Raw genomic sequence first — 144,179 nt, 5'->3', positions numbered from 1 at the left:
AGATCCTCAAAAACTGGTCAGCTTTTTGTCAGCTAATTGTCAAATTATTTGACACGTATTTTTTATCAGTGTTTTTTATGCAACATGGAATGGCAAACAAATTGACGGTCCACTTGATGAAATGTGATAACAGTCGCCTATAGACATGAGCAGTACAATGAGCATAACAGAGTATACTGTCTCGCCCATAATACCCCCCATGCGTTGCCATTCCTGAGGACTGAGGTCTCTCTGTACTGTATCTGTCGTAGGAGGCGACTAAGGGAGCTCATAGTGGAGGGATGGGCAGCAGTATTCCTCTTAAAACATCTGTAAAAGCCTAACTGCAGTTGCCAACCCGCCTGCCAAGCGTGGCAACTATTGGCGATCCACACACACACATACATCCCCTTATGCGGAAGACTTATGTTCAACACTGGAAAGTTGACTGCTGAAAACGGCTGAAATCATAATAATAATAAACTTAATATTAGTTACATTTGAGATGCATATGAAACAAATAGTAAACTAGTGTAATCTGCAAGAATAAGTATTGACATTGTAATTATTACTAGATATATAGTTACATAAAATAGGACCTTAATTTTATCCTATCTCCACTTACTAATAATAAATTCTGTAATATCACCACACGAGTATATATTTTCACAGAGCCTAAACCGTATATAAACTCACTGTAAGTACCTACACTCACACATAGCTGGATAACCTTCTTTATTTTCTGCTGCTACAGATAACATAATAGCTATATTTCATACGTAATAGCATTGTGCAGCATTGTGCAGTAATCAATTTTATTGTACACAATTTTGAGTGTAATGAAATATTTGGACTCAATATTAGTCTAATAATACGAGTAATTGAATTTTTGTCACAAACAAATTAATTTTTTGCTGAAACAGTAACATATGAATTTGGTTTTAGTGACCGTATTTTTTTATTGGATCAAAATGGAGTGGTAACCCCGCCTGCACTAATGGGATACGCTGGCGAGGCACCAGTGAAGGGTGATCGATGAAGATGAAAACAAGCCAGTTAGCCCATCATGATGAATTTATCAGGAATTAATCATGATAGTTTCCAGGGGGAACCGCGAGGAGGTCGACCTGGTTGGGTATATTGCTAGCAATGGGATTCTTAGTTTCCATTACTAACAAACCCTTTACCCCCTTAGTGACCGTATTATCCATACTATATTATAACCTACGGATTATACGTAGTTTTAATTGAGCCACGTGTAGAGGGGAAAGGGATTGTTAGTAATGGGGTAAAATAATCCCATTACTAGCAATATACCTTATCAGGTCGACCTCCACGTGGTTCCCCCTGGAAACTATCATGATTAATTCTAGTTGAATTCGTCAGGATAGGATAACTGACCTGTATTCATCCTCACCTGTCATCTTTCACTGTTGCTCCGCCATTACCATTCGATTCCATTATCATCCATTAAAAAGAAAAAAAAATTGAGTCACGTGTAAAATAGTCCTTACTAATGTAGAGCGTTCATAAGTAGTAATATGAGAGGTCACGGACACGACAATACACAGTGTGAGTACCTACAGCGAGCCGCTTGTACGTATATTGGACTCTGTGATACTTAATCATCGTTAAACTCTGTTGAACAAACATTGCGAGACGGGGTAATAACACGATACCACAAGACGCTTTATAGTTGGGTAAATTTCATTTGAATCATATAAATTTAATAAATATATATACATGATATTGAATTATCGTATTTCATAAATGTGGTCGTATTACAAGTCGTCCATTTGTGCTGTAAATATTTTAATTCCAAAACACCACCCTTAACTTGTAATGTTACGAATACTTAATTATTTTGTGGATAATAGAAGCAATTCAAAGGGTGCTAAAATGGCCACTTTCGGTGTTTCATAATAGGTTGTTATTATATTAACTCTGTTATTTCTAAAATGACAAAATGGCCCTTTTATTTGTAGTATAATTTACAATTTAAATATAATACAAGAGCATGCAGACGTGAAATTTAGAGGAATTTAGTATTCGATTGTTGATTTTACTTAATGGTTTAAATGTTATTTTGTGGAACTAGGATTCTGGTTATTGTGAGTTTTAAAAATATTTTTATTATATATAAAGATATTTTTTCTGTTTCTTTATAGAATAGATGATATTTAAACAATATTTAAATTGAATTCCACAAAAATGTCTTAAGTTGTATCGAAACCAATTAATTCGATTTAAAAACTAAACCACTAAGCCGATTTTGATAAAATATCTAAGGGACCAATCTATAAATTTCAGATAAAAGAAGAATTTCACAAATCGGTTTACAACTGACAGAGTTATGAGGTGACACACTTAAAAAAAATACAACCTCCTTCTTTTTGAAGTAGGTTGAAAAGAAAGTAGAAAAATGTCATTTCACTGAAGAAGTTATTTCACGGAATACCATATCACTAGTTAGCCAATTAGAATTATTTTGTTTAATTCCGCTACCATTAGTATTAGTGCAACTGCCAACATTTGAGAATTGACTACTATTATTATTCTGTCCTTTTCAATAATCCCTGAACTTTTTATGCAACTTAGAATGTCAAACAAGTTCGCAGCCCACCTGATGGAAAGTGCTAGTCGTCGCCTATAGACATGAGCAGCACCATGGACATTACAGAGTATACATATATACTTTATTCAGTCTACGCACATGTTACAATACGTATTTCGTCTCTAAACGAGCATTAAGCGACTATTAAATAGCTGATCGGAGCCTAGTGTTGATTGTTCAGAGCCCAGACTGCCAATCTGGACAGAATTCTGCAGTGTGATCACCGTCAAACTAATGATAGCGGAATTAAACAAAATAATTCTGATCAACTAAACAGAAACGCATTACTTTTATTTCATAGATAAAGCTCGTAATGAAGTCTGTGCTTGCGTCTTTTATTCATGACTGCGGGTTCCGAATGACTTCGAAATTTAGTTTAACATTTTGACAAAAAATACAAGTCAACCTTTTTTTATGCAACTTTGATTAGCAAACAAGCTGACAACCCACCTGATGGAAAGTGGTAACCGTGGCCTATAGACATGAGCAGTACCATGGATATAACAGAGTATACTGTTTCGCTCATGATACCTCCCATGTGTTGTCATTCCTGAGGACTCGGGCGTTATTCCTCTGTACCCTGTAAGTTCAGTGCCATATCCCATCCTTCAAACTGAAACACAGCCATGCACACACACAACTGCTTCACAGTAGAAACACGATGGGACAGAGGTGCCCAACCAAACGACTTTTGTACAAAGTCTCCCTCTGGTGAGTGGTTCCAATCTGTTAAAATATCATATGTTCTTAAGAAGTTTCGAACAATAATATCATATTAGATATTGGGGAACATAAAATCTTTCCAATAAAGTTGAGTAATAAATTAAATGAAGTAAAATTATATATATTTATCACTGCTAAAGTTATAACGTCAAGTTATACGTGACCTACTTAGAACTCGAACACAATCCGTTTGCAAACAAGAGATGCAGACTCACGTACTGTGCTCAAACGTACTGTAAAATATTATCTGGATGACTAGGATAGTGCTGGTACCACACATATAAAATACTATTAGAAGAGCCAGTAAACTAACATCAAACATTGAATGAGCTTAATGGTCGAGGGATGGGCAGCAGTCTCTTTTAAACATCACTAAACCTAACCACGGTTGGCAAGGGGGAAAAGGGATTGTTAGTAATGGGGACTGATAAACCCATTGCTAGCAATATACCCAACCAGGTCGACCTCCTCGCGGTTCCCCCTGGAAGCTATCATGGTTAATTCCTGATGAATTCATCATGATGGGCTAACTGGACATTTTCATTTCATTTCATTCTCATCTATCACCCTTCACTGGTGCTTTGCCAGCGTATCCCATTAGCGCAGGCGACGTTAACATTCCATTTTCATCCAAAAAAAACCACGGTTGGCAATTCGTTTGATAAGCGTGACAACTACAGATGGGCAAAGCACCGGGTTTAAACCCGGTGCTTTGGTAAAAACCCAATAAACACCCATAAACTCCCATAATCACCCAAAAAAATAGGTTTTTACGTATTTTTTTGAAAATATGTAAGTAATACCAATAAATTATTTTTATAAATTGTATTGATCAATTCTACAATATTAAATAAAACGTTAACTAATAATATTTCAGGAAATTTTAAAAATCTATATATAATAAAATGAAAGTAATTAATTTTCAGTGTTTTCATGTTGCAGTTGATCAACATGTTGGCCTTTTGCTTCCCGTAGATACTTTAAAATTTCTTCATAACACCTCGTTCGCACACATGGCCGTATATATTTAAATTCTTGAGCCACTAACAGTCCGAAATACTCATTTCTTTTATCCTCTTCTCCATAAATTAAGCATTTAGAACAGTTTGTTTCTTCTTTCAGTAAATTTTCTTTTACTTTATCCTCGTTTTTTTCTTTGTTGCGACGACGCTGGGTAAATCATCTGGACACTGGGTCTCACTATCGCCAAATATATTTGGAGATCGGCTTCGGCTACGGCTTGGCAGACATTTTTTTCTTTCTACAATTTTAAATTAAATTTATTAGAATAAATGCTTCGAACACACGCGATCTAAGTACCTTTTGTGTTTATTATACCTTACCTACCTAGGTATAAAAAGAGTACTTACGTAGATTTTCTTTTATTAACTGTTTTATACGAAGATCTTGATCTCTCAAATTAGCATCCATTTTACTTCCAGTGATTATCAACTAAATTAATAATCCACAAAGTATTAAATAACGTTTTTATGAAATATTTAGCACAAAAACAATACCCTTTAAATATCGATCGTCAGTAACTGTGGCTGACTTACCTATATTCTAGCAAGCAGGACTGCCAGATGTGAAGGGGAAATCCCCAATAAATTGTTGCATGTGACTGATGATGTGAGCATGTTCGTTTCATAATAAAAATGTTGCCAGGTAACCAAAAAGTCGTATATTTTTGTGCGAATTACGATCATAATCTTTACGATCGTACATTAAAAAATAGACAAATAATAGTATGAGTACGATTTAAATCGTATATCTGTCAACCCTGCTAGCAAGACAGCGACAAAATCACGTTGCATAACAATGTAGCCCAAGCTTATATCTTATGAAATATACGGAAGAGATACGGACTTAGAAAAAACAGAAATGTTGTTCTTTGTGGAAGTCATTGATGAAATTCTATGTATTTTAGCCCGCAAACTTTCTTCAAACAAAAACAGCGCCATCTAGTATCGAGTTCTGTAATTATCTCTTTGTTTATGGATTTGAAGTAAGACCGCCACGCATGCAATACATTATGACTGGGGATTCCCCTATTCGTCGACGCTGAATATGAGGCGACGACAATCACTGTCAAACGTGTTCACTATTACTCTGACTCTGGTAACGTGACTTCCTGGTAACGTGTTAGGTAGGAAAAGCAGTAAAAAAGTGCATATTAAGGGAGCAGATTTGAAATAATATTTATACTTAACAAGAAATAATTAAAGGTAAGTGGATTTTTGAATGATACAATTATATCATGATCACTTAACAATTTTAACTTAAAATTAGATGTATTATTACAAGCTTTTATTTAGCTTGCGTTATGTAAATAAAAGTATGTAGGTATGTTCGTATGTTGATGCAATTATCCTCAATCCTCAACCGACTGGGATAAAATTTTCCATACACGTTTATTTTGGATGATAGTGCATAGTTAGCTGAGAGTCGTCATTGGATAATAATGGTGGATAGCCTAAGATGTGTACTAGATATTTATTTTTAACATAATATGCGTAAGTACCTAATCGAATTAAAGAAGTTGCTGAGAAAAATACAGAACAATACGATAATAAACTAGCGTCTGCGTTTAATCCTCCGAGGAGATGTAATTTTACAAAGGTTTTTTGTATTTATTTTATTATTTTTTTAATAAATTTATTGTAAATAACAAGAAATAATCATTGTAAAAAAATAGGCACTCTATTGTTGAATTTTCGTCAGACCAACTAATCATCGTTCATTTTTTTAGGTTCAATGGGGAGACCTAAAGATTTACGCATATGGGAGCACTACCGTACTTTACCAAACAAGTCTGTTTCTTGCAAGCTTTGTAATAAGGTCTACAAATTCAGTAATGCTGCCAAAATGCTTCAACATCTTATCACTTGTCCAAAATCTCCAGAAACATTAAAAGACTCTATGAAACTTATAAAAGATAGCTCGTCCAAAACCAAAATGTCTGGACTGTCAGAGATAGAGACAAATGATTCTTTTATAAGCCCCTCGTCGTCTGCTAACACTACAATAAATGCTGAGTTTCAAGACACCGATGATCATATAAAAACAGAATTAGCGAGAGCTATATTTGTAACAGGGACGCCATTATCGATGGTGCAACATCCTTTATGGATACAATTTTTCGAAAAATTGCAACCAAAATTTAAAATACCTTCACGTAAAGCTTTAGCGACAAAATACTTAGATAAAATATATAGAGAAATGCGTTTTGAGTTAAATGAGGAACTAAATGCTTGTAGTTACTTACACCTTCAGTGCGATGGCTGGTCTAATTTAAGAAATGAAGGAATAATAAACTTTCTTATATCAAAACCTCAACCTGCATACGTTAAAAGTTTGAATACAGAAAGTAATCCTCACACTAGTGAATACCTTAGCCAAGAAGTTGAAAAAGTAATGAAAGTGTATGGAGCAAATAAGTTTCTTGTACTTATTGGCGATAACGCTAGAAATATACAAAAGGCATTCGAATTAACAAAACTCAAATATCCACATGTTGTTCCTCTCGGTTGCTGTGCACATATCCTTAACTTGTTGTGCCAAGATATTGTAAAGATACAAGAAGTAACTGTGTTTATTATGCAAGCCATAAATATAATAAAAACTGTTAAAAGGAGTCAACGATTAAGTTCCTTGTTGATAAAATCAAGGCAGGGTGAAGATTCTACACAAACACTAAAATTGCCTTGTGCTACAAGATGGGGAAGTCATGTTACTTCGTTAAAAAGTTTGAAAGCAAATAAGATAGCTTTGCAAATATTAACAGTTAGAGAAGATGTGGTAATTTCAAGAGATATTAAAGATTTAATTCTAAGTGATGATTTCTGGACGAAGACAGGGGAATGTATAAGTATTTTGGAACCAGTCACTGAAAGCATATTTTACTTAGAGAGCGACCAGAATCGTTTGCATCGCACATACATTACATTTAGAGATGTACAAGCTAAGATACGTTTTGCATTAAATGAGATTTCGACATTGAGCGAAGAAAGCAAACAGCAGATTCTAACATCAGTATCTTCAAGATGCAATATGGCAATGAGGCCAATACATTTTGCAGCATATATTCTAGACCCCAGGACTCTAGGAGTCGAACTTACTCAAGAGGAAGAACTTAAGGGTATGGAGTTTATCTACAATTTAAGCCAACACTTAAGTTTGTCAAATGTAATGGCAGATTTGGCGTGTTATAAAGCTAAAGAAAACTTTTGGGCCAGAGGATTTGTATGGAGCTCATTAGATAGCATTGAGCCCCTAATATGGTGGAAAGGTATTTGTGGTTCCACTGAGTTAAGCAAAGTAGCGATTCGTATTCTATCAGCTCCCTGTACTTCGGCAGCCACTGAGCGTTCCTTTAGTATCCAAGGCTACATACATAATAACAAAAGAAATCGACTTACAACTGAAAGAACTGAAAAAATTTCATTCATTTGTTATAACTGGAATCTTAAACATAAAGCTGAATGCGAGGACATTCAGTTTAATGAAGAAAATACCTTAGAAGCTTTCATTGAGCAAGTAAATGAACATAACAGTTTAGACGAAATAGAGCCTATCGAACCTATACAATTCATCGCTTGTAATAACTCTGAATCTGACAGTGATTGACTGTAGTTTTACATTTTACTTTCATCTCTTTCTTAATAAACTCAAAATCAAATTAAAAGTTTTTTATTCTGTAGGCTGCATAATAATATTGTCTATGTCCAGTATAGTGGACGTCTTGCGGCTGAGATGACGATGATGAAGTACAAAATCATAAACACCCAAAAATTTGGGTGTTTATGGGGTTTAAACCCAATAAACCCAAAACACCCGGTTTTTACCCACCAGACTTTAAACCCACCCAGGTGGATTGCCCATCTCTAGTGACAACTACTAACAAAATCCCCATTATGGGGAAGGCTATATTCTGCAGTGGACAATTAATTGGCTGATATGGTATAGTAAGCATTAAGTGTATAATATATTAAATAAATAAATTAAAACAGATACATTTTGCTTTAAAAAAAAATACCGTGAGTTCAATCGAAATAAACCTAAGATTAAATAAGTACGTCGTTACGTTTTGGTATATCTCATATTTTTTTAATTTTAATTGATTAAAAATACATATGTTGCAAACTCTAAAGTAACGCTTAAAACTAGAATTAGATTATATTTATTTACAAAATAGTACATTTTACAATTATAGATAATTATTTATTATTTATGTATATATTTATTATTTTTATACAAATATTTATTACATATTTGCATGATATGTAAACACTCTATATTGTTTTTCCTGTTTATTTGCACATTACGTTGAATCATCAATTATATTTTCTGTTATTCCTGCCTACGGTCGACTGGTAGACAACGCCATATTGTGTTATTTCTCTATTTATACTGTTTAGGTGTATTGAAGTTTAATAAACGAGTAAAAGTTTCTAGAACTACAGTACACTGGCAAAAAAGTAACGATTTAAATAAGTCTTAACACAAAGTTTATTCTGCTTTTGAATTTATATCGGTTAGCCGAATCCATCAAACTCGCAGTTAGTACTCACTACTTGAAAATTCCGTTTGAACTCTGTTAAAATGACTATTCCATTGATTCCTATCTGCAGTTGGAATAGAGTTAGAACTACTTTTCCTTTACAGCATAGGTAAGCCACTATAGGGTCATAATTTGAAATATGATCGGTACGTAACCGGTTTTTAGAACTGTGACCTTAATGCTGTAAAAATGTGAGCTTCATAGCTATGAGCTATAATGTTAAACCACATACAGCTGTATGTGGTTTAACATTAAAAAACGGAGTAAATAGTGGAATTAGACATAAAAAGGAAAGCGGTAGAATTAAAGATAAAAGAGAAGTGCGATTTGAAAGATAGTGTACTAATAAGGTTTAAAAATGGAATATTGAGTTGGTTATGTTAATTGAAAAGAACGGATCAAATAAGAATGACGAAAAAAAAATCAATAAAAATGTAACCAAGAATAAATATAAATGTTGATAGCCGCCATCTTGAAATAGAGTATGTTTTTTTATGCAACTTAGAATGATAAAAAAGCTGACAACCTACCTGAAAGAAAGTGTGTAACCGTCGCCTACAGGCATGAACAGTACACGGACGGACAGAGTCACTGTATCGTCCATGATACCCTACATACGTTGCCATTTCTCAGGTCTGAAGTGTGTCCCTCTTAGAACATCACCAAAACCTAACTGCGGTTGCCAATACGCCTGCTAAGCATTATTATATTAACTGTGATTGTGGTGGTCAATCTTCGAGTGTTGGCAGTCGCACACATACTAATGGTAGCGGAATTAAACAAAATAATTCTAATCAAATAACCAATGTTATTTGACTAGGGTTATCTTGCGGACTTCCGCAATATATTGATATTTTTTTTGCAAATCCAATTGATAATTCTAGATATTAACGTTTTTAAACTAACAAAGTTTTCTGTATCATTACATGTATTAGTATAGATTTAGAGGAGGTGAAATAACGTGAAATAAAATTAGATAATTTTGCGTGGCTCATTAATATATTAATTACATAACTTCAAGTACGTTCCCAATTTTGGTCACCAATTTACCAATATTTCAATACTCGAATTAGCTACTTCTAAGAATATATTATTTATGACAAATAAGTTTTCGATTTACTTGAGCTATGTATTTGGCAAACTTTCACTTCAGCTTGCAGATCCTTCGAATCGATCAGTATATATATACTTTTACTTCTTTTACGGTTATCTACTTATCGGATTCTAATATTATTATTTCTTCTAATTGTTTATATTTATAATAAGTTTACTATTGCAATCTTTTTGAGGAAACTATAAAAAATATCTGTCTTTCTATCTATGCAATGATATTTTCTAGTATGGTTTTATCCTATAGCTATATTTAAGGGAGTGAAGCATGCCCACCTCAGATTTGTCTGTTATCCACCCCTGTATGTGAGTATCTGAGAATACATGTTTAAGGGACCAAGCCCACTCCTTAAAACGCCATCTCTCTTCAGAGCTCACTAAGGACCTCATAATATACTTTGTACTAAATATTAATTGACAATTAATAAATCTCTCTTATACAAAATTATCCATAGAAAATACGGGCAATTTGATTTATATACAATAAATTCAATGGGGCCAATTAAAAAAGGTCTCCTTACGCAATTTGGCCTATTCACAAAGAGGATGTTTAATGACCTGCATTCAATACAGGACCCATTAATTTAAATGATAATATTTATTGAATTTTCAAATAATTAGACATTCTAAGTTGGGGAGGGAGACTTTGTACAAAAGTCGTTTGCTTGTCTACCTCTGTTCCATTCGTGTTTCTACCGTGAAGCAATTGTGTTTGCATGGCTGTGTTTCGGTTTGAAGGGTGGGATATGGCGTGAATTTACAGGGTACAGAGGAATAACACCTGAGTCTTCAGGAATGGCAACGCTTGGGGGATATCATGGGCGAAACAGTATACTCTGTTATGTCCATGGTACTCATGTCTATAGGCGACGGTTACCGCTCTCCATCAGGTGGGCCACCAGCTTGTTTGCCATTATAATTTGTATAAAAAAAGTTATCACTTATTCTTTTTTTATTCAATTACTAATGATATTCACGTGTTGCAAGAAGTCGATGGAGGTAATTGAAAAATTTTATAAATGTTTCCTCCCATGAACACTCAGGTTGTGGAATGAGCTCCCTGCCGAGGTTCTCTCAAGAGACTACAGCATGGGGTTCTGCAAAAGGGGAGTAAAGAGGTTTCTTCAGGATCGGCAACGCACGTACCTTTGGTATTGTTGGTGTTCATAGGCTACGGTAACCACTTACCATCAGGTGGGACGTATGCTTGTTTGCCAGCTCAGTGGTATAAAAAAAATCAATATTATTTCTAATTAAGTACTTATGCACGTATTTTTTTCTACTTACCATCTAGTCTTCGCCGTGTGTGCCCTGGCATAGAATGGGTTACCCCCTTCGTTTCCATGTCGTAAGAGGCGACTAACGGAGAGCGAATTAAAATCTAGTACATATTTTATCCTGACATCAGATGTCATTTAGAAATATACATTTACTTCCATAATCCACGCAAACGAAGTTGCAGGCAATAATTAGTATAATATTTGTTTTAAGTTGTAATGTTCTAGTTAATCGATCTACTAAAATTTCAAATTATCCCTCATTGTTATTCCCGCACACAATTACAAGGAGGGGAGTCACTTTATATTGTGCTTCAAGCTATTCCTATAATCCTTTCTGATTAAATTCCTTGTGGGCTCTGAAAGGGCAATAGAATTTTGCTTGACTTCTCATTACCAATTGCGGTATGCCGCTATTAACCAGGATTAACAATGGACAAGTAATATTGTTCTATGAAATTCTTGGCATCTTTTTTATCCTAACATTGGTCAAAGGACATTATTGAAATAAAATTAAAATGGTTGTTCACTAAACTTAATTTACCAAAGGGAGTTTTTTTACAAAAGTCGTTCGCTTGGGCACCTCTTTTCTATTCGTGTTTCTACCGTGAAGCAGTTGTGTGTGTATGGCTGTGTTTCAGTTTGATGGGTGGGATATGACAGTGAATTTACAAGGTGCAGAGAAATAATAGCTGAGTACTCAGGAATGGCAATACATGAGGGGTATCATGAGTGAAATAGTACACTCTGTTATGTCCATGGTACTGCTCATGTCTATAGGCGATGATTAACACTTTCCATCAGGTGGGTCATCAGCTTGTTTGCCATTCTAAGTAGCATAAAAAAAAGACAATAAATAGATATCATATAATCGAGACTTGTTATTATTGTTGAATATTTTGTAATTAAAAATAATTATTTTTACAACACAGGGGGCAAACGAGCATGCTGCTCACCTGATGGTAAGTAACTACCGCCACATATGATCACCTACAACACCAATGGCATTGCAGGTGTGCTGCCGGCCTTTTAAAAAGGAATATGCTCTTTTCTTGAAGATCACGATGTCGTATTTGAAGTAAAATTTCTAAATTGACGAGTGATTTTTATTATTAAATATGACTGTAAAGCGACAGATAGTACGCGATCTTTTCCTGAATCCTGTGATTTATATATATATATATATATATATATATATATATATATATATATATATATATATATATATATATATATTTTTTTTATACCTTTACATTTAGTAATTTATCTTTACTGCTATTATAAATGTGAAAGTCAGATTGTTTATTAATTTTAGTTTAAACAGATTCTTAACGGCTTAACAATTCACTATGAAATTTGGTAAACATGTACTATATGGAATGGATAAATTTATATTCTATTTTCTATCCTGTAAACATATCCGGTACAGAACTCGCGGGTAAAAGCTAGTCTTAATATTTATTTATGTATAGGATCACCAACATAAGATACAGCGATATTACATGAAAAAAAATATACAACTATATATGTATAATTAGAATGGTCTGTAAAATTTGTGGGAGATTGAACCCTAAACTAGATCAGAGATCTGTATCTCAGGAATCCAGGCCCCCAACTCGGACACCATGTACAGTACGAAGTATTTCAATACAATACACTGGTGGATTAGATCTAACCATTCCTACATTTAGAGGCAACCATAGCATACTTGGTGTTTGGAATTAAATTATTAAATGTCATTAAATGAAGAAAGAATTTAAACTGTGGTAAACGGTGTTGGTGATAAATTTACTCAATGTTTTCTTTGATTAATATTATGTATTATTCTTTATTTTGCAACTGTTAGTTTTTCCAAATAAATGAAAAAAAAGACATTAAGATAAATAAAATACATATAAATAAATATAAATAAAAACAGATCATTTATTAATAATTCAATATTATGTATTTACAATGCTATAGAATAATAATCTCCACAGAAATGCCACATTTTGCTTAATGCCCTTAAACTTCAGAGGCAGCCACCTTTTGACTCATCTAATCGTTGTGGCCCTAACAATTTGACTTGACTTAGCTCCAAGTTAATATTGATTAAGTACTTTAAAGACCTTTGTGAAACTGAAGCAAAGATTTAAATGGTTTTTAATGGAATTGCCAATTGAGCAGCTCCAATATTAATTGTCAATATTGTGTTGTGCAAGAAGCGAGCACGAAACTTGGTAGCACTTGGAAACTTCCAAAATAAGTCAAACGATCGCTCCTTTATGCCAAATGAAAATGAGATCATTCGAAGATTTATGCAATTTTAATGCAAATATCTTTCTTAATTTAATAAAGACGAAAGGTTTTTTTTAATGTTAGCGTTATTTGCCCATTTTTTAAATACACTATCGGTAACTTAACGCGATAAATTATTTTTTACAGGTAAATAGTCCACGTGCCAATACCACCATGTTGTAAGTCTTGACGTGGCCACGACGTAACGCAATCCACGTCGAAATGTCAGCAATAAAGAAGCAGGTATATAGGTACTGTTTACCTGTAAAGGCTTTTACAGGTAAACAGTACTTACATACCTGCATTTTTACCTAAAGTTAAGTCTCGATTGAGTATTTAAAATATGTGTACACAACGCGAAAGTTTAAAATTAACTATTACAATAAGTTTTACAATAAGATATAAAATATAACTATTACAATAATATTAAGGTATCAAAATATTAAAACTAATATAAAATACTGTTTAATCTTTCTGCTTACCCGTGCGAAGCCGGGGCGGATTGCCAGTCTATTAATAAAAATTAATTGCTGAATGTGTATCGCATCAGTTTAACCTACGTTCCTATGTGACTAATTCTTTTTTTAATTTTGAATTTTATTTCTTTTTTTTTTGTTGTGTTTGTAATTTTTTTTAATGGATGACAACGCTAGCGAGGCACCAGTAAATGATGATAGGTGAGAATGAAAACGCAGATCAGTTAGCCCATCATGATGATCACCATCATTACACCTGGAATTTGACACGAAGGTTTCCAGGGAGGACCACGTGGAGGTCGACCCATTACTAGCAATTTACCCTGTATACTGCTAGCAAAAGGACTGGTAGTCCGCATTACTAACAATTCCTTCCCCCCTGTTTGTAATTCTCAGGATAAAATGTGTGTGAAAGATAACAAAGAGAAGACTTTTTCTCCTTTTCTTCATTAAACCATCCATAAAAAAAAACCAAAGGCTTAAAAAAGAATTACGGCTTACCTTATTAGTCGCTATTACTAACTAACAATGTATTTATTTATTCATTAGTACATGTATGTGTACAAGGCAGATTTAATGCTAAAAGCATTCTCTCCCAGTCAAACTTAGGTAAGTGTCAGAATACTCGAATGCGGTACTAGTAATAATTGATATATATATATATATATATATATATATAAATAACAAACATACTTACATACATATATATAACATATACTATATTATACACGAAGATGAAAGTAATAAATAATACTTTTTTTTTTCTTTTTTTTTTTATACAACTTAGAATGGCAAACAAGCTGACGGCCCACCTAATGGAAAGTGGTAACCGTCGCCTATAGACATGAGCAGTACCATGGACATAACAAAGTATACTGTTTCGCCCACGATACCACCCATGCGTTGCCATTCCTGAGGACTCGGGTGTTATTCCTCTGTACCCAGTAAATTCACGCCATATCCCACCCTTCAAACCGAAATACAGCCATGCAAACACAACTGCTTCACGGTAGAAACACAAATGGTACAGAGGTATCCAAGCAATCGACTTTTGTACAAAGTTTCACTCTGGTAAGAGTTGACTAAGAGTATATAAAACATTTAAGAGAGACGCTGTTGCCCATCCCTCAAACATTATGTTCCCTTAAGAGGACAACCAAGGTCACCCTGTAAGAGGTGACCTCTTACAATACTTACGGGAATGGATGGACAGTGGTTTTCGCCGCACGTAGCCGCCTAGAGGGGACGTGGGGAAGAGCAGTCCGGGACGCGGGCAGAAGGGGTCTGCTGGTGTCGCTCGCCGCACATTACTATGTGCAGGGTAGTTGGGGTGGACATTTGCCGGTGACTTCAGAGGAACATGGTTCCTTTGCACTATTGACGCCATTTGGACCGGTCGGCGCGGTCTTCGCCTGCCAGGTGAGACCCAGTGGGGGGAGGCCCGGCAAACTGCAAGCGCAAGAGCGGCCTATGACGACGCCACGCGCTTCTACTCTATGGGACCGTGTCGGGACTGTCAGGAATGGATGGAGTGCCCCATTCGTCCCTTTTATAACATCACCAATACCTTACTGCGGTTGCCAATCCGCCTGCCAAGCGTAGCAACTACTAGCAACTACACCCCTAAAGGGAAGACCTATGTTCATCAGCGAATAGTTGAAAATTTCATTTCATAATAACTTGTTCCGCTTCGATTAAAGTCGGTTTGTTTGTGAAACAAAATTTTAAATTATACATTGAAAATATTAGTAAGAACTGTATTCCGAGCCTTTGTCTGCTTAATTTAGTAATAAAAAGTACCCTATATGTTAAGATATAATGTACTCTTATACCAAATTTCATTCAATTCAATTCAATTTATTTTTATTCGTTACAATATTGCATTGTGTTAAATATTTTTCAAGTGACAAGAAGATATCATAAAATATAACAAAATAAAAAAAAAATATGAAGCAACAAAATAACCAATAAAAATTGTCAAAAATAACATTACAATCAATTTACAAATGTCATTAATAAGGCATAAAATTTTAATCCATTCACAAATTTTTGCATGAAAGAACAATAAACATTTATTTATAAATACTCACAAATTTTCACATTATAATAATATTAGGATTAATGCTGTGAAAACATCACTTTTCCTTTGACTGTTGAGTAAAAAAACAAAAAAGGTCACGGGTGAACAAACAAACACCAGCACTCCCAACCCTCATTTTACAAAAGGAAAGGAGCTGCAAACAACGAGAGAGATACCCAATAACTTTAGATATTGAAAAGTGTCCAAACACAGATTCACTGAATTATTCAACGTTCAAGAGATATGATTTTCGCCGCAGACCGATAAAAACGTCCACTGCTCATTTTTTATTTACGTGGTACAAATGGTGAGTTTAACTGTATTTGACATTAGACGGTCATCTCACAATATTCCCCTCGTAACCCCATCACATAATTTTGGATTTATGTCTAATACATTTACCGTCAGTGCTATTAGCCTTTCAGGAATTAAATCCCTATAGATCTAAGCAGAGTATGCAATAAGCCTATTTTTAAAAGAAATTGGGCAGCAGCGTCCCTCCTAAAATATTTATAAAACCCTAACTGCGGTTGTCAATCCGCCTGCCAAGCGTGGCAACTACTAGCAAAACTTCCCTTATGGGGAAACCCCATGTTTATCAGTGGACAGTTAACGGCGGATATGATGATGTATCATGTTTCATTAAAAAAAAATATACGCAAAAAGTTTTTGCGGATAAGAGTAACAACTTCTTCGACTAACTCTTCGATACAGTAAATACAATTATCCCATTACAGTAACGTTAAAGTCAGGACATGGTATGTGTATACAAATAACGCAAGTGTAATAAATGCGAAATTGAGTTTATTTATTATTCCTTAATACCTTACCGACTTAACCAATCACTACGAAATTTAGTACACACGATGGACGGAGAAGACTATAGGATAATATCTATCCCGGTTATGCAGACAAAGTTGCGAGTAAAAGCTAATATTACACACATACACACATAATACTAATATAATGTACATGCTTGTATATAAATGAACATTCAAATGCAATTAGATTTCCGATAGAACGGTACCAATAAGAATGCTCTCAGTTTAATTGTTCCTGTCCAATTGTTGAAACCAAATTTTCACTTTCTGGTCACGTAACGAGTACACCCTCGGCTCTGTTAATGACCGTACGTTGGATGTACATTAAAGTATTATGTCTAATTGAACAAATACTAATTAAGGTTCAATAGGATTTTTAATACCTAAAATTTTTATTTGCAGAGCAATAAATTGTTTGTTTGTGTAAAAGAAATTCGCAAGTGTGGGCTTTTTTGTACGTGCATATGTGTGTATGCGTGTGTTTGCGTGCGTGTCTCTCTCTCTCTCTCTCTCTCTCTCTCTCTGTGTGTGTGTGTGTGTGTGTGTGTGTGTGTGTATGTGTGTGAGTGCGTGTGTGCGTGAGTATGTGTTTGTGTAAATGCGCGTGGGTGTAGGTGGATGCGTGTTTGTGCGAGCATGCGTGCCTATATGTATGTATCTTAAGTCGCTTACATCAGTTTTAGATATAAGTGTACATGTTTTTTAATCTTTACATATGCCTACCCTTAAACTACATATTGTTTTACATAATCCTTAACCCGTGCACACATTTGTGGTTTGGGCGTCCCTAGACTATTGAAAGCTATTTCAACATTCGCTTGGAAATGTCGAACGGTGACCTTGGAGATAATGACTACCGCCTTTGGGAAGATAATAAATCATGCAAGGAATTGAGTCGAATATTAGGTACCTTCATGTTTTTCTGTTTCCTGTTTCCTAAATCCTTTGAGTAACTGAAGGTTGGATTTTAATATTTTGTACTATGATATAAAAGAGTGGGCTAGGGTTGACTACTTTGATAAAGGTCATAAGTTAGAATATGACTTACTTAAATAATTTTTAATTGAAAGCCTCTTTAACTTACACATAAAGTACATCACATTCTCATTTTTGCAAAGTTAAGCATTACATAGTTGTTTCACGCACAACGGCCCAAATGAGAGGCTAAGCGCGGATAACAGAGTCCTTCCCACTACATAGTTGTTTGGGCTAGTTTAATTGTGATAATCCGATACCGGTTGAATCGCACGGATTGAAGGTCATTTTACCACACAAAAGAGTGCTGTCGCATCGCACCTGAGCGCAACTATGTTCAGATTGATAAAAAAAAAGTAATATGGCGTTGGCGCGAAAAGCGTTGCAGCATACGCTCTGTTTTGTGTATTTATTTTATAATAAAGGACGTACAAGTGAAATTCATAGTTTGCTACGACGTAGTTTTGTGTGCAACTTGTTATATTTCATAATAAGACTAAGTTTCTATTAATGGAAAACTGAAATGTGTGTCATGGACATGTGAAGTACCCGACATCACGCCACCCTATTCAAATACAACATTTGTGCGTACTACGGAGCCCGTGAGTATCCTTAGCTGCACCGTGGAGAAAGACAGCAAACCCAGGAGGCAGGTGAACCAGCACATCTAAGAGGTACGATTCATTTAAGTTGTTGCGAACGGCATACCGGTCTAGGAAAGTCATCGTTTAACGCCCTCTCTGCCGACCCTTGGACTTTTAGTTTTTCGCCTACACAATAGTTTTTTACTTAAATATCAAAACAACATACTTTTTTTTTGGGTTATGTGAACACGTATTTTAAAATTTAATTAAAACTTCATAATTTATAGCAAATTTATGATAACTCACTAATTTAGTTAAACACAATAATGGCCGTTTGGTCCAGACATAGAATAGGCCACCCCTTCCTTTCTCGTGGGTGTCAAGTGGATGGGTGGGTGAAAGAACTCACTAAGGGAGGGCGAGGGATGGGCAACAGCGTCTCTCTTAAAACATCTCCAAAGCCTAACTGCGGTTGTCAATTCGCCTGCCGAACGAGGGCAACTACTGGCAAAACCTCCCAAGAAGGAGGCATATGTTCAGCAGTGGACAGTTAAAGGCTGATATAATGACGACACAAACTCTTCACCAGAGGAAAGACTTTGTACAAAAGTCGATTGCTTGGGTACCTTTGTCCCATTCGTGTTTCAACCGTGAAGCAGTTGTGTTTGCATGGCTGTGTTTCGGTTTGAAGGGTGGGATATGGCGTGAATTTACTGGGTACAGAGAAATAACACCTGAGTCCTCAGGAATAGCAACGCATGGGGGGTATCATGGGCGAAACAGTATATTCTGTTATGTCCATGGTACTGCTCATGTCTATAGGCGACGGTTGCCACTTTCCATCAGGTGGGCCGTCAGCTTGTTTGCCATTCTAAGTTGTATAAAAAAATTCTTGAGAACATCTTTCAGATTTTATAATAATTATTTCAATTATTAATTGCCTAATTCTTTTCAAATCAATTCCAAGACTTTAATCTCTTCCATAGACTAGAACCTCGTAAATAGCTATAAGGAACAACCCTGATCCACTTGCATTAACTCCTGCAATACATTTGAGGTTGACGCTCGATCGTTAGTACCTAAACCCAATTAATCTGAAACACAGTGGTAGGCTTATTACCTTACATTGTTAGATTCAAGTACGCTCGATAAATTGTAGGCAAGTCAAGTATTACATTGACCACAATGGTGACAGTCGACTAATGCTGGGAGGAAGGGATCGTTAGTAATGGGGAGGTTAGTTCCTATTGGTATCAGTATATCCTATCAGGTCAACCTCCACGCGGTTCCCCCTGGACCAACCAATGTGACAAATTTATCGTTGAATTCGTCAGGTTTGGCTAACTGACCTGCCTTTCCAATCATCTTTCAGTGGTACCTCGCATTGTACACCGTTAGTGCACGCAGGGTTACCATTACATTATCATACTTAAAAAAGAAGGCGACTAATGCTTCTGACTACCCCACCTGGGTTAAACTTTAATTTTTTTTTTCATTTATATTAACTTTGTTTAGAATTTCGTTCAGGTATCACCCGAACATTTGATTTTACAAAATAATTACGTTACTTCAATAGTGAATTAAAAAATACATACACAAATGAACAACGAGATATTTCATATATATATGTATATTACAAGTGCATTCAAAAGTATTTGAATTTAGAATGCGGATTTTAGAATTTAATCTTAAATTTAATTAAATTAAAAATATTTTTTTTTTAATAACAATTTGAAATTAGACTTTTATTGTGTAAAAAAACAGCAGCTTTTAAACGTTGCAAAATTAAAATGGAATCAAGACGGGAATTAATCAACACAGAAAAGTAAAAAGAATTATGGTAATCGGTTCAAAACTGGTGACGTCATCGCCCAACATACTTTCGTTTTATTAAACGGTTTTATTTAGCTCGACCTGTACGGTATTTATTTATTTGGGTCAAAATTTGAAATTGGAATTTAAGCACATTCCCGTTGTCAGATTGATCTGAAATTTGGTACACACATTTAATTTAGATGACAATACAATATAATAAAATCAATAACATTATAAATCTAAGATGGCCGCCGATACAAAATGGCGGATTACATATTTTTCCTTAACCCCCGCAATATGGGTATAAAATGAAAGGGCTACACTAGTAAAACACGATGATTATGTCAAAATTTAAAATTGAAGATGGACGCCGTTCCAATATGGCGGACTAGGTACATATTTTTCCACAACCATCACAATATGGCTATCAAATAATAGGACTACACTGAGACACCCAGACACTAGACACTCGGACACTAGACACTCAGACGCTAGACCCTCAGACACTAGACACTCAGACACTCAGACCCTAGACACACAGACACTAGACACTCGGATACAAGACACTCAGACACTAGACACTCGGACACTAGACACTCAGACACTAGACACTCGACACTCGACACTCAGACACTAAACACCAGACACAAGACACTCAGACACTCGACACTCGACGTCACTCGACACTCGACACTCAGACACTAAACACCAGACACTAGACACTCAGACACTCGACACTCGACGTCACTCGACACTCGACACTTGACACTCGACACTCAGACACTAAACACCAGACACAAGACACTCAGACACTCGACACTCAGACACTGGACACTAGACACTCGTCACTAGACACTCGACACTCGACACTCGACACTCAGATACTAAACACTAGACACTAGACACTAGACACTCAGACACTCGACACTCAGACACTAGACACTCGACACTCGACACTCGACACTCGACACTCAGATACTAAACACCAGACACTAGACACTCAGACACTCGACACTCGACGTCACTCGACACTCGACACTTGACACTCGACACTCAGACACTAGACACTAGACACTAGACACTAGACACTCAGACACTCGACACTCAGACACTAGACACTCGACACTCGACACTCGACACTCAAATACTAAACACTAGACACTAGACACTCCGACACTCGGATATAAGACACTCAGACACTAGACTCTCAGACACTTGACACTCAGACACCCAAACACTAGACACTCAGACACTAGACACTCAGACACTAGACACTCGACACTCGACACTCGACACTCAGACACTAAACACCAGACACAAGACACTCAGACACTCGACACTCAGACACTAGACACTAGACACTCGTCACTAGACACTCGACACTCGACACTCAGATACTAAACACTAGACACTAGACACTAGACACTCAGACACTCGACACTCAGACACTAGACACTCGACACTCGACACTCGACACTCGACACTCAGATACTAAACACCAGACACTAGACACTCAGATACTCGACATTCGACGTCACTCGACACTCGACACTTGACACTTGACACTCGACACTCAGACACTAAACACTAGACACTAGACACTAGACACTCAAACACTCGACACTCAGACACTAGACACTCGACACTCGACACTCGACACTCAAATACTAAACACTAGACACTAGACACTCCGACACTCGGATATAAGACACTCAGACACTAGACTCTCAGACACTTGACACTCAGACACCCAGACACTAGACAGACACTAGACACTCAGACACTAGACACTCGAAACTCGACACTCGACACTTGACACTCGACACTCGACACTCGACACTCGACACTCGACACTCGACACTTAGATACAAGACACTCAGACACTCGACACTCAGACACTAGACACTAGACACTCGTCACTAGACACTCGACACTCGACACTCGACACTCGACACTCGACACTCGACACTCAGATACTAAACACTAGACACTAGACACTCAGACACTCGTCACTCAGACACTAGACACTCGACACTCGACACTCGACACTCGACACTCGACACTCAGATACTAAACACTAGACACTAGACACTCAGACATCCAGACACTAGACACTCAGACACTGGATACTCGGATACAAGACACTCAGACACTAGACTCTCAGACACTTGACACTCAGACACCCAGACACTAGACACTCTGACACTCGACACTCGACACTCAGACACTAAACACCAGACACTAGACACTCAGACACTCGACACTCGAAGTCACTCGACACTCGACACTCGACACTCGACACTCAACACTCGACACCCGACACTCGACACTCGACACTCGACAATCAGACACTAAACACTAGACACTAGACACTCAGACACTCGATACTCGACACTCAAATACTAAACACTAGACACTAGACACTCCGACACTCGAATATAAGACACTCAGACACTAGACTCTCAGACAATTGACACTCAGACACCCAGACACTAGACACTCAGACACTAGACACTAGACACTCGAAACTCGACACTCGACACTTGACACTCGACACTCGATACTCGACACTAGACACTCAGACACCCAGACACTAGACACTCAGACACTAGACACTCGGATACAAGACACTCAGACACTAGACACTCGACACTCAACACTCGACATTTGACACTCGACACTCGACACTCGACACTTAGACACTAGACACTCAGACACCCAGACACTAGACACTCAGACACTCAGACACTAGACACTAGACACTCAGACACTAGACACTCAGACACTAGACACTCAGACACTAGACACTAGACACTAGACACTAGACACTCGACACTCGACACTCGACACTCGACACTCGACAGTCGACACTCGACACTCGACACTCGACACTCAGACACTAAACACTAGACACTAGACACTCAGACACTCGACACTCAGACACTAGACACTCGACACTCGACACTCGACACTCAGATACTAAACACTAGACACTAGACACTCAGACACTGGACACTCGGATACAAGACACTCTGACACTAGACTCTCAGACACTTGACACTCAGACACCTTTTTGACCTCAGTTCCGTCGAACCCAAATGTACGAAACAGATATATCATCAGTTTTAATTGACTTTGGCACAGACGGCATGCACGTTATTTACCCTAAAGCCATACAGTTTCCAGCAAAATTCAATTATGGTACGGCTGAAAAAAGGATGTTGCCCTTAGTTTTGTCATGAGCATTCACCGTCCATAAAATGCAGGGCAGCACCGTCGACCATGCAGTAGTATATTTGGGCTCAAAATGGTTTGAGGAAGGATAAGCATACGTGGCTCTAAGTCAAGTCTCTGGAAGGGCTATGTATTGAGGAATTGATTGTACTAAATTATCAGGTAAGAAACCATGTAATAATGATGCACTGAATGAATTAAATAGAATGAGGAATATTCGGTAAACAATTTCACTAAATACTAAAAACAAGAAAATAAAAATCGGTAAAAAAACTTTTAAGTTAAACGGTTTTATTTTATGTGCACTGAAAACTACAAAATAAATAAATAGTTACTTACCTATCAACCTACGTAGGTGATCTCGGTCATTAATATCTCTGATGGTAGTGGTTGTCATAACATGAACCATGTCAGCGGCCGAAAGGCAGTTCATGAGAGAACACTAACACCAGGGTTTGCTTGGTAGGTAAACTAAGCAGCCCGCACTATAACAAGTAGGTATTTTGACCTTCTAGTTCAGAAATATTTTAGTACTAGGCAGAATAGCTTTTAGGCATATTAGACTAAAATAAAAACGTGGGGCCCCTCTGAAATCATACCTATAGCAGAGCATATCTTATACTTTGGTAGATCATGAGCTCGGCGTTCGCTGGTGAAGCCGTAACGGCTGGTTATTGATATGGTCAAAACCTCCAGTTACGATTATAGTAAGTCGATTCAGCGGACCCTGGACTCCGGAGCTATGAGGTTTCGGATGCAACCGGGATAAACCGCTAGGATGATGATGATGACGATTATAATAAGTCGATGCAATCCACACTTAGTATAGTAGAAAGTAATACAGAAATAGTTAATGGGCCCCACGTTTTTATTTTAGTCTAATATGCCTAAAAGCTATTCTGCCTAGTACTAAAATATTTCTGAACTAGAAGGTCAAAATACCTACTTGTTATAGTGTGGGCTGCTTAGTTTACATACCAAGCAAACCATGGTGTTAGTGTTCTCTCATGAAATGCCTTTCGATTCTGCTGACATGGTTCATGTTATGACAACCACTACCATCAGAGATATTAATGACCGAGATCCTGACCATCTCTAGGATATATAGTCTAAGTAACTATTTATTTATTTTGTAGTTTTCAGTGCACATAAAATAAAACCGTTTAACTTAAAAGTTTTTATACCGATTTTTATTTCATAGAATAGATGGAACATGTCATATCTAAATTCAGCGTGATGTTTTTTACTTCAATATTGAAATTTTATTGGAATACGATCTGCCATTATCTCGTCATGAGAAAGTGGCAGATTGTATTTCGGCCATTTTTAGAAATTGGCGTCTATGTAACAAAAAAATATCAATTTTGAAAATATCTGCTTTCTGTTCCAGTGTTCATTTCAACTCGTTTAGCTTTCCCATCTTATTCTCATGCAAACCTCAAAATGTAATTTTGAACTTTATATCCAAAAAAAACTCAAATTTTTGTAATAAAGGTAACTTTAAAACTTTGCACTTTATGCTTGACAAAGTAATTTGGCCCAAGGAGTGTACACTTTACGTGTGGCACGTAGATAAAATGTGACAATCCTATCTCTGGCTTGCAGCCAATACTTGAAGAATTAGTTGCTGCGGGAATACACAAATCCTAGATCCACGGAAACTGTCTAAAAACTTTATGATTGCACCTTCTAACCATGGTTAAATAATTGTTAGAAACGGGTTTTAACTGCCTATAGCAACATAGCTATGCCAGATTGAGCCTCACGCTATTTTTTCATAAAACTATCGTAGTTAATTCCTGGTAAGTTCGTTACGATGGATTAACTGTCCATCATCACTCTTTGTACTATTGGTCTAAGCTGACGGAGTTATCATTCCATTACCATCTTAAAAAAGTACCTCATTAAGGTTGAGTATTGTATGTGCTTTTAAGGATGAAAATGGGACCACAACTTTAGAATTATAATTATACAGAGTTATACAATCGGCTGTACTATCATTATATCCTGATGGAGTACTAGTGACTGATGATAAGTAAATCAAGAAGTTAAGAAAGAAAAAGTATCAGGTCAGTTCTGCCATCGTGAAGAATTCGTTTGATCAAATCACAATAGTTTCTAGATTCTGAATGCTTGCCATCCCTGAGGACATATTAGATCATATTACATTCTGCCATAGTGAAGAATTCGCTTGGTCAAATGATAATAGTTCCCAGATCCTGAGTTTTTGCCATCTCTGAGGATATATTACGTCTACTCTGTAAGTACTCTGTAATTTTATTCCCTTGTCCCACCCCAAACTGAAATATATCTGCATTACGATAGAAACACCTGGGATAGAAATATCTAAGTAAAGATCTTTATACTAAGTCTACCACTTGTGTTCATTTCTAGCTCTAAAGTCGATCTCCATGCAGTAAAACCTTGAAAACATCATGGTACAACATAATTCCTGGTAAATTTGTCAGAACTTTTATGAAAAATCTTCCAAGATATTTCCATTAGCTTATTAAAGAGTCCGACTTCATCTTGACGTAATATCCCACACTGGTACACCATCTATGAAAACCAATAGTACTGACGGGGTTACTATTCCATTATCATTCTTAAAAAAAGATATAAGAGTACGAATGTTGTCGTAATTAAGGAAGTGCTAAAAATGAGGTAACTAAAAATTTCCCCCTATCAAACTATTTAGGTTACACGCGCCAAGTACTTACACATACAGACAACTTTATCCTCGTTTTTTCTGTATTTGAATCATACATATGTATAAACTAACAACATCCTTCATTGTGGAGTCGGTTAAAAGTGAGACAATTATGATACGTGAAAACGTTCTTATTACATATCCACTGCTAATACGGGCTGGTACTAAGCTGGCAGTTGGCCAGAGAGTGCGTTAGGGTCGAGACGTACGACACCGTTACAGTTTCAATTTAAAGGCTTTACCAGTGACTAAGGAAATGTTTAACTAGTATGAATCTTTGTACATATGTCCTAAGCGTGGGTAGCTTTGTCTTAGCCATGTTTTCTTTTATGGGATGAAAATGGAATGGTAACCTCACGTACACTTTTGGTATTTACAAACAAGTACTGGCGAGTGATTATAAATGTGGATAAAGTCAGGTCAATAGGAACCTTGTGTTTAATTCACCAGGGATTAATCTTCTTTTCGTTTAAGAGTTTCCTCTTGTCGGTGCAACTAATTCATGCATCTTCCTCTAGCCAGCTTTATCCCAGGCCATGTCCTTTATCTCCCTATACGACATGACGCCTAGTGTTTCCTTTATCTGTCCCATGTAGTCCTTTTTGCCAACAATCCCTTCCATCTTCTGTCTTATTCGTCTTGTAACTGCCAAACAGCTGTGCTTGCATAACCATTTTTAACTTCGATACACTAAAAGATAGATAGCCCAAAAATACTAGGTATAGAAACTTAACATCTTAGTTCTTAGGAAAAGTAACGTGTAAGGAATAACATAAGTGCCAGAATATAATCTAAGATGACAAGAGATCTAAGATGCTGTACATACTTAAAAGTGATAGTTAGGACTTCAATTTTAAAAGCTTTTATTAATTTGTTTAGAAAAAGATTTAATATAAAAATAGTTTTTTTTTTTATGAGTGAAAATGGAATGGTAACCCCGCCTGCGCTAATGGAATATGCTGGCGGAGCACCAGCGAAGGGTGATAAATGAGAATGAAAAGAGGCCAGTTGGCGCATTATGATGAATTCGTCAGGAATTAAACATGATAGTTTCCAGGGGGAATGGCGAGGTGGTCCTGGTTGGGTATATTGCTAGCAATGGGATTCTCAGTCTCCATTACTAACAATCCATTTCCCCCCTTAGAAAAATAGTTTGCAATATTAGCTCTCTCTTTCTCTCTCTAATTTATATTACTGTCGCACAGCAGCTGTGCTTATATAACTGTAGTTCCGTTTGAGGGGTTAAGCGAATATAACAGTGAAATTATTCAGGAAGTTAAAGGCATAAGTACAGAGGGGGAAGTGGAGATTATTATTAACAAAATAATAGTCGTATAATAAACCTTTTGCATTGTGTCATCATATTTATCGTTAACTCTTCACTGCTGAATGTAGATCATATTTTGGGGTTTTGCCAGTATTATCACGCTTAGAAGACGCATTAGCAACCGCAGTTAGGCTTTGGTGATATTTTAAAAAGACCGCTGCTGCCCATCCCACGACCACAAATTCTTAACTTTTTTTTTATACAACTTAGAATGGCAAACAAGCCGAAGGCCCACCTGATGGAAAGTGGTAGCCGTCGCCTATAGACATGAGCAGTACCATGGACATAACAGAGTATACTGTTTCGCTCATGATATCCCCCATGCGTTGCCATTCCTGAGGATTCAGGTGTTATTCCTCTGTACCCAGTAAATTCACGCCATATCCCACCCTTCAAACCGAAACACAGCCATGCAAACACGGTAGAAACACGAATGGGACAGAGGTACCCAAACAATCGATATTATTACTTCAAAAGAAAGTCGTGAATTAAACGATATCTTTAACATATATAAAACACAGTTACATTAAGAACATCTCCTTTTTAAAGTTGGTTAACTGTAAACACCGATCGCTGAGTGTGTCGCAGACAGAAGTGTACAAATTGGTCCCGCGGCTCCGGATTGTCGTGTTTCTTTGTGGCATTTAAAGCTTCACTATATTACGTATGAGATAAATAATATACAATACAGCCTTCAATATCAGTATCGTAATACTGTTATGAACATACCTAAATCCGATCCTAACTAGCTTTAATATTATAAACTAACTTTTTGCCTTCTATTTCGTGCGCGTGGGTTAAAGGAATAATTCAGTTTAGTAAATATTTGTATATAAACTGAAATCGACATTTTCTTGGGTCTTTGGAGAAGAGACGACATATACTATACATACATCAGATTTTTGAGTAGGAAATCTATTAAACTTCAAATATTTCTAGTAACTAGAAGATTTCTAGTAAGGTTGTTCATTAGTTCCTATTCCTTACCTATAAATGTCGTAAGAGGCGACTAAAAAAACTTAATGATAGAGAGATAGGGAGCAACGACTCTCTTAAAATATCTCTAAAAGCCTAACTGATATCGCCATGGAACAGATCAAATTTAGATGGTATTTCAAGATAAAACGTAACACCAAACTTTAAGTTAGACCTTCAAGAACATAACTATGGATAGCGAATCTAATTTAGAGTTTTCGCATGATACCGGAACAAATATATGGACAAACAAAATTTCAAAAAAGTGTGAATTTTGGTTTCTATTTATTTATTTATTTATTCATTAGTACAAATATACATGTACACATGGCGAACTTAATGCTAAAAGCATTCTCTCCTAGTCAACCATAGGGAAGTGTCAGAATACTCGAATGCGGTACTACTAATTATTGATATACATACATACTAAAATTACATATATAAACGAATAAATATATATGAATAACAAATATACTTACACATATATGATATATACTATATTATACACGAATTTGGGAATAATATAAAGCACTTATTGCTCGGATAAAGATAAAAAGTGAGCGTGAACGCTTTTTTTGAAAGACTATTTCTATTGCACTGATTAAGACACCGCATATAATATGCGGTGTCTTAATCTTCTTTCTGAAAAATCTCCCATGTACATAGTCTAGTTACAATTTTATTATAATAATACAAAATGAATGTGAGTTAGTTCTTTTTCTCTTGGCGTTTTAATGACTTCACAATTATCATAAAATAATTGGTGTATATGTTCTATATAGGATAAAGTAGGATATAAGCTACTACTCTTGTTTATTTCGGTAAATTAAAAATCAGCTGTTAAATGTGCATTGCTGCACATAATCCTTAACCATAAGGGGAGCATTGACAGTAGTTGCCACGCTTGGCAGGTGGGTTGGCAAACGTAGTTAGACTTTTAGAGATGTTTTAAGAGGGATGCTGCTGCCCATCTCACGGACTCCCTTAGTCGCCTCTTAGAACACGTGGGTGCCGGAAAGGAAGGGGTGGCTTATTCTATGTGCGTACACACGTAAATTATATATATATATATATATATATATATATATATATATATATATATATATATATATATATATATATATTTATAATACTTGAACAGGATTTATCACATAGAAATTATATAAGTCAGAGGATAAATCAATGGATTTGAACATATTTTAGAGATAACATCAAAACAATGCAGATAAAATCAACAACTCAGATGTGATCAGCAATCTCGGTGATGATAAAACTTGTGCAATATTGCAAATAACTTTCCAAGAACAGGCACGTCTTTCCAAATCAAAATTTCTCCAACGTCTACGCAAAAGTGTAAGTAAACGTCTGAAAAACAGAATTTGCCATTCAGCGCAAACAGTTCCACAGAAACTTGGTACTTAAGTGTTTGAAGACAGACTAAATTAAACAAGTCTCTGACCGGTGCAGTTCCAAGAACGTAGACAGATTGTAAGTAATAAAAGCCAAGCGGTTTCTGATATGTCGTTTATCGTAGTGAGAAATCATTTTTTTTTAATAGATGATAATGGGATGGTAACTCCACCGGCGCTAACGGTATACACCGGCGGGCACCAGTGAAGGATGATAGGTGAGGATGAAGCAGGTCAGTTAGTCCATCGTGACGAATACAACAAGAATTGTTCACGATAGTTTCCAGGGAACCACGTGGAGGTCGACCTAATAGGGCATATTGCTAGCAACGGGCAAACTCCATTACTAACAATCCCTTTGCCCCCAGTGAGAAATCATTGCCGTGTAGTCCTGGCATAGGTTTAACCACCACTTCCTTTCTCGTGGTTGTCGTAAGAAGCGACTAAGGGAACTTAAGGAGAGAGGTATGTGAAACGACGTCATTCTTAAAATAACACCAAAGCGTGGCAATTACAGGCAAAATCCCCCAAAATGGAGAAGGTCCGTTCAGCGATGGACAAATAATGGCTGAAAAGATGATGATGATGATATAATGAAACGTCATATCAATTAAGAACTGATTACATTTTATAAAGTAATTCTAAAAAAAATTAATTATAACCTACCCGCATAAATTTTATATAAAATTATAATAACATATATCACGCATGAAGTCACTGTTTTTAGCAGAGATTTATACTCACTAAATAATTAATCTAAATCTATTTATTTATATTGAACTAGCATACATTTTAACCTATTCAGATCTGAAAATAAAAAAAAAATCAAAACATTGTCGCTACCTCTTATAACTTGTCACCCATAGATGCGCCCACTTGAATACCGCCGGCCTATTGTTTGCCCAGATCCGTTTTAAGGACCTGCTTACAACCTTACTGAAAACTTGAGTAGGAAGTATAATGTTTTGTTATTAAAGTAGTATTTACATGTAATGAAAAAAAAATACATTTAAACGCGTAATTCAGTATCTTAGAATATTAACAAGCACTATATATTTGTTTAATTTAAATACCTGTATTGAACGAAATAGAATATGGTACAAGAGGCGGACTTAATGCGAGTTAGCTATACTGTAGAACTGTTATGACAAATTATGATGAGAATAATTTCCTTAGATAAATGGCATATAAATCTATCGATAGAATCGTTTTCGCTAGCGAGTCCATGAGATAGAGTGAGATCGCTGTCTCATTCTGTGAAAAAGAATAAGACACCAAATCTTGCAACCTCCGTAGCGCAGTGGTAGGTGCGTCGCTTTGCATTAATGAGGTCCCTGGTTCGATTCTCAGTCAGGAAATGATTTTTTTTTAATATGATCAGGTGTATGTTTTCTGCGATAAATACCCACATATTCATTACTTGATTTTGAATTAACACAAGATATATTAGCTTGAATTACGGGGGGGGGGGGGATTATTAGTAATGCTGCCAGTTGCTTTGCCAGCAGTATAACCTGTCAGGTCGACCTCCACGTGGTACCCCCTGAAAACCATCGTGTTGAATTCCAGGTATATTCATCACGATGAGCTGACTGGCCTGCCTTTGCGTTTTCACCTATCATCCCTTACTTGTACCCTGCCAGCGTATACCTTTAGCGCAAGTGGGGTTACCATTCCGTTATCATCCAATGAATAAATAAATAAAAAAGCAAAATCTTTAGGACTGGGCCAATGGTGTGATTGTGAGCACGTTTTTCTTTTAATATAGAAAAATAAAATATACACATGTATTAGGTAAACTGACATTTAACAGACCGTCTAATCTTTTGAACTGTTTTAACGAAACTGTCTAAAAGATGTATGTATATATGTATGGAGGGTATCATAGGCGAAATAGTATTCTCTCTCTGTTATGTCCACGGTACTGCTCGTGTCTACAGGCGACGGTTACCACTTTCCATCAGGTGGATCGTCAGCTTGTTTGCCATTCTAAGTTAAATAAAATAAAATTGCCAAATATAACGTGTATTGAGCCAAATCCACGTATTTAATAGTTAATTTTGCTATGATTCAACTTGAATTTGGTGCTTATACACCCAGATAATTGAAGCCACTGAATATTATCTATACTGTAACAAGAGTTTCCTTTAAACACAAGTCGCTAGACGTCTAAGTTGCAAACAATGGTAAACTACTAGGTAGGCTCCGATAAACTTGATTCTCTGTATACCATATTTGGATACAATTTCAAACATTCGAGCTACGAGTATATCACGTCATTTAGTATAGATCAAAGGTGACATCGTCGTTTTTGGATTATTTTTAAATTACTTTTAAAAAGCAGAAGTTTTTTAACTTAACCATGTTGTTTTTTTTTTTATGTTATACCATGTATTCATGAATTATTCTGAATCAATATTACTAACGCTTATATTTAATAAGAAGTAACTTCGCATTAATCGCATATTAATCCCATATGACCCGTATCACATCTACATTTTTACATGGGCAAGCATTCTTTTTCTCTCTTTATATTCTTTTATTTACAATTTTTGGAGGGCAATATTGTGTTCTAAAATTAAATATTTAAAATTTTACTTTTACGACCCATTTCGTCTTTCATCGATTTATTTTAAAACGTTTTAAGACCTCGCCATTGCACACCAAGGCATGTGTCACACTTGGCACTGTTTGCCCTATTCTAAGTTGTATAAAAAAAACTGTAAGTGGTTGCTATGCGACCTTTCTCCTTAACACTTTTGATCTTCCTCATTATTCCTAACATATTCCCTTGAGCATAGTAACGAGTAAGCGGTAATAGTTTAATGTAAATATTATACGATCTGTCATTAAATGTGTCTAGTCTGAAACGGGTCTTGTATGCCCTAAGGGCTAAGAAGTTTTGATAGTAACAGTTTCTACTAGAGTTCTACCTCTGAAGTATTCTGAGGATTGAATATAATATAACAACTAACACATCAGTGATTTTTAAGCGACTTTCAAAGAAAAAAAGGATATTTTCTTTGGATGTTTCAAAAACTACATTATGTGTTTTTTTTTAGTGGATGATAATTTTTTGTTATACAACTTAACTTGCAAACAAGCTGATGGCCCACCTGATGGATAGTGGTAACCGTCGCCTATAGACATGAGCAGTACCATGGACATAACAGAGTATACTGTTTCGCCCATGTTACCCCCTGATGCGTTGCCATTCCTAGGGATTGAGGTGTTATTCCTTCGTACCTTGTAAATTCACGCCATATCCCGCCCCTCAAACCGAAACACAGCTATGCAAACACAACTGCTTTACGGTCCGTGTTTCGACCGTGTCGATGTTGATGGGACAGAGGTGCCCAAGCAATCGACTTTTGTACAAAGTCTCCCTCTGTGCTTGTGAGTTCTATATGCTGAAATTAATATTACAATGAAGTTCATTTATTCAAGTCATAGTGCGTGAAATTGTTTAGGTAATCTGCATCCATTAATAACTACAGCTTAAAAATAAAATACAGTGATAAGAAACTCCCTTATATTATATAGATAGAGTATTGAACCTTAAAAACGGCTAAATATTTTGTCAGCTAATTCTCAAATTGGCTGATTTATTTATTTATTTTGTTCTTTATTGCACAATAAAACTTTGTACAAATGGCGAGCTTAATGCCATATGGCATTCTCTATCAGCTAACCATTGGGTAAAAATAGCGTATGAAGGATATTATGTGATGAAAAATATGTGTCCATTATAGTAACACGCTAAGGCAATACGCAATATAAATATAATACACACATAAGAAATGCACATATAATACATAAACATTACTTTATATATATATATATATATATATATATATATATATATATATATATATACTGATTCGTTTTTTTTAGCAGTATGTTTTATACTTACGCATAAAATGTATCTTGACTTATTACTTAATAAATAAAACGAATACGTATGCATTAAAAGATGAATAATTTATGAGATAAAATATATATAGAAATTAAAGGAATCACTTATAATTTATCAGGCAAAATTGTATCAAAAAGTTGACCTGGTTTTCTCGAAGCATTTCTATGGAGACACTCTATATAATCTAAGGGAATTCCATTGTCTTAATAAATTCTTCAAAACCATTACATTCGTCTATCCATATAGACTGATTTATCGAATGTTCTTAGTCTAAAACTCTTACCGACAGTTCCTTTTATCGTCGCAACCCGACTATAATTCTTTTATACGACTCTTAAAGCCCACAGACCCTCTGTGGTGAAGGTCTCAGAAATTTATTTCATTTGATTACTAAATCGAAAATCCATTACGGTTTGTTTATATGGTTCCACTGGTTTGAATCAATCGCTGACGTATATTATTATATAATACTATTTATAGTTTTTTTCCCATTTTCGATATTTTTTTTATTGTTTGCAAAAACATCACATCTTTGCTTTAAGTTCTGTGGTTTTTTTGTTTTAATTTATTCGACATTATTTTGCTGTATAAAGCCCAAATCCTTATCAACAATAATTTTACTGTTATTGAATTCTGCTCATGGTAAAATCTAGATATTAATTTAATTAATATTGTGATTATATATATATATATATATATATACTGTTCAATATATATATATATACTGTTCAAAGTAAAGTATACCTTTCCCAATCCCACATAATATATATACTTGTATAACATATTTCATAATAATTTTAAACCATTAAGGCGTCAAGAGGTTGTTACCTTCAAGAAAACAAAGAAAAAAAAATAAAAAAAAAGGAAATTAAATAAATATTCTAATATCCTATTACATATTTTATGCATATGTACCTATTTAAACTAGTACCGCAATCGAGTATTCTATTATTTCTCTTAGGTTGACTGGAACTCGAAGAGAATGTTTTTAGCATTAAGTCTGCCTTATACACATTTTCTGTAATATATATATGTACTGTATATTTACTACTTTACTTACTGTATATTTACTACCTTACTACTACTACTACCATAGTTAGTACTATACTTTTATTTTTTTGTACACACACTCACACACATGTGTATGTTTGTGTACAAAAACAATAATAAATAAAAATAAAATAAAATTACTGGCTGAATCGTCAGTCGGTTACCCCAAAACATGTCACTCCCTAAAATTTACGAGTCTTCTAGTACGTTGTTATGACCGGGGCAGACTTGATCTGGCTGGAAATAATACGTCAAGTTCAGACAAGAATTTTAAAATACCTTTAAGTAAATATTCATATCTCTGAATACGTCCACTTGGTATGCAAGTATTATACAGTTTCCAAACAACAAACCCGCGTTTTTGTTTCGCGTGCCGGTGTATGCGCGTATGTCAGAGAGGATATCTGCTGTCGCCGCCTTGGAACTCTTGAAGGTACGGACCTGTCTATTTTATGGCTGCGCGTAGACTGCAATGACCATCCTCGCGTCTATGCATGCCTATACAGGTCCCACAGCGGTAACATCGAAACCGACCAACTCATTGAGCACGTCCAAATGGCTACAGATTCCCTGCTCGAACAGATTCCTTCCGCTGAAGTCGTGATTCTTGGCGATTTTAATGCCCACCATACCGAATGGCTTGGTTCACGTACAACCGACTATGCGGGAAGATCTGTTCATGACTTTGCTTTGGCTTATGGTCTGACGCAGCTTGTTTCCTCGCCTACGCGAATACCTGATGTGTTGGACCATTCACCTTCACTGTTGGACCTTCTGCTGACCACCCACCCAGACAACTATGTGATTTCCGTCGAAGCTCCGCTTGGATCGTCGGATCACAGTCTGGTGCGGAGCGAGGTGCCTCTCATGAGTCCGATTCCACCACGTTCCACGGGTAGACGTCGTGTCTGGCACTACAGGTCAGCGGACTGGGATGAGATGCGGATTTTTTTCGCATCTTACCCATGGAGGCGGGTTTGCTTCACACTGGATGATCCTGACGCCATTGCCGATTCCATTGCTGATGTGGTGCTTCAGGGAATGGAATTATTTATTCCTAACTCTGTGGTGCCCGTCGGCGGGAAATCCCAGCCCTGGTATGGAGCCTCTTGTAGAACAGCATCTCGTCTGAAACAGGAGTGCTTCCTAACCTGGGCTAAAGGTGTGGCGTCGCGAGATCCTAACACCAGTGCTCTCAAAAAGAAGTATAACTCTGCCTCTAGGTCTTTCAAAAGAGTTATAGCCACAGCGAAGTCAGAGCATATTAGTAGAATTGGCAAGAGATTGGCTAGTTTGCCCTCTGGGACTCGAGCTTTCTGGTCTCTTGCCAAAGCTGCACAAGGGAATTTCTGTAAGTCATCTTTTCCACCATTGCGCAGGGAGGATGACTCGTTGTCCCAGAACGCTAAGGAAAAGGCCGATCTTCTTGGATCCATCTTTGCGTCAAACTCGACATTGGATGACGGGATGAAATCACCACCGACCATCACGTGTTGTAGGAGCTCTATGCCTGACATTAAATTCACGCATAGCTCAGTGCGTAGAGCACTTTTCTCCCTCGAAATCCATAAGTCGAGTGGGCCCGATGGTATTCCTCCAATTGTGCTTAGGACGTGCGCACCAGAGTTGGCTCCGGTTCTTACGCGTCTTTTTCGGCTTAGCTACTCATCGGGCATAGTCCCAAAGTTTTGGAAGACTGCTCTGGTGCATCCGATCCCTAAAAAGGGAGATCGCTCAGATCCAGCTAACTATAGGCCCATAGCTATCACTTCCTTATTCTCGAAGGTTATGGAATCCATCATTAACCGTCAACTGCACCGGTACCTAGAAGAGCACCAGCTGATCTGTGATCGCCAGTACGGCTTTCGACAGGGACGTTCGGCCGGTGATCTTTTAGCTTACTTAACACACCGATGGGCAGTGGCAATCGAGAGTAAGGGAGAGGCCTTAGCAGTTAGTCTGGATATCGCGAAGGCCTTTGATCGGGTGTGGCATAGAGCGCTGCTTTCAAAGCTACCTTCATTTGGGTTGCCTGCGAGACTGTGCATTTGGGTCGCCAGTTTTCTCAAGGAACGTTGCATTAAGGTCGTAGTCGACGGAGCATGCTCTGATTTAAAACCTTTGAATGCTGGTGTCCCGCAAGGCTGTGTACTATCTCCGACTCTGTTTCTTCTGCATATCAATGATATGTTACAGATAAGTAATATTCATTGCTATGCAGACGACAGTACAGGAGATACATTATATACCGGTCATGCAAAGATCTCGCGGGCACATACCGATGAGTGCCGGAATAGACTTGTGTCTGAAATCGAAACTTCACTCCATCAAGTTTCGATCTGGGGTGAACAAAATCTTGTCCAATTTAACCCCAAAAAGACACAAGTCTGCGCGTTTACCGCAAAAAAGACGCCGTTTGTCGTATCTCCTCACTTTCAGGGCACTTCCCTTGATAAAAAGTCGAGTCTAGGAATTCTGGGCGTTGATATATCTTGCGACGTCCAGTTTTGCGGTCATCTGGAGGAGAAGGCTAAGATAGCTTCCAAAAAGTTAGGAGTGCTCAATAGGGTGAGACGATATTTCATGCCAGAACACCGCCTGAAATTATATAAAGCCCAAGTCAGGCCGCATATGGAATACTGTTCTCACCTGTGGGCAGGAGCGCCACAGTACCAACTCCTTCCGTTAGACCGCATTCAAAGTCGGGCAGCTCGAATTATCGATAGTCAACGCCTTACTGTCCGACTCGACCCACTGAAACTGCGCAGAGATGTTGCATCTCTGTGCATCTTCTACCGAATTTATCATGGGGAGTGTTCTGAGGAATTGTTCGGATTGATACCTGCTGCTGATTTTCACCACCGTACAACCCGCCACAAACTAAAGTTTCATCCCAATCATCTGGACGAGTGGCGGTCTTCCACCGTGCGTTTTTCAAGGCACTTTCTTCCACGCACAACCATTCTTTGGAATCAACTTCCAGCAGCAGTATTTCCGAACCGATACGACAACATAACCTTCAAGAAAAGAGTATATTCCTTTTTAAAAGGCCGGCAGCACACCTGCAATGCCGCTGGTGTTGTGGGTGATCATGGGCGGCGGTAGTCACTTACCATCAGGTGAGCCGCATGCTCGTTTGCCCCCTGTGTTGTAAAAAAAAAAAAAAAAAAACCCTACTTGCAAAGAAAAACAGACCTTCGGATAATTGGATTAATTGGTACAGCACAGTATATAATTTTATTGCTTAATATCGTAAAAATCTTGTTTGGACAGATTGAAATCTTCGTACGGAGTGGCTTGGATTAAGCTCTAATAATATGTAAATGAGTCCCTTATTCTGTGGCTTACAATGCAAGTAATGAGCTTGGAGCGAGCACCGAGTATAGCATACAGACATAGAATCCGCAAGTAGTTCAACCTACATAAAAATTGTGTGCTATATTTTTTTCTATTCTTTTAACATACCTCCTTGTGATGTTAAACTAAGTAACGAATTTATTTGTACGGAACTGATATTTAAAAGGAGGTATTTTATGTTGTTATTATTATTGTTTGTGTGTTCACGCGTGCGGCGTGCGTGTAGTTGTGCGGGTTTATGCGTTAGGGCCTGGAGGCGGGCGTGTGTGTGTGCATGCGTGCATGCGTGCGTGAGTGCGTGCGTGCGTGCATACGTGCGTGCGTGCGTACATGCGAGCAGACGAGTGAACGGGCTGGCGTACGTGTGTGTGTATGTATAATATATATCTTTGCCAACTCTAAATCGATATTGATTGATATATTACAATTGACAGGAATTCATAATGGCAGTTGCTTTTTTTTTAATTCTAAACACATTTTTTACACTATTTCTTTATGATTACATATATATTTATTTATGTAAGTAATCCGAATGGGATTTAGCTCTAGTTCAATAGTCCAAGAAGTGATTATTAAAATGAAAAAATAAAGCTTATTTTCTAATACAATATTTAGATTACATTGATTTTATCATATCCTTTACAATAAAATATACCATACTATTTCATAACAGAAAGGCGTAGGACATGATGACATAGACTTTGACACCTCGTTATAAATATATATAGTAAATTAAATTTAAAACAAAATTCATTCTGCCAAGGTTCAAGACCTTGGCAAAATGAATTTTGTTTTAAATTAAGCCAGCCAAGTAAGCAAAGCCTACTGCTGACTTTCAAACAGTGTGTACGTTAAATTAATTTTCCAAACCCACTTGTACCACAAATGGTTGGCATGAATTATTCACGAGTTAAAGTTTTAGTTTCACCAGTGCACAAGGTCGAGCAACCGGTGGGCGCGTGTTAACTGTTTAATCTTAACAAAAATCAGTTCATGTTTATAAATTATAAATTGTTAAACGAATCCTGTAATATTGGTGCAATAAAGTATTAAATAAATAAATTCCTACATAGTATAACACAAAGTTGCTGTCACTGTCTGTCCCTCCCTATGTATGCTTAAATCTTTAAAACTACGCAACAGATTTTGAAGCGGGTTTCTTTAATATATAGAGTGATTCAAGAGGAAGGTTTATATGTATAATATATCCATAATATTGTAGAGAAATACTGATAAATTTAGAGGTTTCTAATGTGATGTCGTAGATAAACACATTTTTTTTTCGCTTACATTGCAAATGCTGGCTGAACCTCACAAGATAAATCAAAATATCGTACACCTTAAAAAGGTCAACAAAAAAGTTTGCGATGGTACATATCTATCTCTTAAGGATAACCCATAATAACCATTTTTTATCCTTTACATTTTACGGGAAAAAATGGCTTATTTACGAAGTGATTTTAAGCAATACAGCATTAAATTTTATCCAATTAAGTACCTTAAATACATTGTACATTTAATATAGATTAATATGGCCTAGAGCATGTAATTTAAATGAATATTTCCTAAGATATTACAGATTTAAAATGAAGGGACATAGCGGTGCGGCATTGCACCCGTGCGAAGCCGGGGCGGGTCGCTAGTAGATAGTAAATTGTTCAACAAATCCTGTAATATTGGTGCAATAAAGTGTTAAATAAATAAATAAGTAATAATTATAAGTGTCACACCTATCATCTGGTCTTTAAGCTAATAATAATATACATTGAATTGAATAGCAATTTATTCAGACGATTTGTCGGTAATATAAAAAGCTGATAAATCTCGCATCACTGGCGCTGGATTTGTTTTAATGGATAATGGAATGGTAACCCAGCCTGCGCTATCGGTATACGCTGGCAGTGTACCAGTGAGGTATGACAGATAAGCATGTAAGCAGGTCAGTTGGCCCATCTTGATGAATGCGATAAGTGAACTACAATAATTTCCAGAAGGAACCGCGTGGAGGTCGACCTGACAGAGCTTGTTAGCAATGGAGGCATTAGGCCCCGTTATCAACAATCCCTTTCCCCCTCACTAGCACTGAAATAGCTATAATATGATGTAAAATGTTTACCGACCAATTTATTAAAGTGAAAATTAACCAAAAGTGCCAGGGTTGGGTACTAAAATTTTACTATCAATTCTAAACAGACACGTCTCCTAACTTTTATTATATGCAATTTCAGATATACAGCTAAGCTTTTAATTATTAAATTAACGTGAAGCATCACTTATAAAGATAATGTAGTTGATCACGTATTGTCATCTTCCTACCCTTATCCCAACTATCATTTGTGTTCGGCGTAATATGTTTTCCTCTTCCATTCTTTTCTATTCCCAGTCATTTCCGCATTCACTCCCATTCTGGCCATATCGTCCCTCACACAATCCATCCATGTCTTTTAGGTCTTCCTCTCCTCTTATATTAAGTAGTTGATCATGTATTGTATGAGAAGGTAATTTAAATAATTTTGCAAGCTAGCCTATCTTTTTATTTGTAACTTAGAATGGCAAACAAGCTGACGGGCCGCCTGATGAAAAGTGGTAACTGTGACCGTAAACCTTATATATAGTATTAGTGTTAGTATAGCTTATGTCTATAGCAGTACAATAGACATAACAGAGTATACTGTTTCGCCCATGATACCTCCCATATGTTGTCATTCCTGAGGACTCAAGTGTTATTCCTATGTACCCAGTAAATTCACTGCCATATCCCACCCTTCAAACCGAAACACAGCCATGCAAACACAACTGCTTCACGGTAGAAACACGAATAGGACAAAAGTACCCAAGCAAACGACTTTTGTACAAAGTCTTCCTCTGGTATCTAAAATACCCATCTTATTTAGATTAAAATTACCAGAGGGAGACTTTGTACAAAAGTCGATTACTTTAATACCTCTGTCCCATTCGTGCTTCAACCGTGAAGCAGTTGTGTTTGCATGGCTGTGTTTCGGTTTAAAGAGTGGGATATGGCGTGAATTTACTGGGTACAGAGGAATAACACCTGAGTCTCAGGAATGGCAACGCATGGGGGGTATCATGGGTGAAACAGTATATTTTGTTATGTCCATGGTACTGCTCATGTCTATAGGCGACGGTTACCACTTTCCATCACGTGGACCGTCGGCTTGTTTGCCATTCTAAGTTGTATATTAAAAAAAAAGATTAAAATTAGTCGAATAAATAAACCTAAAAAGTACCATGACGAGCAGCTAGGTAACACAGCTTCGTTTGCAAGTTGTATTTTATTTATCGAGACATTGCATGAAGCGCCTGATCGTATATCCTGAATTCTACGATTCACCTCCGCCGAGAGATTCAGTAAGTAATGTAGCTACATGTGTTCCACGTAAATGTGATTAGTTTTTGTATTTAAAAGTATTACAGATGTTTTTTTTTTTCTATTTTAAATTCCTTCGAGTTTATTTGCAGTTTCTATGTATTAACTGATACACTCAGTCATTAGCAATAGCCTTGTTTTTTTAAACATTCGCTTCACTAATAAATTTGCAACCAGAGAAAGATTTTTTACTATGCTATGGCACACGCATGAAAGAAGTAAATTGTTGTTTTATATATTTTGCTTTGTTTTGTTGCTTTTTTGTTTTTCATTCTTTTATCTCTTTTTATTATATATGTCTGTTTTATGTGTATGTTTGTGTTGTTATTTGTGTGCTGTAAGTAATGCAAATAAATTATCTATCTATGTACTAAAGTCATCTGTATGCATATCTGTAGTCTCTTTATTTCAAACATGTTTCTAGTGCAAAACAGCTATTTTTTCATGCATAAGTTTTAGTTTAGTGAGTGGGATATGGCCGTAAATTAAGGAATAATGAATTAATTAACTAACCTAATCTAACACCATAATCTTCAAATCTACTTTCGTACAAAGGATATCATAGACTTTTAGCTTATTTGCTATTCCAAGTTACATAAAGAATATATTACGTTTATTAAAAAATTAAACTCGTCGAGAGAAGAATATAAATTTTCGTAAAAACCAAGAACTTAGCAATAATTTTTGCAGTAATATCACGAGAGTCCTTGATAACTATTTAATTGGTAATAATAATAAAGCAGAAGAATTATATGTTTCAACGCGCTAATCTCTGAACCTATTAGTTGGTTTAGAAAAAAATATGTTTACGTTTAAAAGCCAAATTTCTTTAGGAAGGTAGTAAGCTATTACTATAATATCAAGATAAGATCACGGGCGAAAGCACGGGATATAGCTAGTGTAAAATAATTCTTGAAACGGATACCTGATCGGATATTCTATGGTGTACCCTCGCCATATACAGCGGGAACGCACGGTGCTAGAACATAACAAAATTCGGCAATATCTCATATAACGTGGAACACGAAGGGATTTCCCTTGAGTCACACTCCGATAGTCCCAGAACAATAGACGTATTGTTTTGCATCGCTGATTTTTCAATACTACCTCCCCGTGTAATTTTGTATGGGCGTGCATTTAAATGTTTTGGTGCCCGTGTTTCGTGAGCTGCGGAAATGGTTTGACCTATTTTATTTTTGATGATTTTGGTCTGTCGATGTCTGTCCATGTCGACGAAAAAACGATAAAAATATTTGGAAGACCCACAACCATACCAATCTTCACAGAATTTCTTTTCCTTGATTTATCATATTAGTATATCAGTAGAAAGTTATTTAGTTATACATTTATTTCCGAACCGATACGACATCATAACCTTCAAGAAAAGAGCATATTCCTTTTTAAAAGGCCGGCAGCACACTTGTAATGGCGTTGGTGTTGTGGGTGATCATGGGCGGCGGTAGTCACCATCAGGTGAGCCGCATGCACGTTTGCCCCCTGTATTGTAGAAAAAAATATAAATTTTCTAGTACTTAATGATTTATTATAATCAACATTTTATCAGCCGTTAACTGCTTACTGTTGAATATCTACCCCATAGACTGCTATAAGGAACGGTCATGAACCACCTGCATCCATCTACATCAATCTATTATAATAGATTTTTTTTTATAAAACTTAGAATGGCAAACAAGCTGACGGCCCACCTGATGGAATTTGGTAACCGTTGCCTATAGACATGAGCAGTACCATGGACAAAACAGAGTATACCGTTTCGTCCATGATACCCCATGCGTTGCCATTCCTGAGGACTCAGGTGTTATTCCTCTGTACCCAGTAAATTCACGCCATATCCCACCCTTCAAACCGAAACAAAGCCACGCAAACACAACTGCTTCACGGTTGAAACACGAATGGGACAGAGGTACCCAAGCAATAGATACGATATTATAAATATAATAAATTCAGTTTATTTATGAGAATTTATATTATAAGTAGCACAATTTAATGTTTTCAAATAGCAATCTTTTCAAGACAGAATTTAATAAAGGCGTTGGCTTTCACTATATTACATGTATAAACAATAGTACTTGGATGAACGAACTTTGCTCGGTTTTTTTTTTTTGGTAAGTCGTAATTTTTGGAAATTATATTTAAATACGAATTATATACTGATAAAATATGAATAAAAATTTTTGACTTTAATTTCTTAGCTTAACCTCAAACCAAACCATTCATTGGCTTAATGTCGCTTAACAACGTCATCTATATTGTAGCAGTTTTTCATTGCCTGAAAACATGGATAAAAAGATATTTTCTAAAAATGGTCTTCACCGAAACCCTCTGCATGCTTAGTTTCATGAAAATCGTTGGAACCGTTTCCGAGAATCAGTTTCTATATATATACAAAAATTATTTGTTTAAAGATATTAGATATGTTTTTTTATTATACTCAGATATGCATTACATTAACTTGTTTTATAATTGGCTACGTAAAATTATCAATATACAATTCCTCTTAGTTTTTTTTTTTTTTTTGATGGGTGAAAATTAACGGGATACGCTGGCGGAGCACCAGTGAAGGGTGATAGATGAGAATGAAAACAGGTCAGTTAGCCCATCATGATGAATTCATCAGGAATTAACCATGATAGTTTCCAGGAGGAACCGCGAGGAGGTCGACCTGGTTGGGTATATTGCTAGCAATGGGATTCTCAGTCTCCATTACTAACAATCCCTTTCCCCCAATTCCTCTTAGTTAGAAATAGACTTTATTACTATGAAGCGTTGTATTAAAGAATCTAGTCTAATAAAAATATAGACAGACATCATTAACAATAAACGAGCGAGAGCATTCCATTGTAACCATCTCGTTACCGTCTCACTGATATCAACGGAGGCACGTTGTTATTTAGCAAAATATTCTTCGTCCCAAAGGATCAGTTTAATAAACTCGGCGTTTGCGCTTGCCAAGCGCATTTCCATTTTAATATTTCAGAATTAGCTGGGAGGGGTCGAGTCCAGACATCCCCGTTATGTATTTAGTTTTGAATGAACTCATTTCAACTTTCACGGGATACAAAAGGTTATTGTATGACAAACGCTTCGCGTGGTCGCTGACTGAAATAAACATTTAAACTTACAATATTTTATTTTACATTTGATATATTAAATTTTAACGTAATATTTTAAAGTCTCAGAGCATATATACATATATCTCTGTCTCGCCTGCCTTCCATTAGGGTAGGCAGAAACAATGGAATGCCAAATGCCTCGATTCAAACAAACCTCTTCGCTTCTTCCACGTTCATCAATCCTTTCATACAAGATCATCGGTTACGGGTACTTTTAATTTGACCCTACTTCAGTACGTCGCCTATTTGGTCGACATATGTCCGTCTAGGATGGCCCCTACCGAGATCTCCATTCATTCTCGCTCGATAAATCTCTTTCGTAATTGTTCTTTCATCCATCTTCTCCAAATGGTCAAACCAATGCAACATTCCCTTATCGTTTTTTGTCACTACATCGTCTTTCAGTACACGCGTATCTCTAATCACACTATATTTTACTCTAAACATGTTAAAAAAATTACGTTATGTTAAAATTATAACATATATTTAGAGATAAATATATTACATTGCACAGAAAGTATATTTGGAGACAGAGGAACATGCCCGGATAATATTAACCTTATCTTTACTTTCACATATGGGGTCAGATCACAACCTGTCGCATTTCGACCCTTTGAGATCTTTTGTACCGTCCCAATTTTAATACCATCTTGTAGATTTTACGCCTTATGGTGTTCCGTAGTTTGAGAAACTTGTAGTTTAGTGGCTTTAGATAATATGTTTCTGGCAGCAAAAAAAACCACGAATAACACGAATAGGAAGATGAAATGGAAAAAAGAGCGAAAATGATTTGTTTGAATCAAAGCATTTGGCGTTCCATTGTTTCTGCCTACCATAATGGGAGACAATCGTGACATGTATGTATGTATGTAGGAAGATGAAATGAGAGCCGCTTCTAAAAGAAGGTTTTAATTGTTCAGAATTATATTTTATAATAATATCTAATAAAAAGACGACTTTAGCTATCTATGACCATCTCTACCCCATATATTGTTGAAACCATTATCGTGCCAAGAAGTAACAAACAAATTCACATTCGTATTTGTATGTTAGGATATTTACATAATATCTCGTCATTTTTTAATTTGTATGTTTAAAATTTTGGTTGCTTATGTGTAAAGAAAAATATGCACAACACAAGTACAATCTCTATCCTTTCTTTAATTCTCCTCTCAATAATAATGCTAATTTATTTAAGCTAACTAATATTATTAAGAGGAAGAATTTGATTGTTTGTTGGTTTGTTTGTATTTGATAAATTCATAAAGTTTTCAAAGTTCTTTCACTTATGGAAAGTTAAATTATCATCGAGTAACATATTATTTTTGAAAATTCCATTGACCAGTGCGAAACCGGGTCGAATCGCCTGCAAACAATATAACCATTCCGTTAGTTCAGCAAATTTACAGACATCTGTTCGAACGTGTTTGTTCCTTAATCCGATTAAAAGGATGTAACGCTGCGTTATATACGATAGCCGGCTACCGTTAACTGTTACCGGGTTTGTAACATTTTAATCGACTGTAACGTTGTTGTTGGATAAAATTTATTGGTGTTTAAATTGGGAAAGAAATTAGAATAAATAGATATTTCAATTGTACATTTATATTGATTAGATACTTAGCCACTGAACACAGTATTTTTTTTATATACAATTTAGAATGGCAAACAAGCTGACGGCCCACCTGATGGAAAGTGATTACCGTCGCCTATAGACATGAGCAGCACCATGGACATAACAGAATATACTGTTTCGCCCATGATACCCCCTATGCGTTGCCATTCCTGAGGACTCAGGTATTATTCCTCTGTACCCAGTAAATTCACGCCATATTCCAACCTTCAAACCGAAACACAGCCATAACTGCTTCACGGTTGAAACACGTATGGGACAGAGGTACCCAAGCAATCGTCTTTTGTACAAAGTCTCCCACTGGTAAGTTAGTGTAGATAGGCTTTTAAGTTCCATTGTTTCTGCCTACCCTAATGGGAGATAGGAATGACAAATATGTGCATATGTAAAAAAAAAAATATCAAAGTCGATTCACAATATAAATTTTTATGTAAAGATGGAAGTGTTTGGCATTCACTTATCTTTGGCTATCACGCAAGAAACTTGGCATAAGGAAAAATTGATTCACTATTATTATCAGCGAAGATATTGCAGTAATTCGAGAAATCGGATTGTACTGTGAGAAAACTACGTGAGCGACCAACTATAGAACTATTCGTATATGTGACCGACTTCATATAAAATGTACGTAAGATTCTTTCCCCGTCCCTTGGGAGCGTTGACCTGAGAGACAGATGTTATGTAAGAACTTTAAATTATATTTAGCCGAAGTCTATGTAATCCCTTTTGAACTTTGAGCAAAAGGTGCACGTATTTGTGACATTTAGTTTAAACCAAAGGAAGGTTTGTTGTAGAGAATTGTCAGTATAAGTACGTCTGTCTCGTTCTTTTTCCTGCCATCAATTACCTGCTATAACGTGGCTGTTTTTAGCTGACTTTGTAAAGACGGTAGTTTTCAAATCGGATGTATTTTTTATACATAATTTGGCTAGTCCTTTTTTATCAGAAAGGATATACTTATAGATTGGTCCTGTGTAAATTTCATCTAAATCGATTTAGCAGTTTAATTCTTAGATTCAAACAACTGGTTTTATCACAATTGAAGTCGGTTTTTTTGTGGGATTCAATCTTAATTATTGTATAAAGGAGCTACATGGCATTGAGGATTTGCAAGATTATTATATGATCTTAGAGTAACCCTCAAGAATAATAATGCATGAGATATATACCATAGATCTGTGGTAAATATATAGATTTATTATTATTATTATTATATCAGCCGTTTACTTTGTGTTTCTAAATATAGGCCTCTCCTATAAGAGAAGTTTTACTAGTAATTGTCATGCTTGGCAGGCTGGTTGGCAATCGCAGTTAGGCTTTGGTGATGTTTTAAGAGGAATGCTGCTGCCTATCCTTCGATCGTTAAGTTCCCTTAGTCGTCTCTTACGATACTCACCGGAAGGAAAGAGGTAAAGAGGCCCATTTTATACTGGGACCATACAGAGGTAGATAGATAGGTATATACTCTTTACTATTTCCTTCAAAAGATTATAGTATTTACAGTATTTATTTACATAGAGCTATTCATGTTTATAAGCGATGTTTTCCACTAGACTGAAAATGTTTGTCTTCAGAAGGGATTCGAATTATTTCAAATATGTCTTTGATCTTTCACCATTCTATTTTAAAGGCACTTCTAACCACATACGACTACACTTTGAACCCAACTTCCAGCATCAGTATTTCCGAACCGACACGATACTGTAACCTTCAATAAAAGAGCATATTCCCTTTTAAAAGACCGGCAGCGAACCTGCAATTCCTTATTTTTTTATTCCTTATCTTATAAAAAAATACATATATAACTCGGTTATCCTTGCCGAGTCGATCTCAGTTAACACTTCCAAATGCACGATAACGCATTTTCAATTTTCAGACGTTTACCATTTCCCCGTATAAAATGGGCCACTCCTTTCTCGTATATATCATTAGAGGCGATTAAGAGAATTCAATGGTAGAGAAATAGGTTGCAGCATCTGTAAATAAAAAAAAAACTTCGTTTGAAGTAAAGAATTTTCCAATACAGTTTATAAGGGGGGGGGAGGGATTGTTAGTAATGGGGACTACCAGTATCATTGCTAGCAATATACCCTGCCAGGTCGAGCTCTCCGTGGTCCCCCCTGGAAACCATCGTGCTGAATACCAAGTGTATTCATCACGATGGGCTAGCTGACCTGCATTTTCATTCTCACCTATCATCCATCATTGATGCTCCACCAGCGTATACCGTTAGCGCAGGCGAGGTTATCATTCCATTATCATCCACTAAAAAAGAATAAAAAAAATACAGTTTATAAAAGATGGAGTGCTTATCTACTGAGGCAACAAACGGAAAAAAATGCAAGAGAATGGAAAATCTTTTCCTTTCCTGTTTTTAACCAAACAGTATTCGTACAAGTTTGTGTTTGGTATTTGTGCATAAAACCGGATGCTTATGTCGGATAACGTGCTAGCTCTCTTTCTTTCTGATGAAACACAACACAGCACGTATTCCAGCTTTAGCCGATAGTACTCTGCAAACATTACATACGTACTTCGCCACAAGCAGTTAAACAACTTAACACTATTTTATAGGGGGAAAAGGGATTACTAGTAATGGTATCTAATTTTTTTTATACAACTTAGAATGACAAACAAGCTGACGGCCCATCTGATGGAAAGTGGTAACCGTCGCCTATAGACATGAGTAGTACCATGGACATAACAGAGTATACTATTTCACCTATGATACTTTCCATGCGTTGCCATTTGTGAGAAGTGAAGTGTTATGCATCTGTAGCCTGTAAAATCTCTGGTATATACTACTTTTCGAATCGGGGGGGGGGGGGGGACAGTAATGCGGACTACCAATCCCATTACCTCCGCGTAATTCCCCCTGGAAACCATCGTGCTGAATTCCAGGTGTATTTATCACGATGAGCTAACAGACCTGCTTTTTCATCTTCACTTATCATCTCTCATTGGTACCCCGCCGGTGTATACCGATAGCGCAGGCGGGGTTACCATTCCATTATCATCCATTAAAAAACTTTTGGAATCGAAACACAGCCATGCAAATACAACTGTTTCACGGTAGAAACACGAATGGGACAGAGGTGCCCGAACAAACGATTTTTGTACAAAGTCTCTCTTTGGTAAGATACGAGTATATACGTATATATAATCTAAATGCTCCATTACTAGTAATATACTCTATCAGGTTGACCTCCACGCGCTTCTCTCTAGAAATCATCTTGGTAAATTCTTGAGAATTTCATCACAACGAGCTAACTGCTTTCGCGTTTGATAGCGTTAACAATGTTACCATTCCATTTTCATACATAAAAAAAAACGCTTTCTCATGAGTAATGAAAAAATAGTTATTAATTTAACCTATGACTTGCCAGACGAGAGTTTTTTTTTTTGGTGACTAATTTAAAAATAATGTTAAGATATTAAATGGAATATATTGAAAAGTTGAGTATTATTTTTGGGGAAATATGACAGTTTCTAAACTTTATTGTAGTACTGTACTGGGTACTCTTTACTAAACTTGTATTCTTTTTTCTTATTTCGTCATCAAATGGGAATCCTATACCAAACCGTTTGGCCAGTACATTAATAACTCGAGAGACCCATACGAAGTGAACACTTTAATGAGTTGTCACGGCCAAATAGTTTCCGTTAATTTTATTGGCGAATTTATACAACCCTTTATTTTAACCGTAAAAGTTTATTAACCACATAATTTTTAACGACCCAGATAATTAGGTACGGCCAGCCGCGGCATTAGCATAGAACGTCAAAGCGTTTCCACATCAAAGACTAACCCGGTTTACGTCATTCTTAGCGAAATTATTCCGGTTTGACGCTTCGCCAATCTCTTGGCCCTCTGCGTGTCCTTTGGAAATAATTTATGTCGCCCCAACACGTACGTAGTAAGACATTTTGTGGGGTTTATTTGGGGGAAAAATTTTGGTACAAAATACAGGAAGATAGCGATTTATTATAATATAACAACTACTAGTTTAAAGAATATATATATATATATATATATATATATATATATATATATATATATATATATATATATATATATATATATATATATATATAAAGACCCTACTATGTTAATAATACTTATTACTAAAACTATAAAATAAACGTAAAAGTGAGTTTGATTACCTGCTAAATCAGTTGTGATGAAATTTAATTTTAATACTGTCTTATTAATAAAAAAAAAATAGTATAATTATAAAGCCTTTCTTCTAAAATGTCTAAAGATCTTATTCAAAGTTTAATGGATATATATATTATAGTTTAATTTACGTGTAATTAGATCAAAGAAGTTTGACTGATTTCGGGATAATTTCTAGACTTCTTACTCATGAGGGCGACTAGTTCCAAGATCAATTCTAGATCCTTACCCATGAGCGGCTGTAACGCGAGCGCGAACCTGACTGCGCGCCTCGGCCCGCTGAGCGCGAGCTGTAAGCGCTCGCGGCATCGTCACAGATAATAAAGACGGTGTAGGAACTCTTCGGGTATGAATGGCTGGGCAGTTTTTCTTTTCTTTGTTTTATTAATTTTTTTTTAAATATCTCACTAATAGGAGCAATTAGTGCATCGAATGAATTCATATAGGTGCATATATTGAAGATATAATAAGCTATATTATTATATTATATATTAGTTCTTGCCTATTACTAGGTACTTGTAGATTTCATAAAGGAAAACTGATTTGTATGTTTGTCTCGACAAAAGTACAGTTCAAAATTAAATATGGTTTTCGCGGTTGTATTTTTTAAAACTTAACTTTAGAAATAGCGGATAGATAGCTAGTAATTAATATAATAATATGAAATAATAATTAATTATTATAATATACGTATATTATTGTCATATCGTCATATCAACCGTTAACTGTTCACTACTGAACGTAGACCTGCCATAGGTGGCAGGTAAGTTGCCAACCGCAGTTAGGCTTCGTTGACGTTTTAATAGGGACGCTGTTGTCCATCCCTCGACCATTAAATTCCTTTAACCTCTTAAGACACTCATGGGAAAAGAATAAATGGCCCATTCTACGCCAGGACCATACAGCTATGTAAAAAAAATATATAAAATTATAATTAACTCAATATTTTATTATTTATAAAAATCAATTATTTTGCAAATTTATTTATATGATGGAATGAAGACATACATTTCTAGTCCGATGTCATCAGATTATCAAAAGAAGTCTTTTAATATAGAATTTATGGAAACGTGGACTACGTTCTTTAACATAATCGCTTAATACCGTAACTTGAGCCATAAAAGTCGTAAATGGCGTAGCAACGCGTAGCTCAAGGTTCTAAGAAATTTGTATCCCCAGAATAGGACAGCAATATGATAATATATAATAAGAAACGGGACGGCAGCTATACAAAAAACAACAATGTTGTGTGGTCGGTGGTAAACACTTAGCTCAGGAGCGATACAACGATAAGATAAAAGTACATACTGAATATTATGAGTGAATAAAACAATTCAGGGTAATTAAATAAAAAAAAAATCATGATCAAAGTTTTTTTTTCATCGCCGTATATTCATATTCCGTTGAAATACTTTCAAACAATTTTGCCTGTATATTTTTTTTTATTATTCAATGTTTAATTAAATTCAACTTTCTAGTATAATTAAATAAAACTTTTTTACGATTTTTTGGAATTATTATAATTTATTATAAATTATTCTAATGATAACTTATATATATATATATATATATATATATATATATATATATATATACCCTTGTTTATAATTTTAGATAATTTTAGATCACTAAACATTAAGAGATCGTAAAAAATTGGCATAGCTCGAAGGATAAGCAAGCTAAAATGGCAATGGGCTGGCAATGCATATAGATCGAATAACCGACAACCGCTAGGCAGGAAAGGTTCTTGAATCTCTCAAAAGACTCTGTACGGGTAAATACAGTGTACGATAACACCCCACTAGATGAAGTGGCGACTTCAAATGCATTGCAAAGTCAGTGGATGCAGGTAGCTCAGGATCGTTCCTTATGGCAGTCTATAGGGGAAGCCTGTGTCCAGCTGTTGAAGGATAATGGCTGAAATAACGTACATTAAAAATCATATTAAATAAATCATATAAGACTTAAATTTCTACTGTAAACTGAGAAAGAATTAAACCAAGGAAAAGACTGAAGCGGAATACGTTGAGATAAAGTTTACTGCGTGTTAGCAAGCACGTGCAACTACTAGTAACGTTGTATGCATCCAAAAGTTAACTGCAGTTAACCATTTAATACCAGAAAATTCTTGTACTATTATTATTTTATTAACCGATTTTTAAAAGAAACAGATTTTGAATTCGGTTGTATTTCTCATAACTTCGTTAGTTATAAATCGTTTTGAAAAATTCTTTTTTTTTATCTGAAAGTATACACTTATATAGAAAGTTAATAAAAAACTGGTTTTAGTAGTTTAGTTTCGAAATTAAAATAACTGATTTTTGAAGTCTTATTTTGTGGGACACAATTTAATTAGCTTGTATATAAACGACGTCTGTACATAGAACATATGCAAGAAAAAAATATACAAGTATCTTAGTAAAAGTATTCTTTGAATCGAAGCATTTGGCGTTCCATTGTTTCTGCCTAACCCTAATGGGAGACAGGCGTGACAGATATGTATGTATGTATCATAGAAAAAGCTTTAAAAATAATTTGCAAAAACTACCAGAAATTACTACACCAAATTTAGAGACTACTTTAAAGGTGTAACTTAAATTCTGCCCTATATTTTATCATGATGTACCAGCTAGATCTGATTTTTTTTTGATGGGTGAAAATGGTATGGTAGCCCCGCCTGCGCTAACGGGATACGATGGCGGAGCACCAGTGAAGGGTGATAGATGAGAATGAAAATAGGCCAATTAGCCTATCATGATGAATCCATCAGGAATTAACCATGATAGTTTCCAGGGGGAACCGCGTGGATGTCGACCTGGTTGGATATATTGCTAGCAATGGGATTCTCAGTCTCCATTATTAACAATCCCTTTTCCCCCAAGCTAGAACTGATTATCTACTTCTTAAAACCACGCGTACGTTGTTACGAGCAAAATCTGGAACAGTAACATGTTAATTTATAAACTTTCGCACTGTATTTTTTATCTATACTAATATTATTAGTTTTGAAATATTAGATTATCCTAAAACATCCAAATTTACAAATATTTTGGGACAATCTCCGGTACTACTGATCCGATTTCGAAAATACATTCAATTCTAGAAAGAGTGTATAAATACTAAACTTACTAAAATGTGTTGAACAGTTTCAGAGTTACACAAACAATTATTGTACCCGAGCGAAGCTGGAACAGGTCGCTTATATTTTGTACTAGCGTCCCGTCCTGGCGTCACACGGGTGGATATTTATACATTTAAAAAAGTGGCCATTAAGGCTGCACACGCGACGGAAGCTTAAAAATGGAGTAACTTCTCCCGTCTTCATAACATTTCCTTCACTGGTCTGCTCCTATTGATCGTAGCGTGATGAAAAATATACTATAACCTGTCCAAGAGTATGTAGAATAATTGTACCAAGTTTCGTTAAAATCCGTCGAGTAGTTTTTGTTCCTATAACGAACATACAGACAGACAGACAAAAATTTTACTGATTGCATTTTTGGTATCATTATCGATCACTAATCACCCCGTGATAGTTATTTTGGAAATATATTTCATGTACAGATTTGACCTCTATACAGATTTATTATAAGTACAGATGAGACTAGAATTAATACGATCATTACTCGATCATTACAGAAAATCTATAACACTTTACACGATTTATTTCGACGTCGATATTATGTTACATTTACGTTCGAAAGTTGAGATCATTCTGGTAAATAATTGTAGTTTACCTAAACGATCGCGTTAATTCCCGTGTATTATAAAGTACATTATGAATGTTTTCCACATAAAAACCGACTTCAATTGCGACAAAAGCAGTTATGTTGATTTAAAAATAAAATTACTAAATCAATTTTAATAACCATTAATTTTAAGTACCAGAGGGAGACTTTGTACAAAAGTCGTTTGCTTGGGTACCACTGTCCCATTCTTGTTGCAACCGTAAAGCAGTTGTGTTTGCATGGCTGTGTTTCGGTTTGGAGGGTGGGATATGGCGCGAATTTACAGCGTAATAACATACATACAGAGGAATGACATCTGAGTCCTCAGAAATGGCAACGCATGGGGGGTATCATGGGCGAAACAGAATGCTCTGTTATGTCCATGATACTGCTCATGTCTATAGACGACGGTTACCACTTCCCATCAGGTGGGCCGTCAGCTTGCTTGCCATTCTAAGTTGTATAAAAAAATCTTCTATGAGGGCTATGTGTATCCTTTCTGGTAAAAAAACGAATTTTCCAAATCGGTTTAGAACTGGAAAAGTTATGAGAAAACAAGCATAAAAAATAGAACCTTCTTCTATTTTAAGTCGGTTGAAGTTACTTAAGCAGTGTCTTTGATGTAATGTGGGAGTAAAATTGTTTTAGAAGCAAATGAGAATTTATTCTCAATAAGAAGATTAATTTGATATTTTTAATCACATTTACAATAAAATGTCTTCAACAACGCACTTTAGATGAAGTAAAATAAATTTCGTTTTAATTTTAGCATTTTATACATGAGGAGCATTATGGAGGTCTATTAATATTATTCTTTGCAATTACTTGCAAATCCTGCTATTTTATGACAAATAAAATTCTATCTCTTTTGTAATTTACAAAGAAAATCTTAGTCCTTAGGAACGGCAGCTCATGGGGAATATCATGGGCGAAACAGTATACTGTGTTATGTCCATATTACTGTTCATGTCTATAGGCGGTTGTTACCACTTTCCATCAGATGGCCCATCAGCTTATTTTGCCATTCTAAGTTATATAAAAAAAAACCATGATCATATTATTTATAAAATAATTTTCCAAATCGCTTTATGACTAACGAAATTATGAGAAATATACAATCGAATTCAGAATCTGTTTCTTTTAAAAGTCGGTTAATAAAATAATAGCCATTCTCTATGATCCTTAAAATGGCAAACAAGCTAACGGCCACGTGAAAATTGGTACTTGTTACTTATAGACATGAAAAGCACTCTAAATATCACATAATAGACCACGATGCTTATCTATGCTTTTATATCTCTGTACCCCGCCTAATTTTACTGCATTTAAACAGAAACATAGCCATATAACCATAATTGCCTCATGGCAAGCACATTGTACAAAGATTCTCTCAGATTTAAGCTGCAAAAGATATGATGTTTTGACTTATAAATAGACAGACTGATGTGATGAAATTACAAATGTTCCATTTTTGTCATTTCCTATGAACTCTAAAAATAATATCATTTTCTCACCCTTATACCAATATTATTTGGGGTCAACGTTTTCTTTCGTTCTTCTCTATCCGCAGTCATTTCCGCATACACTTCCATTCTAGTCGTATCGTCATTCACACAGTCTATCCTTGCTATAAATAATCAATAAGTATTAATCAGAAGACAATCATAGCTGATTAACTTTCATTGACTTTATTTTTATCTTTGGGAGACAACAGAAATGATTTTGTAAAAAGATTTTCTACGTACCATAAAACTTTATCGCTACTGACAATTTGCACACGTGATAAACACGAAAATAAATATCTGGCCCCTTTGTGCGACATTACTTAGTTTTCTCACTCGCACAAACTTCCCAAGTTTCTATTCAGTTGCTGATATCTATAAAGTAACAGAATTTAATAAAAAAGGTCTACGTAATGGATATTGTGATGTTGAGACCGAAGTTAGTTTTGATGTTAAAGCTTTTCGAGTTTTACGTGATAGCAAATACAATTTTTTTAGTTTAGTAAATAAGGACAATGTAAGAGTCAGCGAAATATCAAGTACAATAAAGGGAAAAACAATCAGAAGTCCGGCGAAACTAAATGATCTTCACAAGGGAAGAACATACATCGGAAATATACGAAAATTTCAACCCTCGTGCAAATATCATGTGATACGTTTAGACATAGATCTACCGTTATCTAACTATACCGAGAAAGATTCTAGTTTGCTATTAGCATGCTGGAAGTAATTGATATAAGTTTTTATTTCGAGTTTTCCTACACCTACTTATGTATTATGTTATTTTTTTTTGGCTTGGTTAGAAAATGTTACAAAGATTTTGCCTTAAGATTTTAAGACAGTTTTTCTATTTCATGGGTAGCAGAGAGATTTGATTGCTAAAGCCTCCTTTTTCTTCATCATTTTTACTATTCTCTTATGACAATACTACTTTCGGAAGCATGTGGTATTCCAATAGCACTATTTTTAGGAATGCTATTCATGCTAGTAACTCAAGCCATTTCTTTTGATTATTTGAAATAATTGTCGCTCACCTATTTAAGTATGTCTTATTGTGTATCTATATGTGTGATGTCTTATTTTTTTTTTGTCACAATTGGATCAGATTTTGAGTTCTTCGCGTATCAAAATTATATGAGTCAATTATTATTAATAGAATAAACAATTATAGATTACTTAACTTAGAGAACAAAATAGATAACAATCATCAATAAATATAGTTAATTATATAAACATATAAAATATAAAATGTGAATGATGTGATCGTAATAAATTTGTAAACACAGTATTACTGAAAATGCATTCAACTTTGTAATTTCAAATTATACAAGTAGTTACAGAAATAACTTTTATTTTCAATTGAACGCGAAATTTTAACCATTTATTCATGACTAGCGACCTGCTCCGGCTTCGCACGGGTGCATTGCTGATACTAAATATACCTACCTACTATAGAATGTTACTATCTCTTTGCATTTTAAATCTGTAATATCTTCGGAAATATTCATTTAAATTACATTCTATACAGGGCCATATTGATCTATATTAAAACGATAATGTATTTAAGGTACTTAATTGGATAAAAAATAATGCTGTATTGCTTAAAATCACTTCGTAAATAAGCCATTTTTCCCGTAAAATATAAAGGAAAAAGAATGGTTATTGTGGGTTATCCTTAAGAGATAGACATATACCATCGTGGACTTTCTTGTTGATCTTTTTAAGGTGTACAAAACTGTAGTACAGTATTTTGATTTATCTCGTGAGGTTCAGCCAGCGTTTACAATGTAAGTGCAAAAAAATGTGTTTATTTACGACATCACATTAGAAACCTCTAAATTTATCAGTGTTTCTCTACATTATTATGCATGTATTATACATATAAACCTTTCTCTTGAATCACTCTATCTATTAAAAAAAACTGTTTAAAAATCCGTTGCATAGTTTTAAAGATTTAAGCATACATAGAGATGGACAGATAGCGATAGCGACTTTCTTTTATATTATGTCGATGATGATTAGACACTTGAAAATTTCGTCAACATCATTATCATATCAGTCATTGTCTGTCCACTGCTGGACATAAGCTTCCTCCAATTACTGCCGTAGGAAACAGTCCTGAGCCACCTGCATCCACTGACTTTCTACAATGCATTCATAATATCCTCATTTCGGATTCGATCATGCAAAGAAACTTTGAGCACATGTCGCCCTCTCCATAGTTTGCAAAATTTTTTGAAGCTTATGCATAATTTAAAATCTGCAACAGTAAGCAGATTGTTAAAGAAATATTAATGACATACGAAAATAGTATTTACATTTCAATGTATTTACTCGTAAAAAGTAAAAATAATTTAAAATTCAGACTCAATTGCGTTTCCTGTTAGTAAAGTAACAAATAAAAGAATCCATTGTCAAAAATCACATTCAATAAGACAAAGTGAAGATTCAGCTTTATTTTCTGGGGACCGCACTTACAAAGTTTTAGAACACATAAAGAAACTTATTTATCACTCGACATCTCCCGCCCAGCCAGTCAGATCGGCAGTTTCCATTTAGAAAATAGTTTTTTGATGAAGGACAGGAGACTCGGTGAAAACATAAAATCCTCTCGCCTAAAATCGGTTTATCTAACCACCAACTGCATTTTTTTTTACCGGCGTTTACTGTAATTTCATTCTCGCCATTTATTATCAGGGACATCAATCAATTTTGAACACTTGATATTGCACCATTATAGGGTGGATTTTTATATCCTTCTAAAGAAAATTTTTAAGGCGATTTCCGCGTTGAGTAAGAAATTTTATGGTGATAACTAATTTGTCAGACGCTTCCTGGTGAGCTGTCAAAAATATATATCTATTAGAATATACTGACGAAAATATCTATTGTATAGTTTAAAAAAAAAACTACTTAATTATTTTGTTTTCTAAATCAACTTAGTAGATAAATAGTAGAATTTTATGTGATTTAGCTAATTAGTCAAATTAAGTAACATCATTTTATTTATTTCCACTGTGAGTTTATTTCTGCAAAAATTATATATCTAAAATGAATCTAACGAGCCTTCCTAATTCTAGGAAGTGATAAAAATATCTATACACGACGTTTACTATAATTAAACTTCAAACGGCTACAATAACGCCATAAGTGAGATGCTATAAGAAATAATAAGTATATTTTTACAAGTACAATTTGTACAAATCATCTTTGTCTTAGTACCTAATACAGTATATTGGGAGGAAAGGGATTATTAGTAATGGAAACTGAGAATCCCATTGATAACAATATACCCAACCAGGTTAACCTTCTCGCAGTTCTTCCTGGAAATTATCATGGTTAATTCCTGGTTATTCCATCATGATGGGCTAACTGACCTGTTTTCATTCTTATCTATCACCCTTTACTGGTGCTCCGTCCGCGTATCCCGTTAGCGCAGGCGGGGTTACCATAACATTTTCACCCATTAAAAAAAATACAGTATATTGGTTTTTATATAAATTTATATATGTACATTCATATAAATGTATGTATTATTTATTTGCATCTATTTCTCTAAATAAGTATAAGTATTTTATTATTATTATTATGTACAAATATATATGTTTATTTGTATTATTTATACTTTATTTAAATTTATATTTAATCCATTTCTTCCTTTTTAAGTCTTATTGTTTTTTGATTACATCTTGACCAGACATAATTTTAATAACCTTAAGGTTTCCAGGAAGAGATCGCTATTTAGTGATAAGAGACCGCTCGTTATTATCTCTTTATGTTGATTTTATGTAATTAAGTTTGTGTAATTAATTATTCATTTTGTTTCTGTACCAGAGGAGACTTTGTACAAAAGTCGATTGCTTGGGTACCTCTGTCCCATTCGTGTTTCAACCGTGAAGAAGCTGCGTTTGCATGGCTGTGTTTCGGTTTGAAGGGTGGGATATGGCATGAATTTACTGGGTACAAAGGAATAACATCTGAGTGCTCAGGAATAGCAACGCATGGGGGGTATCATGGGCGAAACAGTATACTCTGTTATGTCCATGGTACTGCTCATGTCTATAGGCGACGGTTACCACTTTCCATCAGGTGGACCGTCAGCTTGTTTGCCATTCTAAGTTGTATAAAAAATAAATAAAAAAAAAACACACTGTAATCTTCATAATCTGTATCATTCTTTAAAAAAATAATAATAAACGAATAAATTAATGAAAACTCTCTATTATTTATCTTATATTCATGCTGAAACATGGTACATTTGGATACGTTACAAGCTCTATGTTTATTTTCACATTTCTCAAAAGTTTAATTAGATAAGGCAAATGCACCCTATTCGGCATTGAAGCTAACCCAATTCGTGAACAACACAAGTGATTTACTAACCGACTGAAAGACTTCTGCCAATGAGAACGCTCCCCATAAATCCTGCGACTGGCAACGAAAACTCGTTCCCTTTCCAAGAAATTAAACCTTGTTAGACAAATGCTTCGTTTTTAGTTACGGAAGAGGAGTTTGCATTCGATTCAGTTTTATTTCTATGGATTATAGCACATTTTTTTATATAGTACTTGTAACTACATTTAATATTAGCCTGGAATAATGCTGACTGGTAAAGAATATATAAAATAGTTGCACAGACAAGAAGAAACTCTTAAACAAAAAAAAAACAATCAAAGGATTACTTGAGGTAGTAATAAGTTGACGATAGTTTAGAACACAAAAATAGATTACTAGTTGAGAATAGTTTCCGAATAATATTTATAATAATACAATACAATAAAATGCATTCTTTTTTTTATACAACTTAGAATGGCAAACAAGCTGACGGCTCACCTGATAAAAAGTGGTAACCGTCGCCTGTAGACATGAGCAGTACCATGGACATAACAGTACACACCCATATTGTTTCACCCATGATACCCTCCATGCGTTGCTATTCCTGAGGACTCAGATGTTATTCCTCTGTATCCTGTAAATTCACGTCATATCCCACTCTTCATACCGAAACACAGTCGTGCAAACACAACTGCTTCACGGTAGAAATACGAATGGGATAAAATTAAAAAGTACATGTTTCTACTTATTGTTTACCAGTCTCGACTTAGGATACCAGTCTAATTTTATTTGAACTAGTTATTTCACTTATAATAAATTAAGACATCACTGAATGATAATCCGAGGACTATGCTGTATACTGAGATGAGTTAATATATTCAAAGTTCTAGACATTTCAATAACGGTTTATCGACTATCGATAACCTCTATGTCTAATAATAGCTTTTATTCGGTGCTTATCTGAGAATACTTCAAATAAGTACAAAATTCTCTATAAATAGCGACGTTATTGTTGGATCCAACAATGAATATAATAAAAATATTTTTAGATTCACTAGAAGGAGACTTTGTACAAAAGTCGTTTGCTTAAGCACCTCTGAACTATTCGTGTTTCTACCGTGAAACAGTTGTGTTTGTATGACTGTGTTTCGGTTTAAAGGATGAGATATGACAGTGAATTTACAGGGTACAGAGAAATAAAACCTGAGTCCTCAGGAATGGCAATACATGAGGGATATCATGGGCGAAACAGTACTCTGTCAGTCCTTGGTGCTGCTCATGTCTATAGGAGACGGTTACCACTTTCTATCAGGTGGGCCGTCAATTTGCTTGCTATTCTAAGTTGCTTAAAAAAATATTTGAAATATTTATTTCGATTATATATACATTTCTTTTACTGTACCACATTTTATATCATTTGTGACAATTTTGATGTAAAAATCACAACGCTATTTTAATAGTAAGAGAACGCAAAGTCATCATAAAAAGGTAATTTACAACGTACAAACTAATGATCTGGCACAAACTTTGTTATTCCTTGTCGTCCTAATTATAGCTTGCATGTTCAGTTCGCACTACCAACTTTTGTCGTCGATTGCACGATTTTATCGACAGTACTGCCACATTAGGGGGAAAGTCGTGGGTAACAGTGGGACGATAATGGGTTGGGTATGGTACAGATGATTGTTACATCGTATGATTAGCTAAACTAGATATAGAAGGCCAATACAAGTAGAATATTATTTTGGAGTTTGCCACTATATTTGAATTTAAGGAATTTAAGTTATATATTATACGATTCTATATTGACTTCATTTTTGATTGATTATATATTATATATATTATTCATTATACATTAAATAATGATGTATATATATTTTTCAAGATATCTTGGCCTTAAAGTCGTTTTTTAATTTTTAATTAATAAGCATGGTAACAATAGACAAAGTTAAAAAATGAAACTTAAACTGTCACGTCATCAATTTTTGCTCGTAATTATCCTATTAAATAGCTATTTTTTTAAAATTACTTATTATCAAAAATACAGTCTATTTATATTTCAAGTAATTCATCATTTAATTTGTCAAACATATCGTCATAGTCGTAGAATACTGACGGATCTTTATATGTAATCTTTGTCAGATCCGTCAGTATTCTATGACTATGACGATATCTGAACTTAGATATTACGATTTCTATCATTATTATTCCACCTAAAAAATACCTACTGCATTTTCTATGATACGAATAATTCAATGAAATAAAATGTGATAATACAGTTTATAATTAGACCACATAAAAACGTGGAGTTTTTAATTAAACAGTACTTTATGTATGTATTTATACACATAAATATAGAAGCTGATAAAATATTTAGTTTATCCAAAATATGATTATGTTTTTGTATAAAACCTATACCATTTTAGATAAACATATTCATAAAAAATATCGACACTTTAATGTTACATCACTAACATTTTCATATGATGTAGATAAAGACCTTTTATGGGGTTGTTTATAGGCGACCGCGACGCATAGCTATTAGACCGAGCTCTTGAGACAGTTTTCGTATGACAGCTGCAAGGAAAAGTCTTTAAGTATATTGCAGTAGAGATCAAAATAGTTGTTTACTTTGGCTTGTGTTATTTATAAAATGTGCATAGTAAAAAGTTTTAAGAAACGATCTCTTGCTACTCCTTTCTATCCCACAAGATCTTGAAAGAGCCGATTAAGGAAACAAAACAAAATACAACAGTACAAGTAAAGGAAAACACGAGATAAAATCCTAAATGTACAATATGAGCAGCGATCTAATAGATGGATACTTCTCTTTTATAAGAAGACTAGTGGCCCGTCCCGGATTCGCACGGGTGGATATTTTTACAACATTTTAAAAAGTGGTTATTGTGACATAACCATAAAAGTTAGACATATAGTATCCAGAAGTATTTTGTAGTTATTGATATTTTCTTCAATATTGTAGAACATGCTTTTGTTCTATCACCAAAATATAACACCTAATCTTTTCTAGCAATAAATATAGCCTATATTACTTAGAGTGAATGTAGCTTTCTAATAGTGAAAGGATTTTGGAAATCGGCAAAGCTGTTTTTGAGTTTATTCATTACAAACATACACACAAAAATACAAATCTTTCCTCTTTATAATATTAGTGTAGATGTAAATGTAGATAATACGAGATCATTAAATAAGTTGGATGAATCATTACTATAGTGAAATATTTTGAGATTCATAATTTTGTTTGACTTAGTTTAATCCCTTATAGTTTTTTGTTTCGATAACACTTCTTTCTATTTTGCATATGTAACATTTGTAATTAGATTTCTAATAAAGATTATTTCCGTATCTTGTACTATCAAATTGTTTTACTTATGTTATACTTAATTATATAATTTCACTTAATTCGTTTTATCAATGGTTAGTTGATTATTTTTTATTATTTAATTCCACTAACGTAATATATATTTATACTCAGCTAACTTGTGATATGGTATTTCGCCAAATAGCACCTAATTCAGTACAATATAAATTAATTTTTTTTATCTGTCACAATAATAATTTCAAAATGCAAAAAAAATATTCTAATTTACATTTTAATGTATTATAAATCTTTCTTATACAATTATTTTAATTTTATTTGATTACAATGAGCGATCAAAACGTCCCTGTTAAATATCTTCATGCACCATTAAAAGCTTCGAAGACAATTTGGTATTTCAAAATGTCGATTTTCCTTGAATTAATGTCACTCTTATAACATTGGTATGCGGAAAATCTAATTTAAGTTTATGTTAATTTTGTTAATTATTTGAAACCTTACTTGGGCTTCTAGATAACTTATTTTCCTAATGATTTCTTGAGTATCTGTTTACCTGTTTATATATAAAATATTATAATAACAATTTGGACTTATAAATATTTAAATTTTAATTGTTATTTTTTTTTATTGTAAATTAATCCATAGATATTGGATATATATTTATCTAAGGTAGTAAATCACATACTGATTAAAATAATTTTTATACGACTTCCAAAATACCACAATTCGCCTCTAATTGTTGCGGAATACAGACTTGTCATCAAACTGTCATTTTCCTAAGATCAGTAATATCTATTATTTATTGTTGCAGATTTTTTTTATACAATTTAGAATGGCAAACAAGCTGACGACCCACTTGATGGAAAGTGTTAACCGTCGACGGTTAACACTTTCCATCTATTCTATAGACATGAGCAGTACGATGGACATAACAGAGTATACTGTTTCGCCCATGATACCCCTCATGCGTTGCCATTCCTGAGGACTTAGGTGTTATACCTCTGTACCGTGTAACCTCTGTATCCTGATTATCTATAAGGTAATAAATAATCATTTACTATTAAGTAAGCCATATTGCTAAGGTAAGGTATTATAAGGATTGCTTATTTAATATTTTAAATTTTTTTACAAATTACACTATCTTTGAAAGTAGTTCATTTTACTGTTACTCAGTTGTCAGATTCAATTCGATTGTGGAGTTGGATTTAATACAAATGTTTTTAAAAGAGATATCTGTTGACATTAAAATATTTGTGTATTTCAAGTATATGTAGATTTTTCTCCCTAAGGAAATTATCCATAAAGAAGAACGTTCGTAATTCTTATCTTTTATTTTTAACCTTCATCTATTCAGAAGGTTGTTTTTGGTTATTTTATTTCTTTGTATACACACATTATAAGTTGAAATAAAACAAAAAAAAATATGATACATTTGATTTTTTATTCGATAATCATATTCCAATGACTGAGAAAATCGATAACATTTTTATTTTTCTAAAAAAAATTTCAACCAACCATCATACATCTATTTACACTCACAATCCGAATTACATACGAATTACACTTTGAAAAGATCAAGAAACACTTTTTAATCCTGTAATGTAAAGTTAGATGGAATTAACTGTCACACTCTCATTTCATCAATGGCTGCTTGCGGGAGACTGGGGCCATGAGCAGCTTTGCCTCTCCTGAGGGTGGCGTGGGGTGGGCCCCTTGAGCTATCCCCCTCCCTCCCCGGGGAGCCCTGCGCCGCCGAGCCGTTTGGAGGCTGGAATTTCTGTTGCCTCAACTCTTGTAAGGGCGGGGAGTTATTAAACTGGTTCAAATTCTTCGGCATCGTCGCATACCCACCCACTTGCGGATAACTCGCATTAGGTAACCTAAAACTGCTGTTCCTACTACCTAGTTTACTGGGCAATATCATATTGTCTATACTCAGCGATGGACTCGGCGGTGATTTCGAGATATCTAATGGCCCTTTGAAATTAAGACCCGACAAATGAGGGTCCGACATCATTTGTTTTTTACGATTCTGTCTCTCGACGTCAACCACCAAGCTTGGAGCGTGAGTTGGATCTATATGATAATGCGAATGTTTTCCCGATATAGTTTCAAAATGTTTCTCATTGAATCTCTGCTGTTTGCTTCTCGATCTTGACTTATCCCTCTGATAGTATACTCCAGCAAATATTAGGACATTTAGTATCAGTAATGAACATCCTATCGCTATCGTCACACTCAGGGCGGTCGAATATGCTGCATAACCGGCAGCTTCTAAATTCGCCAATGCGTTATCTGTGTTGTTTAATGTTTGCAGGTCTCTTCCATTTGGCATAATAGTGGCGCATGTAGCTAAAATAGTATCGACTGTCGTTAGAGCTGTGTCTGAATAAACAGAGCTATTCCCCCGTCTAATTTGGTCGTTGTCGTTGGCGCTTCTAGCTAATGGATCTGGTCTAACTATACCCTCGTATAGGTCTTGTTCGTTGTGATTTTTAAATAAATTATGTCTAGCTGCTACATCTTCCATGCCAGCTCTGTGGAGCTCTGGAACCAGTCTTAGCCAAACTGACAGCTGATGAGCCCGATAGTGATTTTTGAGACGAGGTTTCATACCTAAACAAATTAAAAAGCAATTAACTTATGCCATTATATTCAATTTTAAAATTACATCAATAAGAGACTAGTAAGATATGAAACTTTGTTATAATATAAAGTATAAAATATTAGAAGACTGGAGTTTTAATATCGTTAAACCTAATTAACCCAAACGCGTAACGCCTTCTAATAAGTTTTTAATTCTAATTAGAATTGAAGTAGCCATAACTTAACCGGCTTGAATAATATTATGGCCTTAATAACATTCAGAGTCTTCATTTATTAAATCTTGTAGACGAATAATTACAATTTTAGGATCGTAATATTATACCATTATAATTTTATAATACTTATGGATGAATACTTACACTTTGACATAATTTTACGGTGAGATTGATTTGATGAAGAGATTAGGGCTACATTGTTATTCCAAAATTGCAATTGATCGTCTACGAGCGTAAGTGTCAATAATTAGTTAGTCATAATTGAATTAGTAAATAGGATACTGATCTGGATCCACATTAAAAATGTGCTCATTAATTTTAATATACGACTAACTCTACGCAAAGGTAAGTATGGTAAACAAACCCCACTAATCCGATCCTAATGACAGCGATAGGCTTTTACCACGTTGGATGCAAATTTGCTCAACCTCTATTCGAATAATACATTATCACAACACGACGGTTAAGCAAATCCCTCTATCCCATCTCAGATTATGTGGCTATGTTAACGTCAAAAATTATTCACAGTATAATCTTAACAATTTTACAAATTATTTTTAAAAGTCTAATATTTATTTATTTATTTATCTATATATTCACCATCCAGATGGACTATTATCAGTATCAAGTTATCGGAAGTTCAAAAAGTTTAATGATACATATTTAATTTTAAATTGTGTATAGTTGTAAACAATCGTGATGATATTTTAAATGATTTGACATAGTTATAATAATATTGCAGATGTAAAATAGATTTTATACGCTCTCTTGACTACTCCACACGAGTTTAGACGATTTCGATCATAATAAGCAGAAATATATTTTGCTACATATTTTCAATGCATTTCAAATCATTACCTCGGACTTCAAGTACCTATTCTATTAGAGATCTTTTAGGTTTATTAATCTACTAATCCAGGACTTCCGTTAATAAAATTTATTTGCAGATCCAAAACAATACTTCATTGTGCTCTTGATATCCTCTCGGATCTTATATAAGCATACTTTTTCCTTTATCTGTATATTTTACGTGATCGAATCGTAAAATATTATTAACCGTATTCTACTTACCAATTTCCAAGTACTTCTGATGCGTAGAGTCGTATTCTTCCCATGTCGTACCTCGGAATTTATTCCTTTCTCTTGAAGCTGGCAACAGTACCTCCTGTCGCGCATTGTCATTTGGATTTCTGCAACAACCGTTTAATTACTTTCAGGTATATAATAGACACCAAATATCAAAGCTTTGATCTAATATTATTACAGCAGAGATAACTCGAATAATTTATATTTATAAAAAAATACAAGTTTTTTGTAAATCCTATAAGATAGTACAATTCGTATTTTGCAGCTAATACTCTTACCATTGCTGAATCCCTTGTCAATAAAACAACATTTTCCTTCCAACCCCTTATAAATTTTAATTTATATCCGATAGGTTCTAGAGCAGTTTTTTCTGATACTTTTTCTTTGTATTCGTTCAGGAAGTGATCGTCTATATTTTTACAAAGGCCACGTGCCATGTTATTTTAAATATTATGAAGTTATTCTGATGTATAACAGCAAGATGGCGCGAAAGCCCTTACCCGCACAATCGACTTTATGATAAAACAATATAGTGCAGTATTAACATCAGACCAAAGTTTCAAACAAAATCCAGTTCAAAGTCAACCGCATAAGGTCGTTTGTTGTGGACACCTGTTTATCAACTTTCGCAAACTCTCAAACGATGAAAGCTTAAACACGATAACGTCAACGGAAAGCGGTTCGTGCTCCGATAACTATAAAGTTCATTTTCATAAAGCATTTATGAGATAAACTTAAGCAATAAAGCAAGGATTTAATATTAAATTTCAGTGCACACCACAACTATGATGCAATTATGATGATGCATATACAATTGGGAATTTATTGATCATCCTTACAGCTAAAGTTTAAATCCTGAATATATCAAAATAAAAAGGCGTATGGAAAAACTAAATATCTAATGATAATTAAAAAAGTAGTTCAATATTCTACTGCGAAGTACCGCGTTCGTGATTTTCTGTTCATCCCAAAAGTTGACTGGTAGAGAATGCTATTAGCTAGGTTTAAACCCGCTTTTTGTACCCTATTTTATTTTGATCAATTCAGTTATTTAAATAAATAAATATTATTTTTTTTCACCTCCCAAATTATAGATTTCATTTTCAGAATCACTTCTTTATAAGCCGATGATCTTTTTAATTTATTTATATTTATATAATATTTCTATTATTTCAATTTTGTTTCTATGTACAGTATCAACAGTAAAATTATTTACCCAGTCCTTGCAAAATTGGCGATGAACAACATTATGGACTCCGACAAAGCCACCTCAGACTTGGTGTAGTTCTGAGGAAAGTGACTGAATCCATCCACCAGAGGCGCGCCGAATACGTAAGGCAATTCTTCTCCGTGAGATGCGCCCATCCTCTTAAAGGTTAATGTTAAATTAAAAATAGGCATTGTTTTACACAAGTAACCATGATCATCATCATCATCATCATCATATCAGGCATTATGTGCCAACTGATGAACATAGGCCTCCCCCAAAGACTGTGTCATAAAGAACAGTCTTGACTCACTTGCATCCACTGACTCCCTGCAATGCATTAGCAGGGAAGTTGTCACACTATCTTGTCGTCCTACACTGCATTTGTATGTACGGGGTCACCACTCAAGAACCTTTCTTCCCCATCGATTGTCGGTTCTTCGAGCTATGAGACTAACCCATTGCTATATCAGCTTGCTTATTCTTTAGACTATGTTAGTTACAATTAATGTATTTGCTTTATAAGTAGAAAAAAAATCTTGATATATAAAAACCCTTCAATCAGATGTTCATTCCGGTCCATTTCGAAAACCGCCCATTTTTATCTAACTAAAAAGATATATTATTTCATATTACAATAAAAGAATAGTCCCGGTAGATGGTGTTACGGTGCAAAACAATGATAACCAGATCAGCAGCATCAGATTTTTTACAATAAATCGTAAATAAAAACTATCCGCAGTAATTTGTGACACTAATTTTAATATGCCTATGTAATAATTTCTATAAAATATGGATCCGCAAAACTTACTTGAGGATAAAATCCGTCCTTCGTCTGGTAATCGAAAACATAAAAGAAAGTCTTAGTAGGCCTGCGTGGTCCGTCTTCGTCATTCAATACCGGCTTAGGCCCTCCGCTCAATAAGTCCCCACTTTGTACCAGCGGTGCCACGTACTGAGCGTCCGATAATGCGGCAACTGTCGCATCTCTTGTGTTTATCGGATTCTGTAACAATGGATTATGCTAACTTAAGAAAACAGACAAAGCCCCAGCTTCTAGAGCTTTTAATATAAACCGTATACTAGTTATAGAGACACTTTTGCCATAAGATTAACAGTGACGTTATCTAAATATTTGGGATCATTTATCTCATATTTTTCATCATCATTATTTCAGCCATTATCTGTCCACTGCTGGACATAAGCCTTCCTATAGACTACCATAAGAAACGCTCCTGAACCAACTATAATCCCAGACTCCCTGCAATGTATTTGAGTTCGTTACTCCATCTAGTGGGGATCGTCCTATAATGCGTTTGCCCGTACTCATACTTACATATATACTCATATTTTTTACTCAAAAATATACTTTAGTTAACTTATAACTGAAGAAGAAAATAGACTGATCCTTTATTCTCAGTGCTCTTAGATAACATAAATCAAATGAAATGTAATGTTAGATATGCCAGCCACAATATCCAACTAAGAACGGATCATTAATCCATTGGGATCCGTTGGGATTTCATTCACTTATGAAAGACTGTTTTCACTTGAGGAAATGAATAAAGTCAGTTTTGCACTTATTAGAAAACGTCAATCATATATATATATATATATATATATATATATATATATATATATATATATATATATATATATATAGATATATATATATAGGTTCCTGTACGCATTGATGGCAGAGAAAAGGTCATCACCCTTTTCGATATTACCTATATCAGTTGGGAATATCTGTTATCCAATATTATTTGTTAGATAACAAACTTTTAACATATTTTTTACGAGACCAATACATAGATATAGTAACTAAAATATATAGATATTGCATTATTCATTTATCAAATTTTCAATTTATTTTTCAAATATGTTTTTTTTTTATATATAGTTTTATCTTTTATATATTTATATAACATTTTAATTATTTCTTTTTTATATTATGTGTTTGCTTTTAATAAATTACTCAAGCTGTGCATATAATGTAATTAGATTATAACCTAGCCGAATCACAAATGTAATTATTACTTAAGTTTCTTATGGTTGTAATCTGTTTTATGTGCCAATAAAAATAAAATAAAATAAAAATAAAATAAATTCATCCCTAATTATTTAAGGTCCAATAAATTATAATTAATAATCTTTTAGTATTACAAATATTTGTTTCATTGTTATCTCTTAGAGCCTTAACTATAATATAAACACACATGAAGATGGCATTTACAGCTTAGTGGCGAGCATTAATAAATTCGCATTAATAAGCCCGCGGGTTCGATTCTCGGTAGGTATTAGGCTCGGGTCTGGGTATTTTGGCTTATGCTATCAGATATTTGTCACATGGTATCCTAGCTTGAAGTCATCATCATGTCAGCTGTTATCTGTCCTCTGCTAAACATATACATAATTACTATTTTTTTTTTTGATGGGTGATAATGGTATGGTAACCCGGCCTGCGCTAACGGGATACGCTGGCGGAGCACCAATGAAGGGTGATAGATGAGAATGAAAACAGGCCAGTTAGCCCATCATGATGAATTCATCCGGAATTAACCATGATAGTTTCCAGGGAGAACCGCGAGGAGGTCAACTTGGTTGGATATATTGCTAGCAATGGGATTCTCAGTCTCCATTACTAACAATCCCTTTCCCCCCAATTACTATATAATTTGGTGTACATGAACTATACGACATGAAGAAGGGCAAAGGCTATATTTCTCCAGGTCAATTAATATATTCTAGTCACTTGGACGAAGTCGCGGGTCGAAACTAGTACTACAAGGCATTTCATCACATCACAAAGTTCTAAAAATAAAATACACATGCCCCAGTTCTAAAGAGAGTAATCGGAGATATTCAAACAACTTTTGTTATTGTGTAGTCAACAAACACTCGACTTTTGTACAATTCACTGAACATTTTCGAAGTCGTTCTTCTGACAAGCGGAGCCTTCGCCACCTTTTGGATTAATTAAGTTTGTTAATAATGAAAACCATTACCTTGTTGTTCTTTTTTCTCTCTCTTTCAAATATACTTCTAGCTAGGGAATTTAAATTACTCCATAGCGGCTTTAAAGCTTAACTATAGCCTTCATAGTATTAAATACTATGCAGCAAAAGTAAAAAATTGAGGGACTTATTCTACATTTTTTTTACAACTTAGAATTGTAAACAAACTGATGGAAAGTGGTAACCGTCGCCTATAGACATGAGTAGTACCATAGACATAACAGAGTATACTGTGTCGTCCATTATACCCCCCATGCGTTGCCATTCCTAAGGACTCAAGTGTTATTATACATTTAAATAAATATCGTGAGTCATAGCGTATTGTAAATATTTATATAGATTTTACATACGTTTTAAATTCGAAAATGCCCGACAAGCTTCGAACTCATTATATACTACTACCACTACCAGCTCCGCTTACTGCGCACATACAGCGACAAACAGCGTGCTGGTCACGTTGTGCTGGTCGCGTTACAGCCGTGAACAGTTCTCACGATTGAGGGCTCCTACTGACTTCTAAATTAGTCAGGCATTCCCGAATTTAAAACGTTAGTAAAGCCGACATAACCCATTATAACTTATTCTACGTTTATAATCAAAACAAACCTCTACCGTTCTTTCCCAATCGGTGTACTCGTTGACAATAGTGTAGAATATTTCACTCAAATGATAAGTGTAGGAATTTCTGACGTATGTTCTGAAACAAGAAAAATATTTTTATTAAAAAAAGAAAAAAATAATAACATTTTCACTACTATAAAACTAATCAGAAACTTTTTTATAAGTCTTGAACGGCCTCAGGTAACAAAATTTAATTACTACCAAGTCCTCTAGGAAAATTCAATCTTAAATATTTACTCTCGCTACTCGCAAATGCTTGAGACTAATAAAACGAACTAAGCCCCAAAATGTAATATAACCTGATTAATTACATAAACATTTATATTCGTCTTTTTCTAATTTTTTCTTTTCGTAGCCTTTTTTTGTAAGACTGCGTCATTTAGAATATTAATTTCAGCGACGTTACTGCTTATTGTATTTTAAATTAAACTATTGATTCCATTTCAATGTTTGGGTGTTTAGATTTTCATAATAGACTAGCTTTTTGCCTACTATTTCTTACACGTGGTTTCACAAGTAGAAAAACCAGTGAAGTAGATCGTTTCTAGATGATGTATTGATATAAAAAGTTCACCAGAAAAGACCTTCAGGGGTATAACTGTGAAAACCATATCCAATTTCGGTGCAGTAGTTTTGCCTTATTTCGCAACACAGATAAAATTTCTAAAAATTACTGTTTTGACCTCATTAAGATCTGATATGTACAGATATCGTATAGTTACAATTTTATTATATTAGGAAGGTTCCGGCTGAAAGGCTAAATAAATTTATATGCTGCATGATACAAAATTAGACCATACAGAGAAATATCATATTAGATAGTACATAATATCTTAATTCACTACTATAACAACAAATTATAATATATATTAAATATTTTATTACATTATAATCACAGTCGCTCAAAACTAAGGAACCCATATGGCCCCAAAACTAGTCGAGATTTCTCACACTTAAGTTAAACCATTAGTTATTACATTAAAATATAATGTGTACTTATAAAACTTTTAACAATATAGCAAGTTACCTCAACATTCGATCTCTTTTTTCCGGTTCTATTCCATTTTGGATGTCGTGCGCAGAAAACTTCCAAAGGGCTTCACTGGTCACCACTCCAAACAATAAATCGTATTTGTTCTGAAATAATCTTCTTCCACTATCACTCCTCTTTTTATGTGTGTTTAGATTTGCATTCATGTTATTCAGTGGTCCAAAACTTGGAAAATCACCGGTGGAATACATAGTCAGAAAGTCTTTTGCAAAATCTGTTTTTATAACAACACCGTCCACTGAAGGGCCGAATGCTGTTAAAAAATTCGGTGGAGATATGTCTACTGATAGCAGCTCCTCTATAGAAACTTCCCTGAGACAATCCACAATGACTTCGTGGTCTTTTGTTAAATCTTCCGGTATGCTACAGTTCATTTGTTTAGCCAATTTCAATGAGTAGTAGACAGGATCGTCCACTATTGCCCAAGAACTTAAAGCTGAACCTGATAATAATATTGCTCTATGAAACAATCCTGCAAAAATAAAGTTTATTTATTATTTAAATAAACCAATGTGCCGTGTGGTTCCGGCATAGAATTGACCACCCCTTCTTTTTCCTTTCCTGGGTGTCGAAAGAAGTGGCTAAGGGAAGGCGAGATATGGGCAGCAGCATCTCTCCTAAAATTTTAACTGCAGTGGCCAATGTGCCTGCCAAATGTAGCAACTACTGGCAAAACCTTCAAGGGGGAAGTTTCTGTTTATCATTGGACAGTTAAAGGCAGATTCAGTTAAAAAAAGAATTTTTCGATTTAATATTGACTGAGTTATGAGGTAACAAACATAAAGAAAATACAAACAAATTCAGAACTTCCTTCTTTTTGAAGTCAGTTAAAATAGAAAAAAAAACAGAACGTTTTATGAGACAATCTCTATATAAATGTTTGTCTCATAAGAAATATTGTATTGTTTGTTGGCAGTCACACACACACTAATGGTAGCGGAATTAAACAAAATAATTCTAGTCAAATAACCAGTAATATGTACTTCCGCAAAATAACACCTAATTCAATAAAATATTGTAAATATTATACAAACCTGGCATAACAGTGGGTGATATCATAAGAAAGTTGATACAGGCGGCCCCTGATCCGTGGCCCATTAGTGTTATGTTGGTTGGATCGCCTCCAAATAGCGCTATATTCTGTTGCACCCAGTGTAATGCTGCTATCTGATCCATCAAACCATAATTGGCAACGCGAGCTTTCAAATGAGGCGCCGGGTTTGCGTTTAGAAATCCTGTGAAAATAAACGTTAATTAGTAAAGTAATTAGAAAATCTGAATTACAAGAGCTAATTAGAAGAACTAGTTTACCAGAGGAAGACTTTGTACAAGTCGTTTGCTTGGGTAACTCGGTCTCATTCACGTTTCTGCCGTGAAGCAGTTGTATGGCTGTATTTCGGTGTTTGAAGGGTGGGTTATGACAGTGAATTTACAGGGTACACAGAAATAACACCTAAGTCCACAGGAAAGGCAACGCATGGGAGGCATCATGGGAGAAACAGTATACTCTGTTATGTCCATGGCACTGCTCATGTCTATAGGCGACGGTTACCACTTTCCATTAGGAGAGCCGCCTATTTGTTTGCCATTCTAAGTTGCATAAAAAATATTAAAAAAAACACGTGGTACGTTTTATAAAGTCTAATATAGTAAAACATGCAATGTTAGGTTTATTAATTATATGATGTTATTGAAGTGAAATTTGCCGTGTGGTCCCGGCATAGAATAGGCCATTCTTTCCTTTTTCCTGGGTGTCATAAGAGACGACTAAGGTAGGACAAGGGATGGGCAGCAGGGTCCCTTTTAAAACATCTCCAAAGTCTAATTGCGATTGTCAATCCGTCTGTCAAGCGTGCCAACTACTGGCAAAACCTCCTAAAGAGGAGGCTTCTGTTCAACAGTGGACAGTTAAATGGCTGAAATAATGATGATGATGGTTGAAGTGAAAACTTCATTAGGCGCGTTGGGCATTTTAGAAATGAGAAAAGTCATTGAACTCGCGACACTGTTACCCTTACCATAACTGACACCTCTGTATGCAACTATCTACATACATATATTGTGTCTGCACGTGCATAGATACACATGCATGTTGGCATTTTTATAGATGGGAAAAAACCATTGAATTCGCAACACTGTTACCGTAACCGACGCTTTTGACGATTCAAAAAATACACACGTAATTGTTCAAGTTTTCACTTCTGTCGGCACTCCTGGAGTGCCATTGTTTTTTTTAATTACTTTTATTTTGTTCAACTGTATTTTCTTTATTCGTACACACGATCGGTTTCAAAATTTTCCCATCAGGTATATTTATTAGAATTTTAACAAATTTTAAGTGGGTATCTATGTACATATTATCAACTGATGGAAAAGAAAGGTTCTTGAGTTAATACCCAGTATAGGCAAAGACAAAGTAGGACAACCCTTACTATTTGGAGTGACGACCTTAAAAGCATTGCAGAAAGTCAGTGGATACAAGTGGTTCAAGACCGTTCCTTATGACAATCTATGGGGAGGCTTATGTTCAGCAGTGGACAAATAATGGCTGATATGATGATGATGATTATTGATTATATGATATTATTTTAAATACCTACTTTTATTTTGTTCCGCTATATTTTTATTTTGTATCGGATGTATTTATAAAAAAATTAACTAATTTTAAATGAGTATATTTACATATTAAAAGTTGTACCTGTGAAAACATTATAAAATAAATACAGTAAAACAAAGTAAATCTATATAAAATAATATAATATAATAAAAATAATCAAGTTTTATTAAGAGGTTAAAATACGAACCGTGTGTTGATTTAAATTAAATTATTCAACATCTAGCGTACTTTTGGGGTATAAATTTATTAAATTTTCACCATGTTATACAGAATTTACTATACAATAAACTTAGAAAAATTAGTTCAATCACAATTTTTATTCTTATACAAAATTTGCAGTACGTAACTTACTGGATATTGTAATGCGAAACTGAAATTTATTTACAGTGCAATATAGCGCTCTAATTATATTTTTAATTAAAACACTGTCTTAGATATTCTAGTGCTATAAAGTTTAAATAATATTATTTATGGAATGAATGATATCTCATGTGGTCTCGGCATAGAATACACCACTCCTTCCTTTCCCATGGGTGTCATAAGAGACGACTAAGGGAGGGCGAGGAATGGGCAACAATATCTCTCTTAAAACATCTCTAAAGCCTAACTGCGGTTACCAATCTGCCTACCAAGCGTGATAACTACTGGTAGAATGCCTCAAGATAATGGCTTGTGTTTAGTAGTGGAGAGGACCAATTGATTTTTTTAATAACCCAAAATAATGTACTAGTGAACATTGCTAATTAGGTCTTATTTCACTCCTGTTTAACATGGATGAAAAATAATCTATTTTATACTTTGACACAGCGAAAATACACAATTAAAATATTATTCTGATTACGAAATTTTATAACGACTGGATTTCTAGTTAAATCTCTAAACAATAGTGTCAAATCAAACAAACAGAATCACTTTTACGTCTATAGTATTAGAAAGTATTCGTGAAAAAGACAACGAGTGAATGAAAGCATTTGAATTCCAATTTATTTCTCATTTGTGTTTCAACTACGAATCGAGCTGGTTCCACCCAAGGGACAACTTTAATTCGTGGAGTGCATCTCATTCGAACGAAACGAAATGGAAGAAAACACAATCCCAGTGTATCTACGAAATCTACATAGTTGTTATGCAGCGAAAAATTCGGAAAAAAAAGGAAAATAAAGTTCCGTTCATTACGAATGGTTTTAAAACTTTTCCGAGACACAATGTAGGCCACGCTTAACAGGCCGTACTTTGAGGATTTCTGTGAGTCTGGATTTAATTTTGTATTTCAGCGTTTCAAAAGTTTTGAGACTGTGTCGTTGACATTCGAAGTATTTTGTGAAATAAAAAAAAAGACATCATGTCCAGACTTTGACATCTTTTTAATTCTACAATTTAAATTAAGACGAATACTGAAAAAGGCGAGACGTTTTGTATACTCGGAACGTTTTTCGCATCCCTTGTTTACTCAAAGATTTTGCATCATTTCGTATAAGGAGAATTTGCTGAATGGATTTCGAAGTATGATCATTTTTAAATAAACATCCTAAACCGTAAATAAACATCCAATATAATAAACTTCAAGATATACCTTAAAGTAAGGTACATAAGATCAAATATCAAGCAAATATCTGTTTTTATTTAATTATTAATAGTAAGTCAAGTAGACTTTTGCAAAAGCCACATTTTTAATTTAACTTGCACAAAGACAAAAGACGGGGACTCATCTAAGTAGTTGTTATAAGGAACCTTTGATCAACCCTTCCTTCATTTTTAATTTTTAATACCGCTCAGAATTTTGTAATTACGAGTACTTAAAGTTTACAGAAGTATAATAAGCGAGCATTAAATATCAAAAGGTTGAAATTAATTCCAAATTTTGGACTGTCCGAAATAATGTATTACTTATGAGATAATTTCCATAAATTTTAATTTTAAGAAACTACGTAAAATTCGTCGTCAGAAATAGAAACAATAACTGCTACTTATAATATAACATTCGGTTGGTAACGATGTTTCAATAATTAAATGATTATTACTTAACTGCTATTAAATATTTGAAACGATTTATTTCAAATTTAGTATTTCAGATATAAACCATAATGATAAAACTTTAAATTTAGAATACCAAAGTAGCCGACGGTCCACTTATTGGAAAATGACAAGCGTCACCCATAAACATAAACAAGTACCATGGACATGCCAGAGTACACTCTGTCGCATGTCATGCGTTGCCATTCCTGACGACAAAGGTATTATGCCTATGTATCTTGTATTTCACTGTCATATCCAACCCTTCAAACCGAAACAGAGCCATGCAAACACAACTGCTTCACGGCATAAATACGAATGGGATAGAGACATCCAAGCAGATGACTTGTGTAATATTTCCCTCTGGTAAATATATATTGGATTAACACAAACATAAGATTTTCACTATCGTGAGCACATTATTCATAAATGTTGAAAATAGATACTTAATGCAGCTGTTATTACATATATAGACATTGTTAGACTTTGGCTATATGTAAGTGATTCATATTATGATACAGAACAGCTATTTAAACTCTCATAAGAAAATGCAAATAAAAATTGCGTTCACCTAAATGATTTTGTACAACGTTATCGAGTACAAAATGATCAATTTCAAAGAGAATGAAGTGTTTAAAAAAGCTATCAGAATCTCGACTGTAGGTAAACGTTAAAATGTACGAATACCTCGTGCGAGTGTATCATTAAAACCAGGAGGGGAAGCATATGGGCATATTAAAGACGTGATATTCGGCGCCCCGCTCTCTCACCAGTACGTGGAAGAGGAAATGGCGTAAGTGCTATTTGTGCTCCGTTTTTATACTAAATTGTTCAAATACTCAATTGTTGGTTAAGAAAACGAAACGGTTTTTAACGTATTTACGTATACTGTCTGTGTTTACTTGATTTTATAATGTTATCTTACAATTAAGCTTTGAAACATTGGAATAAATGTATGAATTATTCGTTATTTTAATTATGTGTATTTTGTATCTCGTTTAATTGTGAATTTACATTATGCTATTCAAATCGTTTGTTTATTTAAACTTTGCGAGTAGAACAATATTAGTAAACTGTAAAATAATATTTATTATTTTGTCTATTATTTCTTTTAACTAACTTAAAAATTTTGGAGGATCTTAATTCCTTGGAATCTTTAATTTTGTATGCATGTTCCCCGATTGCTCAAAGACGTTTTTATTCAAAGACTGAATGGATACGGAAAATTATTATTTTATATGAAAGTTCTTGCAGATTGAAAATAACTGAATTTTTTAAATAAAGTATTTGAACTTGGCACGATTGGAGTCAGTTTTTTTTTTGTGGAGCAAAATTTTTAATTATCCCAGTAACATAAGATAGTTAAAAACTGTATTAGCTTCGTTAACATTGTCGTTGTAAATAATATTATATTATATATATGTGAAATCAAATTTTAATTTAAGATTAAAGCGGACCACAAATTCGATACTGTTGCTTAAGTAAACCATTCTCAACAGTTGCTCACTTGTTGAAATGACAAAGTGGACATCCGAGTACTCTAAGCATGTCAACAACGTATGCAGCTACTTGATTGAGTGACAGAACTGCTTATGCAACTGTCGACCGTGCAATAGTAGCCAATATGTGGTCGGCCTTATATCTTACATTACTCACCCAAGACTCCAAGTCTGAAATTTAACGTAACTACAATCAAGTCTGTATAACTTGACAGTACGCCGCCGTCGTACGGATTGCCAGAACTCCACGAGTAACTTTCACCGTGAATGTAGACTAACACAGGCAACGCTAATTTTGTTTCGTCCACTGAAAATAGATAAACTGTATTTGTTTCTTAGACTAATGACACTTAAACAGAATATCTCCTTACAAATACACTCGATTTTATTTCCAAAATGGCACATTTACAAAATTATATTACATTTTTATCAGATTGTCAATTTAGCTATTTCTATTTACGATATTTTCAATAATAATAAGATAATTTCATTTCAATATTATTTTAAAATTTTTGTACGATATTCATACACATCTACAATTGTTTATTTTGGAAAGAAAAAAGGAAACAATCAAAAATAAATTTAGTTAATTACTCACTTCATATAATTATAAATGATATGAAGTGAAATATGCTTTATATACCAAATATAATGAAATACCAAATATAATGTAAATTATACATGATATAGAATTTGAAAATGAATATTTTCAAACATACCCTTAAATTATATAATAAATAAGTACAATAATAATAATATTATGAGGGCGCTCCATCATTGCCTTGCCTTTTCCTATTTATTTGTAGTCGGCGCAGTCTACAAATCCCTGTCAACTGTTATTCCGTACTCACCGAATATAATATTAGAATACCGAAAATAATAGAAAATATTAGAATACCGAACTCCAATGTATCAATTTTTTTGGACAAATTTGAATTGCTTCTACACAAACTGACCAAGAAAAGTAAACACATAATAATTGCCGGGGATATAAACATTGACATTTTAAAAGATAACAATTCGACATCGAGACTAAATGACATACTTCTTAATCATAATATTAAGCTTCATATCAAAGAACCAACTCGAAAAAATACATGTATCGACAATATTTTTAGTAATATAAAGAACGCAGTAGGCAATGTACATAAACTGGAGCTATCTGATCATGACACAGGACAGACATTAACATTTTCAGGAAAAAAAAATAAAAAAAATTGATTACTGGTATATTAAAAAAAGAGACTACTCTAAGATTAATATATCCAAGTTTCAACAATGTATGTCAAGTCTTTCGTGGTATGAAGTCTTTAGTGAAAAGGATACAAATAAGTCATTTAATAGATTTCATGACATTTTTGTTATGTTTTATGACTTGTGCTTTCCTACAGTACGCATAAAAGTTAATGCTAACACATCATGTCCAAAATGGTTTACTAAGGGAATTAAAGTATCTTGTATACAAAAAAGGAAACTAAGATACATGGCATATAAAAAAAAATCTATTAAAAATAAAATAAACTTTATAACTTACGATAAAATATTAAAAAAATGCATAAATACCTCAAAAAGACATGTTAACAATCACTACATAAGTAACTCCAAAAATAAATGTAAGGCATCTTGGGACATTATTAAAGACAAAAACGATACAGGAAAAGGTTACCAGGAAATTGAAGCTGTACAAAACCATGGCAAAATAGAAAAAGACCCAATAAAGATAGCTAATATTTTCAATAATTTTTTTAATTCTGTGGTTGATAATTCCAAAAATTCTCACTTACATCGCAGTAATAAAAACGCCACAAACCAATTGGATAAAACTATATTCCTGGAACCTTGTAGTAGTAATGAAACTATTAAACACATATCTTCACTAAAAAATACAAAGTCCATAGGATTTGATGAGATATCAACCACTATCTTAAAATCCTGTGCAGATATTATTGCACCTGTATTAACCCACATTATTAACAATTCTTTTACTCAGGGTGTATTCCCAGAGAGATTAAAAACAGCTATAATAAAGCCCTTACATAAAAAAGATAGCAAACTTGAACTAGGCAACTACCGACCTATAGCATTAAACTCAAACTTGTCCAAAGTATTTGAAAAAGCCATGCATAAACGCCTCACGAATTTTTTTAACCGATTCGATGTGATTAAACAATCACAAAACGGATTTCAGAAAAATAAATCCACAACATTGGCAGCTTTCACTTTAGTTAGTTCCGTCACAGATTGTATAGATAAAAAAACACCAGTTACAGCTATTTTCTTAGACATGAGCAAAGCCTTTGATGTAATTAATCATGACGTACTAAAGGACAAATGTGAATTATTTGGTATCAGGGGGTTAGCCTTAAAATGGGTAGAGAGCTATCTACGTGACCGATATCAGTGTGTAGAAATTAATCGCATTGATAAGAATTTAAATTCCTCAGCATATAGATCCACTTTCCTTTGTAACAAAACAGGTGTCCCTCAGGGAAGCGTTTTAGGGCCTCTTCTGTTCTTAATAAGTGTAAATGACCTACCTGATACAACTCAAGAACAATGTATATTATTTGCGGATGACGTCTCGATAATAGTACCACATAATGATCCAGCTATTAATTATAATGATAGGATCAATATAACACTTACGCAGATTGCGGACTGGCTTGATAGAAATCAACTATGTATAAATACAGAGAAAACAAAATATGTCCAATTTTCTAATTACAATTCCACAAATAAGAACCTAACAGTAAAATATCGAAACAAATTAATTTCCAAAGATAATGTAGTAAAATTTCTAGGTATTACGTTAGATGAAAATTGTAATTGGAAGATCCATATAAATGTGTTATGTACTAAAATTAATAAATTTGTATATGCACTCAGACGTCTACGCAATACAGCCAGTAAAAATGCAGCTCTTACCGCGTATCATGGCTACGTTGGATCTATATTGCGATATGGAATCTTACTTTGGGGTAATGCAACATTGATTAACAAAGTATTCATTTCACAAAAGAAATGCGTTAGAGCTATCTGTGGATTAGCGCCTATGGAATCATGTAGAAACTATTTTAAAGATATAAAAATATTAACAGTTACGAGTTTATATATCTTAGAAATTGGAATCTTTGTTAAAAAACACCCACAGTTATTTAATAAAATTTGTGAAATTAATAAATTTATCAAAAGGGACCCTACCAAACTACACATGCCTATATGTAAGAGTAGCTTTTATCATAAAAATTGTTTTGTGATGTGCATAAATATTTACAATAAGATACCCCAGTCATTTCGTGAAATGCCCTTTGAAATTTTCCGAAGAAAACTACGAAATTGGCTTAATGAAAAGTGTTTTTACACGATAAAAGAATTTGTAAGTCTGAATGGCAGATTAGACTAAGAATGCATTTTACGTAATAATATTAATAATATGACATGTACAATTTTAATGCTTCATAACTATAATATCGACTATTTTTAAATGTTGACATAATTAACTAATTCAATGTAACAATTAATATGTATTTAGAATAATTATTTGGACATACATAATTGATAAACTTTTACTTAACATGTGCTAAGACAAAATTTGCATGCCTTTAGATAAGGCGAAATGTGTAGTTCAGTTACCATTTTAAGACCTTTGTACCACATTTCGAGCAAATAAATTATTCTTATTCTTATTCTTATTCTTATTCACTCCTATTTGATGTAGATCATCTTTTACACAGTCCATCTACCTTTTCTTCGGCCGTCCTTCACTTGACATCCATCCACTTTTTTTTAAAACATGGCTTTCGTTTCTGTACATAATATGACCGTACCGAGACATTCTGTTACTTCGCAATTTCTCCGTTACTGGTGCAACTTTTAGAGTGCTAAACTTCTAATATCATAAATTAATGTAATCGTGAAAGTGTTTTGATGAAAACAGATTTTTTTTCACAGCTTTTAAGAGGTAATTGTAATGTTAAGGAAGGTTACGATTCTGAAAAACCAAATAACTGGACCATGTTATAAAGATTCACTTCACACATTGATCTAAATTAGAGAACGAAATATTGGATTTATACAAAGCTTTGCCTCATTAGGCGATCCTGTGCAAATGTCAAAAAGTTTCAATTATATCGAAGTAAATTTTTCTTCAACTCAAATTCCCATTTAAATTTTAAATATCCGGACGCAGAGTTAATTGGAGAAATTAAATATTTATTGAAGATTCAAGCTGATAAGGCCCGTTTAATTATACACTCGATTATAGAATGGAAAATGGGGGAATTATATTAAAAATCAATAACATCTCTACAATTTCAGTGAAGATTTATGACGATTTATGCAAAATTACTTCGCATACAATTGTATTGTAACTCGTAACTGTAATATTAGATATTGTATTCAAGAGCGTTAATCGACTTGATGTTGATTGATGTTATAAATATAACATTCGAATTAATTCCCATTTCTCTAACTATTTCAATCTAATATGCAAAGGAGTGTATTAAGGTATTACTATCTCTTAAAGTAAATGTAAAATATCTATCGTCTAAAATTTTATTTTTTACGAAGCGATGTGACGCTGCACAGACTTTTGAAAAGTTTGTACGTTAACCGCTGAGTTACACGCGATGGCTCGATGCTGCACTATACTATGTTTTAAACATTTGAAATTAAATTCATTATCTTATCAGCCGCTATCTGTCTACTGCAACTAACTGGCATAGAAAAAGATATTTTTCGTATCAGTTTAGACATATAGTTAAAGCTTTTTACAAATAAATGTATATATAATATATTTAGAAATTGATTCGGCGATATTATAATAGTATAATAAACAACGAAATTAACTAAAATAAGTGATGAACAGAAATTAGTTTATTACCCAGCTCCGGCATAAGAGATTATAGATCTCAGCACATTAATTCAGATTATTTTGTTGTTATTAATAAATATAAAATAAATTTTCAAATTAGATCAATTCGCCTACATAAATATCATTTCTAAGTTAGAATTTGAATTTCTATAAATAATGTTTCTAATGAACTCTTAGAATTTCTCGTAAACAAGTAGCCGGAGTGAAAATTTAACACAGCTAAATTCCTTATAAGAGATAGATTGTATGATTAAATCTAGTTCTTGGTTTTTAATTTCAAATTATTAGAGTTCTCTGTAAGATTTCATTAACCTTAATACAAATTAGGTTAATCGTATTTATTACTTAGTCCGAAGATAAAAATCTATATTGCGATGAAAAAATAATTAAATGAAATTAAAATTTGCGTCTCCGGTGGAGCTTACAAATTTAAATAATCTTGCGTCCTAAAAAAGTCCGAAATTAATAATATATTCCACGTTATTACAGTTCATTTACGGGGCTACAGAAAAAGAGACAGAAACTCTATATAGAAAGAGAAATACGAAATTAATCGTGTAATTTATTTGTAAATTAAACATTATTACTGGGCATTACAAGTAGGCAGATAGAAAGGGAAAGGTATACCTACATCCTATAGCAACGAGATAGTAGATTGTTTAAAATACGAGGAAGGTGTCTCGAAAATGAATTACATTTATATAAATGAAGCAAAACGTTGATTTATATTGAATATATTCGGATATATTTATAATAATTAATAAATTATGTTTTCCATCCTTCATTAGAAGTGGAACTCAAAGAATTCAAAGAAGAAGATCTATATTTAGAAATAATACAAGCTAAATCTAACATTAGAATATTCTGAATCTCTTAGGTATTCGTGCTGAGTGCATTTTCAGTTATTGTTGAAAATTCTGCTATTATTTCAACCATTATCATAATAAATATGTTAAGTATGTTTCCTTTTTCTTTCCAAAATCATATAATTGTACCGTTACCTTTTTTATTTACTTACTTTGCAAAGGAGCGAATATGTTCAAATATAAACAATCTTCACTTTGATTCTTAAGATAAGGCATCAGTCTTTTCATATACTCTAGTCTGCCTTTAGGCATTTTTTCTAATATGGTCCTTTCATCGTTTAGATCTGGTAATTTCTGTGGACAAGCTGGACCCGGCCTGTCTGATACCCTTACACCATCCCACGGTGATGGTGTCCTAGTAGGACTGAATCTAAAAAAATATACATACAATTCCGCTGATATTTAACAGTAAGTACTTTATATTTATACTAAATAGTTAAATTAAATGATAAGATTAAAAGAATATTGACGTGTATAAAATACCAGAAATGTTAGGACATTTTCGGACATTTAAGGACATAAATAATTTTGATGATGATGCTCTTTCTATAACTCTAGTTAGTATACAAAATCTAATTTGTCAGAACAAATTGAATTTAATAATGTTTCAAATTAGGGTGCGATTTTGAACGTCAAATAAAATTTTGTTGACGCTTAAAATTAAACCTTTATTTTATCGCCAATTAAAAAGTCAACAAAATTTTGTTGACTCTTAAATTTAAACCCCAAATTTAACGTTATTAAGTTAAATTTCGTTATATGGCAAATGAAGCCTATTTGGAGGAAAATGTATCTTTGAAGTCATATATCATGTGTGAGTGACACCTAAGTGATATAAACATGATTTGAGCAAAAGTATCATATCAAGATACTTTCATAAACATTCATTAGTTAATTAATATTTAAGTAATGGTTGCATTTGTAAAAACCTTAACGGCACTTGTAATAATTAATATTATAATTTATGTACGAATTTTATATTAATAATTAGTTTCTAAGAAGATGATAATATAAGAAATAATTTTAGGTTCTCAGAAAATTTCTTCTTAATGTTTTTAATATTATGACAAGTTCAGGTATTAAGTAGCAAGACAATTATTATTGTTGTAATGTTTTAGCAGTAGTTATTGTGTCCTTTACGTTTTTGATTTAATTAATTGTAATAATTTTAATAACAAGCATTTAAAAAAGTCATTTATAAAATACACATTATAAACTGTCATATTAAATATTGAATAGATAAAATTTTATGATCAAATTGAAATCACTTTACCTGTTAGATCCAACCGGAGGTGTAGCATAAGGAACACCAAGAAAAACTTCAAGGGGACTTAAATATCTGTGTTCATCCATAGCCAATACTATGCCCTGTAATTTTCCATACTTGGTTTGAACTATTCTGCTACTTATTTTAAATTTAACATTAGCCTTGGGGTTTGAAGGATTCAAATAATATTTCTTGTAATCTTCATAATTGCTGTAAGCGTTATTTTCGGTATTGTAAAACTTATTGTTCAAATGTACAAAACTTTCACTATTATAATACGGATTGTGATCAAAATTGACTTTAGTGTAATCTTCATTTTCATTTACGTGGGTGTCATGATCATCATAATTGTCATCGTGTGGTGTATCACTTTGATGATTGTTAGAACTATCTTTGGCACTTTTACCATTGAAATGACGATTCATATTTGTAGTATTAGAATTTGCAGTTTGTATAGATATACACATCACGATTAAAATGCAATATAAATTGAAATAAACTATTTGGGCGGGATATCTGTATTTGTTCTTCTTATATGCGCTTGTTCTGGTACCATAATCACACATGCTCGGATAACAGGTCTTAGTCCGTGCTTTATGAAACTGTCCGTTTCGTAACATATTTCATCATGTTATCATTTTTGTTTCACATTCGTCGGTCCGATTACGATGTGCCACTATGATTTTTGTAACTTCAACATCTGTAACAAATGAAATGTCATTTAATACTTCATTTAGTGATGTAGAATAAAAAAAAAACGTTGTTCTTGTCTAAAAGACTATAATACTATAAGAGATGCATTATAAAAAATATTATCTGCAATTAGTTAATTGACGGTGAAGTGGTATTTAAGTACGATTTTTCTCCGTAAAAATAGCAGTTATAAAAGTGATAAAATTAATACAGGATCGGAAAAAGATATAACAGAATTGATGTAGAAGATAAGATACCGTAAGGTATTAGAAAATAAAAATATATCGTGTAATATATACATATAAATACAAGTGAACGAAGAATATACTCTTCTTGGATTTGTCAAAGGTTCTATAAATGAAAAATGTGATGTCATATTGTAATCAGAGATATTTTTAAAGATAGATATTTTGACAATAGAGCAGATCTCTTGAAATATTTTTATCAAATATATACACTCAGAAATACCGAGTATTTTTGATAGATTTGTTTGCTATTTATAGAACTTGATCCGGCCATCTTTACTATCAAACCTATAAAGTTGCTTATTGTATGGGAAACTATAAAATCTCAATCGATAGGCTTGACTATGGTGATGTTGAAATGCCACCATAAAATATTTATTTTTGTCCAATAACTTATGACTTTTTTATTACTTATATTTACTGTCTATTTATATTTTACTTTTTCATATAATCTTACTGCATATTTCTTATAGGATGCTGTTATATTTTCTGTAGCGTTGTTAGTTATTGGGGCAATCTATTTTTATACTTTCTTATAAAAATATTTTCACTTCCCGGGACTGATAAAAAAACACTGTCCATTTTTTTCTCTAACTACATTAACTCGATCACGTAATATCTTCCTTTTCCGTTTTACCTTCCCTTTTTATCTCAGTAAATCACAAGAATAAATCTTTAGCTTCCTGAATTATTACGTCATACGATGTACCTATATTATACACAAATATATGGATGAAATGCCCTTGAACTTTATAAACTTGATTCTCTGGAGTTGAGAAGTTTGAAAGGGCTTTAACATAACTAAACTTTATTGATTGTGGTCAAGTTGTAAATACTTAATGAATGTTGCTTGCTATAAATCAGTTTCTATTACAGCAGAAATGATTAGCAATTCATTATGTTATAACCACTCTTTGTTACTACAAATCAATTTTACTCTATTTTTTACATTTTTTTGCTTTTTACTTGTCTTATATTATTAGATATTATGATTTTTATTTGCGTCCATTTTATATAAAAAAAAATCGATAACAAGTTGTTATTCTTCGTAAAAAATAAACAAATGACTTAAATATGAAACAGAAGAAAATTGTGAATTTAAATAATCTGTAAGAGTAATATAAATGTAAAATGAGTTTATAATACGAGTATATAATATATTTTTATATTTATAGTATAAAGTTTTTGAATAAGCCACGAAGTCTTTTCCTGTTAATAATACAGGGTGCAAATAGGTTTATCCATGTTTAAAAAACATGTCGCATCGGTTGTTTACTGGAATCTCACGAAATCAATTCAAACGTGTTCACACGAAAAAGCGGCTGCTATTTTCATTCCCCCTCAAAAATGCGACCCAAAGGAAATGTGATAATTTATCCTATAATAATATACGCTGACACGTGAAACGATCGGCTGAAAGTCCCCCTGTATGCCTGTACCGGCCTCTGTATAATGAAAACAACGGTTCAATCTTAAAAAGAACCTTTTACAACGCCATTTTGCTTGCGATTGCTAAGTTTTCGAGAATGGAATCGAGCAATGGATATCTTTATATACGATTGTATCGTTAGTGCTACCGTTTACATAAATATTCCGCTATCCCTTTGGAAAATCCAATAGACCTTGAAATAAAATGGAATTATTTTACGTTTAAGATATGTTTATCAAAATATTTAGCCAGAATTTTGATTTACTGATGTATAAATAATCATCTAAGAGTGCTATTTAGATGATTATTTATACGATTTAATTAATATTTAACGAAATTAATTTATAAATTATCTAATTATATAATATATTAATGAAATTCCATATTGAGAAGCCAATATTCCAATTTCAACGCTCCAGCGAGAAGTTAATAAGCAATTTCCATGATGGTACGAACGGATAAAATTCTTTATAATTAAAAACGTACTTGATGTTTTTGAGAAGTATCTAAATACCGTCAATAGTGGCTTATAAAAGTTAAAATTAAGTAATGTTACGGGATTCTTACTATTGTGTAAGGATATTTTAAAGATTTATTTACTATATGCAACACTAGCCGTTTCCCGTGGCGTTACTTGCTTCTATCTATGTAATTCCCGTATATCATGCCCATTGGAACTCTTCATGAATCCGGTTATATACTGTATTATATACTTAAATGATAATTACGTACCCAATACCTTCATAAAGTTTCAGCCAATTCAACTGATCAGTTATTTTATAGCATTTTATATGTGATTTTTTAGAAATATATCATTTTTTTTATTTACGAACTGATTGAAATAAATGCTAAATATTAAGTGAAGTAAAACACAACGTGGAAACTGCATTCAAGTCGGTCTGTTTCTGAGATGAGTGGAGACAAACATGCAGACAAATAGACAAAAATTCTAAAATTTATTGTTTTTGATTCATAAAGCCCCCCTATAATAGTTTTCTTATATATCTTCCATATACAGACAGCAATCAATTACGATTTTATTATATGTATTGATAATACTGACTGTATCCCTTGACCAAGATAAAAAATAGCCTATGCTCTTTCCAAACATTGTTTAAATGTCAAATTTCTTAATAATTAATTTAAGGCTTCAAGAGGTAAATCAAATAATTCCCTGAAAAAAAAATCACAAACAGTTATAAAATTGTTATTAAAATAAATACACTGGGGATGTACAAGGTACTTTATTGTCACCGTAAAAACATTCAATTCTGCTGTCAACTCACAGCTTGATGATGTTTTCTGCAAACAACATGGGCCTTAAATCCTTAAGCGTAAAGTTCATTTTATATAGTTACGAGAACGTTCTATCAGTTGCTCAGTTTTCACGGGGAGCTTAATGTCAAATTAGTGTCAATTTACTGTTTCGCTCTAGTGCTCACGTTTATTAAAGTTTATTACAGACACTTTTCACGATTACGAAATATATATAATCGTATATTGGAAGAAACAAGTTATTTTTACTCACGAAAAAGACCCTACTATGTTAATAATACTTATTTCTTTACTAAAACTATAAAATAAATGTAAAATTGAGTTTGATTACTTGCTAAACCAATTGTGATAAAATTGAATATTAATACTGTCTTATTAATAAAATAAAATAATATAATTATAAAGCATTTCTTCTAAAATGTCTAAAGATCTTATTCAAAGTTTAATGGAAATATACTTTTTATTATTAAAACAGAATTTTGCCTCAAGGTTGACTTGTAGAGAACGCCATTAGGTGTTAAGTCCACCATATGTACACTTAGTTATATCATGTAATTGTGAATTAATGTTTAAATAAATAGTATTTGAGAAAGAGTCGCAATTATAAACAAGTACAAAAATGAAATTTAAGATTTAATTTTATTGTGTAAAAAAACAGTGATCTAATTAGTGATAAAATACTTAAGATTATGTCTTTCAGAATAAAAAACAATCTGCTTAAATTTTTTCAAACTTTTAACTTCGTGACTTTACTGTACATAAATTATGTAATGTAATAAATGGTAGCATGCCATGTGGTATAAATCAGTTTTACAAAATCGACTTGAGATATTGACGAAAAGCAGATGGGGAAACTATGAAATGATATCCTAGACGCATGCGAGATGAAAACGTTTAAGTTATGAATGCGGAAATCATGCGGGGAGGATATACGGCCAGGGTAATTGGGAATTTGGAGGCTGTTGATGCATTACGCGGTACTATTACGGGGGCCTGTGTGAAGCTATTTAGATCAGAAATCCTATGAATACATTGCACGGATATTCACGAGATTTCAGCAGTCGATCATTGAATCTCAGTTAGAGAGAGAATTTTAGATGTTCTACCGTAATAGATTGACCTGTATATTGCTGAAATATATGATACCGAATAGTATTGTGACTAGGAGCAAAATACTGATTTTGAAATTTATAGATTAACCTCATTTATAATAACACGTGCTCGCCGTGTATGCCCTGACATAGAATGGCCACCCCTTCCTTTCCCGTGGGTGTCGTAAGAGGCGACTATGGAAGGGCGAAGGATGGGCAGCAGCATCCATCTTAAAATATCTTTAAAAGCGAAACTGCGGTTGCCAATCCGCCTGCCAAGCAACTACTGGCGAATCTCTCCCTACGGGGAAGGCTTATGTCCAACAGTGGACAGTTTACGGCTAAAATAATAATGGTGGATGTCACCATACCGCATGACGAGAACCTCATGAAAGCCGAAACCGAGAAGAAGAGAAAATATCTCGACCTGGCTCACGAGGTGACCGAAATGTGGGGGGTGACATCTACCGAAATCATCCCAATCGTTATGTCGGTGAACGGTCTTATCCCAACCAGTCTGGAACAACATCTCAGACGGTTGGGATTCCGAGGCGGCTCACTCCCGGGAAAGATGCAGAAAGCGGTGCTCTTAGATTCTGCCCGCATTGTACGCCGGTTTCTCTCCCTGGGGCCCTGAACCCCGGCCGACTGTGCTTCTGCCGGGGGTTAGTTGCCATCTCCTCTCCTTAAGAGGGGAGATGAGAATTTTGGTAAAATTTAAAAATAATAATAACACGTGATAATAATACACACTACGTGATATCTTTAACATCTTGCAATAAAAATAAAATTATTTAGTTTATTTTTCTTGAACCATGACTCTGTTATGCTACAGGACAGTTATGACTTTAATTTCAGGTAAATTAACATTGACAGATATGTTTGACCCGAATTTAATGTTTTACTCGCATACACATTTTTGAGATATTTTGTGAAGACAAAATATTTCAAAAATGTGTATGATTATTATGTGTATGTGTGTGATTAGAAGTAAGAGTTTAATATTTCATCATTCTTTTGGTTACTGTACACTTCTTGACGTAGCCCCCCTCTCCCCATAAGGGAGCTTAGAACCACTATTAGATTTTGGTGATGTTTTAAGAAGGACGCTGCTGCGAATCCTTCGACCATTAAATTCCCTTAGTTGCCTCTTACCACACCCTTGGGACTAAAAGGTGTGTCCCTTTCTATGCCGAGACCATACAGTACTCGGTTATACAATATGAGCAAATTGCTTGTACGAGAAATTGGTGGGTAAAATCTGTTTTTTCAGTGAATGTATTTCCTTTTTTTTTATCACATCGTTGACAAGTAATGTTTTATAAATTTAATATAATGTATTTAAATATGATAGGACTTGAGTTTTTTTTTTGTTACTTTTTACTAAGTGTCTAATATAAAAGTAAAACATAAAATACCTACAAGTTTTTATGGGAAAATGTATTTTTCGTTAGATGTAAAGAGAAATATTCAAAAGGTATGTACTTACACAAAACAAACGCAGTGAATACACTTTGATAGCAACTTTTTGCCGCGTGCTTTTATGTTTTCGATGGCGTACCTACAATACGTATATATTTGTATATAAAGCTACAGTGTTCGCTTCGAACATCATTTACTTTTTTCCCCTTGCAACTCTTGCGAAGTATTTTCTTAAATAAGAGTATATGTTGCAAAGTAAATGAAAGTTTGCTTCTCGTTACACGTCTACTTTCTTTTTATATCTTTTGCTATACTTTTATTATTGTTTAATTTTCTTATGGTTTTATATTCGTTAGTATCTATAACATTTTCCTAATTAAAACATGCATACAAAAATGGGTTATCATTTCTTAAGCAATTGTATCAATTATATAATTTTTTCATTAAAAAAATAATGTATTTTACATATATATATATATATATATATATATATATATATATATATATATATATATATATATATATATATATATATATATATATATATATATATATACGAGTATACTTTTAATATGCAGTATAAGCTAATGTGACAGACGTTGTTGTAATTTTTTTTTCTTTTCCTGAAAACTTTAAACTACGAGTGATAAAAAGTTAACACACATACACACACGCACGCACGCACGCACGCACGCACGCGTGTCTATCTATTATTGGTATATATCTAACATCTACGTGTTATAAATATCAAGAACAAAAACTTAAAAAAATATTTAAAGATAAAAAAATTCTTTGAGATCACTGCCAGCTGGTAGGTACCTAATAGACTTGCTGCATTTCCACGCTGAATAGCTATAGAAATGCGTTGACCAAAGAATAGGCCAGCCTTCTAGTCACCAGAGGTTACCACCAGTCGGCGTGAAATCTCTTTAAAAATATTCATGGCCTCGGGGCCCCACGGACCCAGAGTTTCAACTCCAAACGCCGCAAATATATATCCATTAGCAAATCCATCCATCCATATTTTACCATTTATTCGTAGCACATTTAAATTAATAAATTTGAATTTGAATTTTTTTTCAGGTTTATTAAATAAACACTTTTAGAAAAGGTGAAATATTTACTTGAAGGAAGGCAATTTAGTCAATGTAAAGGCAACCCTCAACTCCTTTACCCGATGAAATATTGCTAACAACTTTAATGTTTTTCACTTAGAGAAACCTTTTAGTAGTGGGATTTCTTAGAAACATTTGTGTTAATATAAAAGCTACTTGATAGATGTTACCACGTTCAATCTTTTAATGTTACATTTGAAAAAGGAATGGATTTTTTTTTCCAACAAAAAAAAGTAAGGTTTATAAAAGGACACCGAGTGATAATTAATTATTTGAGATGTTCCACGTTACATTCATTCGGGGTGTTCTGGTAAAGAAAGTATGTCGATATCAAGTTTTAGATAAATTTCCTTCCTAAATCAACCATTGAGAAGATATTGAGGACAGTATTTCACATATCTTGGAGGATACGATCAAATTGCAAAGGCGACGCATTCCTGTCACGCTACGACCTTTTCACCGACGCGGAACGAATTTCATTGTATGCTCCCTTCTCGAAATACAACTCTAAATGCATGTGGCAGAGTTCAAATTACAAGCTGCAAGATTCGATGCTTCAGATCAAGGTGAAGGGAGGTCGGAGTGATGTCAAAGGAACTGAAATTGAAGATAAGTGTATAGCGAAAATGTGCTGTGGAGTATTTGTTGTAAATCTTGCTTCAAAGCGTAACTTACTCAATGCCTTATGTTAAAAACATTACAGGAATTATATTATTTTATATAATAAAAATGTAGTAAATTTTATTTTTCTTTTCAATTCTCTTAGTACAATATGCAAATAAATGGCTGAATAGATTTTATAAACTTGTGCTTCTGTACTTTCCGTAACATAACGAAGGTATTTTCAAACATCAATTACCCGGTAGTAACTTAACTCCTTACTTATTTTTAGAATTAATTAACAGCATTATAAATAAGCTAATAAAAACTTCCACGAGTCCAACATTATTCTTCTCTGCGAACAAAATGGCCTGCAACGGATTCTGAATTTGCCGATTCAACGAAAGCGAATGCCTCTTGAGAAATTAGATTTATTTATTCCACCGTAACTGTTTACTATGCAATATTGATTCTGGTTCCCTGAGGTATCGTTTCACGTTATTTCTCAATAGTAGTTCGTGGCTCGAAGTGATAAGAATACAAGCGTATAAAATGTGGATCAAGATAGTGTTGGTAAATTTAAATATAAAATGGATTTTTCTTATCAAGTTCTTGGACTTTTATTTGGATAATTATAGTTAGTAGACAACATATGTAATATTGTGGTTAACAATCTATCAGAATGCTATGTCCATAAGTGCAAAAAGTTTCTGGTAGTTTTATACATTAATGCATATTGAGAAATCGTGGCTTTGTATTCCAAGATCACTTGAATAGACAATTCGTTCAGTATAAATTTAACCCAGAATAAAAAAAAAAACATAACAATAACATAAATTATAACAAAACTAAAACGTAAAAATGTTTGTTTCGTTTGTTTAATGTTTGTTTTTTAATTATATTTTTACCTAAACTTTATCATAAGTTATGCTCGACACGATCTAGCGACCTATCACGATCCTAATATCTCAAGATGCTTAGTCAGCTAGGCTAGGTCATATGGACACAGCTCAGACAGAATACAAACAAGCTGAAAAAGTATTTAGATAAACAATCACTAAAAATGAAATAAAAATAACTTTAGTAAACGAAATATTAATCCACCTTCACTTTTGGTCATTTACCTAAGAGAGAGGAAGGGAAAATTCAAAAGTAATCTGCACAAGGTACTTCTGTTTCACACTTGTTTTTGCCGTGGAACATCTTTGCTTGCATTGTTGAGTTTCGGTTTGATGGGGACGATAATACGGTTACTGAATGAGGGATACCACATACACCAAAGTATGTTTTGCGATTCCCATGGTACTGCTTAAGTTTGTAGATGAAAATTACTATTTTCCATCATTTTACTGGGACCATACAGGTCCCAGAATAGAACGGATTATTCCTTTCTTTTCCGTGGGTATCGTAAGAAGCGGGTAACTAAGGAAACTGAATGGTCGAGGGATGAGCAGCAGCATCCCTCTTAAAACGACACCAAAGCCTAAAGCTTCACTGCGATTATCAACCCGTCTGCCAATCGTGGCAACTACTGCCAAATTCCTTAATTCCAAAGGCAGTATATGGGGTAGGTTTATGTTCAGTAGTGGACAGTTAACGGCTGGTATGACGATATGATGATCATGTAGATCATTATTTATCATTCAAAGTTGCATAAAATAAATCTTTTGTTTTATCATCTGTTTTCGGAGACTAAGGAAGGAGTTTAATCTTTATCACATATAGTTTAAGATATAGCTTGTTCTCTTACATTTCTATATATGTACTTATGCATTATTCTCTTATTCTCCATTTATCATTCACTACAATAAAATCATGTGAAAATCTTTCGAGCGGTTAGACATAAAATCTTAAATCCAAGACGTACCTATTAATGTTTATCCGTTATAATACTTGGTTTCACAAAGTCGTGACTAATACAAGCGTATTATTTATACAATGCCGTTTTTTTTAGTTTTCCTCAATTTATTTCTAAAGGAGATTATGTACTCGTAAAAAGTATCCATAATCTAAACGAGTAATTTAGGATCAGAAAAATAAAAATATTAACTACATTAAGTTTGTAATTATTTATGTCGGCTTTACTCACGTTTTAAGTTCAAGCGTGCCCGACTAGTTACTAGTTTGAAACTCAAAAGAAGTCCTCATTCATATAGTCTTCATTCATAGGCTCTGTCGCGAGCAGCACAGAAATCAACCGGCCCCGCCACCACTACCCCTGCCGCCGAAGCACGCGCGTAGCGACAAACAGCACACTGATCACGCAGTGTTGCTTGTGATACAGCCGTGAACATGCTCACGAATAAGGGTTTCTGTTGAGTTCTAAACTAGTCGGTCATCCCCGAATTTAAAAAGCGAGTAAAGTATTGGCGACAGACTTTCTTTTATATAAGGTGTTACCAAATTATCTGCAATCCCTTTAAGGGGATATAGTATTACACATATACGTTATGATAATGGTAGAATTTCGTGTCTCAAATGTCATACAATTTTTTATACAAAAAGAAATGTCTTTAATAAATGTAAATTTTTCACCATGTGTAAAAGTACCTTTTAAAAAGTACTGACAAAACCCTCCAATGATGTATGGGAAGGACTATGTCCGGCAGTAGACGGATGGTGGCTGAGATGATGATGATAATGGTATTTAATTTTTTTTTTTTATTTTTCAACCCGTCTGTATCTTTTAACGCGATTACCTTACCAATTCTAAATTACTTAGGTCAAATCTCTTTGAAAGTGATACGGTTTAATCTCGTGTCCGTTGCCTATAATATTTATTACATCTGCTTACGTTCAAAGTGTCAGTGTTTTGGGGAAACTTCCTGATTTAAATTATTGGTAATCAATTATTTATATGTTCTAGGAATTGAACGGTTCCCTAGCAAAGTAAAATGAGGAGAGAATTGTTAGTAAAGCGAACAACCAGTCCCATTGCTAGCAATATACCCAGTCAGGTCGACCTCCACGTGGAACTCTGGAAACCATCATGCTGATTCTCAGGTGTATTCATCACAATGGGCTAAATGACTTATCTTTTCATTTTTACCTGTTATCCCTGGTACCCCGTCAGCGTATTCTGTTAGCGCAGGCGCTGCTACTATTCCATTATCACCCTTTATTAAAAATTAAAAATAAATAAATTGTGGTACGATTGAAGTTTTTTTTTTTGATGGGTGAAAATGGTATGATAACCTAGCCTGCGCTAACGGGATACGCTGGCGGAGCACCAGTGAAGGGTGATAAATGAGAATGAAAACAGGTCAGTTAGCCCATCGTGATGAATTCATCAGGAATTAACCATGATAGTTTCTAGGGGGAACCGCGTGTAGGTCGACCTGGTTGGGTATATTGCTAGCAATGGAATCCTCAGTCTCCATTACTAACAATCCCTTTCCCCCCGTTACGATTGAAGTTGTTTTGTTTTTGGAGCAAAGTCGTAATATAAACATAAAGGTTCAAAGCAAAACTAAAGCTCAAAGCAACTTACAATATAGATTATTGTTTAGAAACATTATTCATAATATTCAGTGACTCGATGGATCTACTCATACTTATTTCCCTTTCAGCAATTTCACTTTATCCCAACAACTCGGTTGGAAATCATCGTGGAACTAATGCTGTTTTTAATTCCTTTGTAACGGGAGCTAATTAAATCAGTTGGATCAAAGTGAATTAATTAGTTGAACAGATGAACATAAATATTTTGTACTGGCTCCTCATCACCGTTTCGTTTTCACTGGACCCGTTATCTCCTATTTTCCATTTCGAGTAATCCTATTCTAATGGATGTATATTTCATAAATGGAACTCGAATCAAAATTGCTTATTTCAACGGTCGTATTGATAAATCTGTCAATCAGAAAAAGGCATTATGTTATAGAGCATAAATGTCAATATCGAATAGAGACAGCTTTAATAGATTTCACCTAAGTACTTATACGTATAAAAATATACTTAGACGCTGAGTTAGGTTGTTGTTGTGAAAGAGTATGTCTGCGATTATTTTACGCTGGTAAAGGAAAATGTCAGTAAAGGATGTTATTAACCACAATAGTTTCTCGTTTATCTGCTTTCAGTAATAGATTCTAAGCCTTTATTACTAACAGTTAAATTTCAAAGTAAAACAGTTTCATGTAATAGTATTTCATAGAGAGGAAACATAAAATCTAGTTCTCAGGAACGTATAAGGGTGCTATGGGCCACTTTTACTTCCTTCTTTTACAATTTATTTATAAGTTAATAACAGAGAGAATTTTATTTACGGCACAACTTCCAAATCACAAACAATTTAATTCTAAATTTAAATTTATTAAAGTCCAAAAGCCAATGTTAATGTAAACGGATAAGCCGCGTGGGAACAATAACGAAAAAAATATAAAAGGCTAGAGAAAAATGGCAAACGGAAAATTTATTCATCGTTAGCCCTCGAAGTGTCGGTCGTTGCATTGTGAGACGAGATGACAGGACAGTCCATTGGCTCCGACACGGAATTAAAATCCAATAGGACATGTCAAGTTGTAGACAAAAAGTCATAAAATATTTCACAAAACTCAGTTGTTCTCTATTGTGTTCATTTTACCAATAATTATTTATGTAATCGAAATGTAGCTATACATGCTATGCTGTTTAAAACACAATGTTTTAAAAGTATTCTTTTATTATGTTTAGAGCATTATTATCACCGTCGTCATCATATCAGCTGTCAACTCTTCGCTGTTGAATATAGGTCTTCCCCATAAGAAAAGTTTTACCAGGCGAGTTGGCAATCGCAGCTATGCTTTTGGTGATATTTTGATCCAGAAGTGAACAATTAATCGCTGAAAAGTTGGTCAATATTAAAAACTCCAACACTTATATTCTCCTTGCTGAGTCTTAGATCTTGTTATACATTTACGAACTCCAAAATTAAGCATCAAGTAACAATCATGAATGATAAGATAATCATAAATTTGAAGGAATCAAAACTTTGAAGTTGCAACGAAGTTGTATTTTTAAATTTCAATCAACACAAAAATATTTAGTTTTGATCAGCACCATTTCATTTTGTTTGTCCCAATAGTGGACCAACCTACAATACTCTCTCCATAACGTTTAACAGTTTACACCAGTATGTAAAGCTTATCTCATTTTCTTTGTAGCAATGACAGTCCTATATAATTTCACGCTCCAACCAAACAGGACTTTTATCTGCTACAACGTTTTTGCAATATCTTCTAGCCATTCCACTTTCTAACAGGATACACAATTGGATAGCGGGCAAGACAAACATTTGTATGCTAACGGAGCTGTTAAAAAGGATATACTATCCGTTTCGTAGTTTGCTTTGAAATATACAATGCTCTTCTATTTTTTTCGTTGCGGTAGAATGGGGATAATCGCGTGTGAAGCATTTATTTTATTCAGAGGTTCTTTTAGAATGGTCCACAGGGGCCGGAATGTTATTTCTTTTCGAATATCTTTTGTGTATTGAATAATAAAATTCTGTACACATTTTATCTGAAATTTATTATTGTTAAGTGCGTGCAATCAAAAAAAAAATAGAGGGTAAGAGAGGAAGAGGAAGACCGAGGAATAACTACATGGGACAGATAAAGGAAACACTAGGTGTCATGTCGTATAGGGAGATTAAGGATATGGCTTGGGATAGAGCTGGCTGGAAGAAGATGCATGAATTAGTTACACCGACAAGAGGAAACTCTTAAATGAAAAGAAGACACATTCTATCGTAACTGAGAGTGGAACGCACGATGAATTTCTATCAACGTATAATGAGAATAAATGGCAATAATTTAATTAAAAGAATGTACAGAGCAAAGCATGGATACAAGAATATAAAGTAACTAAGTATTTGGTTATATGTCGGATTGGATTTACTTCTTCTTTCTTTCTTCTTTCTTTATACTTTATTGTACACGAAAGGTTATTGAAATGGAAAAACAAACATAATAGTGCACAAAGGCGAGCTTATCTCCAATAGAGATTTGTTCCAGCAAACCCAATATGAGAAAACTGACAGTTCATTAGTAGTTAGTCATACATGTGTACCAATCGACTTAAATGTTATAGTTAAAAATAAATAAATAAAATACCTCATATTGGTAAAATGTCTTCATATTGATTCTCTTCAAGCGATCCATCAATTTGGAATAATAAAATGTAATCTTTGTTTGCTCTAGATCCTCTTATTTTCGCTTTATGTTCCTGATGTGACAGCGACTGGAGCAAACGATGCCGGTCGGTTTCATTGAAATGTGAACTAGTGGACCCTTTTCTATAACGGATTCAATGCAACCCTTTTATAGGGGTATCGAAGAAGAGGGTAGTATATAAAGACCTTCAACTGTATACTTTGTTAATAGTTAGCCTAAGTAACATTGTAACATTGATTTTTAATCATTCTTATCCTAAGTAAACATATTCAGTGCTATAGAATACTTAAAGGTCAGCCTAAGTTTTGGCAATAGTATATTACCAATATATACTTCGTTCTCGATGTTTCATCTAGTCAAAGGTATTTAGGCAACTTTTGATGGCGTGTAACGTAAGTGACCCTACATTTTCCTGAGCAAATATGATTACAAATTTACACAGGTCTGTTTGTTTTGGGTAACGCCTACATATGTTTGTTGCCTAGTTTAATATAATAAGATATTAATGTATAGATACGATAGGTTTGCTTTAATATTGATTATAACGTTTATAAAAAACACTGACATTTTTTTTATAGAACTTAGAATGGCAAACAAGCTGACGGCCCACCTGATGGAAAGTGGTAACCGTCGCCTATAGACATGAGCAGTAAGTACCATGGACATAACAGAGTAAACTGTTTCGCCCATGATACCCCCCCATGCGTTGCCATTCCTGAGAACTCAGATGTTATTCCTCTGTACCCTGTAAATTTACGCCATATCCCACCCTTCAAACCGAAACACAGCCATGCAAACACAACTGCTTTACGGTTGAAACAAAACATATTTTTACAGTTGTAAATAAGAAAATGTTAAGGTTTTGTGTACAAAAAGTATAAAAATATATCATTCCATAATTAAACCTTGTTTACCATGTATGAGTCAACTCAATATTTATTTATTTATTTTTATCCAAAACACAAAATACATTGTATAGGATACTACACAATAACATTTGAATTTTTTTTAATTAAAATTGCAGTTAAAGTTATTTACAGTCGATACAATTCAATTTCTTCTTTTTAATTATATTCAGTCTACTTCGTATGTTTATATAATTAACACATGCATTTAATGTAGTTATGCAAATTTATTAATTATGTCACATTTATTTTGTTTGTTTTTTATGTATAATATATTGATTATACATATAATAATTTACAATTTACATTACAAAAATTTACAACTTTCATTTATTTTTGTCATTAAAATACTCATCTACGGAATAGTAACACTTATTCAATAGTAATGCTTACAATTGAATTTTGAACGAAATTACATAATAATTAGTTAAATAAGATAGTTAATGTAAAAACAGGAGACGATGTTAAATCAGTAAGAATCATGGGCGAAACAGTATACTCTGTTATGTCCATGCTACTGCTCATGTCTATAGGCGACGGTTACCACTTTCCATCAGGTGGGCCGCCAGTTTGTTTGCCATTCTAAATTGCATAAAAAAAAGTTGATTACAAATGAATAAAGTGCTTAATAGCAAGTGTCGACAGTGTTAACTAATATAATAGCAAACAACACTACATTCTTCAAATAAACCATTCTTCATCCAAACACCAATAAAAGTCCCCTTACATCAACTGAAACGACCCGAACGGTAATAACGAACAGTCACAATCACGACCTAAGGGCTGAAGGGAAAAGAAACAAGGCAACTCGAACGAAACTACGAATTATATAATTAAGGCTCAGTTGGCCATCAGAAGTAAATCCTTTTGGGTCAGAAGGGGAAGATCGTCGGAACAATTTGCGAGATGGTCCCCGGGGAGTCGTTTCGACTTTCTATGTATACAACATTTAGTGCAACCGGTAGTGGTTGTTGTTTTTTTTTTTTTTTTTATACGTTAAAAGCTCCTATATATCGACACTCTTGAATTACTGGTCTATCCGTGTTCTACTAGTTTTATGAGTATTTTATTTGTACACGTAGTCTCGAGGAAAGGGAACACGCCTACAACCTATTTGATGAAAAGGGATAACAACAGCTATTTTTATATAAAGCAAGTAATAAAAATCCTTAGTATCTTTATTATTTCTATTAAATAACATAGAAAATTATATGTTTACAAAAGAAATAAACAAATTTTAAATAGACAAATAGTTTTATTAGAGATTTAAGGGTAAATCAAAGGATATAACTCTTGGCCACAGCAGAATATCAGTGTTTTGTTCTTTTAAGGGCAAAGCAATAAACTGAGCTGTGACCATTTTGTGATACTATGGCACACGCATGAAGGAATGTTAACAAAGGAGATTGTTAGATTATGTATTTTGTTTTTGTATTTTTGTTTTTTTATTTGTGCTTTTTTTATTTTTATTCTTTTGTCTCTTTTGCTGTGTATTACGTGTATGTTTTTTTTTTTTATTGTAATTTGTGTGCTGTAAGTAATGCAAATAAATTGTCTATCTATCTATCTATCTATAAAACTATTGTGGGCACAGAATATATCAGCCAATACAAAATTCATACAGATACTTTTAGAACTGAAAAGTCGATTGCTTGGGTACCTCTGTCCCATTCGTGTTTCTACCGTGAAGCAGTTGTGTTTGCATGGCTGTGTTTCGGTTTGAAGGGTGGGATATGGCAGTGAATTTACAGGGTACAGAGGAATGACACCTGATTCCTTAGGAATGGCAACGCATGGGAGCTATCATGGGCGAAACAGTATACTCTGTTAGGTCCATGGTACTGCTCATGTCTATGGGCGACGGTTACCACTTTCCATCAGGTGGGCCGGCAGCTTGTTTGCTATTCTAAGTTGTATAAAAAATAAAAGAACTAAAAACTCTCTTGTGTTAGACATTGTTTTTCAAACATTCAATTAGTAAAACTTAATAAAATACGTATAGCCAACAAAGTTTTATTACCTACTCCGTCTAGAATAACACTGATGAAAGTTTAAAATAACGTACCTATTAAACTATATTTTATTGTTTTTCATAAACTAAAAGATATCACATAGATTTTGATATTTTTTTTTTTACAATCAATAGAATTATGTTGTTAGTAAAAAAATATTATTTATTAGGTAATAAATTGATATTAATTTCACTGCTTCTTTCTGAAAAGCAAAATCTTCTTATACCTTCTTGCAGAGTTACAATTCCGTATTATAAATTAAAGTCATTTTTAAATCCAACGTATCCATAGAATAAACAGTCGTTTTACTAGTTTTAAAATAAGGTAGTCAAATATTTAAAAATCGAACAGAGTTTCGTGCTTGGTTGTCTGGAAGAGATCGCTCTTAGCGATAAGTCTGCCTATTGTTTTCTCAGTGTATTATTTTCTTGTAATTGTTTGTATTTACAATAAATTTACTATTGTAATAGAGGAAACAATAAAACATATCTATCTATCAGACTACAATACATTTTTATCACAATTGTAGTTGCTGTTTTTCGAAGTAACATACCCATTTGCGATTTCATCAATACTGCTGCGTCAATGGCTTCCGTAGGCAGACAGTTAATGTTATCTGATTGGTTGAGGCAACATAAATCATATCCGTGATAGCTTTGGGGATTAGCTGTTTAAATTCCATGTACGAGTATAAATTGTTGCAGTGGAAGTGTAATATTTGTTTAAATACAAGATTTTCTGTTAACTTATCAATTTCACTTAGTTAATTTCCATTTTTATGGTACTAGTCACATGCAGAAATTCGAAGTATTTTTTTTTAATGGTTGAAAATGGTATGGTAATCCTGCCTGCGCTAACGGGATACGCTGGCGGAGCACCAGTGAAGGGTGATAGATGAGAATTAAAACAGGCCAGTTAGCCCATCATGATGAATTCATCAGGAATTAACCATGATAGTTTCCAAGGAGAACCGCGAGGAGGTCGACCTGGTTAGGTGTATTGCTAGCAATGGGATTCTCAGTCTCCATTACTAACAATCCCTTTCCCCTTTCCATGTAGTTCAGTAAGATATAAAGAATAGGTGATGCTAGTTAATTTAACAATATATCACAAAAGAACAAATTTGATCGATATAGTGTAATAGGTAACTAAACGGATGGCTATCAATTAGTTAAGTAGCTAGAAGAATTATAAAATGACGTAGAAAAAAGATTTCATCATCGTTTCAACCTTTAACTGTCCACTACAGAACTAGGCCTCCCCCGTAAGGGTTTTGCCAGTAGTTGCTGTTGCCTATCTCTCGACCATTTAGTTTTCTTAGTTATTTTATGACAAAGGAAGGGTGGCCCAGGGTGTACCAGAGGGAGACTTTAGGTAGCCAAGCAAACGACTTATAAAAGTCGTTTGCTTGGCTACCTCTGCCCCATTCGTGTTTCAACCGTAAATCAGTTGTGTTTGTATGGCTGTGTTTCAGTTTGAAGGGTGGGATATGGCGTGAATTTACAGGGTACAGAGGAATAACACCTGAGTCCTCAGGAATGGCAACGCATGAGGGGTATCATGGGTGAAACAGTATACTCTGTTATGTCTATGGTCCAGTTACCACTTTCCATCAGGTGGGCCGTCAACTTGTTTGCCATTCTAAGTTGTATAAAAAAAAATTTCAACTCCTAATATACGTGTAATAACGAATTACGATGAAATATATTCACAGCTATAAAATACACTGCAAGGCAATGTTTTTCCTTACGTTTCATAATCGTTAGGGCGAAGACTTAAAATCTGTTACAATATCTTTTGATGCATGAAATTAATTTACGACGATATTTATGGCAGTGTAAAAGGAAGCAATTTATTTAAGAAAATACTTTGCTTTTGCTAATACTGCATTTGGTAACCATAAGTAATACCTACAGGATTGAAAAATTTTACAAAGATTTGAACAGAATTTTGTCTGTCATCCGAACCGAGTGCATTTTCTGTTACCACGAAACGAATACTATCAGATGGCCAATTTCTCACCCTCTTTTTTAACGTCATTAAGCACGACGTAGGCGCCATCTACCGTATAAATTAATGATTATCTTGAGACTTGCGTCCTACATTTTAAGGAAAATTCATACATATAAATTTATTATTTATTTATTATACTTTGTCTTTATTGTAGGAAAACTAACAGCTGTAAAGTTTCTTTATAAAAAACAACAGTAAAAACTAAAAGCCAATTAAAGATTTTCACAAATAAAAACAGGATATATCAAAATTCATATGACACCGCATCAATTTTTTTTTAAACCACTGAGGTGGCTAACAAGCATACGGCCCACCTGATGTCAAGTGGTTACCGTAGTCTATGAACACCTGTAATACCAGAGGTATTACCGACCCTGAAGAAACCTCTTAACCCCTGTTTTGAAGAATCCCATGCTGTAGGCTCTTGGGAAAACCTCGTCAGGGAGCTCATTCCATAACCTGAGTGTTAATGGGAAGAAACATCTCTGAAAATGCGCTGTACGCAACCATTCAGGTTGTAGGATATGAGGGCAAATATATACAATCAACATTAAATTTGAAGTTATAGATATATATATTGAAGGTAGGTATGGAGAATAACAATTAAAGATTGTATCCTACAAAAAAAAATAGACTTCAATTGTGACTAAACCACTAACTAAAGTTATTTTGCTGCAAAAATTAAACTACTGAATCTATTTTGATAAAATTTCTATAAAAATAATTCGTAGGTAATATGGGTTTAGGTAAAAACAACATACAAATCGGTATATAACTGACGGAGTTCTGAGGTAACAAACATAAAAGATACAACCAAATTACGTACTTCCTTCTTTTGAAATTCACAAGCTTCAAGATGAATTATCAAAGAACCGCTGACTCAGCGTACCCCTAGAGAGACATTATACAAAATTCGTCAACATAAGCGCCTCAGTCGCACTCGATGTACATTTTGGTTTAAAACGTGAGATAAGGCAGTGGTATTACAGAGTAAAAGATCATAACACCCCAGTCTTCAGTAATAGTATCACATAAAGAGTGCTCGCAATATCTATGCTGATTTTTACTTCTAAAAATTACAACGTTCTAACAGATGGGCCTTTAGATTTTTTCCGTTCCCTGTTCTATAAAGTACCTAATTATTATTAATAAATAGTATCATAATTTTCCTACCCTTATCCCAATTGTTATTTGGGGTCAATGTAATATGTTTTTCTCTTACATTCTTCTATATTGGCAGTCATTTTTATATTCACTCCCATACTGGCCATATTATTTACTAGAGGGAGACTTTGTACAAAAGTCGATTGCTTGGGTACTGTCCCATTCGTGTTTCAATCGTGAAGCTGTTGTGTTTGCATGGCTGTGTTTTGGTTTAAAGGGTGGGATATGGCGTGAATTTACTGGGTACAGAGTAATAACACCTGAGTCCTCAGGAATGGCAACGCATGAGAGTATCATGGGCGAAACAGTATAGTCTGTTATGTCTATGGTACTGCTCATGTCTATAGGCGACGGTTACCACTTTCCATCAGGTGGGCCGTCAGCTTGTTTGCCAATCTAAGTTGTATAAAAAAAAATATCTTTCACACAGTTCATCTATGTCTTTTTAAGTTTTTTACTGCCCTTATAGGCATCTACACTCATACTTAATAACTGTCTTAAAACATACTCTTTATCTCTGTACATCACGTGTCTCATCTACACTTCTACACTGATAGTATAAAGAGGAAAGATTTATATTTTTATATGTATGTATGTTTGTAATGAATAAACTTAAAAACTACTTCGACGATTTAAAAAATTCTTCCACTATTAGAAAGCTACATTCACCCTGAGTAACATAGGCATATATTTATCGGTAGAAAAGATAACTAACTCAAGGTGTAAAAAAAATGCTATAAAATATTTTTTGTCGCGTACGCTGCGGAAACTATTGGTGATAGAACAAAAGTATGTTCTACAATATTGAAGAAAATATCAATAACTACAAAAAACTTCGTGATACTATATGTCCAACTTTTATGGTTATGCCACAATAACCACTTTTTTAAAATATTGTAAAAATGTCCACCCGTGCGAAGCCGGGACGGATCGCTAGTCATGTATATAATTAGTGGATGAGTAAAAATACGAAAAGTAGTATGAACAATCCACAACAAATTCTATTTTCTCAAGAAAACGAATATCTTTTTTCCATATAACTGGTCGTAATGAAAGGATGAAGTAAGACAGATTTTGACGATGTTTTCTCAGATGGCGGAGCAAGCTTATAATGTGCAAACAAATGCTAGATAAGGGAGATATGATTTTTATCGTTGGACGACTGATTTTGCTTACATTGTTCTCTTACTAGATGACTGGAGACAGGGCGGTTCGTTTTTCAATATTGAAATTAATATTATTATTGTATTAACAATTATTTTTAGAGAAAAAACAATTATGTGTTTTATTATATTAATTGTAGTTTTGCTGAAGCTTATCTGAAGTCCATGTTATGTAAGTTACTACCTAGTTATTTTTTTTATTATCAACTCAATTTTCTTTAAAAGTGGCATCTAAAAGAAAAGAGTTCTCAATTTTTAGGTTATTTTCTAATACAAGTTGTTCTATAAAAAATGCACCTTTCTTGATTTTTACATGGTATGTAGTATTTTCTACTATTCCACAAATTTCAGTTTGTTGCTTGGTACCTGTTTTATTTAAATGCAATTATTTCCATCAACATTTTTGTAAAAGAGTAACATATGTTGTGATTACAATTTATCCCTTTTCTTAATCCACATAAACCAGACGTTCTTGTGGTAAATTCCAGAAATCTTTTTTTTTCTTGTGAAAATCTATGTAACCTATCTTTGGTATCTTTACGCAGAATTCTATGTACATAAGGGTCTCTAGTAGTTCAAAATATATTATATGAAAATTCAGAGAATTATAAAAATATTAATAAAAGGCAAAGCTGCATTTCTAACGTTAAAAAACAATGACATTCTACAAGCAACCCTTAATATAAAAAATGTGTATGACATTCTTGCTGGAGAAATTCTGAAAGCTATATAAAAATTCGTACACGCATATTAGCATAAAATTGATATTCCCGATGTTCATTAATGCTGAAATTGTAAAAGGTTTTTTCGTGTATGCTACTGCTGTTGCATTGTTATGTTTTATCTAATTAAATTGAGCATTTGTTGAGAATGCTTTCCGCGCTGTCATTTTTGGTATCTCCCTATTCAGTAATGCAGAATGTGATAGTGACATTTCCATTAATGTACCAAACATATGTTTTACTTGACTTGGTGTTATCTTGCAGAAGTCCATATCACTGGTTATTTGATTAGAATTATTTTGTTTAATTCCGCAACCATTAGTATATATGTGTCTGCCAACACTCGAAGATTGACTATCACTACCACTGCAAAAATCCCTAAATCTTCCATATTAGCCAACAATCTCCGACACCATTTTGTTCACGCACGTTTTGCGACACGTTTTGACTAAACATATTTAAAAGAGAAATTAGATATTCCCAAATTAGATATTATATAATTTAGGAATTTTTTTTACTATTTAGTGATTATTTCCCGTTTTTTTCTTTCCTATTATTAAGTCTTGTACTCATAAAGAATATAATTAAAAAAAAAAGTATCTAAAAAAATTGAAGCAGACAAAACCTTTACTATATATAACGTAGAATTTTGAATTTATTTGCAAAATAGAAACATATGAGTATTGAACAATATTAGAACAAAATTACAATTTCGTAATCACCAAAAGAAAAAAAATTCAAAAAGTAATTTTTACAACATAATCTAATTTTGTAAGAAAGTAGTAGAAAAAGATCAATCGCGGCTTGAATACACTCCAAAACATTTGTATTCTTCGCTCACAAAAAAGTGTATTAAGTTGTAGACAGTAATTTATTCATAAACAAAGAACAATATTTAAGAGACGAAATCTATCATCGCTTAGTTGCCACGAACGAAATTAAATGTAGGAAAAAAGTCGCAAAAACTGGGATGACAGGCGAAAACGTGATGCCAGGGACACCTGGTGTTCTTTAGAAAAAAATAATATTAAATCTGGGGTAATCCTTTTGGATAAGCCTCTTAAGCTGTCAACGTAGGGACGCGACAACGATTTCCAGATATAGCACGCAGGTACGGTTATCACTAGGACACTAACAAACCCTTTGGCCACTCAACTTTATAATTGAAGGATTTGAATTGACTCAAATTGGGTTCAATACAAATCTATAAGGATTGCTTCATGTATAGACAGAGTTTAATTTACGAAGCAATTCAATTTAAATTGATGACTTAAATTGGGATATCGTCGGCAAGGGTGGGTATATATAGCAATACCTATATATTGTAATAACTATATCTAATGGCGGATATATTAAATATTGATTATCCAATATATAATATCGATGCGAAGAACTCGATAGAAATTAATATAGATATCTGACTAATATTAAAATAGCTATTGACTTTTTGCACAGTCAGTGTTACCATCAACCGTTAACTGTCCACTGCCGATTATAAGACTTTTTTTTTATACAACTTAGAATGGCAAACAAGCTCACGACCCACCTGAAGGAAAAAGGTAGCCGTCACCTATAGACATGAGCAGTACTATCGACATAACAGAGTATACTGTTTCGCCCATGATACCTTTCATGCGTTGCCATTCCTGAGGACTCAGATGTTATTCCTCTCTACCCTGTAAATTCATGCCATATCCCACCCTTCAAACTGAAACACAGCCATGCAAACACAACTGCTTCACGGTAGAAACACGAATGGGACAGAGGTACCCAAGCAATTGACTTTTGTACAAAGTCTTCCATTAAGGGGGGGTTTACCAGTAGTTATCACGCTTGGCAAGCGAGTTAGCAACCGCAGTCAGGTTTTAGTTAGGTTTTGAGAGCGACACTGCCCATCCCTTGGCCATTACGTTCCCTTAGTCAATTAATGTTCACAGGAATCCAATATATAGATTCTGGAGCAGTAACGATATTACTCATCACAATTAAAATAAGCCTAATTATGGTTGCCAATCCGCCTGCCAAACGTAGCAACTAACCTCTCAATAGGCGGAGGCCTATATTCAGCAGTGGACAGTAACGGCTGATATCATCATGTTACTGTTCTTGTTCATAGGCGATGGATATGACGGTAAAAGTATACGAAAGTCAGTTTAGAGTAGATGACGTAATCGCCTTAATGTAGTTAAAAAAAACAAACAAACAACTCGGAGACCTTTTCGAAGTCCCTTCAAAATTAAACATTTTCCATCTAAAAGCTTGGCAAGACAAAATTTCGCTTCGGGAAATAATAGATACGAAATTGAAATGTCGGCAAACAAACGTCCTTAATAAGCAAAGCAAACCAACCCATTTTACTGGATCCCAAGCCACAAAGCACCTGTCTCTAATAGACGAATTGCCATAGAAATTTATCCGGACACCGAGGCAAAGTGAATAAGTTAATTAAAATTGAAATAAGAAATGACGTTTAAGAATTTTCCTCCTTTGTGTAAAATATTGACTTCGGTTTAATTGAGGAGGCGGTAAAGATGGAATTTTATTACTTTCATTTATTAGGCGGTGATGGGTCGGATTGCGTCAGTTGAGCAATTTGAGTTTTGCAAAAGCATTTTGCTCATTATAGATAATGGGTCCTAAAAGCAAATGTTTTCTACTCTGCCCCTTTTTGCTGGTAAAGAAATTCAGTTATAAATATTTAATATTCAATTTACTCTTAATTTTATTTTACATACATTGTAATAAATGTGTATTTTGTAGCATTTCAAATTACGTTCATTTTTATGCAACTAAGAATTGCAAACAAGCTGATCTAACCTACCTGATGAAAAGTGGTAACAATCGCCTATAGATATGGACAATACCATGGACATAACAGAGTATACTCTGTCGCTCATGATTCACTTCATACGTTGCTATTCCTGACGACCCTTCAAACCGAAACACAGCATGCAAACACAACTACTTCATGCCAGAAATACGAATGGGATAAAGGTACCTAAGCAGACGACTTTTATACAAAGTCTCTCTGTCACTGGTAACGTTAGATTACATAATATAAGATATATAAGATATATCTTTTAGTCCTTTGTTACAGTGAAGCAATATTTCAAAGTGACTTCCAAAAGAATTTGCGGAGGATAATCTATTTATAAACGCATGATTGGTTCTTCTAAACATTTCTCCTTAGTTTAAATATAAAGATAGAGCATTGTATCAAAAACGTGTCGATATTTATTCACTAAATTGACATTTATCTGATTCAGTTTAACAAATATTTTCTCTCAGTGTTACTACTAATATGATTAAAAATTTCCCAAATCAAATTAATTTATTAAATTTAGTTGGATTTTATGTAATAAAGATAGATAAATAGATAGATAGATACTCTTTATTGTTTCCTCCAAAAGATTACAATAGTAAACTTATTATAAATATAAACAATAACAAGAAATAATCACAATGAGAAAACAATGGGCGACCTTACTGCTAAAAGCGATCTCGATAAAATATAATATAAATATACATTTTTTATACAACTTAGAATGGCAACAAGGTAACGACCCACCTGATGGAAAGTGGTAACTGTCGCCTATACACATGAGCAGTAGTACGGACATAACAGAGTATACTGTTTCGCCCATGCGTTGCCATTTCTGAGGACTCAGATGTTATTCTTCTGTACCCTGTAAATTCACTGCCATATCCCACCCTTCAAACCGAAACACAGGCATGCAGACATGACTACTTCACGATAGAAATACGAATGGTACAGAGGTACCGAAGCAAACGACTTTTATACAAAGTCTCTCTTTGGTGCGAAAAAGAAAAAGTATGAAGGATATAGGCATATTCTTCATATAGTATACAAAACTTCATAGTAATTGGTTAAGGTGCTGGAAAGTAAAAAACAGACAAACTGTATGTATATATTGTGTATTGCCTTAATATGTTACAATTGTCACATATTTTTCACCACATCTGCCCTTAATACGCTTTCTATTTTTACCTAATAGTTAGCTGTTAGAGAATGCCATATGGCATTAAGCTCGCCATTTGTACAAAGTTTTATTGTGCAATAAAGAATAAATAAACTCGCTTTCACATTTATAATATTAGTAACTAAAAACATAATATCTAAAAATATTTCAAGTTCAAACATTATTTATTTCCATAAAATAAGGTCGATTTTCTAATAAACATGGCCATTGTACACGTGTATTGTATTACGTAATATTTGATACACAATAGATAATCTCAGTTTATCACAACAAAAGATCTATGGTAACATAAAGTTGAGCAGAATAGTTGCAATATTTCATCAAGACGAGATGAATGGATCCATGCTCTATGGTCTTTTGTGCTTATATTCAATAAGAAAGTATTGTAATGACACCATATTAAGAGACTATCAAAGGGACGAGGTTCCCAATTCGACTGTATTTTTCCATACGTATATTACATGAAAATGATAATTTATTTTAGCCTCTATCGATACAAAATTAACATGCGAGCAATGCAGAAGAAAATCTTAGCGAATTCTTACCAATATTATAAATGTGAAAATGAGTTTGTTTGTTACCTTATAGCATCTTAATGGCGTAAACAATTACTATGAAATTTAGTATATACGTAATATATAGGATGGAAAAGTATATACTTTATATTCTGATCACGTGAGCGAAGTGGCAGGTAAAAGCTAACAATAAAATAAATATCGATTATTTCAGAAATGGCGTAAACAAAAATATGCTAACCATACACATAAATTTATGCATCTTTCTTGAATATTTAAATGTCGTATCCGTTCGAAAATACTGCTGCTGGGTGTCTCAATGGATAATAATGGGATGGTAACTCCGCCTGTACTGATCGTATATGTTGACGGGGTACCAACGAGGGATAAAAGGTGAGGATGATATGTCAGGTCAGTTATATATGCTGATAACTTTACTTGGAATTAAATATGATGATTTCCAGGGAGACCGTAAGAAGGTTGATGTGACTAGGTACATTGCTAGCAATGGAGTTACTAACAATATACCACAGTTTCAAAGTTTGGTTGTGCTTAGAAGAAAGTGTCTGTAAAAATGTATGTTGGAGGACCGCCACTCGTCCACCTGCGGATGGCAATTTAGTATTAGAATATTATAAAAAGATAATTGACAATAATCCTACTAATGTTATAAAGAGCAAAAAGATACTGCCTTACAGAAAAACCAACTTCCATTATGGCAATACTAGTCATTTAGATTTAAAAACTACTAAATCGATGGCTATAAAATTTCTATGGAACACATATGTAAGTATATCATTTCAAATAAAAAAAATACTTCCAATTCGGTTTATAACTAATGGCGTTATGGGATAATAAACATAAATAAAATTCTTTTTAAAAGTTTGTAATGATTTTTGAATGATGCTTCTTACATAGTCATGCATAAATCACTCAACTGATTTCAGTGGCATTAAGTACAAAGTAAAAAAAAATCATTCCAGATAAGCTGATAATACAATTCCATCTCAATTCATGTGAAAACCCCTTAGTTACAAGCAATAAAATATAAAAAGAAGAAGGAAACTCGAAGTCTTCAAAGGAAACGTCAAATTTCGCCTATTTGTAACAATTCCTTCTAAACATTGTAGTCTATACAAACAATTTTACAAACGAGATGGAAGCCCCGGGCCACCTGTGTTTTGTCATTGAATTTATTAAAATGTTGAATATATTTCCAGAGGAACGGAGCCGGTGACGTGTACACACCCTTATTTCCTGGCACGCCTTACGTGAAAGGTTTCCGCCAGATGTGCTTCGAACCTTTCGCGTGGGTCAATTTATGAGAGAGTTTTCTTTTCATTTTTACTCAACTCCCGATAATAGGATGGTAACATTTTGATACGAATTTTCTAAGGAATATAAATGTCTTTAATCTAATCTGAACTAGGTGATATATTGCGGAAGTCCATAGCACTGGTTATTTGAATAGAATTATTTTGTTTAATTCCGCTAACATTAGCATATTTGAGGCAGTCACACATACTAATGGTAGCGGAATTAAACAAAATAATTCTAATCAAATAACCAATAGAATATAGCCCATGTTACTCGCTGATAGTGTAAGATATAATTAAAATTGTATATATAACTGTCAAAGAGTAACATGGGTATGTATGTGTATAGGTAAATATTTTTTAAAAATGTATTATAAAATTTTGGAGTTAATCTATTACAGACAAACAATTAAATCTTTTCTCTTTATAATATTATTCTTATACCTTTAATTGAAATTGCACATATTATGTACATATGTATGTTTATATAAACATATATAGATTTAGAGTAATGGAGATCACTTTAAATTGTTCTTACTATTATACATCATCATCATATTAGTCGTTAACTGTCCACTATGGAACGTAGGCCTCTCCCATAAGTGGGATTAAGCTAATTGTTGCCACAATGGGTAGGCGTGTTAGCAATCGCAGTAAGGCTTTTGGTGATGTTTTAAGAGGGACACCGCTGCCCATCCTTTAGCCACTAAGTTCTTTAGTCGTCTCTTACAACACCTACAGCAAAGGACAGGGTAGTCCATTCTATCCCGGGTCCACATGGCAAATGATCATACATATATTGACTATTCTCAGATATTAATAAAAGTGATCGTTGAAACTGTAGAAACAATAATAATAAGAAATTATCCCATTGTTCTGTCAGTGAACGCTCTTGTCACAAGTAGTCTGAAACAACACCTTATAGGGTTGGGATTACGAGGCAATTCTTCCAGGAAAGATGTTTTCTCGCCCTGGAGCTCGGAACTCCGGTTAACTGTGCTGGGGATAAGTTTGCCATGCCCTTTTCTTAAGAGGAGAGATGCGATATTTGTAATAATAATAATTTCAAAGTCCTTTCAAATATCTGTATTTCCCATTCTTTCTAAATATAGTGTTGTTTTTATTAGCTTAGTTTTACGTACTTTTAACGATTTAAATTTCATTTTATATATGTTACTGTGCAAACCCGTAAATCTAAGGTTTTACTAGAAAACTATAGGATTTACCAACATGAGTTGGTAAATACAAGAATTTTATTACAAAAAAAAAGATAATTTTAAGTGGTTTTTTAGCGAATCAAATCTGCCTTTCTGACCACGAGTACATACAGTACGTACTTAAGATACGTAAGGTACGAAGGTTAGGTCAGATTTAGTTTGGAAAGGCCCTAAATATTTGTTTTAACATTTTCCAATTAACTGGTGAAACCTAAGATTTACCATCTACCAATGTGTGGACTTTTACAGTAATATATATATAAAATATTTGTATTTTGTTAAATTATTTTTGGTTCAAGTATATTTGAATTGGGGGGGAAAATGACAAAAAATGCCTTCTAAATATATTTTTCATTATTAAACAGAGTACGACAGGGAAATTGCAGGATATGGAGGCATAACACTACAGTCCTCAAGAATGGCAATTCATGAGGGGTAGAACCATGGATATCATATATTTTCTGTGAAGTATATGGTGTTGATTATGTAAAAAATAAATAAGATTACATAACTGTCAGTATTGTGAAATTCTTTATATAGGTGCAAATACCAGACTACCACCCAAAGTTAAAGTATTTTATGTCATTGACATTTAGCTACAAACTATGCAGTTAAGATTGTGCAAAGTTAATATAACTTTGTGCATGTGGCTTACTGTACATATAATAAAATTATAATTTGACAATGTCTGTACACTAGATAAATTTAAGAAAAATTAATATAAGGGATCTTAACAAGACCAATAGATATCAAAACAAAAAAAGTATTAAAAAATGAATTAAAACAATAATTTTCCCCCGCGTTTTTGTAAATATAGTAAAAGATATGGTAAGAGGAGAAATTTGATCTGTGGCTGGAGGTATACAATAACAGTTTAGAAGAGGAGCTATGATTTCGAAAGTAGGTAGTGTGTGTAGTAAGTACTGTGTGGTCCCGGCATAGAATAGGCCATTCCCATGGGAGTCGTAAGGGAAGGCGAGGGATAGGTAACAGCGTCCCTCTTAAAACATCTCTAAAGCCTAGCTGTAGTTGCTTATCTACTTAACAAGATTGACAACTACTAGTTAAATCTCCCAAAGGAGAAACTCATGTTCAGCTGGGGACAGTTATATATATAGTATAATTTAACATTAGTGACGTATTACAACAGTATAAATAATATTACAGTAAGATCACTCTCTTTCGCTCGTTGCATTGTTACTTCACCCCCTCTCAAACACGCGTCAGCTACCATACACTAATGGTTGTCTCTAATCTATGCTTCAATAAACTTAACGTAAACTATTCGGAGTGTATTTTTTTTTAGTACGGGGAGCAAGCGGTTCACCTGATGGTAAGTGACTACCGTCACGGTAAGTGAGCATCCGTAATACTAGAGGCTTTGTAGGTGCCGGCCTTTTAAAAAGAAATATGCTCTTTCTTGAAGGTGAAGGTTACGATGTCGTATCGGTATTACTATAAAAATATTCTTAAATAATTTCTTACCGCTTAATCCTCTAAATTGCACCATATTACTTAAACTATACCAACAATCTAACGAGTGCAGATGAATGAAAGGGTTTATATTGATTCAGTTAACAAGGGCCTATACGTAAAAGTATACAGTTTATAGTTAAGCTGCATGATTATGAAATGTCTGAAAAACCATTTTTAACTTTGTCAAGTTATGAGAGCATTTTGTTAATTATTTGATTAGAATAATTTTGTTTAATTCCGCTAAGTATGTGTTTAACTGCCAACACTCGAAGCGACTCGATTGTTGGCAGTCACACATATACTAATGGTAGCGGAATTAAACAAAATAATTCTAATTAAATAACCAGAGACACGTTTTTCTGCAAGATTCACAACATCTAGTTCAGTTAAAAATGTACATTTTGCCACGCTGATAAGTGATTTCATCATCACACAGGGGTACCAATAAAGGACAAGATGTTGTGTAGATATGCAACATTATAAATATTTAAATTTCTGCTTGATATACATAATATTTTTAGTACATAAAAACTTTGCTTTGCTCCACTAAAAACGATAATCTACCTGTATATGATAAATTAATGATAATATATCTATTTCAAAATGACTTCTATGAGAAAGAACTTTAAAAAATCTACCGTAATTTTTTTACATGATTACGTCACCAATTTAAAAGATCTCTATCTTCTTTTTTTTTATATATCTCATGTACAGACATCGTCAAGTTACAATTTTATTATATTACTACGATACTTTTCTCAAAAGCAAAGTGAGTGACAGTGAATAAATTGAAAAAGAATGAAGCCGTATCAAATATATGTACTTTGCTCTGAAAAAAAAAAATAAAATAAAAAAAAGCATCGACTTTAATCGCGATATCATACACCTATGAAATGAGAGGTTTCATAAACACACATTATTGGAATGAGTGTATCTATATTTGGAACACGGAAATTCGTATCACAGTTTTTTGCAACGTTAAAAGAAATGCCAACTTAGATCGTCACAAAAATAATATGAAACCAACGTGGGTGTAGGCCCTATTGATTTCGAGAAAAATTACCAAAATCGATTCGACAGAATTGGCGATGTAATCACGTAGACTTAGATTATATAGATGAAGTACCTCCATACAAACGCTTCGCTGAAAGCAGGTCAACTTTTTTATCCATGCGTGCGTGAATAGAGTTACCATTATTGAACGGTGCAGCTTGACCGCTCGGTGCTCGGTGAGCGTGGACTGTAGGGGTGCTGGTTCAGGCTGGAGAGAAACGCTATAATTCCTTTCTTGAAGCTCCCGGTTCCGTACTGAAGAGTATCCTATTTCCTTATCGGTTGGGGAGTGCAGTGCATGCCGCTCGACGGTAGGCGGCCTATCTTTATACCCGCCCGGTCGCACGACAACATGTACCAACTCACATTAGTGAGTCTGTGCGAGCGGGACGGGGCGAGTGTGAGAGGGACGCGTAACTCTTCAGAGCGGTACCATTTGGCGTCTATTTATTTATCATAATTATCTTATTACTATTATTTTTACAATCTTTTTCTTATTTCTACTTGTGGGTAATAATGACTCGACACAATAAAATGTTTTATTCAACTTACAACTATAAATACATTAGAGAAAACCTATATAAAATTAACAATTTAAACGATTAAAAAACTAATGACTTATGCTAACAAAAATAACCATAAAATATCGCTATAAACTATACAAATGATTACAATGTCGCGAACAATTATGGTAACTCTAAGTACAGTTGTTACTCAGTATGTGAAAGAAATTTGTATTTTAAAGTAAATTTTTAAGATAAAACGATACAAAATATGAATATTTATTTATTAAATTTTATTTATTCTTTATTGCACAATAAAACTTTGTACAAGTGGCAAATTTAATGTCATACGTGTATGGTATTCTCTACCGACTAACCATTAGAAGAACAGAAAGCAGAAGGGCAAGTTTAAAGGGCAGTGGTGGTAATATAGATGTGGCATAATTATTATACATACACATAATATATTAGAATATATATAAGAATTCAAAAGCATAATGGTTCGTCAAGTTGCTTATCTACGCCGATTATTTTTTTTATATTTGAGAACAGATTTATAATATGTTTTTGCTATCAAAATATTGATAGTGACCACCATTTTTAAAATTAACAATTCAAATTTTTATTCAATCTCAATACAAAATTAGGAAAATGGCGTGCATTGTTTTGCTTTAAAAATGTATATGAAAAGTTAGCCAAAAAACATATAGCTGACTTAATTTTATCCTGTTATGACATTAGAAGCTCTATCTATAAAATCTAAGTATGAGCGTAGGAAAATTAGCATTAGTACTAATAGTTGTAGAACACTCTAAATTTGGGAGTAGGGATCCCACTAAATTAGTTATACCGAAGTGTAAAACTTCTCTATATCAAAGGAACTGCTATTTTATGTCAATTAAAATTTATAATAAAATTCCCCAGTACTTAAAAAAATTACCACTTAATTATTTTAAATCCCAATTACAAAAATGGCTTATTGACCATTGTTTTTATTCAATTAATGATTTTTTTTTAAATTAAAAGTTAAATGAGTAATTAATTAATTTTATAATAATATTGTTGACACTAATCCCAGACATACTAATACGTATTAATATCAAATGAGATGAAGTACATTAATTGACGTGAAATTGTAATTGGCATATTGTTTTTTTTTTAAAAAGAATTGTTAATTTAATATTTTATTTTTTAAAATTTTTCATTCCTAATTGTGGCGAAATATGTGGACTTTATATTATTTTATCTATCTGTATATTAACCATATTTCATAAAAAAAAATAGTAGTAGTAACTATAAGAATACTAACTTTTACTCGCGACTTCATTCATTGACCATGCTACTCGTATGTCTAATTTATAGCATTATAAAGTGACTTGGGCATAAGCCACTTTATGAACCACTTTCTCCGTCTCATATAGTACATGTATACTAAATTTCACAGTGATGAGTCATTAAGGTGCTAGAAGGTAAGAAATAAACAAATTCACTTTCAAAGGTTGCCTGGAAGAGATCGCTCTTAGCGATAAGGTCGCCCTATGTTTTCTCATTGTGATTGTTTCTTGTAACTATTTATATTTATAATAAGTTTACTATTGTAATCTTTTGGAGGAAACAATAAAGACTATCTATATATCTATCTATCTATCACTTTCATTTCACATTTATAATATTAGTATGGATTATGCATAGTGAGTAGTCATAGCATAAAATGGGTCTCCCGTTCCTTTCCCGTGGGTATGGTAAGAGGCGACCAAGAGGATTTAATGATCGGTGGAAAGGCAACAGCGTCTTTTTTATAACATTACCAAAATCCAAATTGTTGTTGCCAAACTGCCTGCCAAGCGTGACAACTACTACCAAAATTCCTCCAATGGTAAACTGCTATAAGGAATGCTAGTTCCTTATCATAATGTTTGGAGGTAGCCTTAGCACAGCAATGGATAGACACCGGCTGATATGATGATGGTGATTCAGTATGTTATAGACGAAGCCACGGTTAAAAAGTAGTGCAAAATAAAAACATTCCGTGTGTTAAAGGAGGTGTAAAGGCAATGAAATGTGTACTCACGTGTAGATAAAACCTTACAGTGGAGTAGCTAGCAGCCATTTTGATAAGAAAATACGTCTTACTAAAAATACGTCTTAAACCGCTCCTTTATTGTGCATTTTCAAACGCTCAAACGGCTATATTGATCTTATTGAAAATTGCTCTTTAGACCTGTTTGCTCTTCGTAAAACAATAACTACTTGTTTCATACTAGTTCTGACATGTAACTACGTCTGCAAGATCGAGTTATGTGGATTTCCTCTTGAAATAAATTCCAATAAATCGATATTGAAATTGAAACGTTTCGCACTCTCGAATTGCAACATTAGGGACATAATGGTTCCATAGTGTACTGATAGTTGCATATTAGTAACTCGCCAATGCAAATTATCGTTAATCGATCCCAATTATAACCTAATTCTTAACTATTGTTTCTAAGTGCAATAAAAAATTGACATTGACAATAGATTTGCATTGATATTAGATTTTTTTATACAACAGAGAATGGCAAACAAGCTGACGGCCCACCTGATGGAAAGTAGTAACCGTCGCCTATAGACATGAGCAGTACCATGGACATAACAGAGTATTCTGTTTCACCTATGCGTTGCCATTCCTGAGGACTCAGGTGTTATTCCTCTGTACCCTGTAAATTCATGCCATATCGCACCGTTCAAATCGAAACACAGCCATGCAAACACAACTGCTTCACAGTAGAAACACGAATGGGACAGAACCAAGCAATCGACTTTTGAACAAAGTCACCCTCTAGTAGATTCAAGAGTAGATGATGTTCACTGACTAGCATTCAAATTAGCCTATATCTTCCATCTGTCTTCATCTTCGCCGTGTGATCCCTGTATAGAATGGGCCACCGCTTTCTTTCCTATGGGTGGCGATAGAGGCGAGTAAAGGAGGACGAGGGATGGTCAGCAGCGTCCCTCATAAAACATCTTTAAAAGCCTAACTAAGAGTGACAATTACTGGTAGAACTCCTCTTATGGGGAAGGCTTATGTCCAGCAGTGGACAGTTAACGGCTGAAATAATAATAAAAATCCTTCATCATATTGTGTATACCAAATTTCACAGTGATTGGTTAAGCCATTAAGGTACTAAGAGAGTACAAATAAATAAATTCACTTCATGTTTGTAATACTTTACTTTTATCTGATTGCTTTTTTCTTTGCAGAACAATAAGTACTTATTTTACACTACCTTTTACCCGCGACTTCGTTCGCATGATCGAGATATGTTTACTGGCCAGAATAAGAAGAATCATATAGGATATGTACACCAAACTTCATAGTGATTTTTTTTATACAACTTAGAATGGCAAACAAGCTGACGGCCCACCTGATGGAAAGTGGTAACCGTCGCCTATAGACATGAGCAGTACCATGGACATAACATCTTTAAGCCATCAATGCGCAATAAGCTAATAAACAAACTCACTTTCACATTTACAACATTAGAAAGAATTAAAAAGTATGAATATATTTAACAGGAAAGAGTTCATTTAACTCTCTACGTGAATAGAGGATTTAAACCCCACATATTTATAACAAGCATAAAATAATGGGCAAACATAAAAAAAAAAACGAGAAATTGAACGAATTGCGGCGCGATAAATACATATTTTAATCCCATTAATGACTAAAAACTCCCATTATACCATTTAGATACATAATGGGATCATTTCACGGGCTTATACAGTCATTCTGAGCTTTAAAAATGCTTAATTGATATTCGGACTGTACATTGCCATCCTTTCTGTAAGCCCAGTTAATATTTGCAGATCACGATTCTTTTTTGTGGGGAGCCGTATTAACGCTCTCTCGTAATTCACAATAATGTCCGTAGCTTTATATTCTTGGAAGGTTTATTGTCTATGTGAATATATGATTATTATAAATGCGAGGGTTTTTTATCGTGACAATCCAGCATACGTTTGAGTGATATAACGTATTGTGATATACGTTTTACCTTTTATTGTACTTTATAAAGATTGCCACGTAATTGCACGCATACCACATGTGCACGCACGCACACTACATGTGCACGCACGCACGCACGTACGCACGTTTGCAAAATAACTTTTTTTGCCACAACTGAATTTGTTTATTTATGCAACTTAGAATGCAAACAAACTGACTCATTTGTATTTCTACTATAAAGTAGTTGTGTTTGCATGGCTGTGTTTCGGTTTGAAGGGTGGGATATGGCGTGAATTTACAGAGTACTGAGGAATAATACCTGAGTCCTCAGGAATGGCAACGTAGGAGGCGTATCATGAGCGAAACAGTATACTGGTACTGCTCATGTCTATAGGCGACAGTTACCACTTTCCATCAGGTGGGCCATCAGCTTGTCTGTCATTCTAAGTTGTACAAAAAAATATATAAACATTTCGTTTAATTTGATTTAAAAAAAATATGCATACATTGAAAAGCATCTCAATACAATCGTATTCGACTTAATCAAAGCCACTTCAAAAGCCGTCAGCAAGAGATCAAGCGAAATCGAATTCCGAGAACCTCGGCCGCAGATCCTTAACAGAATACAGAGAGTTTTCCATGCCGATAATTTTAATCGCCCTTCAATTTATTCCGCCGATTCCGTTTACTTACAAATTGATTATTTTTAAAGAAGAAAATTGAAAGGATGACAAAGAGAGGCCCTTAAGATCGGCGCGCTATCGAAATTTTCTCACTTTGAGATCTCCGATGGAGGTATTGGTGTTTTTTTTTTATTATTCAAAAATGGTTACTATTTGGATTCCATTTAAATTTATTTGTACAGTCAGATTTTATTACGGATTAGAGGAATAGATTAATGATATTGACAGTTCGGATGGATTATTAAGAGTTCTTTTGGGTATAATTGCTTGAAAGTACAGAAAATAGGTACATAGGTTTTTTTTTATTTCTCCAATGTCAACAAATATGTTTGCAAATCGATTAAAAATATAGGGATGTATTATCATAGATTTTGTGGTTTTTCATAGCATTTATTTATTTAAGAGTGGCCTTTAAATGCATTTCCAAAGAGGGTTGATGTTAGACAGTCGACCGGGCGTAAAGCCAAAGACCAAAACTTTTGGGTATTATGGATAAGAACATACTACGCCGACCTTGAACAATTGGAATAAAAGTAGTAAGACGATGATGATGAAAAGATTTTTTGGGTATAACTGCTTGAAAGTACAGAGAAAAGTATGTTTTTTTTTTATAATAGAAGAGTTTTTGCTCCCTCGAATTGCATCACAAACGACAAGGCACAATTCCAATTCCAACGGTATTGATTTCAAGTGTAACAGTATATTTGAGAGCAATAAAGAACGCGCTGGAGCTTCGACGAGATAAATGGATGAACAGATAGACTGATAGAACAGCATCTATTATATAGTACTATATAAAATATATTTTAAAATTATTATACGAAATTTCTAATGTAAGTAGTATATTCATTTATTTTAACATGTATTATATATGTAGGTAGGTATTATATGTATTTATAGTGTATGTATTTATGTAATATTATATTATATATTTTAATATTTTATTTAACTGTATATTTGTTTATGTATTAATAGTTGTAGCACTTCAGCTGCCCGCTAACGAAATGCTTTCTTACTGTACTGGGTTGACTGGAAGAAATCTCTGTCAGAGATAAGTCCACCCTTACTCACAACATTTATAAATAGATTATTTTATATGTAACTTACAAGTGCAATAAAGAATTTAAGTAGAAAGAAAATTAAACTTCCGGATCAATTATAATAAAGTCTTTGTGAGAGCAAACTATAAGTATATGCTTTCAGATAAAAAAAGGAATTTTTCAAATCGAATTATAACTGGAGTTATGAAGTAACAAACATAAAAAAATACAGTCGATTTGAAAACTTCGTTATTTTTGAAGTCGGCTGACAATAAATAAAGATATTTTTATCTCATTGTGATTTTTTCATTCATTGACCACGTTACTCGTATGTCTACTTTATAGCATTATTAACTAAAGATTTATTTTCTGTCTCATATAGTCTATGTATTTTTTGATACGTTATTAAGGTTTATATTTATAAGAGATAGCGATAAGGTCGCCCATTATTTTCTCATTGTGATTGTTTCTTGTAACTATTTATATTTATAATAAGTTTACTATTGTAATCTTTTGGAGGAAACAATAAAGAGTATCTATCTATCTGTCTATTTATAAAATAAAATTATGAGTAACTAGTGATTTGCCCCGGCTTTTCACAGGATGATAGATAGAAAAATAAATTATTACTACACTAGATTACTACATTAGATTTAATAGGCAAGTTTTTGACACGTTTGGTTACAATATGTTCATTGATCTCCCGCTTTTATTATGTAAATATTAAAATAAATTGATATAAATTTTGAAAACATTAATAGTTTAGTTTGTTTAGTTATTAAGTGAATTCATTAGAAACAAACAAGCATACAAATAATCAAATATTTCCTATTTATAATATTATTACAGTAGTATAGACTAGCAAATGTCTGCGGCTTCGTCTGTACAGAATAAGTATATTGAGTATAATTGTGAATAGTTTTATATCCCTTCTTGAGGAATAATTAATTCCCCATACAAACTTTCATCCCCTATTTCATCTTATACAAATTTTAATTTCGCGACAGAAAGCCTATGTTCTTTTTCAAGGTCCTATCTATGTCTACATTAAAATTAATTCAATGATTTAGGCATGAAAATATAACAGACAGAGTGACTTTCTTATTTACAATATTAGTCTGAATAACTTTGTCGCAGTTTGTATGCTATCTATCTACTCGTGCGAAGACGGGTCAGGTTATTAGAATATCTATACTTATAATAAATCTGTAGAGAGGTCAATTCTGTACATGAAATATATTTCCAAAATAACTATCAGGAGGTGATTAGTGATCGATACTGATGCCAAAAATAAAATCAGTAAAATATTTGTCTGTCTGTCTATCTGTATGTTCGTTATAGAAACAACTACTCGACGGATTTTAACGAAACTTGGTACAAGTATTCTTCATACTCCTGGGCAGGTTATAGTATACTTTCTATCACGCTACGATCAATAGGAGCAGAGCAGTGAAGGGAAATGCTGGGAAAACGGGAGAAGTTACTCCATTTTTAAGCTTCCGTCACGTGTGCAGCCTTAATGGCCACTTTTTAAAATGTAAAAATGTCCACCCGTGTGACGCCGGGCGGGCCGCTAGTTCTAAATAAAATAACACATGAATATCCAATCCAATTTTATTTAGCAAGTACACTCTAATATGGATGTGTAATAAGGGATTCATAACGGTAGAATTAATATATACTCATGTTCCGTAGTTCGGTAATCCGGCTCAATTTCCGGATGCCATGGTTGGCGCTGTTTAATCTCTTACAGCTTTTGGATATTGTACATGTATGTACATGTACATGTATGTACATGTACATATATGTTAATGTAATACGTAAATTTCTAACAAATATATTTAATCTCACATTATAATTTATATTCATATAAAGGGAATGAGGCATCAGAATTCCGAGACAATTAAAGGACTAAGTATTGTGACGCCCTGTTCTTTATGAGTCCGTACCTGTAAAGACAAAATGGAAGCCTTATAGGATCACTTTGTTGTCTATCCGTCCGTCTGTCAAGACCCTTCTTCTCAGAAACGCTTGGAGATATCAATCTGGTATTAATATCAAATACTGAAATTTATCAAGTCCTTTTAAAACATCACCAAAGCCTGTCTGCGGTTGCTAACCCGCCTGTCAAGCACGACAACTATTGGCAACTCCTTATTTATGGGGGAAGCCCCTGTCTAGCAGTGGACAGTTAACGGCTGGTGATGTTGATGACCATACGGCCTTCTTATAGAACAATAGTTTATCAATCAGTAGTATCTAAGGTTATATATATATATACATATATATATATATATATATATATATATATATATATATATATATATATATATATATATATATATGTGTCATTATGACTGCCATTTTAAAAATGTTTGTAATAACTCATCCATTCGATACACTCACAATATATTTAGACAGTCAAGTTTCAAAATATCTAATATCAAAATATTATTTGTATTTGTGTTTGCAGGCGAAACAGTATACAGGGTCAGAGAAATAACACCTGTGTCCCCAGGAATGTCCATGGTATGGTACTGCTTATGTCTATAGGCGACGATTACCACTTTCCATCAGGTGGACCGTCAGCTTGTTTGCCAATGTAAGTTGCATAAAAAAGAGAAAGAAAATCTTTCCATAAAAACTGTGACAGTACTCCGCCAAATGAGTTTGACGACTCATACATGAACGGTTCCGTAACAATATGGAATGGCCTTTCCCGTGACGTGTTTCTTTCATTCTATAACCCCAGATTCTTCAAACTTAGCATGAAAAAGCACTTAGTGAGCTAGCATGGTACGGCCAACCGTTGAGAGTAGAACAATCTCTTTTCCGTTGACCTCCGTTCCGTTTACTACAAATTTACGGGTTTCGGATTTTTCCTTTACTTGTGCTACATGATATTGCTTCTTGCCATATTCATGATTTTAGATCAACGGGAAGTACCCTATAGATCTTGATTCTCTCTGCGAATGTCAAAATATGCGATATAAATGGAACATAAACGGCCCTATCTTTTGATTGCATCGATTTAGAAGCTTGATATTTTCACAACTTCAAGAGATCGCAGATCTGAGTACATGATTTTCAATTTCAACTTGATACCTCCACGCGATCCTAAGAAAAAAGTTCTTGATAGACAGACAGATCAGTTTTTTCCTAAGTATAGAACCCTAAAAAAGAATCCAGTTGAATGCACAACTTTCAAATTCCTGAATGCTTGTTATGTTCCGGATTTCTCTTGGTTTTATTACTACCGTGATTATGGGGCTTAAAAAGAAATCTAGTTAGAGCTCACTTTCATTAAAAATCATTTCTATGTAATAGCAGAGGATTTATGAAATTACGCGCTCCACAGGTCTCGTTACGTTATCTCCATTGATTAGTTTTATAGAATAACTGGCTTTTACAAGCAACTTCATCCCCATGATTGGGGTATGTTTACTGACCATGATAATAAGTAGTATATTTCATCCCATCCTTCTTTATCCCATATAGTGAGTCATCATTTCACTGTTCACTGCTGAAGATAAGCCTCTCCCTTGGAGGATTATGGCAGTAGTTGCTACGCTTAGTAGGCTGTTTGGCAATATAGTACGTATATGTCAAATTCGATAGTGATTGATTAAGCTGTTAAGGCACTATGTGGTAAAAAACAAACAAACTCATTTTCATATAAATTATCACTTGCTTCTACTTTTGACTTTGTCCGTGTGACTGGTATATTTTATTGTTACTGTGAGATGTATACGATGGCTTACCAACGCAGTGGCAATAACACGGCAGACAAAGAGAAAGACTTCAGAGCCGAGCCGTTCATACCCGAAGAGTTTCGAACGTTGTATTTCTTATCTATGACAATACCGCAAGCTCCTACAGGTCGCGCTCAGAGGGCTGAGACGCGCAGTCAGATACGCACTCGTGTCACAGTCACTCATAACTATGGATCACGAACTGATTCCGAAACTAGTCTTGTCGAGTTGTTTTCTTTATAAAATCACTCTTAGAAACTCACTAATAAGTAAGATATACATTATTATCATTAATCACTAATAAGTAAGATAGGATACAGGGGAAGGGAATGCCTAGGTCCAGCAGTGGACGGATAATGGCTGAAATGATGATGAAAGGAAAGTCGTTTTAAGTTATTATATAAGTTATTAGAGGTATTTCCTTTTGAATATGCTACGCTATTTTTTCAAGAAGCTGTAGAATGAAGTCCTTCAAAAGGCGTGTAAAAAGCTTTTTTGATTCTGTTCCGTTACAACGCTAAGGAATAATAAATAAACTGTTTCACATTTAGTTAATTTTAAAACTAATTTAAATTTATTTATTTTTGTTGTGACCACACCGTGGTGCAATCTACGTCGAAACGTCAGCAATAAAGAAGTAGGTATGTAGATACTATTTAGCTGTAAAGGCTTTTAAATCGTGTTAAGTTCTAATTGTATATTTAAAATATGTTTCATTATTTATTTATTTAATAAACACAAAGAATATACAACATGAATACCTAATAAATAAATAACTAAAGTTTTTCCTAGAGCTTTAATATTTTTATTTCATTTTTTCTTATCATATGGAAAATACAATGTACCATACTGTGTTTATGAATCTCATAAAATCCCCCTCCTTTTGGGACAGGCGGGGACCATAAAATGTCAATTGTTCCTATTTCAACATATTTCTTTTAGTACCTCTTTAAAATTTGTAATATTCGACTTTAGAAATATTTTCCAACGATATTCGAAAGAAAAAGGTTGTATGTTTTTCATATTTATTTATTTATTTAAATGCATTTGTACATTCACTTTTAATATAGATATCACCAGTCACCAGAGGGAGTCTTTGAAAAGTCGATTGCATGAGTACCTCAGTCGTATTTATGTTTCAACCGTGAAGTAGCAGTGTCTGCATGACTGTCTCTCAGTTTGAAGGGTGGGATATGGCAAAACGCATAATACCTTACTCCTCAGGAATGGCAACGCATTGGGGATATCATGGGTAAAACATGTACGCTGTTATGCCCATGGTACTGCTCATATCGATTGCCATTTTTCATCAGTTGGGTCGTTGGGTGGGTCCTAAATGCTGACTTATCCCTTTAAGGGCTTTCTTAATTTTATTTATTTATATCCATCTAGGATACAGTTAATCCTTAATAATTTTATAAATGTAAAAGCGATTTTGTATGATACCTCTTGACGCCTTAACGATACAAGCAACAATTTCTATAGCACGAACGTTGCAAATAAGCATACAGCCAGTTTGATGGTAAACAAACACAATATAGAGGACGGCTGCACACTAAACATATCATGTGCATATTACTGACTGTGAAGAACCTTAATACATCAAATTTAAAATTCAAATTCAAATCATCTTTTGTTTACAAGCATTTTTAAATCGTCACTTGTTATGAATGCGGGATCCGGAAATTTGTTATCTATTGAAAAGAGTCCAAAAGAAACTCAACAGTTACTCTTTTAAATCTCTATTAATTTTATGTGTATTTATGTAGAGGCACTATGTCTAAGATTACAAAGTCATTAAAAAGCTCGTGCATGATCGACTAACATCATGCACATTTCTCATCCAAGTAATTGTTTAGTGTGTAATAGACTTTATTTAATAAATGTTTTTAATAACAGTTTTTTAAGAATCCCATATTTTAGTCAACTTTCATGAAATTCAATAAATAGTATTTTTTTTTATTTATTTTTTATGCAACTTAGAATGGCAAACAAGCTGACGGCCCACCTGATGGAAAGTGGTAGCCGTCGCCTATAGACATGAGCAGTACCATGGACATAACAGAGTATACTGTTTCGCTCATGATACCCCCCATGCGTTGCCATTCCTGAGGACTCAGGTGTTATTCCTCTGTACCCAGTAAATTCACGCCATATCCCACCCTTCAGACCGAAACACAGCCATGCAAACACAACTGCTTCACGGTTGAAACACGAATGGAACAGAGGTACCCAAGCAATCGACTTTTGTACAAAGTCTCCCTCTGGTATTTGTGATTCAAAAGAGGCCACTAAGGGCGCTTCTTGGTAGAGGGGTGGGTAGAAACGTCTCTCTAAACAAATCTCCAAAGCCTATCTGCGGTTGCCAATCCGCCTGCCAAGCTTGGCAACTACTGGCGAAACTCCCCAATAGGGGCAAGTTTATATTCAGTAGTGAATAGTTAACGGCTGATATGATGATGATGATGATGATGATAAATTATTATTGTTCTACCAGTATATCGAATTAAGTCGCAAGTAAAAGTTAGTATAATATAATTGATATTCGAAAAGGAAAGTCAAGAAAAATAAGTTGCAATTCCGAAAGGAGGGATTCAGGTAATACATCACCTATATCATGGTTTATGTAACTTGGATCTTGTAAAAGGTACGCACAATATTAGTCTAGACATTTCACTGACGGGATAAAAAGTAGGCGCCTAGCACAAAGGCTCTGCCGCAAAAAATCTAAAGACATTTATAAGGTTGGCAAGCTATTTTTGTATTGAAAGAACATTCAAAGATCGCTGATTGATTGGTTGTATTGACAGCAGAGCTATGTGGCTTCAGCATAGAGTGTGCCATCCCTTCCATACCAGTGAGTGTCGTAAAAGACAACTAAGCGAATTTAAAGGTCGAGGGATGGACAGCAACATCCTTCTCAAAACATAACCAAAGTCTAAAAGCAGTTGCCAAGCTGACTGCCAAGCGCTGCAACTATTGGCAAAACCCCACAAAATCTGAGCAAAAACATCAAAATGTGTTCCATATCACCAAAGTCTAATTGCAGTTGCCAAGCTGACTGTCAAGCGCTGTAACTATTGGCAAAACCCCACAAAATCTAAGGAAAAACATCAAAATGTGTTTAAAATACTGAAATAATGCTTTAAACGGATAGATAATAAACGCGTATGTAATATTACATATAACTGTATTTCCTCAGTTACAATCTGCTACAATTAATGATTTACGGTTCTATCTAAATGAATCGGCTCCACGCCTTCACGGGTGGGGGTGATACATCAAAATGGAGGTCACAGTGCTGTCGGGGTTGAGCCCATATTTGTTCATTATTGCAAAAGTTTCTGTTAAAGCAGGAAAACATTGGATATAAAATATATGAGTGTTAGTTATTGAACTATTAAATGGTAGTGGAAATCTATTTGAAAACAAGTTTCAAAGTAATACTATTGAATTACTAATAGAAAAAAATATTTTAAAAATTATGATTATATATATATATATATATATTAGTTTTGGAACAAATGGTATGGACATGCGAGTGATCTTATAAGTTTTCTATTTTTTCCTTTTGAGGTACAGAGCTCTAAGAAAAATAATAATATCAATCGTAATAAATGTGTATGAAAACAAGATGAGAGTATGAATATAGGCCTTTCCTAGTCCTTTCGCAGTTAGGCTTTTAGAGGTGTTTTAAGAGGAACACTGTTGCTCATCCCTCGATCATAGGTTCCCTAGTAGTCGTCTCTTACGATACCCATTGGAAAGGAAGGGGTGGCTTATTTTATGCCGGGACACACAGCGACATATTAACTTACTGCTCTCTCTTTCTCTCTTTCTCTCTCTCTCTTTTCATTTAAAAGTTTGCACGATAAGAGGAAACTCTTAAATGACAAGGTAGAGAGAGAGACTTATCTTAATATGAGGTGTACAATGGAGGATCACTGTGAATATAATCTACGTCATCTTAAGGAAATAGTAAATTTAGTCAGATATGAATTATAATATTAATACATTTAAAAATTAAATTAAAAAAAAACTATCTACTTTGTTCCATTGTATTTATTAAAATATTTTTATAATTTACATATACAATCGGTTTCGATATTTCATCTTTAAAATTTATCATTTTTATTCGTTCAAATTTTTTAACACAGCTCACTCGTTGAAGCTATGAATCTTGAAAATTTAAATTTACATTTCACGTTGGCGTCGTCTAAAAAAATAACTTACTTCTTCAAGGAGGACATTAAAAATATCGCTTTAGTAAGAGAATAAATCAAACTTGCACCCCATGGTAATATATCAACGTAGACACAATACTGTCAGGGGCCCGGCAGATATTTGTTCATTATTAATAAAGTTACAGTTGTGGAACGAAAAAGTTTAGAGCCCTGGCACTTGGTAATATTTTAATAACAAATAAAGCTTCAGAAGTCGTTTTAATTAAGTGAAATAATTAATTTAATGTCTATGTACACCTTTATAGAGTGAAATCTTCTTCTTATATATTCTTTATTGCACTTGTAAATTATATATTATTATTATTACAGCCGTTAACTATTGCTGCACATAAGCCTTCCCTATAAGGGAAGTTTTGTCAGTAGTTGCCACGCTTGACAGGCGGGTTGTTAACTTAGATTTACTTTTTAGTTTACGTTTTAGTTTCGCCCATGATACCCCCATGCGTTGCCATTCCTGAGGACTCAGGTGTTATTCCTCTGTACCCAGTAAATTCACGCTATATCCCACCCTTCAAACCGAAACACAGCCATGCAAACACAACTGCTTCACGGTTGAAACACGAATGGGACAGAGGTAGCCAAGCTTCGACTTTTGTACAAAGTCTCCCTCTGGTTAGTATACTTTGTTATGTCCATGATACTGCTCATATCTATAGACGACGGTTACTACTTTCCATCAGGGTGGCCGTCAGCTTGTTTGCCATTCTAAGTTGCATAAAAAAAACCTTTAACAGTTTCAAACTAACAAGATTACTGAAATTATAGATTCACTTATAATGAAATATAATTGATTATCTCAAATAGAATATTCAATCTATCCGATATTAAGAGGTTTTGCCAATGGGGTCGATTCTGAGGCTTCGTTTCTCTTAACCTACCTCCATAATTGAATTTTCAATTTGATATCATAAGGAAATATTTATTGTAAGGATCAATATGAACTAATTTTCTAATAGATGGAGGTCATCATATTATCATATTCCACTGCTTTATATAGGCCCCTCCTTTTTGGGGGTTTTGCCAATTGTTGCCACGCTTGGCACGCAGACTGGCAACCACAGGCTTTGGTGATGTTTAAAAAGAGAAGCTGCTGGTCATTCCTCGATTAAGTTCCTTATTCGCTTCTTAGATCACCCACGGGAAAGTAAGGAATGGTACCCTGCCTGTGCTATTGGTATACATTTGCGGAGTACCAGTGAGGATTGATTGGTGAGAACGAAAAAGCAAGGGAGTTAGTCCATCGTGACAAATTTACGATGGTATCCAGAGAGGGACGTGAACTACGTGAGGGTCAACCTGATAGGATATATTGATAACAATAATAATAATAAACTCTTTATTGCGCACAGTAGAGATGTATACAAGGAGTATTTATACAGAATGTGCATATACAAAAGGCGGCCTTATCGCTAAAAGCAATCTCTTACAGACAACCTGGCATAAAGAATGGATAAATATAGAGAGAAAGGTAGATGGCGCAAGTCAGACACAGTAAATACATAGAAGGAATCAAACAAAATGCAAAATATTCTAAATATAAAAATAAGATTACAATACATAAACGTACATATATAATATAAATAATAATACGTAAACATAAATACTCGTACATTAATATACTAAATAGATCAAGGTAAATAACACGTAGTAAACGTCAAAGCAAATTAGAGAGATAGGTAATAACCTCCCTATTACTAACAATCTCTTCTTCCCCAATGTTGTCGAATTGGTATGTATCCTGTAAGGACATAATAACGAGGAAATAGAACAAATAAATATTAAGTTAAGAGATAGATTTTAGAGAAATGACACATCAAAATCGGGCCCATCTTTGTCAAAGACATCCTCATATATATTTCAATATTTCGTTTCCTAAGCACAGTAAGAACAAATATTTTCAAATTAAATACAAAAGGACACGTTTTGAAGGAGCGTGTTTAATTAGAAATTTCAGGTCCACGTTTCGGAACATCAAAGGGAATACAAAAACTTAGAGCGAAAAGCGAAAAAGGCACCGGGTACGGGAAGTAACAAATAGACACAATCGAATCTCGTTCGAGCAACGGATAAGGGACTTGTTTTCTATTTGCAAACAACAACTTTGTTTTAATGTTGATATTTAGTTATTTATTTATAAGAAATCTTAAAGTCAAATTTGATAACGGAGATATACTCGTGAATACATTAACAGCTGCATTACCTATCAAGCTGTAAAAATTGGATAACTAAATTTATATAGTGGCTTTACCTGCGTGATTTTGTTTAAAACCTATCCTAGGCACAACTGTAGTTATTGTATACTATTTACATAGACCAGACTGAAATCATATCCGACGTCCATGTCACACCTATAGCGATTATGTTTGAGAACACTACGCTCGAAGTCGTCGACGAGTATGTATACCTAGAACAAGTTATCTGACTGGGTTAGTCCAATTTCGACCAAAAGGTCAAACGATGACTCCAACTCAGCTAAGTAGTGTTCGAAAAACGATGCCACATCTTCACATCCAAAATACCTCAAAGTTTGAAGACAAAGGTTTCGGAAAGGGCTACGCTCAGAGTTTCTTTGCGTGACGGAATCTGAAATGAGGATATCCGTAAAAGACCCAAAGTGCTCAAGTGGTATAGGCTGGTCACATAGCTCGAAGAACCGACGACCGATGGGAAAGAAATTTTTTGAGTGGCGACTCCGTACGAGCTAACACAGAGTAGGACTACTACACTACATGAAGTGACGACCTCAAGTGCATTGTAGGGAGTCAATGAATACAAGTGACTCAGGACCGTTCCTTATGCCAGTCTATATGTGGTCACATAATTTTTTTTAGTGTTACGAGAGAGAGAGACTTAATATTTCCGTGTATAATATTGTTTTGTATTAATACTAAAGTCTCTGTAAATTCTTTTCAGGAAGATTATTACGAATCTGAAAAACGAGAGTGTAAAAATATAAAATCGATAAGAGAGTAGATATTAATAAATAAAATCATAGTGGAGATCGCCAAATGGAGGACTTTCTTTTCGAAATTGGTTGAGAATTACTGCTTTCGTATAAATACATGTAGGACTTTATCTTATGTACATACATATGTGTTTATAAAATTCTGTTCCATATACATGAAATGATTACAAAATTATTAAACATATACAATTTGTTTTTTTTTATACAACCTAAAATGGCAAAAAAGCTGACGGCCCACCTGATGGAAAGTGGTAACCGTCGCCTATAGACATGAGCAGTACCATGGACATAACAGAGTATATATACTGTTTCGCCCATGATACCCCTATGCGTTGCAATTCCTGAGGACTCAGGTGTTATTCCTCTGTACCTAGTAAATTCACGCTATATCCTACCCTTCAAACCGAAACACAGCCATGCAAACACAACTGCTTCACGGTTGAAACACGAATGAGACAGAGGTACCCAAGCAATCGACTTTTGTACAAAGTCTTCCTCTGGTAATTATTATTTTCAATCGACTTTAAAAAGGAGGCCGTATTTATTTTATGTTTGTATATACTCATAATTCCGTCATTTCTAACCAGATTTGGATAATTATTTATTGTCTAAAAGGATATATTTATATATATTTTATCAAAATCGGTTCAGTACTTTAATTTTTAGACCAAAAGAACTGGTTTTGTCATAAATCAAGTCGGTTTTTTTTCGTAGGACACAATCTTTAATTATTTAACTATTATATACATTATAACAATATAGGTAGTGACGTCTCCATAGCCATTATTAAAAAAAATCCGAACCCACAACAATTGTTCCATTTTTAAATTAAATGAACCTTTCACGGGTTCACCACAATTTCCTTCATTGATATTCAGGGATGCTAACGTCCTACGACTATTCAATCGTAACGGAGCCCTTTTAAATTCAATTTGCAACAAATATCTTTACGATTTTGTGGAGACAGATTGGATTAGGACGAAAATGAGAATAGTCGATTGATATTACTATTTGCTGGTATATTATTCAGAGCAAGTTATCACTACGTTACGTATTTGAGAGTCGACACTACTGTTGTATTTATGTAACTAGAAAATAAATCTGTGCTACCATCTAATAATACCAACACATAAAAACAAATAAATTTTTAATATCCTATAAATATATGTGTGAAACAAAATGCTGTCAAGAACATTTATATTGATATCATAGAAGATCTAGCAAAATATTTATAATGTAAAAGTAGCTATTTAATAGTGTAAAATTTTGAAATTCAATTATCTAGTTATTGGTTTCCGGCTAAACCGTTATTAAAAAAAAGGTTTGTGTTTACTTTTATATTTTATCCAATCTATTACTCTTCATTATACATGAAGTATAATATATATATATATATATATATATATATATATATATATATATATATATATATATATATATATATATATATATATATAAAGTATATCTTATATATGTGACAGTATATTTGTGATTTATATATATTTATTTGTATATGTAAATTAATTTTAGTATGTATCATATATCACTTATTTTTTATTATTATTATTATTTCAACCATTAACTATGCACTGTTGAACATAATCCTTCTCCATAAGGGTAGTTTTGTCGGTAGTTGCCACGCTTGGCAGGCGGATTAGCAACTGTAGTGAGGCCTTTACAGATGTTTTAAGAGGGACGCTGCTGCCCAACCCTCCACCACAAGCGCCCTTAGTTATTCAGGTCTTAGTTAGTTACCTATGGGATAGAAAAAAAGTGGTCCATTCTGTGGCGGGACCGACATGGCGAATATCAGTTAATGCTAGTATCGTAGTCGAGCATTCTATCACCCCCTAAATTGACTGGGAGAAAATGTTTTTAGCATCAAGTCCGCCATGTACACATATTTGTACTAATGAATAAATAAATAAATATAATAAATAAATACATATATATATATATATATATATATATATATATATATATATATATATATATATATATATATATATATATATATATATATATATATATATAACATTTTTTTGTTGTTCAGAATAATGCTGGCTTGGTAAATTTTTTTTAAAAACAAAATATCATAGTTAACGCTCAAATTCACAACAATATGTAACATGAAATGACAAACAAACGGTCTATTTGATGGAAATTAGTAATTGATTACTATAGATGGTTTTTTTTTAATTACTTAAAATAAAGGTACAAAACATTCTATCAATTATTTCCGAACCGATACGACGACATAACCTTCAAGAAAAGAGTATATTCTTTTTTAAAAAGCCGGCAGCACACCTGCAATGACGCTGGTATTGTGGGTGATCATGGGCAGCGGTAGTCACTTACCATCAAGTGAGCCGCATGCACGTTTGCCCCCTGTGTTGTAAAAAAAAAAAAACAAAATTTCTGACGTAAAATAATGTTTCTTATAGTCGAGTTTACAAACTTTTTACTTCCTTATTGACAGTATTAATGTAAAAATAGGTTTATTTGTTTCGCAATCTCTTGGCGCCGTAACGGCTATACCGATCCTCATAAAATTTGGAGTATTGCATACACACTATTTGAGATGATTGGGGTTGAAGTTGGATTTGGGGTATGTATAATCCAGGTCAATAGTTGCAATCAGGTCAAGCAGGAGGAGTCACCAATAAAAAGAACTAGTAAATAACAAACATTCGAAAAGATCAAACGGAATTACCTTTTTTCAAGGGTCTCATCGTATATCCATTCAAAATGTAATGGCACGGAACACGTTCATCGTCACTTCATTGTATATGTGCTTATTAAAAGTTTACAACTTAGAAAGGAAACAGTTCAAAAATGTAATTTTCAAATGTACATAAATACTATTAATGATAATGCCGTAAAACTCGTACATACATTTCAACGACACTGATAATTCGATATTGCATATGCACGCGAACACGTCCGCACCCGTGCACGGCCGCGCGGTGACTGAAACTGAAAACGATAGAAGTATTACGGAGTTGAAACCTCATTTTCCCAAAGCTCGCCATATTGGAAAATGTATCGCGGACGACCTTATGTGATAGTGTTCATGTAAGGCAAAAGATGGCGCTGTTTATGTTTCCAAGAATTTTAATTAATTGTGAACCTCCTACTTTTTAAAATATCCCGTATATAACTTCTGTTTCATTTTTCCAAAGTCATTTTCAAGCGATTCCGTAAAGTAATATTTTTTGTTTTTTTATTTATTCTTCACTGCACAATAAAATAAAATTTGTACATTTGGCGAACTAAATACCATATGACATTATTTACAAGCTAACTATTAAATGAAAGTGTTTAAGGGCAATGATGGCGAAAATAAATTATATAAAAAATTAAATTTACCCATTAATATAAATTGACATAATATTGAATATCATACCGAAATATTATAAATATATATAAAATACATACATATGTGTGTGTATATATATATATATATATATATATATATATATATATATATATATATATATATATATATATATATATATATATATATATATATATATATATATATATATATATATATACTAATTGAGTTTTGTGATGAAACTGGAATTCGTGATTTAAGCTTAAATATCTAATTACAATAACAATTTTATTTATAAAATAAATTTTCATAATATAATTTTATACATAAAAATCAGAAAATTTTGATAATTGTTTGCACATTCATTAACCCCCCCCCCCATCGTATTGGTTTTGTTACATAACGTTGTTTATATACATACATACAAATTCTATATGTTATGTGTGTGAATATATAAATATATATAACTTATTACAACAATTGATTTACAATTATACAATCATTTAAAATGGTTTGAAAATTTGTTGTCAACGACCGATAATTGGATCAATTTCGTTTCAATATAAAAACTTCCTATTTTTGCAAATGGAAATTTTCTATTTTTATACATCACCGACTCAGAACCAATTTTGATAATTGTTTGCATTGGATTCATTAACCCCCCCCCCCCATCGTATTGATTTTGTTACGACTGAAGTTGTTGTATTTCTTTCCTTAACAAAATTCTATTTCTTAATTTTACGAATTTATCGTTTGAATCAGTCTCGCAAAGTTACAATACAGTAAGCTGAATTGATTTACAATTAATTACAATCAATTTAAAATTACAATTTGAAAATTCTTTTGTCGGCGACCGGTGCCAGTTGGATCAGTTGCTACGTTTCAATATTATGGCAAAACAATTCCAGTATTTTTGCAAATGGAAAATACATTTTCCCCGGCGACATAAATGTGAATAAAATAAAGGCGGTACACTAATATTGAAGGACAGTTTCTGAGAAATATACACACCCTTCTTTGGGACAGTGATAGTATTGCGATTTTGTATTTGGTCTCCCTCTGGTAAAATCTATGAGAACGTCATAGAAACGTGCTAAAATATATGTGAAGCCTGCTTAAACATAGATTTTTTATTACGCTTATTTATTTAATCTTATTATAGAAAAAAAAATAAGTTTTTTGTACCATCTAGGTTATCAGTAAGTATTTCTTATGTTAAACTGAATCACCAAGATTATCAATAAGTATTTCTTGTGTTAATTTGTACCATCAAGATTATCAATAAGTATTTCTTATGTTAAACTGAATCACCAAGATTATCAATAGGTATTTCTTGTGCTAAGCTGAACTACCAAGATTGTCAATAAATATTTCTTGTGTTATACTGTACTACCAAGATTATCAATAAGTATTTCTTGTGTTAATTTGTACCATCAAGGTTATCAGTAACTATTTCTTATGTTAAACTGAATCACCAAGATTATCAATAAGTATTTCTTGTGTTAATTTGTACCATCAAGGTTATCAATAAGTATTTCTTGTGTTAAGCTGATCTACAAGATTGTCAATAAATATTTCTTGTGTTAAACTGTACTACCAATGTTGACAATAAGTATTTCTTGTGTTAAGATAAACTACCAAGATTGTCAATAAGTATTTCTTGTGTTAAGCTGAACTACCAAGATTGTCAATACGTATTTCTTGTCTTAAGCTGAACTACCAAGATTGTCAATAAGTATTTTTTTTGTGTTAACCTGAACTACCAAGATTGTCAATACGTATTTCTTGTGTTAAGCAAAACTACCAAGATTGTCAATAAGTATTTCTTGTGTTAAGCAGAACTACCGCGATTGTCAATAAGTATTTTTTGTGTTAACCTGAACTACCAAGATTGTCAATACGTATTTCTTGTGTTAAGCAGAACTACCAAGATTGTCAATACGTATTTCTTGTGTTAAGAAGAACTACCAAGATTGTCAATAAGTATTTTTTGTGTTAACCTGAACTACCAAGATTGTCAATAAATATTTCTTGTGTTAATTTGTACCAACAAGGTTATCGATAAGCATTTCTAATTATTATTATTGGTGTTCTTACTCCTTCACCACGTAGTAATATTCCAGTCTAATTTAATTCAACTTTTATACTGGCTCGTAATAAAAATGAGGCAAAGTTAAAACATTCAATTACTTGTTTTTAATTACAGCTTCAACAGAATATAAATTGGGTTCCATTTTATTGGAAAACTTTATTTTAAATTGCAATTCCGAGGTGACGAGGCACTTAATATTTTATATACAGTACTATATGTACGAGTATATGGGTAATTTTGCAACCGACTTTAAAAAAGGAGGAGATTTTTGCAATATACGCACATATTCATATAGCAGTCTTTTTTATGTTTGTTACCTCATAACTCCATCAGTCATAAACCGATTTGTTTTTTTTTTTCTGAAAGGATGTACTTTTAGATTGATCTTAAAGAATTTTTATCAAAATATATTCAGTGGTGTTATTACAGTTGAAGTCGAATTTATTTTGTGGATATTTTTAAATTATATGATACAAAGCATTGTATCACATAAGTGGGGGTCCAGATTCGATTCTAAAATATTTTTCAATTGTGTTTAGCTGTTTTCTGTTGATAACTGAACAAATATGACATAATGTAATTCAATTCAAGAAATGGAGTTTAAAAAAGTACTACTGACTAGTAAGTATTAATTTTACCAAAGACTTCAGAGTGCAACAGTTTTTTTTTTTTGGCTGATCTTATTCTACCATTTTCGTTTTTGGAAAATAATTTTTCGCTATTCGCTTATAATTTGGACGTGGGTCATTGGGTATCTATATGAACGTGATATTTTTTTTTTGCCACGGACACGATTTAGTATCGCCTTTATTTGTTTACACAAAATATATAAAGAATCCGCGGTATTAAATTTTTCTTTTGTTTTTCCTCTCCTTACCATTTTTTCCATGAAATCACTTCTCTTTTGAACGGTCATTGTTATGAATGAAAATATACGAAGGGCGAGCTCAGAAATTGATAATAGAGTTCCGTATTATATTCAACAAGGTATATTATTATATTTATTCCGAATTTTATTGCGATCTATTCGATTAGATCGATCACCTTTATTACGGTGTTAAAAACGTGATCGAATTGGGATTCGAATCGAATCGAAATTAAATCAAAAAGATGTCAAATGAATATTGTCATTACACCATTTGATGTCGAACAATTTAAATCGATTATATATACGACTGTGTAGAGCGAGTTGACTTTTAACGCAACTGAGTTGAAATCAAATTCGAATCGAATAGATTGACATCTATTCGACACTATTATAAATAGTGACGTTTATTCGATGAGATTTCCATTTTATCTCAAATCGCTTGCAGGCTGAGAATTATAAGATTAAAATTAGCGTTCACACAATTCATCGTTATAAGTACATATACCATATCAGCCGCATTAGTCTTAGCCGTATTAGTCACCTCTTACGACTTCTACGGGAAAGAAAAGGGTCGTGTATTCTATGTCGGAACCATACGGTAAATATGTATCTATCCATATCGGGCAAAAACTTTTTATTTAATTTAAAAGGTTTTTTCTTCTGAAGCTACGAATTTTTTTTTATAACACAAGGGGCAAATGAGCATCCGACTCACCTGATGGTAAATGACTATCGCCGCCTATACAACGCCAGACAAGCATACACACACACACATAAAAAAAAGTTTTAAGAGGGACTCTCCTGTCCATCCCTCGCCCATTAAGTTCCCGTAGTCATCTCTAGTATATAAAATTCGTCTATTTATTTATATATTACAAATTAAGACAATTTGGAGACTTTAAAAAAAATAACCGAAAAGTTAATTTCACGGCGTATCCCTAAACGTAAGTTGAGTCATTGGTTTTTATTAGTTTTTTCATGGTCACCTTAACGGACAATGAGCAATTTATTTTGTTCCATGGCAATCTAAATAATGTTATGTGAATCTAAATGCATTCATCCAAATGGTAAACGGGTTTGTTTAAATGTTTGTGTACTTAAGTTAGAATGTGTTATTTTACGGTACTGAAGATATGAGACCACTATGATTTTCTGATAAATCACCCATATAGTATGGTTACCTGAAGGAAAGTGGTAACCGTCGCCTATAGTCATAAGTAGTACCATGGACATTTTTTTTTCATTTATTTCGGAAACTAATAGTGACAAAATAAAGAATAATACATAATATTAATCAAAGAAAACATTGAGTAAATTTGCCACCAACACCGTTTACCACAGTTTCGTTTGAAATATAATACAAATAGCTTAAGCAAAGAAGAACAGTTAAAAATTAATGTGAATCTTTTAGAGTTTTGCTTTTTAAAAGTACTTGGGCATTCATTAATAATATCAACATCGTTAAAAAAGTGTTATATGATTAAATAAAGCGTTATGTAAACATAACAGAGTAAATATACTATTACGCTCATGATACCATTGCCATTCTTGAGGATTAAGGTATTATTCCTCTGTACACTGTAAATTTCCTGCCATATCCTTCAACCCAAACCGAAACACAGTCATGCAAACACAACTACATCACGATTGAAACGCGAATGGGGCAGAGGTACTCAAGCAAACGACTTTTGTACAAAATCTCCCTCTGGTTATAAAATATTTATCCAACAAATACAAATTGCTCGAGACGAAAAGGCGAAAAATTAAAACGGAACTGGACCGGATACTAATTATTATTTTTGAAGACTGACTTGGACTTTGTCTAGCAAAAAAACATTGCAATCCCTAAGCTCTGTTGTGCTTTCCTTTTCGTAGAATTCGCTGATAATTCCAGTTACTGACAAAAAATTTATGATGTCCTCAACAGCGATGTTCTTTATTCTCTCGGAACATCAGGTATATTTTCCAAATGAGCTATATCTTTTATGCATGTGTGAGCTGCAACCATAAATGAAATTGGTGTGGTGGCATTTTTTCCTCATCCTAACAGAATCTGCAACCGTTTGTTGGGTAAGCCCAGTTTTACCATATGCTCCTTTAGTTTGCAGTGTCTAGTATTTTTACTTAAGAGCATTAATTTCTTTAGGCAGTTTTCTGAATGCCCCTTAAACAGGACTTTCAAATAGTGAGATACTAAAAGAATTTGCTATTTTCTTAGATATCAAATAGTTATTATTAGAAAATTATTAGAGTCTTATCAACAAAATAAATAAGATGCTGTAACAGGTAAAGGATATGGCCTGGGATAGAGCTGGCTGGAGGAAGATGCATGAATTAGTTGCACCAATAAAGGGAAACTCTTAAATGAAAAAAAAAAACAGGTAAAGACGAAAAAGAGAAAATAGAGATCGCAAAGTGAGCGGGATAGTCACTACAGGAACTAGAGAAATCGGGTTATATAAACGGAGTAACATTGGGGTCGTATTCAAAAACCCGATCTTAATGATTTTCTCTAAAACTATTACTATCTAATATACGACCTCCATGGTAAAGTGATTCGTGATCCCGATTCAATTGCCATTCGGACCAATTCAAGGACCGAACTCTTCGGAAAATATTGGAGTTTGGAAGTTCTGGGTTGTACCCACAGACGTTTATTGCCTATTTCCAAACAGAGTATCTTAGT

The 144,179-nt window shown here is 33.8% G+C and overlaps 2 protein-coding genes across 3 annotated transcripts; one reads left to right on the top strand and one right to left on the bottom strand.

Annotated features, from left to right (window-relative positions):
- The first annotated feature begins 5,007 nt into the window (after positions 1 to 5,007).
- On the top strand, positions 5,008 to 8,195 carry LOC128201757 (uncharacterized). Its single transcript, XM_052899627.1, has 2 exons — positions 5,008 to 5,541; positions 6,066 to 8,195. The coding sequence occupies exon 2, from the start codon at positions 6,071 to 6,073 to the stop codon at positions 7,940 to 7,942; it is 1,872 nt and encodes a 623-aa protein (XP_052755587.1). The 5' UTR covers positions 5,008 to 5,541; positions 6,066 to 6,070; the 3' UTR covers positions 7,943 to 8,195.
- Positions 8,196 to 64,928: 56,733 nt separating this feature from the next.
- LOC113523089 (neuroligin-4, Y-linked-like) lies at positions 64,929 to 138,155 on the bottom strand. Of its 2 annotated transcripts, none has more exons than XM_026908957.3 (11): positions 137,910 to 138,155; positions 86,452 to 87,145; positions 85,331 to 85,548; positions 79,597 to 79,746; positions 74,345 to 74,545; positions 73,287 to 73,782; positions 72,245 to 72,335; positions 69,433 to 69,627; positions 68,631 to 68,782; positions 67,400 to 67,518; positions 64,929 to 66,122 (listed from the first exon to the last, which is right to left on the bottom strand). In XM_026908957.3, exons 2-11 carry the CDS (start codon positions 87,063 to 87,065, stop codon positions 65,131 to 65,133), a joined length of 3,228 nt encoding a protein of 1,075 aa, XP_026764758.3. In that variant the 5' UTR covers positions 87,066 to 87,145; positions 137,910 to 138,155; the 3' UTR covers positions 64,929 to 65,130. The 2 variants fall into 2 exon arrangements, with proteins under 2 accessions (XP_026764758.3, XP_031769947.2); XM_031914087.2 differs by having other exon boundaries at positions 72,251 to 72,335.
- Positions 138,156 to 144,179: the final 6,024 nt, after the last annotated feature.

The sequence above is a fragment of the Galleria mellonella genome, unplaced genomic scaffold, assembly GCF_026898425.1.
Source record: "Galleria mellonella isolate WM207_F2 unplaced genomic scaffold, CSIRO_AGI_GalMel_v1 utg59, whole genome shotgun sequence".
Taxonomy (NCBI): domain Eukaryota; kingdom Metazoa; phylum Arthropoda; class Insecta; order Lepidoptera; family Pyralidae; genus Galleria; species Galleria mellonella.
Note: the sequence above shows the minus strand (reverse complement) of the source record. Positions and strands in the feature narration are given on the sequence as shown.

Excerpts from the sequence above, each read along its gene's own strand:
- LOC128201757 (XM_052899627.1), top strand. The coding sequence starts at position 6,071 with ATGGGGAGACCTAAAGATTTACGCATATGGGAGCACTACCGTACTTTA.
- LOC113523089 (XM_026908957.3), bottom strand. The coding sequence starts at position 87,065 with ATGTTACGAAACGGACAGTTTCATAAAGCACGGACTAAGACCTGTTAT. Across the intron at positions 73,783-74,344 it reads ATCACCCACTGTTATGCCAG|GATTGTTTCATAGAGCAATA; the intron begins GTTTGTATAATA and ends TTATTTTTGCAG. Across the intron at positions 69,628-72,244 it reads ATTGGGAAAGAACGGTAGAG|AATCCGATAAACACAAGAGA; the intron begins GTTTGTTTTGAT and ends CCATTGTTACAG.